Genomic DNA, 125,685 nt, shown 5'->3' on the forward strand with positions numbered 1-125,685 from the left:
ACTCTTCGCATGAGGTGGCCAAAGTACTGGAGTTTCAGCTTTAGCATCATTCCTTCCAAAGAAATCCCAGGGCTGATCTTCTTCAGAATGGACTGGTTGGATCTCCTTGCAGTTCAAGGGACTCTCAAGAGTCTTCTCCAACACCACATTCAAACGCATCAATTCTTCGGCGCTCAGCTTTCTTCACAGTCCAGCTCTCACATCCATACATGACTACTGGAAAAACCACATCCTTGACTACATGAACCTTAGTCTGCAAAGTAATATCTCTGCTTTTTAATATACTATCTAGGTTGGTCATAACTTTTCTTCCAAGGAGTAAGCGTCTTTTAATTTCATGGCTGCAGTCACCATCTGCAGAGATTTTGGAGCCCCCCAAAATAAAGTCTGACACTCTTTCCACTGTTTCCCCATCTATTTCCCATGGAGTGATGGGACCGGATGCCATGATCTTCGTTTTCTGAATGTTGAGTTTTAAGCCAACTTTTTCACTCTCCTCTTTCACTTTCATCAAAAGGCTTTTTAGTTCCTCTTCACTTTCTGCCATAAGGGTGGTGTCATCTGCATACCTGAGGTTATTGATATTTCTCCCAGCAATATTGATTCCAGCTTATGTTTCTTCCAGTCCAGCTTTCTCATGATGTATTCTGCATATAAGTTAAATAAGCAGGGTGCCAATATACAGCCTTGATGTACTCCTTTTCCTATTTGGAACCAGTCTGTTGTTCCATGTCCAGTTCTAACTGTTGCTTCCTGACCTGCGTACAGATTTCTCAAGAGGCAGGTCAGGTGGTCTGGTAGTCCCATCTCTTGAAGAATCTTCCACAGTTTCTTGTGATCCACACAGTCAAAGGCTTTGGCTTAGTCAATAATGCAGAAATAGATGTTTTTCTGGAACTCTCTTGCTTTTTCCATGACCCAGCAGATATTGGCAATTTGATCTCTGGTTCCTCTGCCTTTTCTAAAACCAGCTTGAACATCTGGAAATTCACCGTTCATGTATTGCTGAAGCCTGGCTTGGAGAATTTTGAGCACTACTTTACTAGCACGTGAGATGAGTGCAATTGTGCGGTAGTTTGAGCATTCTTTGGCATTGCCTTTCTTTGGGATTGGAATGAAAACTGACCTTTTCCAGTCCTGTGGGTACTGCCAAGGTTTCCAAATTTGCTGGCATATTGAGTGCAGCACTTTCACAGCATCATCTTTCAGGATTTGAAACAGCTCAACTGGAATTCCATCACCTCCACTAGCTTTGTTCGTAGTGATGCTTTCTAAGGCCCGCTAGACTTCACATTCCAGGATGTCTGGCTCTAGATGAGTGATCACACCATCATGATTATCCGGGTCGTGAAGATCTTTTTTGTACAGTTCTTCTGTGTATTCTTGCCACCTCTTCTTATTATCTTCTGCTTCTGTTAGGTCCATACCATTTCTGTCCTTTATTGAGCCCATCTTTGCATGAAATGTTCCCTTGGCATCTCTAATTTTCTTGAAGAGATCTCTAGACTTTCCCATTCTGTTCTTTTCCTCTATTTCTTTGCATTGATTGCTGAAGAAGGCTTTCTTATCTCTTCTTGCTATTCTTTGGAACTCTGCAGTCAGATGCTTATATCTTTCCTTTTCTCCTTTGCTTTTCGCTTCTCTTCTTTTCACAGCTATTTGTAAGGCCTCCCCAAGACAGCCATTTTGCTTTTTTGCATTTCTTTTCCATGGGGATGGTCTTGATCCCTGTCTCCTGTACAGTGTCACAAACCTCATTCCATAGTTCATCAGGCAGTCTATCTATCAGATCTAGGCCCTTAAATCTATTTCTCACTTCCACTGTATAATCATAAGGGATTTGATTTAGGTCATACCTGAATGGTCTAGTGGTTTTCCCTACTTTCTTTAATTTAAGTCTGAATTTGGTAATAAGGAGTTCATGATCTGAGCCACAGTCAGCTCCTGGTCTTGTTTTTGTTGACTGTATAGAGCTTCTCCATCTTTGGCTGCAAAGAATATAATCAATCTGATTTCGGTGTTGACCATCTGGTGATGTCCATGTGGAGAGTCTTCTCTTGTGTTGTTGGAAGAGGGTGTTTGCTATGACCAGTGCATTTTCTTGGCAAAACTCTATTAGTCCTTGCCCTGCTTCATTCTGCATTCCAAGGCCAAATTTGCCTGTTACTCCAGGTGTTTCTTAACTTCCTACTTTTGCATTCCAGTCCCCTATAATGAAAAGGACATCTTTTGGGGGTGTTAGTTCTAAAATATCTTGTAGATCTTCATAGAACCATTCAATTTCAGCTTCTTCAGCATTACTGGTTGGGGCATAGACTTGGATTACCGTGACATTGAATGGTTTGCCTTGGAAACGAACAGAGATCATACTGTCGTTTTTGAGATTGCATCCAAGTACTGCATTTCAGACTTTTTTGTTGACCATGATGGCTACTTCATTTCTTCTGAGGGATTTCTGCCTGCAGTAGTAGATATAATGGTCATCTGAGTTAAATTCACCCATTCCAGTCCATTTTAGTTCGCTGGTTCCTAGAATGTCAACGTTCACTCTTTCATCTCTTGTTTGACCACTTCCAATTTGCCTTGATTCATGGACCTGACATTCCAGGTTCCTATGCAATATTGCTCTTTACAGCATTGGACCTTGCTTCTATCACCAGTCACATCCACAGCTGGGTATTGTTTTTGCTTTGGCTCCATCCCCTCATTCTTTCTGGAGTTATTTCTCCACTGATCTCCAGTAGCATATTGGGCACCTACTGACCTGGGGAGTTCCTCTTTCAGTATCCTATCATTTTGCCTTTTCATACTTTCCATGGGGTTCTCAAGGCACTGAGGGCCAATTGTATAATAGGTGCACTTTATAAGTGTCAGGAACTCTACCTTGGCAGGGGGGCAATATCAAGGTGGAGGTTGGAGTGAAATCACATGAAGAAGAGACTGTGGTGCTAAAGTTATTTTCAGATCACAATGGGAATTTGCAATAGACTTTCTTACTCACTTTCTCTAAGCAGAAGCTTGTACAAGGACTTTACATGCTGCTTAAAGATCTACCCTTTTGATTTGAAGAACTGAGGACACAAACTTGTTGATAGTTTCTCCCACTGACATTCAATTCAGTTCAGTCAGTCAGTCGTGTCCAACTGTTTGCGACCCCATGAACTGCAGCACACCATGCCTCCCTGTCCATCACCAACTCCCGGAGTTTACCCAAACTCATGTCCATCGAGTTGGTGATGCCATCTAACCATCTTATCCTCTGTCATCCCCTTCTCCTCCTGCCTTCAATCTTTCCCAACATCAGGGTCTTTTCAAATGAGTCAGCTCTCCTCATCAGGTGGCCAAAATATTGGAGTTTTAGATTCAATATCACTCCTTCCAATGAATACATGGAGCTGATCTCCTTTAGGAGGGACTGGTCCAAGGGACTCTCAAGAGTCTTCTCCAACACCACAATTCAAAAGCATCAATTCTTATGCACTCAGCCTTCTTTATAGTCCAACTCTAACATCCATACATGACTACTGGAAAAACCATAGCCTTGACTAGATGGACCTTTGTTGACAAAGTAATGTCTTTGCTTTTTAATATGCTGTCTAGTTTGGTCATAACTTTCCTTCCAAAGAGTAAGCGTCTTTTAATTTCATGGCTGCAATCACCATCTGCAGTGATTTCGGAGCCCAAAAAATAAAGTCTGACACTGTTTTCACTGTTTCTCCATCTATTTGCCATGAAGTGATGGGACCAGATGCCATGATCTTCGTTTTCTGAATGTTGAGCTTTAAGCCAATTTTCATTCCCTTGTTTCACTTTCATCAAGAGGCTCTTGAGTTCTTCTTCACTTTCTGCCATAGGGGTGGTGTCATCTGCATATCTGAGGTTATTGATATTTCTCCCAGCAATCTTGATTCCAGCTTGTGCTTCTTCCAGCCCAGCATTTCTCATGATGTACTCTGCATATAAGTTAAATAAGCAGGGTGACAATATACAGCCTTGATGTACTCCTTTTCCTATTTGGAACCAGTCTGTTGTTCCATGTCCAGTTCTAACTGTTGCTTCCTGACCTGCAAACAGGTTTCTCAAGAGGCAGGTCAGGTGGTCTGGTATTCCCATCTCTTTCAGAATTTTTCCAGTTTATTGTGATCCACACAGTCAAAGGCTTTGGCATGGTCAATAAAGCAGAGTTCCAGTTTTTCTGGAATTCTCTTGCTTTTTCTATGATCCAGTGAATGTTGGCAATTTGATCTCTGGTTCCTCTGCCTTTTTTTTTTTAAATTAGAGGTGATTATTAAATATACTCATAGGGCAAAGATCAGGTGAAGAGAGCACAGCAGATGTGTGAACAAAGTTTTGGGCTGAAAATTATCTAGAAGAGTGAACAGAGCTAATTAAAAAGGAAATCTAAACCTGTGGGGAATGGGGAAGTCAATGAGAAGCTAGGTGAGACACTGAACAGAATCCTGGGAACCTCAGGAAATGATGCCATATGCCATGGAAGGCAGTAGTACCAGCTACAACTAAGTGGATATTGCCCAAATCTGTAGATGAAACAGTTGGACACAGTGTATACTCCCCATTCTGAGCAGAGAGAGGACCACTCCTTATCCAACTCAGCAGGAGACTAGGAGTTGACTTAATGTAAATGAAAGTCGCTCAGTTGTGTCTGACTCTTTGTGAACCCATGGACTATGCAGTCCATGGAATTCTCTAGGTCAGAATATTGGAGTGGGTAGCCTTTCCCTTCTCCAGGGGATCTTCCCAACCCAGGGATCAAACCCAGGTCTCCTGCATTGTAGGCGTACTCTTTACCATCTGAGCCACAAGGGAAGCCCAAGAATACTGGAGTGGGTAGCCTATCCCTTCTCCAGGGGATCTTCCTGACCCGGGAATCGAACTGGGGTCTCCTGCATTTCAGGTGGGTTCTTTACCAACTGAGTTATGAGGGAAGCCCTGACTTTATGTAAGAGTTGAATCAAAACAATTCCAGATAGAAGAGTTAAAACAAAGAGGCATTGTGGAGGTTGGGGGAAGAGATGCAGTCAGTATTGTAATAAAAAGGGATTAGGTAAAAATTTACAGTCCTTTGCATTGCTGGGCTCTAAGACTACCAGCAGCTAAGGCTACATCTTTGACCCATCTTCCTCCCACCACAAGGATGGATAATTTTTTTGCACAAAATCTTAGAGAAACAGAGGAGCCTCAAACTAAAGAGCCCATAAATTAACATATCTCACCCTCCCATGCAGCACTTCCAACAGCTTTCTAGAGCCTTATATTTACAAATGGACAGAAGACATTTGAGAAAAGCCTCCAATGTGAGAGGCAGAACCTGAACAGACAGAAACAAAACTCAAGAAATAATGCAAGAAGAAAACAAACAGAACAATGAAAAAATTATAATTAAGAGGCAGCTCACATGGATGGGAATATGAAGCCAAGGAATAGGATAAGTTTTACCTCCTCATTTCACCATAAGAACCTAAATTTTTTCTCTTAGTAGAAGACTGCCATCCTACAAGCTCAGAGAGATAGGCCAAGTAACAAATGGAGGTCACAAAAGTAAATTCCAAGTTTCTTCATGTCTTTGCATGCCCATCTCCACTGCCATATTCCAAGTCAGCATCATCTCTCACCTGGACCATGACAGTAGCCCCCCAAAACCCAAAGTTCTCCCTGCTTCAGACTCATCTCTGTCAAACAACTCTACATAGAATACTGATATGATCTTTAAAAAACAATGACTCTAACCCTTTCAGGCCCCCAATTAAACACTCTCAAGGGCTTCCTATTGAACCAGATATACAAGTCCAATCCCCTTGCACTGGTCAACAAGGTCTTGCATCTGGTCTGTCTGCTTCTTCAGTTTCATCTCCTCCCACTCCGCTTGCCTTCTACCCATTCTTTCTCCTTTCCCACTTGCCAGTCACGCCTAGTTCTTTCTGTTCTTGGAACACAAGTTTCTTCTCACATACATTTGTTCTGCCTAGAAGTTCCTGTATATATCTACTTGCATTGTTTAATTGTTTATTGTCTGTCTCTTTCCCATATAATAGACACTCTATGAGATCAAGTGCCACAATTATCTTGTTTACCACTCATATCAACATCTGGAAGAGCCCCTTACATGTAGGGTGTGCCCAGTAAATATTTATTGAATAAGTAAAATTGTAGTTTAAAAGTCTCCAAGTTTCTCAGACTTGTCGACACAGTGGGGGAAGAAGGTGGGACAAATTGTGAGTGTAGCACTGACATATGTACACTACCATGTGCAAAATATAGCTAGTGGGAAGCAGCCATATAGCACAGGGAATTCAGCTCAGTACTCTGTGATGACCTAGATGGGTGGGATGGGGTGGAAGGGAGGCTCAAGAGGGAGGGAATATATGCTTAATTATAGCTGATTTCCTGGTGGCTCAGATGGTAAAAAATCTGCCTGCAATGCAGGAGACTTGGGTTCAATCCCTGGTCTGGGAGCGAACAGCCACCCACTCCAGTACCCTGGCCTGGAGAATTCCATGGACTGTATAGCCCGTGGGATCCACAAAGAGTCATACACGACTGAGTGACTCACTTTCTGGGAAGATCTTTCATGCCACAGAGCAACTAAGCCCGAGTGAACTGTGCTGTAGTGCTTGGGAGCCAAAACTGCTACGGCCACAAGCTGCAGCTGTTGAAGCCCAGTGCCCTAGAGCTCATGCTCCACAACAGGAGAGGCCACCACAGTGAGAAGCATGCGCCCCACAACTAGGGAGTAGCCCTTGCTCACTGAGAGTAGAGACAAGCCTGCACAGCAATGGAGATCCAGTATAAGCAAAGATAAATAAAGATTTTAAAAACCTCCCTAGATAGTGGGTATAGAAGTATAGAAGAACATACCTCACAGGATAATAAAGGCCATATATGACAAGCCCACAGCTATTGATAACATTCTCAACAATGCAAATTAAAACCACATTGAGGTATCATCTCACATCTGTCAGAATGGCTAGCATCCAAAAGAACACAAATGAGAAATGAGAAAAGAGAACTCTCATACACCATTGGTGGGAATGTAAACTGGTGCACCTACTGTGGAAAACAGTATGAAGTTTTATAACAACACTAAACATAAAACTACCATGCTAGTCAGTTCAGTCATGTCTGACTGTTTGCGACCCTATGGACAGTAGCCTGCCAGGCTCCTCTGTCCATGGTATTCTCCAGGCTAGAATACTGGAGTGGGTTACTGTGCCCTCCTCCAGATCTTCCAGCCCAGGGATCAAACTGACATCTCCTGTGCCTCCTGCATTGTAGGTAGATTCTTTACCGTTGAGCAACCGGGGAAGCCCCAAACTACCATATGACCCAGTTATTCTGCTCCTGGATATATATCTACCAGAAACAAAAGTACTAATTTGAAACAATAAATGTGCCCCATGTTCATAGCAGCATTATTTATAGTTGCCGAGATATGGAAAGAAACTAAGTGTCCATCAACAGATGAATAGATAAAGAAAATGTGGGTATGCTGTTTCAAAGGTAGAGGCGAAATGGTCTAAGATGAAAACATACTGAACCATTAATTCCATCCAGAGATAAAAACTATATTGATTTTAGGGTCAACATTTCCCTTGACCCAAATGTATTTCTTCATAGAACATTCTGTAGTGATGAATGCTCACTGATGGAACTTAGGGGAATAAAGGATGTCTCCTTTTCTGGTAGGTGAAGGTGAGGACATCAAACTGTTCTTAAGCACACACAGCACCCAGCCCATAGTCAGTGTTCAATAAATATTTATTCAGTGAGCTAATTATTTCTGAGAATACTGAAATGACATCCAGGCCCAGGCTGTGAACTCTTAACACTGCCAGTTATAGCGCTTCAGTGTGGAAAGACACCAGCACTAAATGCAGTTCTACAAATGACTGAACTGTTCACAAGGTACTTATTCTTAATGAGATGTCCAAAATGTACAGTTGACTCTTATCCACATTTATCTAATTATTCATTTCTTCCAAACAAGTTGTATTACATAGTAGGATAAGAGAAAGAAATACTGTCAGGCCATCTACAAAATCCTGTTCTTTAAATGAATATTGAAATAGTTCTAGTCTTACTAACAAATCAAGACCCTTTCCAAAAATTGTATATATAGGGTTTGGGAAGCATAACTCCATCTGGAAGTAATTAACCACGTAAAGAGAACATACTTGGCTTGTCATTTCTGGTTAAGGATGAGGTGTCTCAGTCTCCTGGTTATGGGTATTTTTCCCTCTTAGAGAACAGTTAATGTATAAAACAGCATACTTTTCTACTCTATCAATCATTCAGCCAATCTTTATACCTAAGAAATATTTGGGGGGATTTACATCCTCTAAATATTCTAAAGAATATTTTAAATGTTTTAATTTCATTTCAGTTATCATTTTATAAGTTACAATCCCTCCAAAGTTACAAATTAAAATTGACTACATAACATTTTGATATAAACCAAGTTCTTTTGCCTGAGCATTTTTCTTTTGTCACTTAAATAACCATGAGTACATCCTTTACCTCATGAAAGAGTAAATAAATTTTCCCACAGATTGGCTAAATTGAGTTCTGAACCAAGTTGAGTGGCTGGTATCCTTGAAGCTGATTAGTAAAACAAAGTATTCAGCTTAACAGAGGAGTTGATTTAAACCAATAAAGAGCAGGAAACTCGGAGCTGAAGGTGAACCCAGCTCCTGACATGGCCCATTGTTTCCTGGCACTCATCACATTAAGTGACCTCGTATCTCATCTGGACTAAATACCAAAGCTGAATGCATCTATTTAAGGCAGATGTAGCCTCATCCTCGAATTTCCAGATCTAAATCACTGTTGTCCTTTCTCATTTATTTTCTAAATTGGCAGCTTTTATAAGAGTTACTGAAGAAAAACAGGTTTCATATGGAGGAGGCAGCTGGGAGACTAGTATATCTTCCTCAATTGTGTAGAAGAGAATCTTTTAAGTTTAAATTTAGCAAACATAAACCCTGAATATTAACGATGTCCTGTGAAAGAGACTAAATTTACAAATAAAGCCTAAGTGGATGGGAGGAAGCCAAGCTCACAGATCTTCAAGCTACAGTTACTCAGTTATAGCATCAAAACACTACGCGAAAGTGTTTTAAGTCAGACAATTTTAGAACTTACCTATATAGATGAACTATTATATCTATTCCTAATTTTGACACTGACTCTAATACTTAACTTCCATCAAACTCCCCCACCATTTTCAAAACCTTCCGATTGCAGACCAAATTCCATACTCAGACACAGAACTAAACCATGATTAAAAAAAAAAAAAAAACCCAAACAAACAATAAAGCAAAACAAATTCCCATGTTTAAGGAAATAAATGCCAGTTTAGGGCGATTGGGGAGCTATAAGGGATCCTTAAAGTGGATAGATCTCATGTGATCCATTTGAAAATAGCCATACTTAAGGGAGATTTTTTTTCTTTCCTCTAAGTTACTTTACTGTAACAGGATATAGTACATTTTCTTGTTTTTTAGTAGCTAAGTTGTGTCCAACTCTTTTGCAACCCCGTGGATTGTAGCCCACCAAACCTGTCCAGGGGATTTCCCAGGCAAGAATACTGGAGTGGGTTGCCATTTCCATCTCCAGGGGATCTTCCCTATTCAGGGATTAAACCTGGGTCTGCTTCATTGGCAGGTGTGTTCTTTACGGCTGAGCCACCAGGGAAGCCCCATAGTATATATAGGAAACAAAATGTGTTAATTGCCTGTTCATAATATCAGTAAGGCTTCTGGTCAACAGTTTGTTAGTAGTTAAATTTTGTGGGGAATCATAAGTTACATGTGAATTTTTTATTTTTTTGGCCTCACCGTATGTGAGATCTTCAGTTCCCTGATCAAGGATGAACCTGCAGTGGAAGTCTTAACCGCTAGATCCCCAGGGAAGTCCCTGCATTTGGATTTTTGACTATGCAAAGGGTCAGCCCCTCAAACCCTTGTGTTGTTTAAGGGTAAACTATATTTTGTTAAATAATCTTAAAGATGTTATGATTTTCAGGTTTGCAAGACCAAGTTTTCAATTTCTGAAAGAATTGAGCTGCTGCCTAAATGATATCAAAGGGCCAATCTGCCCATCAAACTATGTTTAATTTGCTTCTTTATACAGAAAGAAAATTTCCAACTAAAATTGAAATACAATGATTTCTATGTTCTAGAACTTCAGGGTTCAGTGCATTATGCCTTCAAAAAGTCTGCACAAAAAGTTGAATACAAAAGCATTCAACAGGGGACCTCTTTTGGAGCACATAATTCAACTCCAAATCATTCCGCCTTAGGGGCAAAAAGCTTCCACTATTACTCTTGTCAACCCTGGAATATCAATCCCCAGCTTCCACTGCACACTGTGTGTGCTCAGGCAATTCTCCTGCCTCTCTTTAGCATATTAAGGGAGATTTAATAAGCTGAGCTGTACCCTATCACCATCACTTGTGGCCTGACCATTCCGAATATTTTTTAATCCTAAGAATAACAGAATAACAAAACACCATTTCTCTCAGACTTGCAGCCTCATTTACCCAAGAATAATGACTCCAAGTTATACAACAAGATGGCAAAGTTATTGGAAACTGGGTCACCTGAAACTTTTGTTTTCAGTCCCATTTTTCAGAAAAAAAAAAAAAAAAGGGTTTTGGAGGGAAAAAAATCATGAGGCAATAAGAGCATTTATGACAGTGTGTGTGGGTTTATAAAGTGTATGCAAGATAATACCAGGAAACAACTCAAAAATAAATCATTCCCAATAGCATAAAAAATACTTAGAAATAAATTTAACAATATAAAGTTCAAAATGTATTTGAAAACTACAAAACATTTTTTAAAATTTATTTTAATTGGAGACCAATTACTTTACAATATTGTAGTGGTTTAAGTGAAAGTTGCTCAACTTTCACGTGTCCAACTCTTTGTGACCCCATGGAAAACACAGTCCATGAGATTCTCCAGGCCAGCATACTGGAGTGGGTAGCCTTTCCCTTCTCCAGGGGATCTTCCCAACCCTGGGATCAAACCCAGGTCTCCTGCATTGCAGGCAGATTCTTTACCAGCTGAAGATCTAAATAAATGGATCCACCACACCCATGGATTGGAAGTCTTGATGTTGTTAAGATGGCAATACACCCCAAACTAATCTACAGATTCAACACAATCTCTATCAAAATCCCAGCTGACTTTCTTAGATACTAGGCACCAAGCAAAGATCATTTACTTGCATCTTGGAGGTACTTTTGATTTGTAGATGAGGGTTTTATAAACTCTGAAACGGAAATCACTGCTCAGCCCTGAACTCCCCATCTCCAGGTCTCCCTCAAGGTAGATTTACTGAAAACCCACATAAAAGCCCTCATATCCAAACAAGGCCTGCTCTGTAATATAACCTAGTGACTGTCAGCTTAGTTTAGTGCTAACAGTGCTAAATTCACCTGGAAAAAACCTGCAGGGGTGGAGTGATGGGAGCTGAGGGAAAGCAGCAAAACCAAACTAAGAAAAAAAAACAAACACTTCTTGACCACCTACCAAAGGTTCAGAGTTTTAAATATACAAAGGATAAAATAGGTTTTAAAAAATCTTAAACTCTGCAATTTCTTGGGAAAATTTGCAAGGCTGTTTCCTTTAAATAAAGCCATCTAAGGTGCAGAGTTAGTACCAATCACTAACACAACAGAAATGGGTTATAGTGTATGTTGTTTAGTTGCTAAGTCGTGCCTGACTCTTTTGTGACCCCATGGACTATATAGCCTGCCAGGTTTCTTGGTGCGTGGGGTTTGCCAGGCGAGAACACTAGATGGGTTGCCATCTCCTTCTCCAGTGGTTGAACCTACATCTACTGCATTGGCAGGCAGATTCTTTACCACTGAGCCACCAGGGAAGCCCAATATATTGTATACTCTCTAGTCTAATTTAGATAGAGAGTTAGTCTCTCTAACTCTGAAAAAGGGATAGTAAATTGAGTAAAGACTAGCTTTTAGATACACTTCCTCTCCCTCTCAAATAACCATTTAAAAGCAAATCTTTAATTAAAACCACACACAGAAAATTTATGCCACTCACAGGAATTTATTCCTCCATTAAATAAGACTATAGCACTCTGAATTGTCTAGAACTGCAATTCCACCCAAGATTTATGCTAATTAAGTTTTTAAATTTTCTTACATCAAAAAGAAGACTCCTACAAAAAGGAAAAAAGAATCACTTGGGAAAAAATTCAAAGTTCTCCAAAGGAAATACATTTCATTTAAACATTTGGCCATGAGGAAGGCAGTTGTTATCCCTTACATTGATAGATGCCACAGAATATGCTAATCTATACAGGCTCCTCCTTACACAACACACACTGTCGTACAGTCAGAGTTGACACATGAAACTTCCTCCCAAAGGAAGGGGAGCGGCATTTACACTGGCCAGGACACTCATGGTTTTACTTGACAGGAGTCTGTTAACGACAGGTACACTTAGTGGCTATCATATCTTCATATTCTTTATAAGCGATTGAGCCATCAGGCTCGATGGCCAAGACACTCAAAGGGCTATACTTGGCAGGTACACAGGATGGTCTCGGCACTGAGGAGTCAAGTTTCTCATGGATGATGTTCTGCACCATGGTGTGAATCGGAGAGCCATACCGATGTCCGACCGCCCTGGGACAGTCCCCTTTACAGTATCGAGGGTTGTATTTGTGTGGGGCCACAATCCAGTTGTCCCACTTCAGCTGACTAAAGCTAAGTCTAAAGTCATGGAGCTCACATTCATTCTGGGGAAAAAGAAACTGTTTGAAGTATTCACTCAGATTGACTGAAGCTGGAACCAGAGGCTTCTTCAATTCAGAGCTGACACTCTCCTGGTCTCTGCGGTGACGGGGCGATCTTACACCCTCAGCGGCTTCTTCTCCCACGGGGTAGGCAGATAGCCCTCTCCTCTGGTCAGGACCCTGTGAAGGCTTCCTTTTAGGGTGGAGGGAATGCCACCTGTGAAAAGCCTGAGCACTTGTGTCGTTCAGATACAAAAGCAGTGAGGGCGCTACGAGAAGAGTCATGTTAAACAGGCTGTCCCGTGCTGAAGGATGCTGCAGCTGGTCTTTCGCACATGTAAAATTTACAGACATGTGAATATTCCTCCTGTGGGAGGCCACCAGAGGCTCAAGAGGAGCCGTCACATCAATCTCCATCCATTTGTATTTCTTTCTAAATTCAAACTGTGAGTTATAGGTAAATGAGTATGGAGCTCTAGGGAGAGTCTTGCTAGAAAACTCTGGCTCTTTTATCACCAGGTTGCATATACATCTAACAGGAAAGGGAAAAGAAATGGAGTTGTTGAAAGTATATAGCAAGACTGACTTGAATAAATGTTCCACAACAGTAACACGATCCAGGTTAAACAGCAGATCCACTGATGGAAGCGTTCCTGAGAAGAAAAACAATCCAACAGTAATGCCATATGTAACAGAAGTCAAATCAAGGAATCAGTACCTCAGAATGTGCTTCTGTCCCTTTTCTCCCCACTTTCTCAAGCCTTAAACGTCAGGGTGGGATAGGGGTTATAAAGAAAAAGCAAGTTATCTGTACCATATCTAAGTCCCAGCACTTACTGCTGGATCACCAGAAATTCAGAACAGCTTTGGTGGGGAATTAAAAGAGGGAATCATTATATTTTGAAGTTTTAGAATCTTATTAAGTTGCTGCAAACAAAGAGAAAGCTAAAAAGGAAAGCAGTATTTTTCTCTTGGAAAGTCTTTAAGAGGAAAACTATCAAAAGACACTTGCCAGGCTTGTTAAGAAAACATTCTAAGTTCTTACCGGCAGAATCAATAAAGAAAAAGTACTTCTCTAAGTTAATTTGGAACACTTGAGACTGACAACAAATGGAAGCTCTAAACCCACTGTAACAAAACAGGACGTCAAGGAAGGAGAAAGGGTTTAAGATAGCCACAAATGACCTGCTGGGTTAGAAGGGTTTTCTGTAAGTCATGAGCTAATGAATATAATTTGTTTTTCTTTTTTAAATAGCACTGCTCCCATCTCTCTCACACACACAAGATTGTTGATTAACACATTGCCCTTGTAGGGTGATCTACTGTTCCACATAAGGACTTCAGTTTTCCTCTCACACAAAGCAACAAACGTGGGGAAAACATCCTGTTTACTAAAGCACACCAACAGCTGAAAGAGGTACTGTAGGTTCACGTCCAGGCCAACATTGGTAGACTAGAAAGAATATGCAACGAAGTCAAAATACCTTTTTTTACAGTCTTGATTTTGTGACCCTGGACAAGATGCTAACCTCCAGCAGCACTCTTCCCAGGTTTTAGGGCCATTAAATCTCTTCTAGCAAGAGATTTAGCCTACATCAACCCATGAGGGCATTAGGAATAAACAGTAAGATCAAGTACCAGGTTTGTTTGGATATTGAGTACCATGCAAAGTAAAATGCAAGTCAAGGAGCAGGGCCAACTCCTTTATGTAACTGAAATGCAAAAAGGTCTTTCTTCTTCCCTCCGCCCATTAACCAATCTGCTCCTACACACCTGCCGCCAGGTCCCCAGGAGCCTGCTTGTGCTGAGCACAGGGGGTGAAGAGCCGAATAGTGTTGTAGAGGTGGCGTCTGTTGGATTTAGGGGTCCCCTCCTTGGTAGCGTATGCCTTATAGAGCCTCTTCATGTAGCGCAAAGCTCTGTCATCTGGCTGCAGCCTGGGGGGTTCCCCGTGCCCATCATACAGAACCTTTAAGAGAGGGGAAAGGAGACCAGGTCTGTGTCTCCCACCTAAATGGTTCAGCAAGGACCAAGTCTCAGCCTCAGATTCCAACGCAGTCCTAGCTACAATCTGAGCTTCTCCCCTAGAAGGCAGAGAATCAAGGCTAATAGGAAAACAGAGCCAGGCAAAGCAGCAAAACCAAAGGAAGAATTCGTTGGGAAGCGCCATGGCTTGGAAGCATTAGCAAGGAACACATTTCCCCATACCAGTCTTCTTCCTAAAAACCAGGAAGAGCCTCGGTTGGTCTCTTAAATAGACTTTAGGTGTGTGGGTGGGCTAGGTTCACTTCTGTAATCAGACCTTAAGGATGCTTAGCTGTGGATAATTTTTATCAGCTGACAACACCCTATTCATTCAGTTTGTCCTAATTAGACTCAGATTTACTTGGCCATATAGTTTTCCTTTTCCTTTCCCCTGGCATTTATTTAAAATCTCTTAACTTAATGGACTAGCTATGTAGCTGAAAGGCTACAAGGAGTGATCTTTAAAAAAAAAGCGGCCGATTTCTTGAGAGAGATTAGGATTTTTAATATGTTCCCTAGATGCTTGCTGAAACTTCGAAGGCATGGGGAAAAGCTAATTATTCATGATGATACCCAGATCTGTTTGTATGCAACTTATGGTATTGGGTTTACTCTTCTCCCTGGATCTGTACCACCTCTCCCACTTCCAGGTGCTTAGAATATTTATTTACTGCATGTTGATTTGGAGGGTGAGAGAAATTCACAACTGAAATTGAGATTCCAGAGAGCAGAGAACTGCTATTTTGCCTAGTTCTCACAGCCTTTTAAGGATATGTACTTGGAATACTGCAATATGCTTTAAAAAGGAGGACATCACATTTAATCTTGACTCACTTTAAAGTATAATATCTTGGTGCCTTTATTTGGGTCTGCTCATTCATCTATGCATACTTTAATTGAAAGGTTTAAAGACGTTTTCAGGTGCTAGAAAATAAATGAAAGGTTTGCTTTTTATTAATCACTCAAATGGTGGGAGAATTTGCTAGGTATTTTTGTTCTTACCTGTATAAGTATTTATGTTCTTGCCTCTGAGCTAAGATCAGGTTAAAGATTATGTTTCAGATAAATGAGACATGGGTACACTAAGAAGAGCTGAATATACTCACCGTGTAAGGTACAGAACCAGTCTGTGCAGTACCCAGGCTGATAAAACCGAGGTATACTGGTAAATTTTAAGTTCATTGTCTGCCAAACCTCCCTGGCTCGGATCTGCCAAGGAGGGTTATAAAACACACCCAAACTGCTGAATGAGAACTTAGTCCTAGATTACACATGGCCAGCAATTCCATGAAAAAAACATTTACAGACACGTTGCATCAAGTGGAAAAGTCAGTCAGCTGTACAGGACAGCAGTATCCTTAAGTAGAAAGCACTTTCCGAAAATGGAATCGCCTCACACGCGACGTTCCTGCCTTCCTCCTGGGCAGTGAACAGTGGGCAACATGACATTCGGCCCCAGGCAGAACTCTGTGAGGGAGAAGCCGGCTGCGACGGAGGTTGCCTCTTCCCTCCTACAATCACTAACAGCTGCTCATCACTTGCTGTACTATTACCTAAGGACTCTTGTGGCTCAATGGAAACATTTTTATTATCTCTTGGGAAAGTCTACACCCTGCCAGTGGATTCTAATCCGGTGGCTGACAAGAGAAGTCTCAGATCCGTGTCCCTGATTCGGGTCTTGCGGTCGCTGAGGGCCTGACCATAGCCGATTCCGGTTCCAGCTTACTGGACATGACAGTACAAAACCTCGCGTTGACTGCCAGGCGGCGGCCTCAAAGACGCTTTCCACCACGCCAGGACACCCGACCCTAGGGCAGCTCTGGAGGTTGACAGGCCCCTCACTCTTCTACTCTTAGTCCGTCCGATTTCAGCCGCTTCCTGAGGCTCCGAGGAAAGCCGGGAACCGAGGAGAAGACTGAGGGGATCCGGTTGGGGGCGCCCTGGGACCCCAGAGCCCGCCCAGAGGCGCTTGGCCCCACCCCAGAGCAGGCACCGCCCACTTCACGTCACGCGGCGGGGGCACGTCTCTTCGGCCCTGGGGGCTATGGCGCCGTCACCTGGAGACAGTAGGGAACTAGTTCTCCCGGAAGTGACCTCACCGCCTCCTGGCGCGGCGTCCGATCCTACCGGAAGTGGCGGACGGAAACCGGAGGGTCCCGTGGTGTAGTGGGCGAGGTGACCTCGGTGTGTGAGTGGGGCCGCATCGCGCTGTCTCGGGGACTCCTGGCGGGTGGGGTTGCGTTCTGGGTTGGGAGGATGAGGAGCGCCGCGGAAGGACTCGGGTTGGCGGCGGCAAGTCCCGGGCTTGAGCCCAACGCTTGTCCTCCTTCCGTCTTGCAGAGGCCGCCGCGACCATGGGCCGCCAATTTGGGCATCTGACACGGGTGCGGCATGTGATCACCTACAGCTTGTCGCCCTTCGAGCAGCGCGCCTTTCCGCACTACTTCAGCAAGGGCATCCCCAATATGCTGCGCCGAACTCGGGCGTGCATCCTTCGCGTCGCGCCGCGTGAGTGCCCTGGCCGCGCGGAGGGGCTAGACTCCCATCCACAGAGGGTGTTGAGGGTCCCCTCAGTGAGCACTCTGCATATAAACAGGCTTTCTCTTTCAGTAGTCCTGAATGCCGTTGAACTGATCATGTCCTCCCCATCTTACAGATAAGGGAGTTGGGTCACAGAGAAATGATTGGCTCAAGGTCACTTGTGTGATTCCAGTGTCTCCCTCTGAGGTCACCTTTACCCACTTCTTTTCTAGCAGTGAGCTGTTTTGTGTTAAAGGTGCAGCAGATAGTGATGATAGTTGAACATTTTGACTTTGCTAAAACCCACAGAAGTGTACATTTCAAAATGGTTGAACGGTGAAGTTTATGCTATGTGAATTTGACATCAGTTTTTAAAGCATTTTAAAATGTGCAACAGGGGAGCGATAGGGAAGATTTGGTCACTGTTCACAGTTTTCCTGGATAAACCCCTTTTACACAGCTGAAAAATGAGTTTGTAGCGTAAGCTTTTTGATCATCTGGTTTAAGAGTGATTTCTGAACTAGAGACAGGAAAGCAGAATATAAGGTGAATCAGAAAAGAGGACTGGGATCCATGTGTCTTGTATGTGCTCACTGCTTCCTCTCATTTATTTTTATAGCATTCGTAGTGTTTTATCTTGTCTACACATGGGGAACGCAGGAGTTTGAGAAATCGAAGAGGAAGAATCCAGCTGCCTATGAAAATGACAAATAAGCAACTCATCTGGATAATGGTTCCTTGTCTCTGAAAGACCCTTCTCTGGGAGAGGAGAGTATATTGTAGTGTCTTGAAGACACAATAAACTTATTATTATGGGCTTCACTGTTGTGATTTTGTGTGTTGTGTAAGCAGAGTCCTTGGATGTGATTGCCAGTTTTCAAGTGCATAAACTCCTTTCCCCCAGCATGATTCCTGAACCATTTTGGCTAGTCTGAGTTTGGGAAGGAGTGTTGCTCACCCCTTGTTCTGTAATCTACAAGACTGTAGCTGCATCAACTGTAGGGAATGTTAGCTCCCTGCCCACTGCTTCCATATTGACAATAAAATCTAGTAATTACTATGTGTCAGGTATTAACCCTTTACACAAATAATGTCTTTTAACCCTCACAACTACCTTTGGTGTTTTTTCCTTCACAAGTACCTTGCCCCAAATTGTACAACTAGTGAATGATACAATCTGGCACTGAGGTTTCTGTTCTTAAAGCTATGCTGGTCTACATGACAGCTATCAAAGGAAGAGGTGAGGTGACTCCTTTGCCTCTAGAACTGAGGTCAGCAAACTGGCTATGTTTACCAGGTTGCTAAAAGTACTTTTTAGCCATGTATGACCCATAAAACCTAAAATATTTACTCTCTGACTCTATGGAAAATGTTCACCCCTGTCTTAGAGCCTTTGAATTATCTTTCTAGTGGAAAAATTACCCTTTTCCCTTCAGGAGATGGTGGGGGTAGGTGTTGGCAGTTTATGCTTCTGGTTCCCTACTCCATTTCTAGAAACTTCCTCTTTGCTAAGGAGCTGTCCTGCTGGTCCAGAGCAGCAGTTCCACAGAGTAAGTCAACTTCTGGCTCAGGCTGTCTTTCCTTCTTACTCTATAATTACTGCCTTTCATGAACCAAAACTACCTCAAAAATCTGTAAGGTATCAGGAGATTGCATTGATTGTGAGCCAGGATAAGGAGGTACAGCTGAGACTAATAGGCCTTGCGTCCCTAATGTGTGGTAAAGGCAAGAAACCCTCATTCTTGAGCTATGAACTGCTTACCCATAAAATAGGTATATTAAGACAAAGCCACAGGGCTGAGGTAACTGAAATGTAAGAGTCTGGTAAGGTAGTGCAGGCCTAACAGAACTGTGGTGTGATGAAAACTAGCCTCACCAAACTGTAATTTTCCTGTTTGGCTTGTCCAAGTTTATTCCCAGGGCTCGCTGCCTGATATGCAACATATTTGGGTCATAGTCTCCTTTGAGAATCTGATGAAAGCTGTGAACTTAAGGTGTAAGTGTACCCATTCTTAATCTTGCATAGTCTGAACAGGTTCATGGGCCAGGGGAGGATCAATTACTTCCTTGACAGGCCATTGATCTGTTTCTTTTTTCCCTCCAATTTTAGCCCCAAGCTTCCTAGGTGGCATGGCCATCCTTGTCCCATGTTTGCTTCATTTTAGACTTTTATTCCTGGTTCTTTGAGTGCTTTGGAGATTCCAGCCCCAAATCAAACTTAACCCTTCCTTAGTCTAGACCAGGTACTGAGCCTTTGGTCTGAAATCTTTTATCCCAGTAGTGCTCTACTGAGAAGACTGTCCTAGAAGCCTTTCCATGCACTAAGCTTCTACTTCCAGATAAAATTGTTAAGCACTGCTTTAAGCCTGTCCCTCACTAAAGGACTTCCCTCTCTGTGTTTGGTGACTCAGAGCTGTGTAGTAGGGTCCTGGAGGGTGGGGGTGGTGATGGTGGTGAGGGGTGTGGAATATCAATTACAGCTCAGTACACCTGTACATGACTGGGATCTGGGATCATTTTATGGACTATTCTATCTGTAGAAATTCGTAAAGAAACTGAAAATCGGTGGTCTCTTAAGAGGGACCGGTGTTGTGGGCCTCTATCCCTATAGAGGATCCACTTGGAACCTCCAGCCCAGGTGTGGCTGCTTCACCTGCTGCTGGGGCACAATCACTTTTTCATTTAGCCCTCCTTTTCCCCAGCAATGCTCCTGCTCCCACAAAGGCATTTATCTCTCTCTGGTCTGCATAATGCTGTGAAGGGGACACTTCCATCAGCCAACACATTGCCAGAGATGCAGGCCCAGAAGTCAATGCCAGTTCTAGCCAGCAATTGAGCAAATACACTCTATTTGTTGAAGTTTTACCCGGAAAAGTTTTTCCATTTCAGTCTTTTATTTTTCATTAGGCATGTCCTACTCAGGGACATGAAAAAAGTTTCCAATTACTGCCAAGCCCTTCATGATCTTCCCTCCACCTGGAACATGTTTCAAACAGCTGTTCATGTAGCTACCTCCTCGGTCTCCCATTTCATCCTAGGCACTTAACTTCAGAAACAGAAAATCCCTTGGAGTTGTATTCAGAGTTACCAAGCTGTAAGCTATCAACCGTGCTTGTCTCACTTTCTTGTAAATTAATCATTTGAAACCCCACATGTCAGTGCCTGGGAGGCCTCACAGAGGTGCTCCCATCCATCTCATTGACATGAGACTAAAGCTCAGAGGGGCAGGGCTGGCCTCTGGTCAGCTAACCTATGTAGGTCCCTGGCTTCTGCTTTCCAGCCAAGCATTTCTTCTTCTTATGGCTGCTTAGACCTTTCTGCTGGAGAAAGGAACATGTACTTTTATGTTGATTCATTCAGCAAAATACTTGATTGTACAGAGCCCCTGCACTTTTAAATATTTTTTCATTTCAGGAATAGGCCTTCACAGCTACTCAAAGCGTTGTGGGATGGATATGCCTACATCTGGACAATTCTGTCACTTCAGCTGAATGCTGTCTGGTTGCCACTTTGCTTTTAAAAGCTTGATTTTAAATAAAACAACTACCGAGTTAGTGTAGACACATAGTGTAGTTAGTGTAGAAATACTCTCCTTCACAGTGATTCCTCCATGGGCAGTAACTAATGGATCTTTTCTTTTGGGAGGAGGGATGGCATACAAGATGGAGGCTTGGGCCACAAAGGTTTCTGCAGTGTTGTCACACCCATGACGAATAGCCAGTCCTTTATTCCCCCTACAAAGAGGGGCCCCAAAGCCCCAGGCCTTTCCCTTGCCTATGGTATTGGCTTTGTAAGTTAACGCAACAGGCTACTTTGATTTTGCCTGAAGTACAGGATGGCAGAAATGGAGGACTGGGAGAAAGCGTCCATCTTGGGAATAAGCCCTTTCCACATCCCACTTGGCACATCACTGTAGGCTTATTAAGGGGAGGTTGGCCCTCAGCCCACAGACCCAACTGGCTCTAGGCTATCACGTTGTTCAGGTTTTTGCTTACTTCATCAGATTTCTGTTCTTACCCAATGTTCACTAGGTCACCTCACAGCCTCTTCTCCATCCCACAGAACTTCCTAGTTAAGCTCCTACTTGAGGTCATTCTGTGTTGAAGCTCAGGAGTAAAGGGAAGGAACAGCTAATTAGCCTCAAACTTGCAGGGTTGGTTAGGTGAGTTTGGCATAGGTCTGCTTCTCCATGTTCCTTAAGTGCAAGCAATGGCGTCTATCTCCAGGCCTGGCCTGGTCCTGAAAGGACTGGGAACAGGCAGATGGATGATTTGTGGTCCTACCCTACCCAACCCCATCCCTGAGGTCTACCATATGCCCCTTTACTTCCTTGGCAAGAGGACTGGTGACTGTCCTGTAGTACCTTCAGCTGTGCCGCATCTCCACCACTTTTTCTTGGGGAACAGGCAGGCTCTCACCTGCCATATCCAACCTGTGAAGATGAGAAGGGCTTAGGGAAGAGGTATCAGCCAAATGTTCAGGGAGACACAAGGCAGAAAATAAAAATCTTGTTGCCTTTCTTGGCTTTTTCTTCCAGATCAAAGGAAGATCTGAAGTCCTGTATATTTCCTTCTTCACAGAATTCAAATTTACACCTTTCTCTACAAACTTATTAAAATATCTGTCATTTAATGAGTAACCATAATCACTCATGGTTTAGGGACTTGCAGTGGTTCCTACTTACGGTGACAGATGTTTTGGGCTTTGGAGAATTCTCAGCCCTATGCCTGCTTCCCTGAAGTTGATGGATATGCTCTGTAAAAGGCTCAGTCATGTACTGGCAGGAAAGCTAGTAATTCAAGGTTTGCAATATCTGTCACTACTGTCAAGCTTTCACAGATTAGGAGGCCCTGCTATTTCCTCAAATTTTAAAGAAGGAAACAAAGTCAACCAATACTTATTTGCCCATGATTGAAACATGTCAGTCCTGATTGCCCTTCCCCTGGGAGACAGCAGGTAGGTCGGACTTTGCATTTTCTGCTGCTGGGTTTCCATTTTCTAGGCAAATGATGTGGAACAAATAATTAGGGTGACAGTCAATCTATACAAACAAGGATCTGGGGCACTGTAGGCAAGTCTGGCTGAAGCATCCTCCCACATACTTCTTTCCACAGAAGGGAGATAAGGGCCATATCCAATTGCCTGTAACAAAAGAGATCAGTGCTTCTTTCCTAAATAAGCTGAAAGGACTCAACACTGTTTCTAAAGACCTCATTAGGATAATTCTATTTTGATTAGAGATTTCACCGAGCTATTATGGAATGCAAATGTGGCTAGGTGCCTGGTCTCCCTCAATGGCTTCACGTGGCTTTTCAAAGGGGAGGAGGTAGTGCTGACTTTTGGTAAAATGGTTGAAAAAGTCCGAGCCAGCAACACAACCAAAGTCCAGATGAGGGATCAGTAAATACGTGCCTGAGAGGCAGGCCTTGAACACATTCCTCTCTGGTAGACATTAACTTATTAAACTGACCTTGACTGCAAATATAAACTTTGCCCCCATCTTACCTGGCAACCAAAAAAGAGGTGGGTCTGTCTATAAAAAGAAGTGGGTACTGTGCCCGGCCCTTCAGGGTCCTGGATCTTATCAAGATGTGGCACCTCAAACTCTTTGCAGTACTCATGATCTGCCTGTTGCTGTTAGCCCAGGTAAGGACAGGATATGTATGTGGGTGTGTGGGGATGGTAGCGGTGGACATGGAACTATAGGCAGAACTTGAGAGCCAGACTCAGTCCTGAGGAATGGACCCCTCTGCTCTGAGTCTAATGCATCTGGGGTTGGTGATCATTATTCTAAGATAAATAGTAACGTTTCAACTCTTCTACACCTGAGATGGCTGTCTTCGCCCTGCAGGTAGATGGCTCTCCAGTACCAGAACTGAGTTCAGCAAAGAGAAGGCCAAGGAGAATGACCCCATTTTGGAGAGCGGTCTCCCTCAGGCCCATTGGAGCCTCCTGTCGGGATGATTCTGAATGTATCACAAGGCTATGCAGGTACTCCACAAACCTGCGAGCAGGGCTGGCTGGACCCAAGAGGCCTGGGAAGCTGGGCAGTGGAGAGATCAGTACATACAGACCTAATAATGAAACTGGGGTGGAGGACTGCCTGGGCTAACGATAGGGGCTTCATGGAGGACAGTCCCTCAAGAGTTAAGAGCCAAGAACAGCTCCAAACAGGTACCCTGATAGAGTGATACCTTTCCTTTCTTTGCTCTACCCTGAGACTGGATGTCAAGTACAGGAAGGAAATGCAGCAGAGGTGGCTCTGGGCACTGCTAGACCTTTGTCTTAAAAATCACCTTTCTTTTCCCTTAGAAAAAGACGCTGCTCCCTAAGTGTGGCCCAGGAATGATGTACACACCAGGGGAAAAAGAGGACAGCACTTACCTACAACAATGCTCCATTCTATGGAATATTGATTAACTGCATTTGGCTGGAGACACTTAAGTAAAGCAATCTTGTTTTTAAATGTTTGAAGACAGATATATGCTTTAAATTGGTCTCCGTTTCTTCTTAGAATGTTGATATGTAGATAAGCATAACTAAACTTGTTAACTTAAAGAGTTTATTTTTCTATGGATACTATTAAATGTCTCAAACTGAAATTTTGGCAGCTTGGAATTCACACTTTTGAGAGGAAGGATTCATTTTGTATACTACAGAAAACCCAGCATTGCCTAATGATAATGTGTTAACTTCTTAATCTGGAAACTGCAGTGAGAGTTAACATTTCTTCAGGTAATAAAAACACAATGGCAGGTTAAAGGCAAAAGTTTAGTAATAGCTAGTGATTAACCTCAGCAAGTTCATAAACTATGGCCCTGGATCTTAACCCTTCATTGCATGTAAAGAACATATCAGTGAGGTGCAGACAGCCAATATTGGTTTATCTATGAACAGAGAGAACCAGAAGAAAAACGTAGTTAAATGAAACAAAGCCCAAGCCACCAAGAGTAACAAAAAGGATGTGTATGAGATTTCTGTTGGAGCAGGGAGAATTATGATCTATGCAGAGGGACCCATGGCCAGCCAGTTCAGAATTTTTTTTTTTTTGCTGTCCTGTGAATTTATTGTGGTCTGTTTTTACATCATTGTGTGTGTTAGCTGCTTAGTTGTGTCTGGCTCTTTGTGACCCCATGGACTGTAGCCCACTAGGCTCCTTTGTCCATGCGATTCTCCAGGGAAGAGTATTGGAGTGGTTGCCATTTCCTTCTCCACAGAATTTCTGTAATCAGAAATTAAGACCTGGACTGGTGGGACCAGACTTTAAAGGAAGAGTAGCACTGGACCCTAATACACAAAACAGAAAGTACACAAAAAGGGCAAAGTAAGAGTTGAAAAAGTATAGAGAGCACAGTGTTTATCAACTTTAATACAGAAAATCTATTTGATATTTATTAAACTTAGTTTCTCCAGCTATGGTTTGGCATTATACAAAGCATCTTAATGACACAGTAGAGTTAAAAAGATCTTTACAAATTGAAATGTGATACCCTTGTCTCCAAATATTTTAATTGCCATAAATTTGTTTAAAAATACACATTAAACGCATGTTTGACACTCTAAACTTTCTATAATCTCAATACCACAAAATACATATAATATACTATACAGATGTGGAAAAATCTAGTTAGTATATAATACTTTGCTCACCATTAACAGCTTTATTACGTGAAATGCACATACTGACTTAGGAATCCTAGCTTTTGAGCCCCAAAGTACCTCTGAAATTTTAATGTATTGCAACAAATAAAAATCACAGTATATAATTCAAATTTTGGTTGAAAATGTCAGATGCCTAAATATTTTGGATAAAATAAATGTAAAACAAAGATTTGGATCATGTATAAAACAAAGGCATCCTATCAGACACTAACAGTACCTTTCTGCAGAATCAACAAGGCTTTTAATTTATCAGTGGCATTACCTCCCCTCCAAAACCCTCCCCAAAGGTCAAACCATTATTCACCAAATAATTTTAATTAAAAAAAAAAAAAGGATTTTCAATAAATATATAAGTATTTATGTCCTCCATATACAAAATTTCTTAAAACCATTCAAAATGGAGGCTGGACAGAAATTTTCATAACTGTGCTTACCAACCCCACATCTGGTCCTCAAAGGTGACGCCTTTTCAGGCACTGCCACCTCGGCCAGCTCTGTTGGTGAGCCCTGCCCATTCCCACCCCACCTCGACCCCAGTACTGTTGAATGCTCATGTCAATGATCTGCCAGGTGTGTGCATGAAGTTGTAAAATGGGGACACTTGAACAGCAACAACAAACTCAACAGTATGGATAATTATGGCATTGATCTGAAAGGCAGCATTTCCAAATAGACATTTTCCAGAGAGGAACATAGCAGGTAGAAAATTCCAGTGGTAAAAAGCTGAAAAGAAACCCCATGTGGGAGCAGTAAAAGGTCATAACAGAGTATTACTAGAATTTCTTGGTGAGAGCTTTTCCCCCATGCTCTAAATTAAGAGCACCTTTTGGCTGTTTCTTTTTAAGAATGGGAATTTATGCTTAGCTGAGGAACGGTGGGCAAGGAGAGGTCAAAGCTGACATTCCCCAAAGTCAACTTCATTATATGACGATTACTGGGGTTGCTATTTTCCATTGCTTAAAGACTGGTTTAGACTTAACTCTAACGCCTTATTCTGTGACCAAATGCCATCAAAAAGAAAAAAAGAAGATATTCTTTCCATTCGTTTTTCGGGAGACTGTAAGTTCTTTTTAATCAACCATATGGTTTGAGTGAACAGAATCTGCATTTGCTTTACCAACTATTAATAACTTACTTCCTATCACTTGTCAGCTTGGTTATAGGGTCTAGGGGTCTAAAATGAATTTATCTATTAGTGAATATGTGAAAGAATATTGCTCACAAACATGAACAATTTGGCCTCTTGTCACTATATATTCTAAGTCATTCAATACTTATCTCTTCTATTTATATTACTGAATAGCAACCTTAGATGTACAATGTTATTATTGGAAAAAATTCTGCCTCTCCAACACATAGATACATGAAACTGAAATGAAATCTGTGTTTCACATAATTAGGGAATATGAGTTATAGGAATCTAGATGGATTTGAAATGTTTTGCTTTGCAATTTACTTAGGATTAAAAAACAATCTTCACAATCTGCCTAAAACATTCTTCCCAGTAGATGTTCCTGGGATCCAGAGGCAAACTTCTATAATTCAAAATACATAATGAGGCCCTTTTGTTCAATTAGCAACTGGAAAATTAAAATCCTTCCCACCCTGTATGAGCCCTATAATACTACAGAAGGGCTCAAATATATTTTAAAAGTTAATTTACTACAAATCATAGTAATTAAGCTTTAACAATCTAAAAGGAATACACATTGCACCCTTGAACATTAATATTCAAGGTGTCAACAAGAAAGTGTCTTAGATCAATAAATAATGTGGAAATAGTTGCACTAAGCTAAAATACTAAACACACACATTTCTGACAAACTAATTTCATGTTTTCATACATACATACATATATATAAAGTGTGTATGTGTATATAATTTTAAAATCCAAAGTTGCATACCCTCACACTTAGAAGAGTGCACAGCGTACCTCTCCTTTACACAACTAGGCATCACTGACTGGAGCAACTACAGACTGTTCTGAAACTCCACAGAGTGCTGCTGGCCTCCAGAGCCAGAACGTTCATTTACAACAGGTGTGTTTTGCAGGCTCTTGCTTCACAACACAAGCTTATTCAATAAGGTAATTTCTCAAAGTCATTGTCATTAAATACAAAAATGATGCTGTCGGATCTAGCTGATTAGACCTTTCTTTAATGAAAAGAAACAAACAACGATTAAAAAACAACAAACAACAGCAAACCTAATAAAGCCACAAGTGTGTCGTTCAAAGTGCAACCCGAACACCTGTGCATCCATCAGTGAAAGAGCCCCCCAGAGCACAGGCATGTGCGGGCACATGCACACATTACTCTAGACAGCTTTTACATTGGAGAATTAAACTAGTGATGGTCCACCTTCTCTACTCTGCAGAAACTACAACTGTGAATTTATCTGAAGTATTCATTGCTTATAAAATCAGTTAACTACTTGCCCAGAAAAAGGTGGCACTGAGGCAAGAAATGGGCTAAATGCTCCCCAGTCAGGCTGGGCCTAGGCTGGACTGTGGCAACTTGAATCACCTGGAGGGGAGTGTTCCCCACAGCCCAGCCTAGGCTGGGAAGTATTATACCATGTGACAACTTCCTCCACTGTAATCTGTTTGCTGGTTGCCAGTGGTATGGCTGCTGCCTCTTGGCATACAAGTGTGGTCTTAAGAGCAGTCAACAGAACAATTTTTAAAATAGTTGCTATTTTTATAATTAACTATGTTAAATACAAGTCTTAGGCTAAGTAAGTTTTAGCTACTTGTCAGAATCAGTTGTAAGTATTTAGAGAACACTGAAGACACCTATTGAGGAAGGAGGAATGGTCGCCTGTAAAGGAGTCCAAAGTACATGCTGGAACAGATGCAGACAGACAGAACTTCTGAGGAGATGGACACAGAGGAGAAGGAGTGGTGTTTCCACAGACTTTTACACTGAAAATTCAATTGTTTAGAAAAGGAGTTTGATCCATCGCCCATTACCACCTAGGGGGAAAACCCTCCACAATTAAAAGCTTGAAAAACTAATTTCCCAAGAATTAACAGTTTTAGAGACAGAATATTCTAGCACAGCACCATAAAACATGCAGGAAATTCTGCTTTAACAAATTATCAATGTGACCTGGGAAATAAATATTCCTGCTATCTTTCAGGACTCACAAGAGACTAGAACACACTGGAACTCAGAAGTGCCCCACTGGCTGCTGTTGCTGAAAGTCTAAAAGCTTTAAGGATACTTTTTCCATTTCCAAGATATCACAGAAAATTAAGGAATCAGAGTCAGAGAAATTAGAGAAGAACAGGACAAACATTTGCTTTGATTAACTGTGGCAAATTTCTTACTGAATAACCACCATGGATCATGGACAAGCTGTCTTCTTAAGGAAAACTGTTCCTAAAACACACTAAGATAAAATTAGCAAGATATCAGAGGCAATTTTCTCCAAGGGAAAATTGTTAAATTTGACATAAATTGAGGATCTGAATCTTCAGTGATATGCAAAAAAAACAACGAGGTACAAAACCATTAAGAAGCTCAAGATGAGGCCACAGGACAAGAAAAGTTAACTAGCTTTATAAGTGTAGATTCAGACACAGAGGGGCTACTACACCACTGGGCTTAAGAGATTTTCTATCCTTTCTTTCTCATTTCAGACCTTAGCAATCATCTATAAATAACAGGGCAATCCTTTTTTCTGATTGAATGGATTCATTTTTGGAATTGAGAGGACAAACTATTTTTTGAAGCAGCATTACCCAATAGGTTAGACTAAGTCATGTACCAAAGCATTAGCTTTTCTGAAAGAATTAATCTTCATGTGACCCTAAAGGACAACTGAAAAGGAAAGAGAATTTAACATTATTACTATAGAAGACCAACCATACGGGTGATCTGCTCCTAGTGTAAAACTTCATCTGTAAACAATCCACAGAATCTTCATTTAAAGGTAAGATTTAAGGCACACCAGACATGATAGGGGCACTAAAACAAAAGACAAGAAGGTATATTTCTCACCTTTAACTCCTATCTGCACCTTATAAGGGAAAGGTACTTTGATATACAACTCTTAACAGAGCTGGCTTATTAAGCTCTACTCCTGCTCCCCTCCCCTTCCCAAGAGAGCTCACATTGAACCAAGATAGGTACTTTTCTAGCGCGAATTTTCTGATCCCATCAGAAACACATATCATTGATGAAGGCTTTCAAAATACAAAGGTAGTAAACATAAGATAGGTTTAAAAGGTGAAATTCATCATCTCTATATCAGGCATTAGAACCCTAAGTTGTATAGCAAAAAGCACACACACCAAAGCTCCAGGCCATTTTACATCAGTCACTGCATGCTCCTACCCGAGCATCACAATCTAGTGTGGAAAAAAAATTTTTAATTAAAATTCTGAAGAGAGATTTTACACTACAAACATCATCAACGAAAGAGATATAGGCGGCAGCCCTCAGGAGTTGGATCATCCTTTGTTCAACAGTAACTTATTCTGTTTCAGTTAAGTGTCAAATTATTAGTAGTAACAACAACAACCAAACATATGGTTTAATAAAATCCGTAAGGTTCAAGATTGTCCTTTTATGAAACCCTTCACATGATATGCTTCTCCTAGAAAGTTTGCCTGCCCTCTTTTGTAATGCATTAAATGCAAGTTACAGTCACCTTGTGATTGCTATAGTGTTATTAACACATGTTCACAGTTCTTGAAATAATGCATACCAAATCAGAAACATTTCACTTTACATTCACATAGACTGCCATCTTCTCATATTTAAGTGATTTTCCATGTGTAGAAGAATATCCTTAATATCGTACTAAGTATAAATTCTGCAATAATAAAATTGTACTTAAGATCTGAAGTAATATCAGGTAGTAGGTGTAGAAAGAACATGTCCATATTCTACATAAACCAACTCTTACTCTTAGAAGAGCTACCACAAAAAGACATTACTTTTAGGTAACAAAGCTCCCAAAGTATATAAATAAAGTCTACATTAAATGTACATAAAATATTCAACAGAGTAAATTTATAGGCAGAAATAACTAAGTTTTAAACTACCCCCAATCTGGGAACTTAAAAAAATTAATAAATAGAATTGCAACAAATTAGTAATGAACTGCAACTGAAATTTCAATCTTATTATAGATCATTGAAACCAACTATCAACATGCTGCAGATTTAAAAGCATTTAAATAATTTTTCATATTGGGAATATTAAAGGGTCAAATGACATGACTTTGGGTTATTAAAAAAAAAATTGCAGGAACCAGGGAAGAGAAAACCATTCCTCATTCTTAGTGTCAACTAGGTGGTGTGTTATGGCAGTTTTCCTTTGTGACATGACACAGTGTTGTGGAGAAAATCAGAGGCAACGAGATTGTGTTCAGTTCAGGATATCAACTTGGCATCTTGGCGAAGCCAGTGCAGTCCCTGCCGGGTGTAACGAACTAGGTCTGTCATGATGCTTGCATTAAAGATGAGAGGGCCCATTACTTTATCCAGTTCAGCAAAGAATTCTAGAAAACCAAAAACACTCATTAAATGATGCACACTCTTTTCAATCAGTGCTTTAAAGTTTTTAGTCTAGACTGTAAAAAACTATTCATATAAAGTAAAAAACATTTCCTCCTACACTAAAATGATTAACTGTTCATGCTTTAGAACAAATCATCCCATAGTCAATCAAGTTATATCTTTTCCCTAAGTCACAAAACATTTTAAAAAGACTAAATGGTCAGGAATTAAGAGTTACACATATAAACAAAATGTCACCGATGGAAATTGCTACTACAAAGCAAACATGATTAAAATGTAGACCTAATTATACAAGGTATTCACACTATACTATTACTCAAAACATTCTCTGTGAACAATTTTTGTATAAGAAGCAAGTGGTATGAAAAAGCAAGATGTTGTTATCTACAAGTTTCCCCCATAAGAGCCCCTGTGAAGTTAGATACTTACAATAGCCTGTGTCCAATCTTTCTGATGTAATCATGTCATACAACTTTAATGAACTGAATCTCATGTTTTAAACAGTAGTTTAAAAATGTAAGAGATAGAAATGACATGATTCTTTCTATGTGAACAAAATCAGACTGATGTATATGTAAGGCAGGGGGTAGAGAGGAGGAAAGAATGACAGTATCCTAACCTTTGATTCCAACACCATTCTGGGAGAAAACAGAGGGATGTAGGACTCAGTGAGGACAGTTTTTATATGCACAATGATAATAAAGACCTTAGTATACTATATATAAGAAGTAATCAAACAGTTGAGGAGAAAAGGATTTCCTTTATAGAACTCCAGCTAATAAACTGGTGATGAATTTTCTATTTCCTAACGGAATAACACATGTAGGTGATAATCATCAATGGATACTAAAAGCCTAAGTTAAGTAGTTTAACATTTTAAAGTTTACATCAAACTGAATCAGGCAAACACCAGCTGAATGGTCAAATACTGCTAAGACTAAAAAAGGAATAACCATTATATAACTCATAGTATGATTTAATAGGAAATATAGAGTTCAGTTCAGTTCAGTTCAGTCGCTCAGTCGTGTCCGACTCTTTGTGACCCCATGAATTGAAACATGCCAGGCCTTCCTGTCCATCACCAACTCCCAGAGTTCACCCAAACTCATGTCCATTGAGTCGGTGATGCCATCCAGCCATCTCATCCTCGGTCGTCCCCTTCTCCTCTTGCCCCCAATCCCTCCCAGCATCAGAGTCTTTTCCAATGAGTCAAGTCTTTGCATGTGGTGGCCAAAGTATTGGAGTTTCAGCCTCAGCATCAGTCCTTCCAAAGAACACCCAGGACTGATCTCCTTTAGGATGGACTGGTTGGATCTCCTTGCAGCCCAAGGGACTCTCAAGAGTCTTCTCCAACACCACAGTTCAAAAGCATCAATTCTTTGGCGCTCAGCTTTCTTCACAGTCCAACTCTCATATCCATACATGACCACAGGAAAAACCATAGCCTTGACTAGACGGACCTTTGTTGGCAAAGTAATGTCTCTGCTTTTCAATATGCTATCTAGGTTGGTCATAATTTTCCTTCCAAGGAGTAAACGTCTTTTAATTTCATGGCTGCAATCACCATCCGCAGTGATTTTGGAGCCCAAAATATAAAGTCTGACACTGTTTCCACTGTTTATCCAGCTATTTTCCATGTAGTGATGGGACCAGATGCCATGATCTTCGTTTTCTGAATGTTGAGCTTTAAGCCAACTTTTTCACTCTCCTCTTTCACTTTCATCAAGAGGCTTTTTAGTTCCTCTTCACTTTCTGCCATAAGAGTGGTGTCATCTGCATATCTGAGGTTATTGATATTTCTCCTGGCAATGTTGATTCCAGCTTGTGCTTCTTCCAGCCCAGCGTTTCTCATGATGTACTCTGCATAGAAGTTAAATAAGCAGGGTGACAATATACCGCCTTGATTTACTCCTTTTCCTATTTGGAACCAGTCTGTTGTTCCATGTCCAGTTCTAACTGTTGCTTCCCGACCTGCGTACAGATTTCTCAAGAGGCAGGTCAGGTGGTCTGGTATTCCCATCTCTTGAAGAATTTTGCACAGTTTCTTGTGATCCACACAGTCAAAGGCTTTGGCATAGTCAATAAAGCAGAAATAGATGTTTTTCTGGAACTCTCTTGCTTTTTTGATGATCCAGCGGATATTGGCAATTTGATCTCTGGTTCCTCCGCCTTTTATAAAACCAGCTTGAACATCTGGGAGTTCACAGTTCACGTATTGCTGAAGCCTGGCTTGGAGAACTTTGAGCACTACTTTACTAGCGTGTGAGATGAGTGCAATTGTGCAGTAGTTTGAGCATTCTTTGGCATTGCCTTTCTTTGGGCTTGGAATGAAAACTGACCTTTTCCAGTCCTGTGGGTACTGCCAAGGTTTCCAAATTTGCTGGCATATTGAGTGCAGCACTTTCACAGCATCATCTTTCAGGATTTGAAATAGCTCAACTGGAATTCCATCACCTCCACTAGCTTTGTTCGTAGTGATGCTTTCTAAGGCCCACTTGACTTCACATTCCAGGATGTCTGGCTCTAGGTGAGTAATCATAGCATTGTGATTATCTGGGTTGTGAAGATCTTTTTTGTATAGTTCTTCTGTGTATTCTTGCCACCTCTTCTTATTATCTTCTGCTTCTGTTAGGTCCATTCCATTACTGTCCTTTATCGAGCCCATCTTTGCATGAAATGTTCCCTTGGTATCTCTAATTTTCTTGAAGAGATCTCTAGTCTTTCCCATTCTGTTGTTTTCCTCTATTTCTTTGCATTGATCACTGAGGAAGGCTTTCTTATCTCTCCTTGCTTTTCTTTGGAACTCTGCATTCAGATGCTTATATCTTTCCTTTTCTCCTTTGCTTTTCGCTTCTCTTCTTTTCACAGCTATTTGTAAGGCTTCCCCAGAGAGCCATTTTGCTTTTTTGCATTTCTTTTCCATGGGGATGGTCTTGATCCCTGTCTCCTGTACAAAGTCACGAACCACTGTCCATAGTTCATCAGGCACTCTATCAATCAGATCTAGTCCTTTAAATCTATTTCTCACTTCCACTGTATAATCATAAGGAATTTGATTTAGGTCATAGCTGAATGGTCTAGTCGTTTTTCCTACTTTCTTCAATTCCACCTATGAAAAGTTCTTACCTAAAATAATGAACTTGACTCTAATCAAGTCTCAAGATATTAACTATCAGTATGAATGAGGGGGACAAAAGAGCAAGCTAAACAATACCATGAGGAAGTAATCAGCAAAATCCAGAATCTGATGCATTCTATGGTACAGTTTCTCCTTGATATCAATGGCATGCCCCTCCCCGCCAAAGAAACAGAAGAACGGAAGATACTTAAAAAATTGATCAATGAATGTTTGGATCCTGTTTGAAACAAACCCAACTGTTTAAAGAAAAAAGGCATACTTCAAACAATAGGAAATCTAAGGGGAGATTATGTCTTAGAAGACATAAAGGAGTTAGCTTTAAAATATACCAGGGTAAAGAAAAACATGATGGGGGGTGATGAGGAGGGATGGTGGGGGGAAAAGAAAACAAGATTAGCAAAATGTTATATTGCTGAAAATGAAGTTGAGTAAAAGGTACATGGGATCATTATACCATTCTCTTCCTTATTTAGTCAGTGTTTGAAAATTAGCATAAAATATGTAGGTAGACAGGCAGGCAAGTAATCATGTAAACAATAGTGGGGGGAAGGAAGAAGGAAAGGGAGGGAGGAATGGAGAGATGAAAGGAAAAATGATGCTAGAAAACTGGCATCAGGGAGAAGAATGTAATGTAGGGATAACTTAAGAATTTCATCTTGTAACCTTTCCTGAGTTGTAGTGACAATATTTAAAAGTTTAGAAACAAATCAGGTTTTTAGAAACACAAACTTCCTCCCACCATTACCCCTCTTTAGGGATCAGAATTTTTCATTTTCATCTGATGCTATAAGCATTATATTTAAATATACTCTGTGACAAAAGTATACTTGCTTGATTGGCTACTTAAAGTTTTCTACAAAGGAGCTGCCTGAATAGATGCTACATACACATATTTGCTAAAAAACATCTACTGAAGTGTTTATTCTGTACTTTTTCAAAGATCTTTAATACTTCCTAATTCTTAGTGTTCTTAGTTTGGGAGATAACAAGGTGCAATGATCTAATATTAAAGAATGCTAGACAGAAGGCTATTCATTTTATGGTCTCTTTTATCACGTAAGTTTCTTCCAATATATCTTCAAAAATCCAGTATGAACATGTTTTCTTATATATTAAATACTTCATATGTATAAGATGTCTGGATATACTCCTTTGCCCATAGCCAAATTTACCTTAACTGTCCCAGGACAGATTATACATTTTATTACTTTTATAGTATAAGCTGCAATTAAATGTGGCTGAACAAAGGCATATTTGTCTTAGACCAAAACTATTTTTTGTTTAGTTTGTGTCACCACTATAGTGCAAGGTATTTTTTTGACAAAACTCAGTACATTTACATGATTGATAAGCAATGGAGATCAGCAAACTGACTGTCATTAACTCTAGACTAGATAATAAACTAAATGTACAAGAGACACTTAATTTAACTATTCCATAAAATCTCTTTTTAACAATTCCATCCTTCAGAGTCTCTCCAGAGACCTCCTTACCTTTTTGTTCTTTGGAAAGCTGTTCAGCTTGGTCCCAAATTTCAGTGGCATAGAGGAAGTTGGATGTAACCTGAACATAGCTGGCTGCCATGTGGTGGATCCTCTGTGGAATGGTCACTGAAGAACCACTTGCTGAAGCACTACTGGCTCCAGAAGAATAATTTCCTGAATTGCCTGGTGACAGCTTTGGAGAAACAGGGGAAGGCATCCCAACAGCTTTGCTACACACAGAGAAACAGGAAGTTTATTCATATAGAAAATGATGAATGTGAGGAAATTAATGTATGACTGGTTCTTCCTACATGAAGGCTTTTAAAATTTGAAGGTTGTTTTAAACTAAAAGGGAACTGTACTTCCAAAGAAGTATAGGTTCTTTTAAATAAATACTTAGCTCACTAAAGTGTTTATTGTGAGTTATTATTTTATCAAGACTCTTTGGTTTAACCAATGGCAACAGTACAAAAGATGGGAAAGAAGTGAGGAAGTCATATACTTTGGTAAGAGCTGTTCCAAGACTTAGAAGCTAGATCATCTTACTCTCAGCTCAACACACTTTCCACCTATCTGGGGGATATAATTAGGTACTTCCCAATTGTTTTATAGAAAGCTGAATGAATTAACAATTTGAGATTTCATGGTAGTTTTTATCCTTTCTGTGGATGAGTGGGATGGAGGTTATGTGGGAATGGAGGAGAAACCATAATCATGCCACTGTTATTAAATTTTGGCAGTGTCCAGACATGAACAAAGATAAGTGCAAGATGATAAAACTCCAACTAGCCACAGAAATCAAGCTGAGAAAGGTTGAGGAGTTGTAAAAAAAAAAAACAACTCAGACTTCTACAGGTGAAATGTTCCTTCTCTAATCTTTCTAAGAGCATGTTTAAGATATTTTCAACTTAAAAACAAATGATAATGGTAAAGAATCCACCTGTAATGTGGGAGACCTGGGTTCGATTCATGGGTTGGGAAGATCCCCTGGAGAAGGGAATGGCGACCCACTTCAGTATTCTGGCCTGGAGAATTCTATGGACAGAGGAGCCTGGCAAGCTATATATAGTCCATGGGGTCACAAAGAATTGGACATGACTGAGCAACTTTCACTTTCACAAAAAATACCTTTTTTGGAAAGTGGCGAAACCCATTCCACTTTCACATAAAAATAAACTTGTCACATAAAATTTTACAGAATAAAATTTACCTACCTTCCCAAGCCTGGTGATGGTGCTTGAGAGTTATTGTAAGAATTCTGTGGAGAAAAGAAAATGTACTTAATAATTAAAAAAAAAAAAAAAAAAGTAACTTATGAAGTACTCTTTATTTAAGTATAATAAATATATTCAAAAGCATTGGGCCAGTACTGATCTTAAGAAACCAAAATGTGTGTGTGTGTGTGTGTGTGTGTGTGTGTGTGTGTGTGTGTGTATGTGCAACAGAAGGAAGTTATTTAGATAATAGCTGGGGTGTTCTGGAAGACTGAAAAGGGAGAGACAAAGAATGAGTAACATTCAGATGGATAAAGAAGAGGGGAGAAGGCGTAGAGCAAGGCAAGTCATCCTGTGTACAAAGGCTGCAGACAAGAGAGTGTATATGAGCCAAACAATTTACCTGGAGTAAACTTCAGAAAAGAAAGAGGGAGAGTGGGAGAGAGATTGATCTTGAAGGCCTTGTAGGTCAGAGTAAGAATCTTTCACTTGACCCTACAGGCAATGCTAAGCTATTAAAGCATTCCAAGTCATTATCAGGGCTGAATTTTAGGAAGACTTATGTAGGGCTATCATGAAAAAACATTAGGTTTTGTGATAAAAATAGATTATATACATTGAAAGATTACTAAGGGCTACTGTATATGGCTACATAGTTTCCACAATCAGATATGTGTGCATTTTAAACCTCAAACTATTTGAAAGTTCCCAAACAGTAGTACTTCCTCTACTTTGACAGGAAAAACATGAGGGCACTTCTGAGGCAGCAATAGGAGACTTTACAAATTTTGTCTCCTGGGAAACAGATACTCTTACTGTGTACTTACCTTCAGATGCTCTGTCAGCGTCTTTGAATACTTCAGAGCAGTTTCCTTCTTCAGTTTGAAGAGCCTCAGGTACAGCAAAGACTGGCATCGTAGGCTAGCCAATGGAAAAGGACAGCTTATTTACCAGGACAACAGACTCTGGCCACACCGCATAGACAAGCTTCACATTGCGCCAGAGTACACAAGTGATTCATGTGAGCAGACCATGGCATAAGGTCAATGACACTAACTCTTAGGCAAAACCAAAAGGTGTGATCTTATTACGGTACACAACCTAGGGAGGGAAAGGAAGAGGAAGAGACCTAGGACTAGCCTTCTATTTGTTGACATTCAAAAATCAAAACCTCACCCCCAGGACACCAATGTGTCATTTATAACATAGGGACTAAAAATCACTGCAGGGGAATTTCCTGGCAGTCCAGTGATTAGGATTCAGTGCTTTATCTTTCTCTGTTGTGGTCCAGGTTTAATCCCTGGTCAGGAAACTAAGATCCTATATAAGCCATATGGCACAGCCACCTCTTCCCTCAACAACCACCCCCCCCAAAAAACTTCAGAGCATAATCTCTACATTAAACTAAAAATAATTTAAAACAACCAAACTAGGAACTCAACTGTAATATTACAACTCTGAAGTAACATGTGTAAAACTTACAAAGGCCCTGCATGGCCATCACTGCCTACCTCTCCAGTCACTTTCACTTACTTCTCCTGGGTCTTTTAGTTTCCTGACACAAGGTTTCCAGTTTCTTTTCACTATCCAGCCCTTGTAAATGTTTCCTCTACCTAAGGACTAAGTATCCCTACAGTTTACCTTTACAGTTATATAAACTTTTCCTTCAAAGTACTGAATTCATGTACTTGTGTGGTTATTTGATTAATTTCTGTCTCTTCACACTATACCCTGGACTCCATGACAAATAGGACTGTGCCAGTTTTTTTCTACAGCTGCTCTCCCACTTGTTAAACCCAGTACCTGGTAAAGTAAATAACCATGATTGATAAACTCTCTCTCTGGGGATAAGCAAACAAGTCATTTCTTTATTCTGAGCAAGCTAGATGTTTGCTACCTGAGGTAAGGAATGCGGGCGCGCAAAGTCGCTTCAGTTGTGTCTAACTCTTTGCAACTCTATAGACTATAGCCCGTGAGATTCTTCTGTTCATGAGATTCTCCAGGCAAAAATATTGGAATGGGTTGCCATGCCCTCCTTTAGAGGATCTTCCCAACCTGGGGACTGAACCCTATCTCCTGCAACTCCTGCATTGCAGGTAGATTCTCTACTGCTGAGCTGCCAGGGAAGCCCCAAAGGTAGAGGTATATGTATATGTAAATGGAGGGAGAGGATATCAAAAGAAGAGCCTGGATTTTTTATAGTGTCCATCTTTACTGAAATACACAATAGAAGCCTCAGAGTTAAAAAAAAAAAGTAAACTATAGTCAAATCCAAAAAAAAAAAGCCTAAAAAAGTGATCACTTAATAGAAAGTTCTAATATCAGTCTCACTCTACCAAGGCTTTTATTTTGTTAAGAGGGCAACGGAGGAGAGGCTCACAACAACTAAAAATTTTCAGTAGGAATTCTGTTGTTTTCTTCTTGACCCATCAAGAATAGATTTATGACTGGGTTATGGAAGGCCAATTCAAGGATAACTTTCAGAAGAACACAGACAGCACAGTTCCTTACAAAACTGCTTTGTCGTCTAGCAGAGGCTAACATGCAACACTTACCAAAGCACTGTAAGTCTTTTATCTGCAGCTGTAGCATCTGGTGCCAAGTAATTCTTTAGCTTCATAGTGTATCTGTGAGATAAGAGAAGAAACAAAGGACACAAAATATAATACTTCATCTGTTTTATGACCTCCTCAGTCCTCTAAACATTAAAATCAAACTTAAAGACAAAAATACCCACTAAAGTGTCTACTTCTCCTTATCCAAGGACAATAAAGGATTAAGGATCCTCTTTGGCTATTATTTTATAAATTAGTCCTTTCCAAGAAAGAACAGAGAAATATTATTGCCAACAATGCAGAAAGTTTCCCCACTTACTTGATGAGCTCCACCGTTTCTGAATACATAAGGAATGGGGATTTGGATTCCTGAGCATTTTTCTCTAATGCATTCCCACATTCAATGAAAGATACCACAGCATCAAGATAGTATACAGCTTTCTCAAACCTATCAGACTGAAGAAAGGAGAATAAAGGTAAATGAGAGCCACACTGATGTGCTATGAGAACAAATGAAGATTTAAGTTAATTTGATTAAATATATAAATATTTACATACCAATGCATCTGCATTGTGCTTTAGCTTTTTTGCTTCTTGTAAATAATGGTCTGCTGAATAATTTCTGCAATGTAAATTTTTTATTTTAAGTAAAATGGGAAATATTTTCCTAAGATAATATTAGTTTTATAGCCCTCAGTTTTCATGTCCTCAAGTAAAGACAAATTACTAAACATTTGATTAGTTTTTCCCTGACAAATGTTTATATTAGGTTAAGAGCAAAAATCATTTGAAAGATTGAGAGTAAACAGAATGTAGGTAGGAAAAATACTTTATCAAAATGGAGGGGAAAAAACCCTATGTTACTTATCTGAGACATGAGACAGTCTTTATTTTAAACCTACACTGTTTTACTTAAGAAAGCCTTTAAACAGTAAAGTCAGCAAAGGTGGACTATTGGAAGGTACATTATTCACATTCTCCATGAGAATCATGAAGGTAAATTAAGTTAAAAGGAGCAATGCTTGGACTTGAAGGTGCCTTTAAAATTAAAAATCTGAATATTCTGTCACAATATCACAGTACAACAATATCACAATACAACCAATTCTTCTGGTCACTGACAGACATTAAAATGAGTTTCTTATATGCTGACTGGAATGATTTCTTAAATGCATAAAAAATCTTATTTATCTTACCTGTCATCAAAGGCAAGCTTTGTTCTCCGAGGCTTAGAAGCATCAGGAGTTGGTGTAGATGGAGGACAGTTAGAAGAACTATTTGGAGCCTTTTCCTGACCAGAAAAATAAAAACAAAAACTACATTGAATATTATGAAATTAAAATTAAACTCAAAGTATTTTTTAGTTCGTGGTTAAAAAGCAAACAAAATTCCATTGTCTGTGGCAGTTAACTCCCTTGTTATAAAAATTTAAAATTTCATAATGTAAATGTCCTTTTTATGGAATGAGCCCACTTTAAATAACCAAGAATATTATTTATAATATTCAGTTGAGTCACTCAGTCATGTCCGACTCTTTGTGACCCCATGAACCACAGCACGCCAGGCCTCCCTGTCCATCACCAACTCCCAGAGTCTACCCAAACCCACGTCCATTGAGTTGGTGATGCCATCCAACCATCTCATCCTCTATTGTCCCTTTATCCTCCTGCCCTCAATCTTTCCCAGCATCAGTGTCTTTTCCAATGAGTCAGCTCTCTGCATCAGGTGGCCGAAGTATTGGAGTTTCAGCTTCAACATCAGTCCTTCCAATGAACACCCAGGAACAATCCATCTCCTTTAGGATGGACTGGCTGGATCTCCTTGCAGTCCAAGGGACTCTCAAGAACCTTCTATTAGGGGTCTACTATGTGGGAGGCAATGACACTGGCACTTGTAAAAACTTAAGGAATACACAAATCTAATATCAATACAGTAACATTACTTCAGACAAAATTTACTGGTAATAACTGGTCAATGAAAACAATTACAATATCTAACATTTACTATGTACTTACTATTTACTAGGCACTAAGTTAACCAAGTACTTAGTATAACCATTAATCCTTTAACAACCCTATGAAATATGTACTGCTATTAGGATAGATAAAAAGTAGTCTCAAGGAAGCTGAGCAACTTGCCCAAGTCCAAACAGCTTTTAAATAGTATTCCTGGAATTTGGGTTTTAAGTTCAGATCTATCAGATTTCAAAAGCCTAGACACTTTCTTAAATTTTATGCTGCCTCCTATCAACATGTCTATTCTGTCTCCTATCAACAGAGACCTTTAACGCAAGGGCTATGACCCTGTCCTCCCAACAGCTTCCCCTCCGGTCCTATCTTCAATAAATTGAATACACATTTTTTCCCATTAAAAAGCCATAAATAAGTAGAATTTATCCTATGAATTAATAAATGTCTCAACATTAGAAAGCCCAGTAATGTATATATTTTTTATTACTTCTGTTTAAAAGAAACCATGTAACAATTATTTTTTTCTTTTCTTGTAAAAAAGTCCTTTCAAGTTCCACCTACTACAGCTTTCTTCAAGAATGAAAATAAAAGCCCTGAGATTTGAAAAAATACTAAACTCTTTATGGTAAAATCTGCACACTTACCAAATGGCTTCCTGAATACTATTGCAATCTTGGACAGCTTTCCCCCTGTGTTTTATAAACAGATCTATTAAGGTTGGCACAAAAGTAATTGTGGTTCCAACCATGAATTTTAAATCATCACAACTAGGCTCAAACATATCTTTATTAATCAAAATAGGAACCATTACGGTCAACATGTTCTTGCCAATGAGGAATAAGTTTGTCTATTCCTGTAGTGAAAAAATCCATGCTTTGGGATTCCATGAACTCTTGGAAAGCATTTTCTGCATCCTACTGGCTGTGGAAGCATTTCCCCTGCAAAAAGCTGTTGAAATGCTTGAAGAAGTGGTAGTCGGTTGGTGAGAGGTAAGGTGAATATGGCAGATGGGGCAACACTTCATAGCCCAATTTGTTCAACTTTTGAAGCGTTGGTTGTTCAACGTGCTGTTGGGCACTGTCATGGAGAATTGGGCCCTTTCTGTTAACCAATGCTAGCTGCAGGCATTGCAGTTTTTGGTGCATCTCATCAATTTGCTGAGCATACTTCTCAGATGTTAATAGTGCTGCCGGGATTTAGGAAGCTATAGTGGATCAGACTGGCAGCAGACCACTAAACAATGACCATGACTTTTTTTGGGTGCAACTTTGGCTTTGAGAAGTGCTTTGGAGCTTATTGGTCCAATCACTGCTGCTTCTGGTTGTTGGATAAAATCCACTTTTCACTGCGTCTGATTGAGAAATGGTTCATTGTTGTTGCACAGAAAAAGAGATGACACTTAAAAACGATGATTTTTTTTTGATTTTCAGTCAGCTCAAGCTTTTTCTCCTCCATAATTTGCTTCAAATGCCAAATGACTGTGGAATGGTTGACGCTGAGTTCTTCAGCAATCTTTTGTGTTGTTGTAAGAGGATCAGCTTCAATGATGGCTCTCAGTCTGTCGTTGTCAACTTCGATAGCTGGCCACTCGCTCATCTTCAAGGTTCTCATCTCCTTCATAAAACTTTTTGACCCACCATTGCACTGTACGTTCATTAGCAGTTTCAGGGTCAAATGCATTGCTGATGTTGCAAGTTGTCTCTGCTGCTTTACCACCCATTTTGAACTCAAATAAGAAAATCACTCGAATTTGATTTTTGTCTAACATCATTTCCATAGCATAAAATAAGTTTAAAATGAATAGTAAGTAATAAAAGTCACCAGCAAAAATCATAAAGTAAGAAGTGTGCATTAAAATAATGTACAACATAATCATATTTATTTACGAATGTATTCCAATATCAAGTGGCAAATTTCAACAATGTAAAAACCTCAATTACGTATGTACCAACTTAAATATAAGTGCCTATGTTTAAATTTATTGAAGGAAAAATGAAGTTTCTGAAAATAAAGAAAAATTACTACGTGTGGTAAGAAATACTATCTATACTTACTGTGGTTGAGTAAATTTTTGCATTATATATATATAGGAAATCATTCTGTTGTATACCTGAAACTAATACAATGTTATATATCAACTTTATCTCAATTAATTAAAAAACTGGTAGAAAAGGACTAACAAAATATCAGTCAGCATACAGAAGGTGTGAAAATATCATTAATCTAACTGAATTATACAGGTCGCTGTCTCTAATTCATGTGGAAGACACAGTCTTTTCATTACAAAAATCTACCATATACTATGCTGTTTTACAAAGCAACTCAACAAATTTCAAAAGATTACTGCACGCGGATCACTTTCTAGCCCCTTCTACAAGGTAGAAGTACTAATCAAAAGACAACCAGAAAATCTCTGTATGTTTGGAAATTGAGTAACACACTTAAGTAACTCTTGGATCAAAGATGGAATCACACAAGAAATTAAAAAACATTTTGAACTGAGTTATAAAAATAGTATATACCAAGTCTTGAAGATGCAGCTAAAGCAGTAATTAGAGGAAAATATATAGTCTAACTGCTTATGTTTGAATATTAGAGAAAAAGAGCTTACAATTAATTTTGAAAAACAAGCTTAGTATCCATCTTTAAAAGTTAATAAACAGAAGAGCAAAACAAAAAGACATAAGGAAATTATAAAGAGTATAAGTTAATGATATAGCAAATAAAAACAAACTACAGTGAATAAAGACAAAGAAAGGCTGTTTTTTTGAAAAAGACAAGTAAAAGTGATAAGCTTCTGATGAAACTGATGAAAGAAGAGAAAGACGGTACAGAAAACTAAAATTAAAAATAAAAGACAATATAAGAAGCAATATTAAAGATATTAAAAATAAAAGACTATACTGAACAAAATTTATGCCAACATATTTCAAAAATTTGGTATCAGCAAATATCTAGAGAAACAGAAAATAAAAATTATATGTAATTTTGGTTTTTCATATTATCTAATTTTATCCAGTAAGTTAAACACTGGATAAAGTGCAAACAAGTGAGACACAAATCCCTGCTTTCAAGAAGCTGACAAGAGAAGAGACATAGACATTGAATTTTACCTATGAGATAACAGAAACCAAATGAGCAGAAGAACTCACTTAATGAGTACATTTTAAAATGAAAGAAAGAAAGAGAGAGAAGAGATTTAAAAGAAGAAGCATACAGGTCTCAAATCCTACAGTTCAAGGATGGGAAATAGAGAAAGAGCCAGCCAGCAGGTAAACAGAGAACTAGGTCAGTGAAGGAGGCCCACAGAACAGGTTCCTCAAGGACACTATCTAAACTGCTATGGAAGCGGTCCAGCTGGAGAAAAAGCCTTCGGTATATCTCAATTTGAGACGTTGTTCACAATTTAAATTACCTCAAAATTTAAAAGATTTAATCACCACATTTAATAAGCACAACTAACTGCCTTTGTCAATTTTTTCAACTGTTAAACAGTTGCTTATTTTAAGTCACAAATAATAATGCAGTAAATTATATACTTTAAAAATCTAGGTATTTTCTTAACTTTTTCAGGGAGTTTGCTCCTGATCAGATCACCTTAGAAAGCAATGAAAAACCTGATAAACAAATTCAGTATTAGAGCCTAAGTACAACCTTGAAAAAGCTTCTCTGATCTAGTTATGCACCCACAAACATTAAGAATATTCCCCTACCTGATGATCATGCTCCAGGGCTAATTCCAGTGCTAGCTCAGCTAAAGAATATTTTTCTTCTTCATGAAGCCAAATGGTTGCTTTAGCACTTTATGTAGTATAACTAGCTTGTAAAATCTAACTCTAAATGATCCAAAGACAATTTAAAACCATAGATAAGAACGCAATCAGAACAACTGGAGTTATTTATAAATTTGATCATAATCAACTGTTCTTCCATAACCAACTTTTCCAATTATGGAAAACCAACTTTTCCAACTTCTGCCTTAACCAATAATATGCGTGTGTCCAGATGACTTCATTCCTTTCATGGTCTCAGATCACAGCACAAGTTTATTATCAGACTACGACATTTTGAGAGTAAAAATGAACAGATCTGTAAGATTAGTAAGATGTTTAAAAAATTTTCAAAGCATAGTTACCTTGGAGAACTCACATGGGAAGGAGAGTTTTTTCAAAAGGCTCAGGTCTCTCAGTGCCTTACCTTGACCTCCTTAGAGATACTGGAAGTCTTCCCTTCAGTCCTCTTCTGCTTTGATGCGGAGGAACTGTTTTTGCTGCTGCCACTATTTTCCTTGTTGCTGTTATTACTTGACTTTAAAGAAGAAGACTGACTAATAGTCCTCTTCCGAGAGCCATGCTCTGTTTTTGGATCTTTTGAAGGAACAGGCCCAGCAGGAGAAGGCAATAAATCTTTTTCTTTAGCAGTACTCTGTTTAGATGACCTGCCAAACCAAACAAATGCCCTCATTTCTCTACACAGTCATGTAAGAGTGATGGACTTTTCCCATTTGACTTTGCCTCATTTCAAGATAATTTGTTTTTCCCTATTTGATTATTAGAACATATGATTTCTATAAAACAAAATAAAACTATAAATTTCAAGAGGGCAGATATCCTCTCCAGTGTTTCCTCCCCATTATGGTTGTATACTCAGTGCCTAAACCTTGGTCTGCCACACACAAGTATTCAATAAATAGTGATTGAATAAAAGCACAAAAAGAGGAATGGTGAATGTCTCCTGCAGCTATACATAAGCTTGCCATCCGGCCTGAAAGTGGTAAAGCTTTACTTTAATTCTTATCCTATGAATACTTCCTATTCTCCTAAAAAGAGAGATAAAGTGACTGAATCTTGCTTTTCATTCCAATTAACTAAAAGCAAAACCTCCCACTATTTGGTATATGACTGTGTACAGAAATGTATAACATATACATACTAAATGGAATATTCTAAGAGCACATTAGAAAGTACCCAGCAGCAAATAACACACATAGATTAACACACACATTAACATGTTTTGCAGACATACTCTTTGCTGCTGGATGGTTTGTGGCCTGCCATATTCTTGTCCTCTGTTTTAGGTTTCTTGCTCTCATTGGCTCGGTTATCATCTTCATTCTGGATGAAAAACAGGGAAAAAAAAAAGGCAGTTAGGTTTTGATTTTTATTCATCTAATTTCAGTTTTCAGTGCTAGTCACCCTCAAACAGTTAATCTCTGATATACTTCAGAAAGAAGATAAATGTGAAGTGAAAGAACTCATTTAAACAGTGTTAAATAAATTAGGTTTTTAAGTCTGAGAAGAAGTCTCCTATTTTAGATAAGAAAAGCTGAAATGCTGAAACAGTCTTTTAAATGGCATCTTTTCAGTCTCATGATTTGAGGAGGGGGGATGTGATAATTAAGATATAATTCACATACCATAAAATTCATCTGTGTTGTAAGATTATTTGTCAACATTTTCTTTTTAATGAATGAATATATGCTATTATATGGATATATCACATTTTATTTATCCATTCATCATTTGAATTTTTCCTACTTTTCAAGTATAGGTTTTTGTATGGACATGTTTTCACTGTTCTCAGGTATATACATAGGAATGAAATTGCTGAGTCATAAGGGAATACTGTCTATTTACTTTTTGAGGAACTGTTAAACTAGGTCCCAAAGTGGCTACATCACTTTACATTCCCATCGGCACTGTCATTCTCCACATCTTCACCAACACTTGTTACTGTCCATTTTTTTGCTTTTAGCCAAGACTAATGATTTTTGAAAAACTTTTTTGCTGAAACAAAAGCTATGGGCCTGTCTATAATTATCAAGCTACTATGCTTGGGGAATTTAAGTTTTCCTGTTGATTTAAATATCAGGGCACAAATATTGCAAACATCCTGCCATACAAAAGAATTTGTTCCCATACACAAATGATTAAAGTTGCACATGCGAGAACATGAGAAAAAGGAATCCACATCTTTCATTATCCTTGGCTGGTCTCTTTCTCAGTATTATCTGCTTTATCTTCAAGAACAAAGCAATCTCAAAAATCATCACTGGGAAATACCCTGGTGGTCCAGTGGTTAGGACTCAGCACTTTCACTGTTGGGGCCTGGAATCAATCCTTGGTGAGGGAATTAAGATCCTGCAAGTTGTATGGCATTCTAGGGGGGAAAAATAATCATCACTAAGTTTCCTGGTGATATACATTTTATAAAATCAAAATTTCATTTACAGGTATTAATATAAAAAAACTTGTGAGGAATACATGCCAATGAGATGTGGGGGAGGTAAGGAGGTATGCTTAGTCGCTCAGTCATGTCTGACTCTTGGCGACCCCATGGGACTTGTAGCCCACCAGGTTCCTCTGTCCATGGGATTCTCCAGGCAAGAATATTGGAGTGGGTTGCCATTTCCTTCTCCAACAGAGATATGGGACACTCCTTTTAGAGGAAGGGGTTTTTTTATTACAAGTTATGTATATTGTAAAATTTTAAACAAGAGTAAAATATACTCAGTATATTATATTTTAAATGTCTGAAAAAGTTTATAAAGATTTGTAATACCTTTTTAAAGATAAAAGAACCATTTTTTTAATTCCATAAGAAACATCTTATTTTTTTAAGGAGCAAAATCTATCATATACAAGCTCTTATTTCATATAATTTCTGTGAATTATATAGAATAATATAAAATCCCATAACTAAGTCCAGCAATGTGAGGCTGTGGGCTCTAGAATCCAGCAGCCCTAAAGAGTTTACCAGTTGAATAAAGCATCCCTTTACTACAATAATGGAAGCTCTTAGCTATAGTACTGAAAGTAGGAAGCTTCAGTTTTCTAGAAATTCAAATTTTAAAAAATCTTCAACTTTTGAAGATGCAAAAAAAAAAAAAGTGTTATTCTCATTTGTCCAAATACATCAGCAACAGCACACAGTACTGTGGTTCCAAGGAAAAAAGAGGGAAAACTGCAGACTCATTTCATTTTAAGAAAATGCTATATTCTTCCTGTCCTCTACATGAGATTCTCAGGGTCAGCTGGGCCTGGGATTTTGTTCTCAGTCCACCTGGTATCCTGTTCACCTGCTCATGTTTTCAATATCTTATAATCGCATTCACACATGTGTATCAAGGAAAATTACACTATTCTTCCATACAAATTAGTAAAATGTACTCTCCTCTAAAGATTTCTTACTAAAGTTGAGAGATCACACTTCTTTCCAAAAAATCTGTCTCTATATGTAAGTTTTTCAGCTCCATTATATGTCCATTATCTTCCAATCACAGATATCCATGAATTTTCATATTTCCTGGGTCTAAAAAAGCTGATCATAAAAGTATACACCAAGCTTTATCTGTAAATCCAAATTATCTTGGAATTATTTAGGGACAAGAGCTGGCTATGTGCCAGCAGATGTTTTTAATTCTGAACTTGCAGATATGGGTGTTTGAAAAAGCAGAAAAGCTGTGGTACAGCTATGTACAATGGATTGGTGAAATTCTTAAGGACATGTTAAAATTGGTGAGTGAATTTACTAGCTTGAATTTGTAATCTAAAACATGTGACTTGGTCTGGATATATGAGAGAAGAAAGTGTTATGAAGTGTGACAACCTGGAGAGTATATATCCCAACTAAAGACATTTAAAACCAAAATTTTAAAAATGTTGTAAAGGTCAGTCTGCAATCTTTGCTTTGTTCTCACCTCTACACTGGCCAGCACACACTATGAACAGATGTACTGGTTCATTTCTTATCTGATTAGAAACTATAATTCTTTACTAAAGGAGACAGGGAGAGGCACAGTGGTCCTCAAGAGACTCTTGTGTCTGTTGTCTCATCAGGACTTTAGGCTCACCTCTATTTTCCTTCATAGCTGTGAATCAACTAGCTAGTTTTTGGCTTAATGAGATTTCCACTGCATTTTAGAGGATGATGTTCACACAACAACAACAACAAGAACAACAAAAAACCCATTACAAACCTTATGTTTCCTCTTGCCTTTGTTGGAAACTTTCTCTGAGGCTTGTTTCTGAGCCTCTCTTGTGTGCTTTTCTGGCACATTTTTCTTTTCCCCCTTGGGTGGCTCTGTTTCTTTGTAAGGCTTTCCTGGTATTCTAGTCAAGAGATTCAGGTCAATCTTCACAATAAGTGGATACCTGTCATCAGGCTCACTGAGGGGTGAAAGAAGTTCCTTCTCTTCCATAGGAGAGAACATTCGTTGCCGAAAAAAGCTATCTTCTTCCTCCACTGAGGAGGGTTTAACGGGAGTCCTATTACTCTCTGGGTACTTAGGAGTTTGTGAGGAAGGAGGAAGGCTCTCGCTTTCATCCGAATCTGAGGATGAGGTATCTGTTTCTATAATTTCCCTCGATTTCTGGGAAGATTTACTTGTTGACTTGTATTTCTTTTTCTCTGCTGAAGGTCGAGGGGAAGATTTGGACTCCTTTTTTATATTGGGTTTTCTTGAGCCTTTGGTGGCTGCTTTGTGTCTGCTGGAGGGCATGCTGGTAGCCATGTCTACAGGAGTTTCACTCTCTATCTTCAGGCCTCCACGGGGCTCTTCAGCAGCTGCCTTCTCAGTCTTTTTGGGTTGTTTTTTTCCTACAGTTCTCCTCTGTGCTGTGCTGTCACTCTGGGCAGGAGACTTTTGCCTCCCACGCCCACTTTCTGATCCCTTTGGGACAGTTTTGGAGTCTCGTCCAGGAGTAGCAGAACTTGTGTCTTTAGGACCACCTGGATCCGTGTAGCTATTCCCTGTGCCCTGTTCTCGGCCTTCCTTTTTATAGCCTTGAGATGATGGGATATTACTGTCCACAGAAGAAGCTGGTGACACTTTATGTGGATTTACTTTATTCAGCCAGTTATCAAGTTGCCATTTATTTGTGGGAGGTGGTTCAGGCTGAAAAACAGAGAAAGAAGTATGCTTTTTCAGTACTGAAACTTTCTCCTTTCTTCATAATCTCAAGGAAGAGGAAAAAACACGATGCCCAACACCACAAAAGCATATGTTTTTCATAGTTCTAACTGAACCAAAGCAAAAGGCTAAAAATAATAATAGCTCTAATCACTTGAATGAGAAGATAAGCTAATTATTATATATATAGCCTTTAAATATTAAATAGCCCTTTCAGGAATCCATATAGTACATTTAATTCCAGAAAGCAAACCAATGATGTAGGAACCAACAGAGATTTTAAACCACATTTTATCAAGCTACAGTGAATTTATACTATTTAAGACTTCTTTTCACCATAACTAAATAACATGAGTCACCAGGTTGAAAGAAAAATAAAGCTCAAAGTAAATACTGGGCATCACCAGGGGCCTTCAGAGTGCCTAAAAAGAAGGGACCCTCTTGGCTCCCTCTCACCTCAGGAGATGCACTCTGGGATGGCTCATTTGCCTCACTGTCACTGGAACTACTTTCACTCTCTGAGTCAGATCCAGAGCTGCTTTCAGATCCACTGTGGCTGCTAGAATCATCCCTGGAGTTATCTGCCCCTTCACTATTATGGTGTGAAGGTTCAGAGTTACTAAAAGAAATAAAAAATATAAATGACCAAAAGATTTTTTTTTTCAGAATGACAACCCGTAAGCATTCAAAGCTGACACTCCACTTTATTTAAAATGTTTACTATTTGTTAATCTCTTCAAATTCTATGATTCTAAAACTTCATTATAAACGAAATAAATACTTCCTTAAAAAGTTTCTGAAATGCCACATTAGCCATTAGTACTCACCTTTAATAAAAGCTTTACTGGGGTACAAAATACTCTAAAATTCATTTATTTTAAATACAATTCACAATGATTTTTAGTTAATTTACAGAGTTGTAATAATAATATTTACTTTATAAGGTCAATTACTCTATCACTACACACTGTTATCAGATTGACCCTTCCACTCTAAATAAAACAAAAAATAAAAGGATGCTTACCTTCCTGGTGTACTCCTTGGCATTGTCTTATCACAATCCTAAAATTAAAACATGAGAGGAAATCTATAAATGAATAAATAGTACTTTATCTGCTTAATGTGAACAATATGTGAAATCTTAATAGGAAAACTTTCTTCTCTAATATATGCATCAATGGTCACTTAACACTTATGAAATACTGTTTTCACCGGAAGAATAATGAATTGCCAGGATAAGATTAAAAGCTGTGTTAATAATTCCTCTTATCAACAATCTCATGCTTCATGGGGATGTTCTGATATATGCTAAGTAATAAGGAAAAGACATTTAAAAAAAAAAAAAGGGGGAAAAAATGGAGGTTTAAAGACAGAGTGGAAAACTGTAAATATACCAGTGTCAGAAAAGCAGGAATGAACTTATCTTAACTACCTGGATCATAAATGTATTATTCAATTATAATTCTTATAAAATACAATAAAAACAAACACTGTATGAAACTAGTAAATCATAAGTAGACACACCTGTTCCCCATCACTGTCTTCACTGCTGCTTAGCTTTAAGTCATCTTTTAACATACTAGAAGGAAAAGACAGAAAGGATGATTATTTTGGGAATTTCATCATGGCATAGCAGAGTATTAGATATTCAACAATAATTCTAGAAATAGTCACCGTGGTAGCCAAAGATTTAATTGAAAAATAAAGAAAAGACCCAGTAAGTCTTACTATGTCTGGTTTGGTTTATATCCAGAGTAAAAATCTGAGAAAGATGACATTTAACAATTTCAATTTTGGAAGCTCTAACTTTTCCATAAGTAAAATATTCATCTTTGTTTTCTAATTAAATAAAAGTTACCTGCCACAAACTCCCATACTCACTTTTGTTATCTCTAATTGCAAATATACAAACTCATTCATTATTAAAACAAATTACCGTACTCATACCCAATAGTACACTAGAGGAATATGACTCTCAAAAAGAAGGAAGATAAAATGAAAGCATCAGCAATTCTATTTCACTATCCCCAATGTTTTATGAAGAGATATGTACACTTGGGTAGTTGTGAAAACCAGAACACACAAAGTGCTAGTTCATAAATGCCTTGCTATGAAAGATGAGTGCTCTTTGCAGATGTACAATTTTGGGCAAGAACCTTGGTTATACAAGAGAAATAACCATGTATGAATTAAAAATAACTCCAGAGTCCAAATCTTTCTTAATCAAAATTAAAATCAACTATTTAAAAAACACAAATAAATACTTTAAGTTAACAGTTCCTGGAATTAGTTTTTAAAAGTAAAATTATAGATTTAGATTTTCCTTAAGGCCACAGAATCAAAATCAAAATTAAAAACTGAGTAAGGAATCACAAAACACTCCTTGCCTTTTTATAAGAAAGGAAAAATTAACACAAACCTTAGGGAAATCTAGAAAATGTTTGATTTCTATCACCACTAGTTACATTACCTTTCTTCTCAAAATTTCCTGACAGTCTCCAATCAATGGAAAGGAAATCTTCTTTCACTCCTCCTACTACTAATACTCTCCCCTCAAAACTTAATCTGAGTTTCTAAATCTGATCCCAATTTCAGAGTTTCACATAAATGACCATCTTGATACAAAGTAACCAGACGAACTATGAAATCTGTTAGAACTATGAAATCTGTATAGAACTATGAAACCTGTTCTAAGGATGACCAAATCAGTGGGACAGATAAAAAGGTCTTCTTTTGGTCAAGGTCTCAGTACATTTCTATGACTGATTTCCTATAAAGAAATGTGCTTACTCTGAATTCTCTCAGCCCTTATGATTTAATAATGGCAGGTCAATGAACCTGTTTACACATATGAATATGTCAAGTTTTACCATACTGCTTAAGGTACTGGATGCTCTTGTTCCCTCAGAAACCAAAGTAATCTGCACATATATGGTAAGCTCCCATCGGTTTTCTGCACACGAATAAATATAATAAATAGGAATTTACATAATTTAAACTCTTTAACAGGCAGGTGAAATTTCTTGTACTCATATATTTTTATTCTCACTCAGTTCCCACTATGTTCAGCTGAAGAGGCTGAGGTTATCAGTATAGACTGTGGTTATACTGGTTATTTACTTTCTTTAGAATTTTGTTTCAATCACTGGATTAACTTGTGGTCTCAGGAATTCAATAGTAAGTTCATTCTTCAAGTTGGAATTTATTATCATCCAATATACCACTCTACCACATTTTGATACATATTTCTGGGTCTACCTATAAAATAAAAGTAGGAAAACAACACAGACAGTATGAACTATGCTGCTTTAATATTCTAAATTTTGTGGTCAAATGGAGGGTTTTACTAAGAAGAATCCTGTATTTTTTTCACGTGTTTTTTTTTGTTTGTTTGTTTAAACAAACTAGCATCACACACACTTCTGAAAGATAAGAAAAAAATGTAATCATAGAGCTGCTGCTGCTGCTGCTAAGTTGCTTCGTTGTGTCCGACTCTGTGCGACTCCATAGACGGCAGCCCACCAGGCTCCCCCATCCCTGGGATTCTCCAGGCAAGAACACTGGAGTGGGTTGCCATTTGCTTCTCCAATGCATGAAAGTGAAAAGTGAAAGTGAAGCCGCTCAGTTGTGTCCGACTCTCAGCAACCCCATGGACTGCAGCCCACCAGGCTCCTCCGTCCATGGGATTTTCCAGGCAAGAGTACTGGAGTGGGGCGCCAGTGCAGGGGTACATGAACTATGGCTCCACAAGCCAAATCTAGGCCTATTTTGTAAAGAAAGTTTTAACTGGAACATAACCACACCCATAGTCTCTGGCTGCTTTTATGATACAACAGCAAAGTTGAGTAGTTGAGACAGAAACCATCTGGACCCTAAAGTCTAATAAACTATTTCACTATCTGGTCCTTTACAAAAAAGTTTGCCTACTCGTGCCTTAAAAGATTAAACACATATTTCTAAGTGTTCTAGATATCCAGATACTACAAGTTGGATTTTGAGCGAAAAAAAAGACAAACATTAAACTTATTAAGCAATAAACTTACGATTTAGACTGGTGTGCATTTGAAGTTTTAGAAGGATTATATCTTTCTGGAGCAAAAAAGAATGCAGACATCAGCAACTATAGTATGGGTATTTATATTTTAAAATGTCTATCTATATAACCTCAAAGAAATATAAATAAAAACATAATTCTTCATCCATCAAATCAGTAACACTCTAATGTACATTGTATGAAATACTGGTGGAAACAGGCATGTCACATGTTACTAGTAGGACTGTAAATTCATACAATCTTTCTAGAGGGCAATTTGATAATATTATCTTACCAATACTATAAATGCACATACCCACTGACCTAGCAGTTAAAAGGAAATGAATTTATACTACATCTGGAGGAATACATACATACACATAAACACTCACACAGTTTATTATAGCATGGTTTGCAACAGTAAAACTGGAAACCAACGCCCATCTACAGGGGACTAGATGAATACATTAGGATAGTTTCAACAATATAACACATTCTTGTTTTTAAAAAGAATGAACTAGAGCTTTATACTGATATTTAAAAAAAAAAAGTGATAGTTTTAGTCGCTCAGTTTGTGTCGGACTCTTTGCGACCCTATGGACTGTAGCCCACCAGGCTCCCCTGTCCATAGGGATTTGCCAGGCAAGAATACTGGAGTGGGTTGTCATGCCCTCCTCCAGGGGATCTTCCCAAACCAGGGATCAAAACCCCAGGTCTCCTGCATTGCAGGCAGATTCTGTCTGAGCCACCAGGGAAGCCCATACTGATATAAAGACAGTTCTAAAATAAATTAAGTGAAAAACACAGGAAAGAAAGAGTAGGTGCAGCTTATGGTCCCATTTGCCAATAGTTAGCTATGGGCAGAGAGAATGGGGGAAGAGGAGTAGAAGTAAAGGGATACTTTTAAAAGATTTAAGAGAAAATGAATACTTTCTGGCCTACAGGTAGTTATTTACTATGTATCTATAATGCTGGGTCCTTTCTTCCTATCTGTAGTTTTAAGACAGAACAAAGAAATAGTTACATAAGATATGTTAACCTTAAAATGGACCTCTGCTTTAAGATCACTAAAGTTAACAAACTAAGGACTAAAAAAGCTCCACATTTTAATCTCTCTAAATAGCTTATTACCAGAGTAAATATACCTGAGAAGTTACTGCTCTTGGCAAAGAAACATTTGGGTTTTTTTTTTAGAGAGCTTTATGGTGAAGTCCAGACATTTGGAAGGTTCCTGACCTTACCACTATCAATTTATACAGCCATCAACCCATGGAATCACAATGAAACTCCCCAAAGCTATCTTCCCCTCAAGTTCTTCTGAGAGGCCAAGAGAGTGGAGGTAGACAGGGATTTTGTAGCACACATCAGACTTTCTTCACAGCTAAAAAGACCCAGAAAGAATAGAATGGCTCTTGGGGATATGAGGTGGCCATCAAACTGAACTCATGAGCTCTGAACTATTAGTTCAAATACTTAATAAAAATAGCTTATTTTGATACCAAGTGATTTATAATTCTTCATTTTTTAAGCTAAGATTCAGTTCAACCCATTACTAATCATCAGATCACAAATACTGGGATGAGATACACAAAAGAATTATTAAAGAATCATATGATGTGACCACGAGAAATGAATGTGCAATAAACAGCTTAATATAAAAACCAAGAGGAAAAGAAATACTCACTTTGTTCTCCAGGGCCAAAACTGGACTGCTGAGACTCCTGAGAAAAAGGGACATAAAATTATATAGTGACATTAAGAGAAAAAGTTTCATTAGAGAAAAATACTTCACATTAAGCTACTCAATTCCAACTAATTCAATGGAAGATTCTGTTGAGTTACTAAAAATGCATAAAAGACAAAAGCAAAAATGAAACAAAAAACAAACAAAAAAAAGAATGCATAAAAAAAAAAAAGAATTTAATGATCCCATCTGATCAGATTCACCAATTCAATGGTCAGTAGCAGAGCTTCCCAGAGCTTAATACAGAAAAGTACCAATCTATGTAACAGTCTTTCTTTATCATTTGTTTTTAGCAGCATCCTTGGCACTCATATCCTAATTTAATTCTTGGTCTTAAGAAAATGTTATCTTTTAAAGAATACTAATAATGATATATTAAAGTAAAAATAGTTATACAAATTATATATACTCAAAACATACCACTATTATGGACTAGTAACCCATTCACAGTTATTCCCATGTCATTTTACTCCCTTTCCCTGCTCCCAATATCTTATAATTAGCAACCTGAGGAAGAGATTTCTATACTCATTTTACATACTTCTTTGTAAGCCCTATACTAGCACTGTGTTTGGCACTCAGCAAGCATCAGTAAAAAGAAAGCCAAAATGTCCAGGAAAGAAACTTTTCAAACTCAACTTTCAAGACAAGAACAGCTATTTCACAAGTGCAAGTTGTACATTTTTCTAGGTTAAGTCTGTGGTACACATTGCAGTACACTAAGATCACACAAACTTCCCTATTCTCTTCAAAAGCTTATTTAAAAGTATAATCTTCTAAAAATGACAGAATTATCTGTGAAAGAGAAATCCAAACAGTATCAAAGCTAAAATATAGTTTTGCTGTTTAAAAATACTTTAAACCTACATCAACTGTCAACTCATTTTCAACAAGGGTATGAAGACCATCCAACACAGAAAGAATACTCTTCAACAAAAGATGCCAGGACAAGTGAACAGTCATATAGAATGAAGTCGGATCCTTACCACAGACAACTTGGAATAGATCAAAGATCTAAATCTAAGAGATAAAACTACAAACTCTTAGAAGAAAATGCAGTGCCAAATCTTAATAACCTTGGATTTGGCAAAGAATTCTTATATATGACACCAAAAGCACATGGCATGAAAGAAATAGATAAATTGGATTTCATAAAAATTAAGAACTTTTGTGCTTCAAAGGATACTATCAAGAAAGCGAAAAGACAACATACAAATTGGGGAGAAAATATTTGCAAATCATATATCTGATAAGAGACTGGTATCTACAATATATAAAAAGCTGTTATAACTCAATGCAGAAAGTCAAGTAATCCAGTGAAAAAACTGGGTAAAGGATCTGACTATACATTTTCCCAAGAAATGTGGCCAGAAAGCATATGAAAAGATGTTTGACTTCATTTGTCATTGGGAGGAAATGCAAATCAAATTGACAATGAGATATCATTTCACACCCACTAAGATGACTAGAATAAAAAAGATAGATAACTGCAGTGTTGATAAGAATGTGGAGAAACTGAAAACCTAATGGGAAATACTAAATGGTACCTCTAGCTATTCTGGAAAGCATTCTGGCAGTTCCTCAGATAATTAAACATATGAGTTACAACATGGTCCAGCAGTTCTGCCCCAGGTATAACCGAGAGAAATGAAAACATGTCCACACAAAAAACTGTGCCAAAAGTTTACAGAAGTATTAGTCATAGTAGCCAAAAGCCCAAAACAACCCAAATTTCCATCAGCTGTTGCTGTGTTAGACACTCAGTCACATCTGACTCTTTGTGACTCTATGGACTGCAGCCCACCAGGCTCCTCTGTCCCTGGGATTCTCCAGGCAAGAATACTGGAATGGGTTGCCATTTCCTTCTCCAGGGGATCTTCCTGCCCCAGGGATCAAACCTGCACCTCTTGCATCTCCTGCATCACTAGGGAAGCCTTCCATCAGGTGATGAATGTATAAACAAAATGATATATTTCTAAACAATGGATTATTATTTGACCATAAAAAAGAATGAAGGAACTGATACATGCTACAACATGGAAGAATCTTGAACATTATGCGAAGAGAAAGAATCCAGTTGCAAGAGATATACAAAATATGATATGATTTCATTTACATGAAACATCCAGAAAGGGGAAATCAATAGAGAGGACATATTGGTTGGGTAGGACTGGGAGGGGAACAGAGGGAAAAAGGTTGACAGCTAAATGGTAGGGAGCTTCCTTTTGAGGTGATAAAAATATTCTAAACATTAAAAAAAGAAATTCTTTTCGGCCATGCCATGTGGTTTGTGGGATCTTAGTTCCTGGACCTGGGATTGAATTCAGGCCCTTGTCAGTGAAAATGCAGAGTCCTAAGCATTGGATCACCACAGATTTCCCAAAATGTTTAAAAATTCACTGCTATACTGGCTGTACATATCTATAAATATGCTCAAAACCATTTAACTGTATACTCTGAATGGGTGATTTGTATGATATGTGAATTCTATCTCAACAAAGCTATTTTAAAAAAGTCTTTAAATACATCAGTGACCAAGAGGTCATTCCTGTGAATCTTACTAAAAATGAAAAGAAGGATTTCCCTGGTGGTCCAGTGGCTAGGACTTTGTGCTCCCAATATAGGGGGTCTGGGTTCAATCCCTGGTCAGGGAACTAGATCCTGCATGTCCCAACTATGACCTAGCGCAGACAAACAAACATTTATTTTTTTACATGAAAAGACTTCTCTACCCAGCCTTGAATGACTAATTGTCTTATACTTATTTACCTGGTAAATGGTCTAACAGTCTAATAACCTAAGCTTTTAAGTAGTCTCTTGATTCCTTTTTCTCACCTCTGACAATAGTCAGCTAGTGACCAAAAGCAACTGGAGGGACATCCCTGGTGATTCAGTGGTTAAGACTCCATGTTTCCAATGCAGGGGACATGAGTTTGATCCCTGTTTGGGGAATTAAGATCCTATGTGCCACACAGGTGGCCTAAAAAAAAACAAAGCCTATAAAATAAATAAGCAAATATGACTGGATTCTGTCTAGACCATCTACTTATATGCAACCCCTTCTCCTCTCCATCTGTACTGGAAAGATGTAGGTTCTCACCTTTCTTCATTTACAATGGTCATCTAACAGATCTTCCTGGCTCTAGTATTTCTTTCACTCAACTACAGCCTCTAGTTGACCTTTCTAAAGTCCAAGTCTTAGTATATATCATTAATACTCCCTCATTTTTCACAGAGCATATAATGGCTCTTCATTTTTCCTACTAAAGCTGAAACCCAAACTCCTTGATACACATTCACTCACATATCTAAGTACTGGAAAAACACAATAAGCAAAAACTGACATGGCCTTTGTCTTTATGGAACTTAATATCAATGAGTATTTTTGCAACTACTCATGCAAATCAAGATAAAATAGCAACTGTGTTAAGTACAACAAAGGGTAAATGCTTGCACGGTATTATAAAATAATATAAAAATAACAATTATATTATTATTATGTGTGTGTGCATACACGTGTACATGAGAAACAAACATACAGATACACATACACACACACACCTCTGACCAGAAAAATGGGCAAAGGCTTCCCTGAGTAGGTACTGCTCAGGATGAAACTTGAAGGATATGTAGGAAGTAGACTGGGAAAGGATGAGAAATGTAAGTGTTCAGGGTAGACAGAAAAGCATGTGTAAAGGCAAGAAATAGGAGCATAGCTAGTATAAAGAACTTCTAGGCAGCCCACGAGAGGAAAAGGTATAGAAGGAAGAGGGTTAAGAAATTAAACTCAGGACCAAAGAGGCTAAATCACATAGCTGATTTTTATAGACCATATTAAAGATTTGTGTGTGTGTGTGTGCGCAGTTTACTACGCTGAAGAATTATACAAGTACCTCTGCATACTGTGATGATTACCTTGGCTATTAAGTAGAAAACATCTTTGAGAAATCTAGAATGGAAGTAAAGACATTTCTGTCAGGAGATAACTGCAGTGGTACAAATAGGAGATGACTACAGCTTAAAGATACTGGTCTCCAAGCTCTTTTGATCATGTACTCCCTACCACTAAGACATTTTTACATTTGTATCTCCCAAATATGTGTGTGCTCAGTTGCGCCTGACTTTTGTGACCCCATGAACTGTAGCCCATCAAGCTTCTCTGTCCATGGAATTTTCTAGGCAAGAATATTGAAATGGGTTGCCATTTGCATTATTATTTAACTAGTATATATTATGTAAGACCAAAATATTAAAAATTTAAAGGGCTCAGATAAAATAATATTCTAGAGTAATTTAAAAATTGTATTTATCAATGGCAACAATGCTTTCCTTACATACACACAAAAATACAGTCTGACACTAAAACTGGTTTGATAATTGTTCCACTGGGTATCACAAAGACACAGCTAGACAAATGGAAGAGATGCTGTACTGACTACACCATGATACCAAAGTTTCAATCTTGCAGATTAATATGCAAAAGTTTCTGTTGAAATTTAGCTAATAGATTTCCAATGGTCACTGACACAAAACAATTTCTCAAGAAAATAAAAGGTTATGGTTTAGTATTTTTAGGAAATGGGTTCAAAACTCACTCAAGTTAGAAAATTCTGTTTCCAAGTCTTTAAAGCTTGCACATATGACAATCATCACAGTTTTTAACAACAATAAAAATACAGGATTTCCTTGGTGGTTCAGTGGTTAAGAATCCACCTGCCAATGCAGGTGGGCCAGGTTTGATCCTTCGTCCAGGAAGATTCCACATGCAACTTAAGCCCATGTACCCTAGAGTCTGTGCTCCACAAAAAGAGAAGCCACAGCAATACAATGAGAAATCCACGCACCACAATAGAGAAAGTCTGTGTGCAGCAACAAAGATCCAGAGCAGCCATAAATAAATAACAATGGAAACACATAGTGATGACATTATTTTTAAAACACTGCCTTCCTAACTTGAGGCAGTTACTTTTTCATTCACTGTTAGGACATCACTTTTATTCTAAGAAGAGGGTTTAATTTATTATTATCATTTTAAATATGCTATGAAAAGATCTAATCTATTTGGGACTTACATGTGAAAGAGGGAGGGGAAAGGGAAAAAGGAAGGATGGAGGGAAGGAGAAGAGGGAGGGAGGGACAGAAAGGAAGGGAAAGTGAAGTCATTCAGTCATGTCAGACTCTTTGCAACCCCATGGACTGTAGCCCACCAGACTCCTCCATCCACAGAATTTTCCAGGCAAGAGTACTGGAGTGGGTTGCCATTTCCTTTTCCAGGGGATCTTCCCAACCCAGGGACTGAACCCAGGTCTCCCGCATTGCAGGCAGATGCGTTACCATCTGAACCACCAGGGATGTATCTAATTCACTTTTAAGTACACTAACTCTTATTGTCATTAAACAAATAATCAGTGAACTTCTGGGTTAATATAAAAAGTATTTGGGAGTGCCACACCAGTTTTCCATGAAGGAAGGGGGAGGAGAAATTAAATATACTTTAGGACTTAACTTTTCTGTTATATCTTTCTTTGAGTGGTACACACACAAAAATAGCTTTTCAAGTATTTTATAACTGAAGTAACCTGGTAGCTCAGATGGTAAAGAATCTGCCTGCAATGCAGAAGACCCAGGTTTGATCCCTGGGTCGGGAAGATTCCCTGGAGGAGGAAATGGCAACCCACTCCAGTATTCTCGCCTGGAGAATTCCATGGACAGAGGAACCTGCGGGCTACAATCCATGCGGTCTCAAAGAGTCGGACACAACTAAAGGACTAACACACACACACCTAACTGAAAAGAGAAGCAAACAATCTCTTAAAATTGATACTAGTACTAGAAGCACCTACACTTTCATTCATCTATATAGACCTAACTTGTACACTGCATGGTTTATTTTAATACTTGTTTTTTAAATCTTTAGTTTTGCTTTCTATTTCAATAGTGTTTCCTGACAAAGGAATGCATTTTAGTCTGTGCTCTCTTTGTACTGGATTTCAGTCATTTTCTTTGCAATAAAAAGACCAAGTTTTTAAACAAAGGGAGAACACTGGGAGAAACAACAAAAGAGGTTTTTAATAAAATTTTATTAGACTTGATTTATGTTAAAGGTTTTATTGCTGCTGCTGCTGCTGCTACTAAGTCCCTTCAGTCGTGTCCGACTCTGTGCGACCCCATAGACAGCAGCCCACCAGGCTTCCCTGTCCCTGGGATTCTCCAGGCAAGAACACTGGAGTGGGTTGCCATTTCCTTCTCCAATGCATGAAAGTGAAAAGTGAAAGTGAAGTCGCTCAGTCGTGTCCGACTCTTCGCGACCCCATGGACTGCAGCCTACCAGGCCCCTCCGTCCATGGGATTTCCCAGGCAAGAGTACTGGAGTGGACTGCCATTGCCTTCTCCAAAAGGTTGTACTGAATACCACATAATTCAAAATGTCACTAAGTACAAATTATGATGCTTTCATCATTTTATCAGTTACTATCTCAAGGTATATGCTATATACACTAAATGCAAGATTAATGATAAAAATGCATGTCAAATTACTGCTGATAATCTGGATTTTTTTATGCTTATGGCATCTTTGTTTCTACCATGCAGTGGCAGATAAAGAGCTCATACTTGGAGAAGGACAATCTCAACTTTGCCATTTTCTTGTTTGGTCAGAGAAGGATTTGTGTGTTATTTTCTTTTGATAGTTTCATTGCACGTATGTCTTTTAAGCCATCTGTGCATTGGTGAAGATTAGCTGAATTAAAATCAGTTAACACAACCCATAAATAATCTTAACAAAGCACACTTAAAACTGCAATAAGCCACAGCTAGGAAGAACAAATGAACAAGAATAACTATCAACTTTTCCATATTGAAAAGACCTAAATTTCTCTTTGGATACCTCACATACCAGACATAAAATGTGATCATAAAATGTGAGGGTTTGATTCCTGGTCAGGGAACTTAAGATCTAGCATGTCACATGGTGGGGCCAAAAAAACCCCAAAACCCTGTAAAAGTAACCTAGCCAAAGCAATAATCAGTAAGTAGCTAACTGAGCTGTTTCAGAAAAAAAAAAAATCTAAACACAGTTGAGTTCAGTTTGGTTGTGTCCAACTCTTTATGACCCCATGGACTGTAGCATGCCAGGTTTCCTTGTCCATCAAGTCAGTGATGCCACCCAACCATCTCATCCTCTGTCATCCCCTTCTCTCCCTGGCTTCAATCTTTCCTACATCAGGGTCTTTTCTAATCAGTCTGTTCTTCGTGTGAGGTGGCTAAAGTATTGGTGCTTCAGCATCAGTCCTTCCAATGAATATTCAAGACTGATTTCCTTTAGTATTGACTGGCTGGATATCCCTACAGTCCAAGGGACTCTCAAGAGTCTTCTCCAACACCACAGTTCAAGAGCATCAATTCTTCAGTGCTCAGCTTTCTTTAGGGTCCAACTCTTTCACCCATACACAACTACTGGAAAACCACAGCTTTGACTACCTGGACCTTTGTTGGCAAAGTAATGTCTCTGCTTTTTAATATGCTCTCAAGGCTGGTCACAGCTTTTCTTCCAAGGAGCAAGCATCTTTCAATTTCATGGCTGTAGTCACCAACTGCAGTGATTTTGGAGCCCAAGAAAATAAAGTCTCTCACCGTTCCCACTGTTTCCATTGTTTACTCAGGTAAACAGAGTTACCTGAGTATATATTAATATATCTAAATTCAGTCAACAAACATTTACCGAATAGCTATTATGTGCCAGAAACTATTCTATTGGCATCATCTAAATGGCTCAGTGGTACACCTACAGCACCAAGAACACTGCCAGGGATTGTTCAAAACATACAGTTGAATATGAGTAAAGGTAGTCAAAAGCTTTAGTTCACTTCAAACTACTACTGGAAAATCTACCAACTTATCCCTAAGCACACTCATTCACTCTGCTTTCCCTCCTGTGAAAAAGAATGACATAACTGTGCTCTGTGCATGCATGCTCAGGCACTTCAGTTGTGTCCAACTCTTTGTGACCACATGGACACTATATAGCCCACCAGGCTCCTCTGTCCATGGGACTTTCCAGGCAAGAATACTGGAGCTGGTAGCCATGCTGTCCTCCAGGGCATCGTCCTGACTTAAGGATCTCCTGAACTGCAGGTGGATTTTTTACCCACTGAGCCAGCTGGGAAGTACTAATTGTGTTTCAAGGCAAATATTCTCTACTTGGGCATAAATTTCAATTCCTCTTGTGAAGATTTCCTAAGATTACCTTCTTTCTTTCCCACTTATCGCTTGCTTTTCCTTTTTAACAAATTTACATAGATATTGATAAAATGCCCTCATCTTATAAAAAATAGTCCCCAGGCAATATCATCAGACCCTTTTTTGGCACCACCACATTTCTCTGCTCCCTTCTACAGACAGTGCCTCAAAACAAAATCTCCGTTTATATAATCACTGCCTCTAATACCTTTTTAGCCCACTGCAACCTTCTCTTGCTCTCATCTTTGCAACTAAAAATATCACCAATAAAGAATACATTGTCAAAATTTCCCTGGTGGTCCAGAGGTTCAGAATCCCCCTTGCAAAGCAGTGGACATGGGTTCAATCCCTGGTCAGGGAACTAAGATCCCTCATGCTGGATGGCAACTAAGCCAACTAAGCCCATGTGCTACAACTACTGAGCCCCCTACTCCCACCACAATTAAGAGAGTCCAAGCACTGCATGTCGAAACAAAGATCCCATGTGCCACAACTAAGACAAGATGCAGTCAAATGAATAAAAATTTAAAAAAGAATATATTGTCAAATACTATATGACATCACTTACATGTGAAACCTAAAACATGACACAAATGAACTTATCTATGAAACAGGAACCAAATCACAGACATAAAGAACAGCACTGTGATTGCCAAGGGGGAGGGGGCAGGAGAGGGATGGACTGGGAGTCTGGGATTAGCAGATACAAACTATTATAAACAGAATGGATAAACAACAAGGTCCTACTGTATAGCATAGGGAACTATATTCAATATCACATGATAAACCATATGGAAAAGAATATGAAGATGAATGTATATAAAACTGAATCACTTTGGACTGTAGCCCATCAGACTTCTCTGTCCATGAAATTTCCTAGGCAAGAATACCAGAGTGGGTTGCCATTTCCCCCCTGGAAAATCCTCAAATACTTGAAAATAAAACTACATGCTTCTAAGTAATCCATGGTTCTAAGAAGAAGTCACAGAAGAAATTAGGGAAATATTTTGCACTGCATGATAATAAAAACACAATATATCACAATCTGTGAGATATATTTTTAAAAAGGGCTTAAAGGGAAACTGATAGTCTTAAACACTTAAAACAAGAAATTTTATAATCTATGATCAAATCCATAAATCAGAAGAAAAGCAAATGAAACCCAAAATAGGCAGAAAGAAGAAAATAATCACACTAAAAGCAAAAATCAAGGAAATAGAAAACTGAAAAAGCTAAAGGATGGTTCTTGGAACTGACAATAAAACTGATAAATGACCAGCTAGACAGATCAAGGAAAACAAAAAGAGAAACTACAAATAATCAGTAGCAGAGGAAAGAGAACTGTAGATCTTACAGACATTAAAGAATAAGTATAGCTTATTAATGACACTGGGCCAATAAATCTGACTGAAAAGAAAAAAATTACCAAAACTGACATAAGAAATAGAAAATCTGAATAGCTTTATATTTAATAAAGAAATAATAAATTTAGTTTGTAATTTTAAATCTTCCAGTCGAGAATACTAGAGGTACAGATAGCTTCACTGTTGAGTTATATTAAACACACAAGGAAGAATTAATATTTCACAAACTATTTCAGAAAATAGAGATGAAGGGAACATTTTCTTGCTCCTTTTAAGAAGCCAGCACTATCCTGATATCAAACCAAAGACATTATTAGAAAAAAAGGAAAAAAGAAACCTATCAACTCTGGCATCACTGCCCCCCTCACACCCCTCCAGGGCAAAGGTGAAAAATCTGAACTAATATTTCAAAAAGAATGGCCAATAAGCTCATAAACAGGTTCAGTGTCATTAGACATCAGGGAAATACAAATTAAAACCAGTATGAGATACTGCTAATGCCCAGTAAAATGGCTGAAACTAAAAAGAATAACAATACCAAATGTAGGATGTAAAACAAATGAAATCAGTCCTGAATACTCATTGGAAGGACTGATGCTGAAGCTGAAACTCCAACACTTTGGCCACCTGATACAAAGAACTGACTCACTAGAAAGGACTCTGATGATAGGAAAGATTGAAGGTGAGAGGAGAACGGGATGACAGAGGATGAGATGGTTGGATGGCATCACTGACTCAATGGACATAAGTTTGAGTAAGCTCCGGGAGTTGGTGATGAACAGGGAAGCCTGGCGTGCTACAGTCCATGGGGTCGTAGAGAGTCAGACATAACTGAGCGACTGAACTGAACTGAAAATAAATGAAACCATTATACACGGCTGGGAAATGGGAGTGAATCAGGAAGGAGTGTGGTACAACCAATTTAGCACACACTTGATACATAATCCAGAAATTCTACTTTTTTACTGTATGACTCAGTATACCCGTAAGAAAAGAAAATACAAGTTCACACAAAGAACTGTTAGTCAATGTTCATAAATACTCAATTCTTAATAGGTCAAATCTAGAAACAACTCAATGTTTATCAACAGGTGAATGAATAAATAAATTTTGGTATTTTTATACAATAGAAATAAAAATGAATTATGAATATAAGGAAAAACATAACTGATACATTCAAGAACATGGAAGAATTCTAAAAGTATATACTGAGCAGAAGAATACAAATAGATATGCCAAAAATATATATACATTGTATGGATTACATTTATATGAAATTCAAGAGAAAGCAAAACTTACCTATAGTGACATAGAACAGATAGCAATTGTGTGGGGCCAGTGGTGGGGTGAGGTGGACTGGAAAGGAACTTGAGGAAACTTTGTGGGTTGAAGGAAATGTTCTAATTCTTAATTAACATGGTGCTTACAAAGGTGCATATGTCTATCAAAACTCGGGCTGTATATTATATGTGCATTTTTAATGTGTAAACATAGCTGACTTAAAAAGTAAGAGTGGTATGACACACATACATGCAGAGAGTTTTCTCTCTACCTTGTATCACTCACAAAAATAAATGGAGCTAAATATAAACAAAGGAAATAAAACTGCAATCACATTAAAAGAAAAATGAGAAGTTATGATCCTGGAGATGGAAAAACCTTCTTTAACAAGACATTAAAAAGCAAAAGCTTTGTATAAGAAAAAGATAAATTTATTCATCAAACAAAATCTTTTAGACCATAAAACTTAAATGGGCACTAAGTGGGAGAAACATTTGCAGTATGTGGAATAAATTATTAAAATCCAGAATTCAAACAAAACAACATAAAACAAAAACAGAAATTTCCCTAAAACTCATTAGGCAAAAGGTATAGCCCAAAGGGCAGAAGAAATAGGCCAATTAATCCACATAGACATTAAATGGATGACAAATCTGTAAAGATGATGAACCTCCCCGGCAATCTAGGAAATAGAATACTATTTCCTACTCAAAAGATTGGTGCTTAAAATAACAAATAGCAGTGTGCATGTAAGGAATAAAAGGAAATACAAGTGCAAGTATTGAGTAGTACAATTACCACAGAGGAAATTTGAGAGTATATAGTTAACTATTATAGTATATAGTATAGTATATACTATAGTATAGTTAATAACTATATACTCTCAATATTCAACAATTTTATTTCTTGCTTTTTACACAAAAGAAACTCATATGCACACAGGAAGGCATGAATAAAAGTTATCTACTACATTAATGTTTATAGAAATGAAAACCTGGCAACAAGATAAATATCAAAGGGAAATGGCTAAATAAATTTAAATTAAGATATAAAATGGACGCAATTAAAAGAACTGAATACCTCTATATGTAATATATTATATATAATAACATGAGAAAGTATCTAAGATTTATTGCTGACTGATTAAAAATACAGAATAAATCGATACAGAAATTAAATGAGAAAATGTTTATACGTAATGATTCCATTATATGTACATATAAATGCATTTGAAAAGACTTGTAAATGTATGCATGAAGTAGCTCTGGTAAGATGGAGGAGGCAGAATATGGAGAAAGCTATTATTAGGGGTCCTTCTTGCATTATTGGTATAAGGATAAATTAATGTTTAAAAAAACAAATCTGTTGATTTTAGATGAGCTTGGAATTATTGTCTGAAGAACCATTACCACAGGCTGTAAGTATGGTTGTTGCGTCCTCTGGAAACAACTTCCTCATTCAGTTTGGGAAACCCTTACCATTTGTGGCCAAGAATATCATAATAGTTCACAACAAGCAGTGATGACCTCTAGGTCTCTACCACAAGTCGCCTTCAAAGATTTTCCAAGTTTCTGTCAATCTAAGTCAATCTCAATTCTACAGTCTAGTTTTATTTTCTTCATAGTAATTATCACTATCTGAAGTTACCTATTCATTCACTTATTTGTTATCTATCTCCCACTAAAATGGGAATGGCAAGATAATTCTGAATTCACATGATTTTAGTCAAGCCATTTAGAGTTTTCTTACAGTATAAAGACACATTTTATTTACTTACCTTAGTTGGAAAAGGAAATTTGGAAGGTTCTGTTTTGCATGGTGTATGAATAGCCGTTAGAGGGGGAGGCCATGAATGCGTCATCTCCTGAAATGTAATTATTACAGTTTGTTTTCAAGCAGGTCAAGGATAAAAATTACACAGCTAAAAACCAGATCTGTATTATAAATGCTGGTTTTCTGACTGCTCCTCCAAAGGTGTACATATTTAATCAATATTAATTAAGCACGTGTGCAAGGCACTATGGGGTAGGTAACAGGAAGACAGTTTACACTCTGACTTCAAGGAGGTTAGAGTTAAGGTGCTAAGGCCTGTGAATAGTTATAGAAATCAGCCTGTAACCAAATACAGGGCACATAGTAAAATGCTATTAAGGAAGAGCTTGCTACGGGAGTGGGAAAGGGGGATAACAATAAGAAAAGAAGCCAGCTTTTACTGTGTACCTTTAATGGGCCAGATACTGTGCTATTTTACCTCTGTTACTCAGCTAGTAGTCATAATGACATTATGAGGTAGATACCATTATTATCCTGACTCTATGTAGGATAAAACTGAAGCACAGAGATTAAGCTATTTACTCAAGGTCATATACTTAATTAGTAAAGGACACAGAATTTGATTCTGGGTAGTTTCTCTACAGAGTCCATTCACTGATCTGAAATTTTGATCAAGTGGAGAAAAATCAGAAGAAAGGTATCAAATGCACACATTGAGGAAGACAGACAAGTAAGACTACATGTCTGATTTCATTGAATGCCTTCTGTCTAATCATATGCCAAGTATGTCCAAGTGGAAGTTTGGATACAATCACAATGTATATGTAAGAGACGCAGGAAGTAGAGAGGTATCAGACCCAGAATAAGGAAGAAGTATTTTATCTCTGACACGTAGTTCAAAGCCAGCTGTCAAGTAGATTGAGAAAATACAATGAATTAAAGGTGGTATAACCTTTAGGAATTTATCCTATAGCTATACCCACATAGTTATGTAAAGATACATGTTCAAGGGATGCACACTAAAAAAATGAAAACAACCTAAACATCAACAACATAGGATTAATTAAATTACCAGACACTCATACAATGGAACACCAAGCAAACAGAAAAATAAAAAAGTTACCTTCTGAAATGAAATGATACCCCCAGTTACTGTTAAATGCCAAATACAAATCAGTGTATGTCCTCATAAATGTTTGTTTATGGAAAAATCTCTCAGAGATAGTTAACCTTTGGCCAACAGAATGACTGAAGGAAGAAGAGAAGAGAACACTTGATATAGCTTCTACCACTTGAATCTCTTGAAAAGGTCACCTGCACTCAGCTTGCTCTTTATCCTCTTACCACGCTTTATGTCTTTAATAGTATTTCACTTTCTGAAGTAATTGTATATAGTTGATTATTTCCTACATTGTGCTCAAAAATGTCAGCTCAAAGGGTGCAACACTAACACTGTTATCACCACGATATCCCTGGTGCTTCACACACAGTAGGTCCACAGTAAGCTGTGAATTAATAAATCATTTCTTACAATAAATATATTACTTTTAGACTAAAAAAACCTTTTTATTTCCTTTAAGTTTGTGATGAGGTTCCCAGAAAAAATATGACTACAAGTATGAAGAAAACACAAAGGCAATGTGAACCTGAGCTTCCTTATACGCTGCACATAGGGAAGGGAAAAGAAACAGAAACTTATATGCCCCAGGTTTTCACTGTTGGCATTTTACACCTTAAACACCAAAATCCTCTCAATAAAAAATCTATTTAACTCCCTACTGTCAAATGACTGAGCATCTATTACACCCAAGGCCATGTGCCAAGTCATATATATACATAAAATATATAATAAATGGCTTCCCTTGTGGCTCAGCTGGTAAAGAATCTGCCTGCAGTGCGGGAGACCTGGTTTTGATCCCTGGGTTGGGAAGATCCCCTGGAGAAGGGAAAGGCTACCCACTCCAGTATTCTGGCCTGGAGAATTCTGTGGACTGAATAGTCCATGGGGTCGCAAAGAGTCAGACATGACTGAGCGACTTTCACTCAATATAATAAATGGTCAGTAACATCATAGAAATAATTAAATACAAGAAAATCTTAAGATCTCTTCCAGGTATTAACATGCCATACATTTCTGAGGATTTAAAAGTAAAGATATATGCTCCCTTAGACTTTTTACGTACATGGCAACTGAAAAATGAAAGCAATGAGTCATCATTGTGGTCTGATGACCTGATACAAGGGGGGAAAGGATTTCAGTGGGATTCTAAGAAAAAACAGAATTTGTATATAACTGAAGAGGAAGGAGAAACACATTCTATGAAAGTTTACAGAGATGAAAGAATACGAAAGGGTATGGCTTAGGGAAATCAGTTTGGGAAAAGTGGTCAATCTGTAGTGGGAGAGGCTGAAACTGGCTTGTATACAGACTAACATTTAAAATGTTAAATTTGTACACTACTCTTTTTAGGGGCCTGAAAACTTCTTAGAAAGAAATTATGAAGACAAAGGATTAAAGCAAAGACTATGACAGCAATACAGAAGACAGATGAGCAGGGAGACTCCAGACAGAAAGTCAGAGTAAGGACTGTATATTACAATTACTAAAGCTCAAAGTGGCAGAAATGGAAACAATGGAACAAACATTTTCAAGAAATTTTCAAAGTCTTGCATGTAGTTTTGTGGTTAAAAAGAACATGAGAGAAAAAAGTGAAAGATAATTGGGATTCTACAATTGGCCAGGAAGAACAGTGATACTACTAATAGAAGTTAAGTTTGATAAATATGGCTTCAGACATATCTGAAGAGGCAGGGAGAAACCCAAACAGAGACCCACCTAAGAAGCAATGAAGAGACAAAAACCAAAACCCAAAGGAGGCCAAGACAGGAGAGAAAGATTGAATAGCTGTCTAACAGCTAAAGTCCAAAGCATGGAGGAAAATTTCATCAAAGAAGAAAAGAAGAGAGAAGCACTGGCTTAAAAAATGAACTCAAATTTAAGAGATAAGAGAAGACAAGCTTTCCCAAAGGGCAACTTTGGAATGTTGAGAATCCGAGACAAGAAAAGGTGTGTAGAAAATAAAAACAATGTAACAGTCAAGGAAGGAAAAAATGGTGCTTCCAGAAGGAAAAAATAAAAATTCTTTAAAACAGCAGAAACAGTAGAGAACTCAAATGAAGCCTCTTATGGCATGGGAGGTAATGACCTTGGAGAAACAAGTTCAGGAGAATGGCGGAAGTAAAAGAGATTTTAGTAGGCTAAAGGAAGGACGGGGAAGCCTGGTGTGCTGCAGTCCATGGGGTCTCAAAGAGTTAAACACAACTTAGAGGCTGAAAAACAACAAAAGAAAAGAAGGAAAAAATAAGTGGCAGCAGCCAATGTAAGCAGTCTTTCAAAAATACACACAGTGAAGGGGACTTCCCTGGTGGTGCAGTGGATAAGAGTCTGCCTGCCAAAATGCACGGTCATAGGTTTAATTCTGATCCGAGAAGGTCCCAGATACCTCACAGCAACTAAGCCCATGTGCCACAACTACTGAGCCTGCACTCTACAAAGCTGCTACTACTGAAGCCCACGTGCCCGAGAACCTGTGCTCTGCAACAAGAGAAGCCCATGCACCAAACCAAAGAGTAGCAACCACTCGCCACAACTACAGAAAGCCGGTGCAAAGCAACAAAGAGCAAGCGCAGTCAAAAATAAATAAATAAAAATTTTTAAAAAGTACATACAGTGAAATACAAGTACAGACATAAAAATTCAGGTGTACACAAGAAGTACAATTAATATGTGACTGATGGTTTTTGTCTATTGAGCCAAAAACAGGTTCTTTTTCCAACAGACAACATTTTCTTTTCCCAACAGAAGAATGTACTCTTTAATCAAGTGTCAGTTTAAATATACTCCATTAAACACTCAAAATGTGTAGTATTCAGAGAAGACTTTTTATGTACATCTGACTAGTATATACAGATGAACTACAAAGCAAGCTATTTTCAACACAATGGTTTGATAACTACTGAGATTTTTAAGTATTTCAAATTATTAAATGATAAACATAAGAAGGTATAGTTATATTTGGCTTCTTCCTCTTTTCAAAGCAAACTGTTAAGACCAGAATTTGTTTTTACTTACAAACAAAACCCCCAGCTTTTTGAGGGCAAAGAGTACACAAACCAAGTAGTTCAGAACTTAAGTATGAATATAAACAGAAAAGAGTCAGTTATTTTTGATGGACACAATCAGGTTATCCATGTAATCAGTCTGCTGCAGCTTCAGATAGTTTATGACATATAGGGGGGAGGAGGAGAAGAGGGTAGCAGAGCATCATAATTAGAGAAACAAACTATTTAAAAAAAAAAAAAAACTTACTTTAAGAATTTCATCCACACAACTCACATCCCCAGAAGCAGATGCCTAAAAAAAGAGGAAAAGAAACACATATTAGGTCTAAAGTCATTTCTTATTAGGTTTTTATCATTTGTTGTATAGATTTAACATTATTAGTAATAAAACTAACATTAAAGATATATTTGGTATCCCACTACTCAAAGCCAGAACACTAATTAGAATCTTTGGACTGATTTCCTTAAATACATAATTTCAAGCACTAAAAAATTTTAATCACCAAACTGTACACGATTGGAAATTTAAAAAAAAGTTTTCCAAGAAATCATATCTTGCTTATACTTGGATTAGAAATAACTTTCAAAATGTAGTTTTTTCAGCTGAACAAGATGTCAAAATTTAAGTCGATTTATATATAAAATATACTATGATACTGAAATCATCATTTCACATAAACTAACGAACAGAGTAAAACCAGTATTATTGAAAGATTATCTGTCTGGAACACAATGGACATTTTATATAATATTTCTTAAATCATGAAAGTTAAGTTTATTCTGAAGCACAAACAACAATTGAGTTATGGTGAAGTCTAGCTCTAAGGATCACATAAAGAACAAATCACCACTTTACTTTTCTCTTGAGAGGAGTAATTAGATGACAAATGCCAGGAACAATGCGTTTCCCAAGGCCACAAGAAAGATTTTTAAATGTCCTCAAAACATCATTTTACCTATCCCCATCCCTTCCTCCACTGTTTCAAGCTATGAGCTGTAATTTTCAGCTACTGATATGGATTAAAATTTTTTTATTGCTAGATTAAAGGATAAAATTAAAGGATAAAATTTCAGCTATTTCACAAAGAATGCTCACTATTCTGAATAGAATGTTTTGGTACATAGTTCTAAATACCTTAAATTTCAACCCACCGCTATCCCTAGAGCAGTTGCCGCAAACCTTTAAGTATACCCAGAGAAAAGGATCATGGCATCCAAATCATAAAACATTACCATCTCCATGCAACCAAAAAAGTTTCAACATTTACCACAATGAACCATGCCCACATCTTATTGATGAGTATTGCAATGAGAAGTAATTATTTTAAAACAAAAGAAACAAAATGTATTATCCCATAAAATTAAAATGAGGAAACCTAAGGTATTGAGAGATCATGTTTTAGTTCTATAACTGACTTGCCATTTTAATATTTGAAAACAACGAATGACCTTTTTTCTACTGCTCAAGAAAAGTGTCTAAGAGCTCTATGGATTCACTTGGGAGTCAATCACAAGTTTTTCCTTAAACTTTTACATTCCTTACTGTTAAGACAAAGAGTTCAAGTTCAATCATAATTTCAGGGTGAATTGCTTCATATAGTTACAATGTTAAAAAGCTCTAAATGTGTGACTTACATCCAATGGTTGGGAAGGTATTTTCAGCTTGGTGAGATGTGCTTTACTGTTGGGCTTCAGTTCAGTCATGCTGTTGCCATGAGACTGGCTGCTGTAGTGTTCAGAGGACAGCTTTGGTTCCATGGACTCCTGTCCATCCATGGGCCGCACATAGGCAGTGGGTTTCTGTAGCATTGAGCTGGACTTTGACATCAATGAAGGTGGGAAAGATTGATTTGAGTGCTGCCCACTTGAAAAAGGTACACGGGAAGGAGAATCCCAGTTTGCATCAGGGTCTCGAGGTGATTTGGAACGCTGATGTTCTTTGCTATGGTGATCATTCCCATGAGACCTGGAATGACTGGAGCTTAATGAAGAAACAGCCTGGGGTTTTCCAGGGCTGGAAGAGCGTGATTTGGAGTGTTCTGATCCATGCTGGCCTTTTTTGCGGCCACTGCTCCCACCACTGCTGTATGAGTCACGGTCATGTCTCTGGCCACTGCTATTAGTGCCACCACTGGCACCTGCACTGGCCCGCTGGCTACTGTGTCCACTCTGTAAGCCCGAGGACCGTTTCTGAGACTGAGAAGTGCTGGGTGCAGGTCCTACTGGAGTCCATTTGCTACTCTGATGAGAGCTCCCATGTCTCTGTTCAAAGAAATTTGGGTTAGATTTTTCATCTGCTGTCGGCGGTACCGTAGGCTTGGGAATTGCAACAAGCTTTGGTATAGATCGGTCTCCTATGAAATCCTTCATTTCATCGTAGTTTCCAAGCATACTCTGAATACGACTTGACAGCTTATCTTCTTTGCTAGTCTACAAAAAAAAGTAAAATAAAACTATAAAATTAGCATAACTAGAAAGAAAAGATGCTTCCAAACTAACTTCACAAACTTTAAATGGAAAGGGACTTTTCCAAAAGGAGGTCTCATCTCATATGTTAAGGTTAAGATCTCAAAGCAAACTCCAAATACATATTTTTTTATGGTGAAAAAGAAAATGCAGTGTAAGTGAAAAACCTTCAAAACACTAATATTCTAGAGGACAGTGAGAAATATATATACAATAGACTATAGGAGATCTTTTAAAACTCCAAATTTCACTAATAAATATACTAGAACAGTAGTAAAAATATTTTGAAGAGCAGAAAAGTAATTATGCCTTTACGTAATTAAGTTCCAAATCAGCAGATTAGCCAATACTCATACTTTTGGCAGTCAAGGAAAACAACATATTCCTTACAATCCAATGTTACAATTAGAAGCAGAAGTAAAAAGGAGAATGAAACAAGCTATATATATTTAATTATCTTTTTTAAATTAATAATTCCTTCTGTTACTGGAACACATCAAGTTAATAAAAGTCAACAACAAATTAAGCATGGAAAATCCAGTGATAAATTTTTAAATTTTGGCTATTAATTGTGACCATCAAGTCCTCCAACTTTTGAAGTCAAAAGTGTATACTCTGAGTTTCAAAAATTATTTTGTAATAATAAGATCCAAGATGTCTACAAGCTTTAGGATTCTTTCATATTAATATATGTGAAAGAAAAAAGTTGACTGATTATATAAAAAGGAAATCAAGACTGAAAAACAAACAGAAGACCCTGAACCACCAGTATTTATTCTGAGGTTGGTATGAATCAGTAAGGACTTTAGATTATACGAAAATCAGTCTGAGAGGTAAATGTACAGCAATTTATTGATAATATCAAGGTCAGAAATCAAATCCTATTCATTGGATATTTACATACTACACACCATACTACAGAATAAAAAGGTAGTATGAGTCAAAGATTCTGGACCAAACTCCTGTTCTTTTCAAAATGTCTTTAATTCCAAAGTATTGTGTTATAAATGATGTCAGTCTAATTGCCCTTCATTGGACAAATCTTAAAAGCTCTGAATAAATGGCTACTTATAGATCTCACAAATGGTTTCTACAAACACCAAGTGTTGTAAGAGTAAACCCAGGATATGTCATTAATTTGTATTTCATGAGAAGAAAATCTAACATACTTTCAACATCATACTGTGAAGCCAACAATGATCACTGGTGCTGTAATATATATTATTATAGCTATTCTACACAATATAAGCCTTTAAATTATAGTAATACTTCCAATGAAAGTGTTAGAAAGTGTGAATGTGTTAGTCGCTCAATTGTGTCCAACTTTTTGTAACTCCATGGACCGTAGCCCAGCAAACTCCTCTGTCCATGCAATATTCCTGGAGTGGGTACTGGAGTGGGTAGCCATTTCTTTCTCCGGGGGATCTTCCTGACCCAGGGATCAAACCTGCATCTGCTGCACCACAGGCAGACTCTTTACCACTAAGCCATCAGGAAAGCTTACTTCCAATGAAATCCAAAGCCAAATCAAATATGAGAGAAACATTTGTGGCCAATACAGTTACATTAAAATCATCAGGTTCAGTTTGGGTTGGATCCCTGGGTCTGGAAGATCCCCTGGAGGAAGGCATGGCAACCCACTCCAGTATTCTTGCCAGGAAAATTCTATGGACAGAGGAGCCTAGAGGGCTACAGTCCATAGGGTCACAAAGAATTGGACATTACTGAAGCAACTGAGCATGCACACAAGCAAATCAAGTATAATGATAGTTTTTTTAAAAAGGCAATTAGTTCAACTCATTGAATACATCTAACATTATGCTTTAATCTAAATTTGACATTGTTAATTAAGCATTAAACATATAAAAAGAAAATCAGAGAATCTAGTATATGGTAACAAAAAAAGAACCAGACTGATAATGAAAACACTTTTATTCAAATATACTGAAATTTGATAAACTAGTAAGCAAATGGCAAGAAACAGGGAAAAAAAAGAATTTATGAAACACTTTTCTTTGACTCATGTTATACCCAAACATCCAAGGAAACAGCAGATGATATGCTTTGATAAAGAAACTTTTAATTTACTTCAAGGCTCAGAAAGGTAAAATGCCTGCCAAGGGCTAGTGGTAGAGCTAGGAATAAAGATAGGAATGTTTGAGCTAATCCACACTTACGGAGTTACAGGACAGAGATGGGACAGTGGTGGGGTGAGGGCTTGTAAGGTGACTTTAGGGCACTAGTGATGTTATATTTCTTGATGTGGGTATTAATTATGTGAGGTTGCTCATATGGTGAATGAAAATTCTTTCACCTGTAATACTTACTTTGTGTACTTTTCTGTACATATGTTATATAGCAATGAAAAATTTATACCAAAGTATATTCTATTATGAGGAAAGGAAAAAATGTTAAAGGGCATAACACTGTAACTCTTTCTAATATAAAAACTCAAGTTTAAAAATTTTAAAAGCAAGATATGTTACATTATAGGGGAAAAAACATTCAAAGGACAACTTACAACTTTGTATGGCTCAGCAAAGAGAGGAGAGCTAGGTGGGAAGGCGTCGTCGCCCTGCTGAATTTCCTGATTCCGCCTTTCCCGTTCTTTCATACGCAGCACATTCCGGTCTTCACGGTTCATGTTGCTATGAAGAGAAACACAACCTTTACATCACACAAAAAAGGAAAAATTAAATGTTCTGTACTCATTTTGTCAGTTTAACACTTCAATCGGATAGTCCCTTTTAACTTTCAAGTGATAACAGGCATTAGTACTGAAGTTGGGTTTTGGCAATGGTTATTATCTACTGAATAAAAGAGGACTTCCCTGGTGGCTCAGACGGTAAAGCGTCTGCCTACAATGCAGGAGACCAGGGTTCAATCCCTGGGTCGGGAAGATCTCCTGGAGAAGGAAATAGCAACCCACTCCAGTATTCTTGCCTGGAAAATCCCATGGGCGGAGGAGCCTGGTAGGCTACAGTCCATGGGGTCACAAAGAGTCGGGCACGACTGAGCAACTTCACGTTCACATTCATGATATCTACTAAAAACCGATAGTGTCTTCCCACAACTATCCAGATAGGAAACACTGGCCCAGGATATTAGGATCCACCCCATTTAAACACTTAGCCTTATCAATTTTTTAAGTTTTCTCCTAGCTAAAAGTCAGCTAAAACTTACGTATTCAGAGGGAAAGTAGTACTTAAACCCATAATTCTTAGCATTTCCTATAAGCCTTCTGTGGCTTCTTCAGAAATCTAACTATTCTTTGTCATTAGAAGCATACAACCCACTCCTACCTACCACCCCCTCCCCCCAGGGTCCAGTGCTTTTCTCTACTTTCCATCTACCTTATCTTGATTTCTTTTTGTCCCAAACACAGCTTCCTTGGTGTCCATCCTTATGGCAGTTTGATCTCAGCTTTGCTGTTGCTCTAGATTCCCTAAAAAACGACATTTCTGCTCTAAATACATTAATATTTCAATTAACACCTCAATAAATGCCAAAACTGAGGCTTTCAGCAGCAGAATCTAAAATTAACTTGGGTTAGTAACAGTAGTTGAAATTTTACAGAGGAAAAAAAAAGTGTTTTGGGAGAAGGGGTAAATGAGGGTGTCATTTCTATAATCATGACAGTATATTCTGTTTTCACTAAGAAGAAACCAAGGAAAATAGTTTATATCAGTAGGATTTTTGGTTAATAGATAACAATGAAAACTGTTGTCTAATCCTGGGACAAGGGATTATCAGGGACTCTGCAACACACTCTTCCCTGGAGATAGATTTAATCATCTGTCCTAGTTATGCTTTGTTTTGCTTGGAAAGTTCTGTTGGAGGCCAAACAGAAAGACCAGATTATACAGTGGAGTATTTCCAGCCTTATGATAAGATTCAGAAATTAAATTAAATCAGAAAATTAAAGTCAATCAAGACTGGTAGAAACTATAATTGTAAAATGAGCATGGACAGCAAAACCAATATATTCTTGAGGACTTTTATAAGCACAAATAAACATTTAAATATAAAACTTCCTGATTTGCAATTTACTATCATTCAAATAGAGCAACTTTTTAGTGTTTAAAAATGTGTTCCAGGTATCCAAATGTATATTCAAGTTCCTTCTTTTATGTACAAGTTTCTAATAAACTTAGAAAAGAATACAAACTATTTTGAGGTTATGGGAATAGTGTGTGCTTTCTTTGGTCTCCCATCAGAACCACAAAAAGTATTTGATTCTTTAATAAACACCATAAAACATCTACACTTTGGTATTCAGAAATTAAAATGAAAGAACATTTATTATCCCCTAGCACACTTGTGCCAACTAATAACTGTGTATCACTAACAATCAAACTTCAAACAGACCTCTAGAGCTATGGTGCCACAACACATGAACTTGTGTCCATTTCTGCGTTAACTACCAATTTCCTCTAATTTCCTAAGTTTTGAAAGCTCAGTGACTTCTCCAGTGATCCAGTGGCTAAGACTCTAACCTTCCACTGCAAGGGGCGTGGGTTCAATCCCTGGTTGGGGAACTAAGATCCCATACAGCAGGGGAACTAAGCCCATGTGCCTCAACTAGAGAAGCTCACCCACCACAACAAGAAGCCTGTGCACAACTAGAGAAAGCCTGCTCAACACAATGGAGACCCAAGGCAGTCCCCACCCCCAAATTCTTGAACAATCAGAAAACAACAGACATGCCTTATTTAAATTATGATTTAATTTTATGTATTCAACAGCACTAACATAATCATGTAAGAAATATGTGAAAATTTACTGCAAAAATGGATGATTCCCACAATAAAACTCCTCCTATAATTAATAAAAACTTTGTTTTCTTAAAAAATAAAAGTCATCACACTGAATATTTCCTCTTTTAACAAAACTGCCAAGAAGCTCCTGATGAAATTAAATGATTGCTAATAAGAACTAATATCCCAGTTTCAGTTTTTATTCACTAGGTTTTTTCTGATTTGACTTATTTTCACATCTAATACACTGGTTCTATTTTTTCCTTCTGTGTCTTTCAATATGAGTATCTCTGCCTAAAATAAGTTTTTCCCAAAGCAGTAATTCCAATAATTCCACTTGAGCTGACCTAAAATTAATATGAAATTCAAATGACTCAATTTTAAGTATATCTCTGTTGAACAGCCAAAACTATATTCCTCCTATATTTGCAACTACTATACTGAAACAGAATTCAGTAAAAAATAACAAACTGCTATATCACAACCAATCTACTAGATAAAACAATTTCTAAAAGAAAATTAGCAAGTAGAAAGAAGGTTCTTCTAAAATTTTTAATTACTTAAGGTAAATTGTTTAAGTACCTATCCAGTACTTAAAGTTGATATACTAACTAGAAATTTTTTCTTCTAGTTAATTTATTGAGATATAATACACAGCACTTGAAAAGTTAACAGCATAATGGTTTGATATGTATCATAAAGTCATCATCACAGTAAGTTTAGTGAACATTCATCATCTTATACAGATGCAAAATTAAAGAAATAGAAAAACATCATTTTTGATGAGAACTCCATGACGGACTCTCAACTTTTAAGTAAAACATACAGCACTGTTAATTTTATTAAATTGTATTGTCCAGCACCTCCCTAGCACTTATCCTTATAACTGGAGGTTTGTACCTTTTGACTGCCTTCATCCAATTCCCCTGACCCTGATCCCCCATCTCTGGTAACCACAAATCCTAACTCTGCCTTTTCTGAGTTTGTTTCTGAAGTATAATTGATCTGCAACACTATGTTAGTTCCTGTCATACAACCTGATTTACCTCTATACATTTGAAACTGATCACCACAATGAATCTAGTAAGATACCTCACCATACAAAGATAATATATAGTTACTGACCATATTCCTCATACTGTACATTTCAAACCTTTGATTCATTTACTTCCTAACTGGAGTTTGTACCTCTTCATCATCCTCACCTGTTTCTTTCCTTCAACCTCAACCCCTCCCCCTCTGGCAACCATATGTTTGTTCTCTGTATGAAAACTCTGTTTCTGTTTTATTGTGCTTGCTCTTTTTTTTTTTTTTAAAGATTTCACATATAAGTGAAATCATGTAGTATTTGTCCTTCTCTGTCAGACTTATTTAACTTCTTAGGATAATACCTTCTAGGTCCATCCATACTGATGCAAATGGAAAGATTTCATTCTTTGTGATGGCTGAGTAATTTTCCATTATACATATTTACACATCACATCTTTATCCATTCATCTATCAATGGAACTCCAGCTGCTTCCATATCCTGGCTATTACAAATAATGCCACAACTAACATAAGGGTGCATATATCTCAAGTGTTTTTGTTTTCTTTTGTTTGTTGGATCATATGGTAGTTCTGTTTTTATGGATTGTATTTCAGATAACATAGCAATGTTAAGTCCCTCAACTGTGATAACTCTATTTCATTATGTAGGAGAAAATCCTTGATTCTTACTTAGGACATATACAACATACAGGCGAAATGTTATGTTTGCCAACTCTCAAATGGTTCAATACCCATTGGAATCTATACCTAGTATGTATAGATAGTATGTCTATAGATAAAGTATCGTACGTGGGGTTGGAGGGAGAGACAAGAGAGAGAGGAATGGACAAAGGAAGGAGGGAAAGACAGAGGTAAAGGAAAGAGTCAGGAAGAGGAGAAGGAAGAGTAGCAGCAGCAGCAACTAAATGTTAACAGTAAAAATGTTAATCTAGGTGAAGGGTATAGAGATCTGTATTATACTTTTCTTAGGTTTGAGATTTCAAAAATAAAATATGAAAGGTTAAGAATGATTAAAATATTAGAGCATGATGGGTGCTTTCCAACATTTTTCAGCCTTGGGACTACCATCAAACTATTTCTCCTCTAGGGCTTACAGTATTTCTCTCATGACTAAGGTGCACCTCCAAATCCACTCTGATATCCAGTTATCCTCAACTCCTCTGTGTCATGATTTATCACATTTCAGAAAAAAATTACACTTATTACTTGCAAGAAGGGGACAACATCCAAAGGCCAAGCTTCGGTTCAATAAAAGTAAATGAACATCCAAAAATTATCTAAAGCAAAATTTAGTATTTATTATTAAGTGTACTATTAACTTAATATGCAACAAGTGTCTATTATATACTTAGCATCAGGGAGAAGAAGAGTAACCTGCCATACTAGATTAAAACCTATTATAATCCATTACTATTATCAAAATAGCAAGGTAAAGAGAGAACAAATTGATCAGTAAAACAGAGGCAAGAAATAAATCCCCAAACATGTGGGATTTTAATAGTTAAAAAAGCCCAATTCAATAATAAAATGTTTTATTTAATAACAATTAAGAGCCATGTACTTTTCTAAAATGACAGTTATTAAAATGGTGAAGACATTTCAAACTCAGCCAGAATAAAGACAAACCTTTCAGCCCAGTAGCCTCACTTGTGGGACTGTATTCCACAGAATTAAAAGCACACCCATAGGCTACAAAGATGTTCACTGCAGCACTGTTTTTAGTGGTAAAACAATTTAAAATAATCGAATGTCCGAGAACAAAGAGATGGTTAAATAAACCATGATTTATTAAAGCAAATGAATTAGCTAATTTCCAGCTAACCTGGGGAATTTCCATAAATGCTGTTATGTAAGGAAAAGTAGGGGCAACACAATGTATGCCATATGATTGACAGCCTCATTATTTCTTTAGCTTAAACGTGGAAGTAGAATTGTTAGGTGCTGAGTATATAGAAATACAACTAACTCAACTAATAGGAAAACATGCCCATGACCATTCTCATAAGCTAAACACAAGAAAACTGAAAATCTGAATATCCAGTTTTCATGCATAATAGGAAACATCTCCGTATTTAGTTAAATCATCTCTCTTATTGCTCAGTAAATATTTTGGCCATTCCTGCGAATGTTAATAGGGAATAGTCTTCCACCTATGTATTTTCCAAAAAAGACAAACCTTAAAAAAATTTTTTTTTAGTAAAATATAGTTGTTTACAACATTGTTTTAGTTGCAGGTTTACAGCAAAGTGATTTAGTTATAGACATATATATATTTGGATTCCTTTCTACTCTAGGTCATTACAAGATACTGACTACAGTTCCCTGTGCTATACAGTAGGTCCTTGTTGGTTATCTATTTTATATACAGTAGTTCATATATTTTTAACCCAAACTCCTAATTTATCCTTCCCCTTTTTCCCCTCTGGTAACTGTTTTCTATGTCTTTAAATCTATTTCTGTTTTGTAAATAAGTTCTTTGTATATTTTTCTTTTAGATTCCACATATAAGCACTATCATATGACATCTGTCTTTCTCTGATTTACTTTAGTTAGTATGATAATCTCTAGGTCCATCCATGTGGCTGCAAATGGCATTATTTCATTATTTTCCATGGCTAAGTAATATACTATTGTGTATCTATATCACACCACCTTTATCCGTTCATTTGTTGATGGACACAGGTTGCTTCCATGTCTCGGCGACTGTAAATAGTGTTGCTATGAACAACGGGGTGCATGTATCTCTTGGAATCAGTTTTCTCCAGATATACGCTCAGGAGTGGGACTGCTGCATTATACAGTGACTCTTATTTTAGGTTTTAAGGAACCTCCATACTGTTCTCCATAGTGGCTACACCAATTTACATTCCCACAAACAGGGTAAAAAGGTTCCTTTTTCCAAAAAGATGAACCTTGATGGGTCTGTTTTTCCAATTACACAAGTAATACTCATTCTTGGCCCCCAAACTCTAATATGATCACTATAAAGTAGAAAGTAAAGTCACCAATAGTTTCACTTCCCTGAAATAAATCACATTCCAAGGAGTCAGAGAGTAAAGGTGAAAATTATTACACATACAATTCTTACTTCATTTAAGAAGTAATGAACATAGTTCCATAACAATATATATGAATTTTCATTCTTTTATTGCCTGCATAGTATTCATTTAACCAGAAAGCCCCTGAAGAGGTTGTATCTGGAATTCTGTATGACAAACATTATAATGATTGTACATGTGTGTGCACACTTTTTTCATTTCAGATAAATTTCTCCATGTGAAATTGCTGAGTCAAGGGATATATGCTATACCACTTTAATGTATACCACTAAACTGCTTTTCAAAAACATTGTTTTAGTTGACAGCCTACTAATAAGAGTGTGGTGAAGGTGAAGGTGAAGTCACTCAAATGTATCCAACTCTTTGCGACCACATGGACTGTAACCTACTAGGCTTCTCCGTCCATAGGATTCTCCAGGCAAGAATACTGGAGTGGATTGCCATTTCCTTCTCCAGGGGATCTTCCCGACCCAGGGATTGAACCCGGGTCTCCTGCATTGGAGGCAGATGCTTTAACCTCTGAGCCAGACACTGCCCTTTAACCATGCTGTTTTCAATCCAGGGATTATGAGTCTTTTTTAATCGAATCACCTAAGAAATTAAAAAAAAATATTCCAACGTTACTTGTTTTATTTACTCAACAAATACAGGAACCTGTCTGCTACTTCTAGGCACTGTTCTAGAAGCCAGGGAAAAAATAAAGAATGACTCCTAGATGGTCCTTGATCTTGAAAGCTCATAGCTGCATTCTACTCAATTTCTCTTATAGTTAAGACTGCACATCTTTTTCATGAGCTGCTTAGCCATTCATATTTCATACTTCTTCTGTGAACTGCCTATTTACATCTTTGTCCATTTTCCTATTAAAGTGACAGTCTTTTGATTACATAATAACCATGCTTTTCCAATCTGTACTACATCTTAGCTGAGAAATAAGAGGTTAGAATTATATCTTATGCTAAACTGCATCCTACTCTACTGACCACCTCTTCAAGTCTTCTGGCTCCTCCTTCAGGACTACTTCCAAACTCTGCAGGCAGGCCTACACTCTCCTCAATCTAAAATGCAAACCTCACACACAGTTTTTGAAATTTGTCAATACTCTCTCCAAGTCTCTTGATTTCTTTCTGTCTTTTTGACTTTCACCTTGATCCGCATTTGTTCAGCCTCTCTGGAGTTTTCCATTCTTTACGTCAATGGAGTAACTATAATCAATCTAAATAAATAATTTTAAATATTTTTACTACAGACTATGTGCTATCTGTATCTTTACTTTTCAGTTACCTGTAACAAGAAACTAAAAGTGAACTATACTATGGACTACATGGGACTGGGGTACTCAACAAAGGAAAGGGCTGGCTTTAATAGCCCTTTAATAGAGTTGCTACTCATTGCAGTTATTGTAAGTCTTATCCATCCACTACTAGCAGCTATGTCCAGGTGAAACTGCCTTTATAGTGGAACTGGGTACTTGATATTTAGCTGTGACTATATAACACACTAGACATAGGATTTAGGTAAGTAATCTACATAAATCTTATTTCTGTCCTTTAAAAAACGTCCATACTAATTGGATGGTAAGGATTAGATGAGAGAACTATTTGAGTGTATTTGAATATTTAACACTATACAAGTATTTAACACAGTCCAGTGGTATTTAACATGGTCCAGAGTATTTAACTGGAGAAGGCGATGGCACCCAACTCCAGTACCCTTGCCTGGAAAATCCCATGGATGGAGGAGCCCGGTAGGCTGCAGTCCATGGGGTTGCGAAGAGTTGGACACGACTGAGCGACTTCACTTTCACTTTTCACTTTCATGCATTGGAGAAGGAAATGGCAACCCACTCCAGTGTTCTTGCCTGGAGAATCCCAGGGACGGGGGAGCCTGGTGGGCTGTTGTCTATGGGGTCACACAGAGTCGGACATGACTGAAGTGACGCAGCAGCAGCAGCAGCAGAGTATTTAACACAGTCCAGGTTAGGACTTGGCACTCTCACTGCCAAGGCCCCAGGTTTGATCCCTGGTCAGGGAACTACGATCCCACAAGCCACTTGGTATGCTGCCCCCCTCCCCCTCCCTCTAAAAAACAGAGTATAAGGGTAAAACAAAGAATAAAGAGTGACTGTAAACAGACACAACATCTCTTTTTAGTGTGATAGAAATGTTCAGCAATTAAATTGTGGTGATAGCTGCATACTCATAAACAATTGAACACTTAAAAACAAGTGAATTTATGGAATGAAAATTATTCCTCAATAAAGCTGTTTTTGAAAAGAGAATGAAGAAATCTTTGTCAACTCTTCCTGTCTCTTTATGGCATTATTAACAAGTTTCAGACCAGTGTGTTTCTTTAAAGAATTGAGGATCCCAACTTTCTGCTGCAACTGCTCGTTTCCCTATCAGAAACAATTGAGGTCTCACAACATTAAAATAATCTGGTGTTATTCAAGCGATAAAAGATATGAATAGAACAAATATTAACAGTCTCTCAGGTTTTGATACACTGACTTGAACAACACTGTAATAATTCAACTAGGTCTAACAGGTATAGAACACTCAACGAAAGCAGAATACACATTCTCCTCCAGCGCACACAGAACATTCTCCGACAGACTGTACATTAGGCCATAAAATAAATCTAAATAAATCTGAAAGGACTGAAATCATACAAAGTATGTTATTGGATCACGATGGGATGAAATCAGAAATCAAGAGCAGAAGGAAAACTGAGAAATTCACAAATGTATGGAAATTATAAACAATATAATCCTAAATAACCAGTTGGTCAAAGAAGGAAGAAGTCCTAAGAAGGAAACTCTGAGATTTTAATAATAAAACCACAACTCCAAACCAAAACTTATGAGATGCAGCTAAAGCTGTGCTGAAGGAAAATGTGTAATTATAAACACTGATATTAAGCAAAGAGAAAGGTTTTAAATGAATCTTAAAAAACTAAAACAATAAATAAATACAAAACTAAAAAAATTTAAAAGTAAACCAAATGAAAGCAGGAGGGAGGAAATGAATGAAAATTAGCGTGGAAATAAAATACATAATAGAAAAATAATAGAGAAAATTAGCAAAACCAAAAACTAGTTCTTTAAAAAGACCAAGAATGTTGAAAAACATTTAGTAAACAATGACCAAGAAAAAAAGAAAGAGAATTAAAATTATTAAAAGCAAAAGTGAAGAGGGGACAATATTACCAACCTTACAGAAATAAAAGATTACAAAGGAATACTATAAAAAACTGTATGCAAACAAAGTAGGTAATCTAAATGGAATGGACAAAATTCCTGAAAAAGACACCAGATCACGTAAGTCAAGAAATAACAGGAAGCCAGAATAGACCCAACAAGAGGCTGAATTAGCAGTCAAAACAACTCTTATAAATAAAAGCTCAAAACTGAATGACTTCATTGGTAAATTCTAACAAATGTTTAAAAAATTAACACTAATCCTTCACAAACTCTTCCCAAACAAAGGAAGGAGGAAACTACTTCTAATTCATTTTGTAAAGGTAATATTACCCTGATATGAAAACTAGACGAAGACACTGCAAGAAAAAAAATCTACAGATCAGGTTGCTGTACTCGCCCTCTGAGATGGCTCACACTCTGTGGAGTGTGCTTCTCTCTGAACCTAAGTAAATCCATTTCTTACCTAAAAAAAAAAAAAAATTCTACAGATCAATACAAACCTTATATTTACACAAAAATTCCCCCCCCCAAAATATTAACAAACCAAATCCAGCAATATTAAAAGGATTATATACCATGACCAAGTGAGGAATGCACTGGCTTAACATCCAAAAATCAGTTAAAGTAACACACCTTAACAATAGAATACAGGATAAAAACCAGATGCCCATCTCAACGGATGTAGAAAATGCATCTGACAAGTTGTAACATCTCTTCTTGACAAAACCACTCAACAAACTAGGAATAGAAGGAAATTTCCTAAAGCTAACAAGGTATATCTACAAGGAAAATGGAGCTATCATATTTAATAGTGAGAGAGTGAATGCTTTCCCCTTAAGATCAAGAAAAGAACAAGACAAGGATGTCCTTTCACCACTTCTAATCCATACTGTATAGAGGTTCTAGTCAAGTCAATCAGGCAAGAAACAGAAATAAAAGGCTCTGAACTGGAAAGGAAAAGTAGAATAATGATGTTATATGTAGAAAACCATAAAGAATCCACTAAAAATCTGTGACAGCTAATAAATGAGCTCAACAAAGTTGGATGACATAAGATCAATATACAGAAAAGGGACTTCCCTAGTGGTCCAGTGGCTAAGACTCTGAGCTCCCAGTGCAGGGGGCCCAGGTTTGATCCCTGGTCAGGGAGCTAGATCCCACATGCTACAACTAAGACCCATATCAAGCTACCAGCCATATTTTTCACAGAACTAGAACAAATAATTTCAAGATTTGTATGGAAATACCAAAAACCTCGAATAGCCAAAGCAATCTTGAGAAAGAAGAATGGAACTGGAGGAATCAACTTGCCTGACTTCAGGCTCTACTACAAAGCCACAGTCATCAAAACAGTATGGTACTGGCACAAAGACAGAAATATAGATCAATGGAACAAAATAGAAAGCCCAGAGATAAATCCACACACATATGGACACCTTATCTTTGACAAAGGAGGCAAGAATATACAATGCAGTAAAGACAATCTCTTTAACAAGTGGTGCTGGGAAAACTGGTCAACCACTTGTAAAAGAATGAAACTAGATCACTTTCTAACACCGCACACAAAAATAAACTCAAAATGGATTAAAGATCTAAATGTTAGACCAGAAACTATAAAACTCCTAGAGGAGAATATAGGCAAAACACTCTCCGACATAAATCACAGCAGGATCCTCTATGATCCACCTCCCAGAATACTGGAAATAAAAGCAAAAATAAACAAATGGGATCTAATTAAAATTAAAAGCTTCTGCACAACAAAGGAAACTATAAGCAAGGTGAAAAGACAGCCTTCTGAATGGGAGAAAACAATAGCAAATGAAGCAACTGACAAACAACTAATCTCAAAAATATACAAGCAACTTATGCAGCTCAATTCCAGAAAAATAAATGACCCAATCAAAAAATGGGCCAAAGAACTAAATAGACATTTCTCCAAAGAAGACATATGGATGGCTAACAAACCCATGAAAAGATGCTCAACATCACTCATTATTAGAGAAATGCAAATCAAAACCACAATGAGGTACCACTTCACACCAGTCAGAATGGCTGCGATCCAAAAGTCTACAAGCAATAAATGCTGGAGAGGGTGTGGAGAAAAGGGAACCCTCTTACACTGTTGGTGGGAATGCAAACTAGTACAGCCACTATGGAGAACAGTGTGGAGGTTCCTTAAAAAATTGCAAATAGAACTACCTTATGACCCAGCAAACCCACTGCTAGGCATACACACCGAGGAAACCAGAATTGAAAGAGACACATGTACCCAAATGTTCATCGCAGCACTGTTTATAACAGCCAGGACATGGAAACAACCTAGATGTCCATCAGCAGATGAATGGATAAGAAAGCTGTGGTACATATACACAATGGACTATTACTCAGCCGTTAAAAAGAATACATATGAATCAGTTCTGATGAGATGGATGAAACTGGAGCCGATTATACAGAGTGAAGTAAGCCAGAAAGAAAAACACCAATACAGTATACTAACACATATATATGGAATTTAGAAAGATGGCAATGACGACCTTGTATGCAAGACAGCAAAAAAGACACAGATGTGTATAACGGACTTTTGGACTCTGAGGGAGAGGGAGAGGGTGGGATGATTTGGGAGAATGGCATTGTAACATGTGTATTATCATGTAAGAATTGAATCACCAGTCTATGTCCGACGCAGGATACAGTATGCTTGGGGCTGGTACATGGTGATGACCCAGAGAGATGTTATGGAGAGGGAGATGGGAGGGGGGTTCATGTTTGGGAACGCATATACACCCGTGCTGGATTCATGTCAATGTATGGCAAAACCTATACAGTATTGTAAAGTAAAATAAAGTAAAAATAAAAATAAAAAAAAAGATCAATATACAGAAAAAAATGAATTCAACTTCTATAAATTACAATAAACAAACCAAAAATGAAATTAAGAAAACAATTCCATTTACAATATCACACACATACACACAAATACTCAGAAAAAAATTAACAAAAGAACAGCAAAATTCAAACTCTGAAAACTACAAAACATTATTGAAAGAAATTAAAGATCTAAAAAAAAATGGGAACAATCTTATTCATGGATTTGAGGATTTATTAAGATGAAGATACTCCTTTAATTGATCCACAGATTCTACAGAGTCCCTATTACTATCCCAGCTCACTTCTTTACAGAAATTGATGAGATGATACTAAAATTCACATGGAAATTCAGGAGTTCCAGAATAGTCAAAGCAATCTTGCAAAAGAAGAAAGCTGGAAGACACACACTTCTCAATTTCAAAATTTACTAGAAACCTCAAAAGAGAACCAGGAGTCTGGAAATATATCAATACTTCACATTTGTAACAAATTTTCCACAAAAATGCCAAGACGACTCAATCAAAAAATGGAGAAAGGACTTGAACAAGCTTTTCTCCAAAGAAAATATACAAATGGCCAATAAACACATGAAGTGATCCTTAACATCATCAGTCTTTAGAGAAATGGAAATCCAAACTAAAAGATACAACATCACACCCATTAGGATGGCTACTATCAACATTTTTAAATCTTGTTAAAAAAATGTTGGCAAGAATATGAAGAAGTTAGAACCCTGAGCAGTGCCGGTGAAAATGTAAAATGGTGCAGCTGCTGTGGAAAAGTTTGTTGCTCACTCAAAGAGTATAACATAGAATTACCATATGATCCAGCAATCATACACTTACGTATATAGCCAAAAGGACTGAAAGCAGGAACTCAAAATAGGTATTTGTACACCCCATGTTCACAGCAGCATTATCCACAGAAGTCAAGAGGTGGAAGCAACCCAAGTGCTCACCAACAGATGAATGGACAAACAAAATGTGGTATACACATACAAAGAAATATAATTTAGCCTTAAAAAGGAAAGAAATTCTGACACATGCTACAACATGAATGAAGCTTGAGGATATCAAGGCTAAGTGAAATAAGCCAGTCACTTACATGAGGTATGTAAAAAAGGCAAATTGACAGAAAGCAGAATGGTGGTTGCAAGATACTAGGCATAACGGAATAGGGAATTATCATTCAACGTGTATGGAGCTTCTGTTCAAGATGATGAAAATGTCCTGAAAATGGACAGCGGTGATAGCTGCACTACACTGTAAATGTACATAATGCCACTGAGCTGTCCATTTAAAAGTACTACAATAAATTTCACTATATATATATATATATATAACCACAATAAGAAAATATAGTACTCATAGTTTAAAAAAGGGTGCATTCCCAGTGAACCAGAAATTCATCACCTATAATTTTTTAAATAAAAACATGTAGTTTTATAAACTTTTAAAATTCAAAACCTCAAAAATGGTTGAAAGAGTAAAATGTGACCTTTAAGTTGCCTTTTTCAAATGTTCAGAACTAGTGTCTGCAATGTTACAAGGTTTTTTTTTTTAACTAGTGTCGATTATTAAACGATTTACACTTCAAAAGTCAAAATGAGAATTGAGCTAAGATTTCAATTATTTCAGAATCCAGTTTATTACAACTGCTATTAAACTGTAACTTTATGTTAAAGCAAAAAGCCTCACTGGTATAGAAATTCCTCTTGCCTCATTTGACAGCATTTCTTCACCCAAAGAGAGTCTGAAGAGGTAATTTCCTACAAGCAAGGGAAACAGGTTGTACACCTGTGGAGATCAAAGCCAACAATAACAAAACATCAGGTACCTCGGATGGGGAGGGAGATGGAAGGGAGGTTCAAGAGGGAGGGGAAATATGTATACCTATGGCTGATTCATGTTGATAGTTGACAGAAAACAAAATTCTCTAAAGTAATTATCCTTCAATTTAAAAATTAAAACTAAGCTGGGCTTATCTTCCAAGCACACATTAAAAAAAAAAATCAGGTACCAAAATAGAATTTTGCATGAAAGGACCTTCACCTGACGAGACTTCTAGAGCCTTCAGGGTTAAACTAACTAGTAAAGGGACTTCTCTGGTGTTCCAGTGGTTAGGGCTCTGCGCATCCAATGTGGGTAAGGGTAAGAGGGGTAGATCCCTGGCTGGGGAACTAAGATCCCACATGCCATGCCACAAGGCCAAAAAATAAAAATAACATAGTAAAAAAAAAATGGAAGCAAAGACAATTCCATACCATTTTTGCTTGCTTTATTATATCTTTACATATCATCTAACTTCTCATAATAACGTTTCATAAATCATTTTCAACTAGGCCCTCAAAGCTTCCCAGAAATTTTACTATTTTTCTCTGACAAATGCTCTTTCCTATTCCTCACAAGAATTTTCATGGGGCTCTATGACTCTTCCTCCTAACTTCCATTCCACAAATGACCTTGTCTTACTGAACAAAGATTAAAAAGATTAAAGATCAGAGAGAAATCTTCTCATCAATCAACCATCAACTTTCAAACTATCAGCACTGCATCCATTTTCTTCTTTCCTCTGGCTAAAAAAGAAAAAGCATCTATCAAAGAACAATTATGCCCATTTTGCTATCTTCTTCTAGACTTTTATCAGTAACTGACCTTTCTACAGCAACTTCAACTTTTCTCTCTTTAATTAATCCTTTCTATCATCATTCAAACATAGTTTTCTTTAAAAAAAGAAAGTCTTTCCTGATCCCATAGATCTCTCAAGCGACCGTTCTACCTCTCCTCTATTCTCTATGGGAAGGACTCTTGGTTATTCTCCATTTTCTCTGCAACCATTTGTTTCATTTACAAGTTACCCAAAAGGTGTTCGGAGCAATATAGTGAATACCTGGGTTACCAAGCTGCCTGGGAAACACAGCATTGCCAATGAAGGCTACTGTGTACCCCTCCTGGATCACATCTCCTGTGCTCCCTTCCTGACAGCCACTATTCTGATTTTGGTGTTAATCATTTTCTCATAAATTTCTTTATATTTTTACTATACATGTATGAATCCCTAAATAAGACATTGAATTGTTATGCATATTTTTCAACCTTTAAAAATGGTATACTCTATAAAGACTCGGAGCCTTTAAAATTTTCAACATTATGTTGAAGTTAATCCATCCTGACTCATGTGGCTGTAGTTAATTTATTTCCACTGCTGTATTATACACCCTCCAGATTTGTTTCCTCTTTTTCTGCCATTACAAACAATGCTGTAATGATAATTTTTATATACTTTTCTTTGTATCAATGACTGAGTGAGTTTTTCTGGAACAGATACCTACAAGTGGAATTGCTAGGTTTCAGGCAATGAGCATCTATTTTAACTGATACACACAAGCTGCTTTCTAAAATGTATCCAATCACTATGCAACATTCTGTTTCCAACCTTGAAACATTCTGTTTCCAGCTTCCCACATTCCACTCCTTTGCCAAGATCACACTCATTTGCAAGTTGCTAAATTCAACAGACACTCTATCATTTTAGTTGACCTACCATTCCACATATTCAGCCACTAATGGCTCCTTAACATACTTTTGGCCTCTATAACCTCCCAGTTTTCCTAGCATCAGGTTCTTCCGTTCTATCTACCAGACCTCTTAAAAATTGGTGCTCCTCTGCACTCAGTCATGAGTCTTATTCAGTCTCTGATTAACTTTACATTCTTTCCCTACATTCTCATGGCTTAAAATACCAACTATATGCCTACACTACAAATACCAAGATATGCTCCACATCACACCTTTCTCTTCTGAGATAGAGAACCACAAATTCAGGGATCTGTTTGATCATGTTCTTTGTCTGAGGAATATCAATCTCAGTACATCCAAAATTGATTTCTTGATCTCTTTTCCCTTCACTTCAACAACTCCTGCTCCAGTGATCCTCATTCTACCAACAAACTGCTCTTGCTGAATCCTCCCTTCAACCTCTCTCCACATCCAATCCATAATCATAGCCTCCAAAATATATCTTGTATTTATCAGTTCACTTTCTCCTCTACTGCCACTGTTCAAACAAGCCATCATTTTATCTCTGACTTGGACAAATGCTAGAGCCTTCTGATTGGGACTCCTAGTTTTCCTCTTCTCTCTCTAATCCATATTTTATACAGCAGTCAAAGTGATCTTTTTAAAACACAAATCAGATTATGTCACTTAAACCCTGATTAAAAACTTTTAGTAAGCTTTCCACCTGTAGGATAAACTTTAAGGTACTTAACATTGGCCTGCAAAGCCAGGACTTGACTTTCTCCTGATGTGACTCCTGCCTATGTATCTCATCAGATTCATTTTATATCCTGACACCCTCCCCTCCTAGCTCCCACTAAGGGCTGTTTTCGGGTTTCTTGAACTTGTGGTACTCCTTCCAGCTTGAGGAAATTCATGCAGATAATTCTTCAGAGTACCTGATCACAATTAAGTATAAACTTGTTTTGATGTTCATTAGTATTTCCTCTTCCACTAGACAATAATCCGTGAATGTGTTTTCCAGCATCGCATACCTGAATATAACCTAGCAGACAACCAAATAAGTAAGCTAATGAACTTCACAACCTGATAAAAAAGGAGTGATTATCTATTTATTAGGAGATAATATCTTGAGATCATGATATCCTTTACCTAATACCACAAAACACTATTATTTGGGGACTTCCCTGGTGGTCCAATGGTTAAGAATCCACCATGCTGTGTAGTGGATGCAAGTTCAATCCCTGGTCAGGTAACTAAGACCCCACATGCCTTGGCACAACTAGGACAGAGCACCGCAACTACTGAGTCCACACACCACAATGAGAGTTTGTGCACCGTTAACAAAAGATCCTACATGATGCAAAGAAGACCCTGGATGCCGCAACTAAGACATGACTGAAGCAGCCAAAAAAATAATTTTTTAAAATACTAATACTTCAAAATTGAAACAATTAGCATTTTATACCACACTAAAGTCAGACACTATTCTGCAACACATTTTAACTTAGTAGATTCTTAACATTTGCATTTAATGATTTGAGATTGACAAGAACTGAAATGTATTTCTTTACTAATTTGTTAAGCTATATATACAACTCTGATACTTTAATGATACTTCCTCACCTTAGAAATCAAACAGTATCACATTCAAGGTTTATTATGTTATTAAGCAGTATCCAATCTGAAACACTATTTGTCAAATTCATTACTAACAAACTGAGTTGCTCTTTTTAAAATATTAGACAATTTAAAACCTTAATTGAAGAGCAGAAATGCTTATTACATACACAAGTATGCTCACACTTAAGTGTAAGCATTAGAATATGAGTATTCATATTACTTGTAGCCAGCTGCCTCTCTTTAGATAATGTTTCTCTCAGTACTAAAACTAAACGCTCCTGCTTCCCTTAGTAAGTAATCCTGCATAGTGACATGCCCTGAAGCTGTTTTAGAAACATAACGAAATAAAACTATACTTTGGGCATTTACTAATACTTGAGAAATGTTTAAACCAAACTTAATTCGTTTAAATTTATCTCAAAAAACTGTGCTACCACTCTAAAAACATATAAACAAATCAAACTGAGAAGTCCACCTTTATCTTTGAAGATAAATAAATGGGTGGAAAGAATAGTTAAAAGTCAAATTTTAGAAATCTCTCTATAAAGAAGAAAATCTTTTGACTCAGTTTCTTACTTTGAAAGCACACAAATATCTAAAACCTGCAAAGGTATCTTATTGGAAACTTATGTACGAACCAATAATTATCTTTACAACTTTATAAAACAGATCTAATTAAGACATTTTCTACTTAAAAGTCATTAATAACTCTCCTCTCTATGGAAATCTAACAATTTTATCTCAGGTTGCAAAGCTGTCCAAAGTCCAATTTCTATCTACTTTTATAAAGACTTCAGTACTTATCTGAGCCCAAAAATAACCTACACATATTCAGATCCAGGTCTTTGCTCAAACTAGTCCCTCTACATATAACGTCCTTCCTTCTCTCCATTTCCATATACATCCATTTGAAAGTTTATCACATAGCACCCCTCCTTCAAGAAGGTCTCTAAGAATCCTCTGGGACCTAAACTCATTTACTTTCTGAAACATTTCTTCGTATTTCATTTGGCACTAACATTTGCCTCACATTATTGTTATTCTTCTACCTGCTTTCTCTACTCATCTCCATATTATAAGCCTCTAGAGAGAAAGAACTAAAGATATCATTTAACTTCCCCTCTCTCCTCTCTAGCACTTAACATAATGGCTGGCATACAACAGATATATACTCAAAACACTTGATGAATTTTATAAAGATAACACTAAAGTCTTAAAGCCTCAAGAGCCAAAGAGGCAGTGAGAGTACTTACTAAAAGTTGTGTTTCAGATATGTTGCCCATCTTTTTTTACCCACACAGTCTCCCGTTTCTTAAGACCTGCTTACATTTCACAACAATAAGACAGTAGGTTTTCTTTTTCCCGCATTCAATACATTATAAACCCAATAAATCATTACTATTGATACTTCACAAATTCTGTTGTTTTTAAAGCAATTTCTCTAAAAGAAAAACAAAACAAACAAAAAAAAGAAACACAAGTATAGAAATGATTAATTTCTATTTTTACTTAAACCCTGTACTCTCAAATGTTCACCAAATATAAGTGCTAGACTGTAAAATCTCAGCATCATACTTGGCAAACTGAGATGGTATGAAAACTGAGTGTTTCAGTAACAACACTCAGAAAGAAACGATCGGCTCAAAAAGTACTGCAAGACTGCTTTCATTTATAGGACCTGAGGAAGCCAAGAGAAAATAACACAGGTCCAAAAGGCTAAATAAAAGTTTTATTACTCAAAAATGCATCTAGCAAATTCAGCAAAAGTTAAAAAGCATTACATAGCAAAGGTTCTTTAGAATTAACACTAAAAAGGAATTCTTTCTAATCAATTTCATCTTCACCTGCTTATTTCCAAGACAAGTGGTAAAAAAGTATCTGAATTTCCTGAAATATATTTTAGTGCTTTGCCTGCGTGCTGTCGCGTCATATTCATGTCCAACTCTTTGCGACCTTATGAACTGTAACCCACCACACTCTTCCATCTGTGGGGATTCTCCAGGCAAGAATACTGAAGTGGGCTGCCATGCCCTCCTCCAGGGGATCTTCTGGACCCAGGGATCGAACCTGTGTCTCTTACATCTCCTGCATTGGCAGGCGGGTTCTATACTACTATCGGCACTGGGAAGCCCATTTAGTGCCTTAGAATACTTTAAAAAAAAAAAAAAAGGTGAGAGAAAAAATGCTAACATATTGACTGAAAGTATACTCAAGGCTTGTAAACTTACATCAGCCCCTACCCTAATTACCCTAAATTCTTGTTAATAAGGTTCTGCTGCTGCTGCTGCTGCTAAGTCGCTTCAGTCATGTCCGACTCTTCACGACCCCATGGACTGCAGCCTACCAGGCTCCTCCGTCCATGGGATTTTCCAGGCAAGAGTACTGGAGTGGGGTGCCCATTGCCTTCTGCACCATACCAGCTAGTAGTCCTTAAATGTCAATTTTAAGGAGGCTTTACTTGCTAACTCTGGCAATCTTTCTTGTTCACTTGTGGTTTCGTACCTTCATGGCAATCCACTCTAACATTCTTGAAGGGATAATCCCACGTACAGAAGAGCCTGGTGGGCTATAGTCCATGGGGTTGCAAAGAATCAGACACGACTGAGCATGCATGTAACTTAATGAAAACTATGTTAAATGTATATATAGAATAATGACTGCTGAAGTTTGAATAAAACACTCACACTGCAAACAAATTGTTTCATATTGATTAATTACAAGATGGGATCTACCAGATACACCTCACAGTGAAAATATAATACTACTAGCCCAGGTTTATATTAACATATACATGATCCAATTTAACTCACCGTCTTGCCCTGCCTGAGCATCATTAGTATAATGATGCTTTAAAGCATTAGTTATAATGCTTTATAACTTGGCACAAACATGTTAATAAACAAAATCTAATAAACAAACAAAATCTAAACTCCCAAATGATTACTTGGCTATAAATCAGTCCTTTAGAAGTTAACATAAAATTCACTAATGTACAAGAATCCCCAGTTGGAATACTACAGAAAATGCCACACTACTAAGGAGTTCAAGGAGAAGTGAATTTGCAATTTGAGGGGAAAAAAAAAAAATCACTCTGGTAAAGGATGAAGTAGATTACAAGGTAACAAATGAGAAGACTATTGCAATAACCCAGGTAAGAAATGAAAGCATGGATTAAGACAGTAATGGTAGGAGTGTTGATAATGTAGATAAAGGGCTTGGATTCAAAGATTTTATGGAGGTAGAATCTTAGGGATAGACAGATGTGAGAAGTAAAACAGGAATCAAGGACAACCTGCAGGTTTCTAGGAAAAATGATAGTGGTATAATCTCTGAGGAAGGAAAACAGAATTTAGGAGTGAGGGGATTGAGAAGTAGTAGAATAGTTAAATTCAACATAATTAAAACTTATGGGGACTATCTGATCAGCTTCTAGTCCTAGAAGCTCACTCACGCCCAGTTCTCCAAATTCTCTCACCCATTCACACAGATGTACTAAGAGCAACTACGTTACAACAGAAGCTAGAGTGTGATCTTACCTACAGGGTACAGTTGACAGGTAAAGTTTGAATTTTTAACTAAAGCTAGGCCAATGTGCAGACCCCACCTGTTTTATTTAAATATCTATCTATATATGCAAGTATGTGTGTATAAACAGACCTATACGCACATATACATATATCTACACATATACATACATACAAATAGACACATATACATACAATCAAACAAAAAATACCCTAACAGTCATCACAGTAAACAGGACCTTGTAACTAACTCCTCAACCCTAAGGCAATCCTCAGACTAAAATATCCACTAAGGGCCATTTGATCTGCTAAGACAGAAGTTGACAAACTTTTTAAAAGTAAATATTTTTGACTTTATAGGCATAAAGTTAGGACTACTCAACTCTGCCACTGTAGTAGCAAAAGCACTTACATATAATAAGTGAACAAATGGGTGTGCTATCTGTGCTCCGGTAAAACTTTTATTCAGGGACACTGAATTTTGAGCTTCCTATAATTCTCATATACCACAAAATATTCTTCTTTTGATTTTTTTCTCACCATTTTAAAAATGTTAAAACCACTCTCAGCTCTCAGGCCATACAAAAGCAGGCAGCACTGGACCTACCAACCATAACGTGTCAATCATTGTGTGAAGGCAACAGAACTGCCCTCTTCTAAAATTCTTTCAAATGCCTTCTAAGTGTAAGCCTCAACCTAAAACAACAGAAAAGGAAAATCTTTCTAGTGGACAGAACTGAAAATCTTCATCTTCATTTGGCTCATCAAAAAACTCACTCCATTTGCAAGGAAATAAGTCAGCAAATGAAGGCCCATGTAATTTGCCAGTTCTATCATTCACCTTATACTGTACCTGTCCAGCAAGACATGGTGTAAGTTTTGGAACAATGATACCTTCCTTTCCCTTCCCCTCCTAAGAGTTTCAGGGTTTTTTTTTCCCCTATCACCGTGTATCAGTTATGTTAGGAATGCTTAAATTTAGTATTTACTCCACAATTTTCAGACCTGTGACAAAGCATATCTAGGCCTGATTAACAAGGAGTATCACCTTTAGAATCTGGACTCAGAGAACAATGACCTCTGGATGCAGTAAGTAGATATGATTTGGGTTATTTCCGTAGCAGAGATGAGTGTTTGCTGGTATAGATAGTGATATTATATTAAACAAAATATTAAATATATATAAGAAAAGTAGGACTCTGTGTGTACTAAATAGCCATGGAATGAACGAACTGGACAACTGTTTTAGCGTGTCCTTTATTCCTCTTCTCTGCAGGATGCAACCCTGTAGCCAAAGCTGTGGTCCAGAGGTGGACATATAACCTAATGAGTCCCTTTATTGAGATCTGAGATTAAGAATCAGGTCAGCCTCTCTGATGGCAGAAGATACAAGATTTAAAACTCAAGACACTAGTAAGTATTAAAGTTGATCGGCAGCAGAAGAGAACTAACTCAACACACAAATAGCATCTTGTAGAAAAAAAAAAAAAGTATCTTGTGAGATACAGAGGATACTCTTGACCTCACATGGAGCCTCTGGATCTAGTTCTTCCTGACTTCTAGCTGTCCTCCTATGGCTTGATTGACTTCCTGAGAATTCATGGGAATTCCAATAAATTCTTTTTGCTTAAGTTAGGAATGTGTCATTTTCCTGACTAAAACAAGTTACCTATTGGGCAACCTCAAGAGGGATAGTCAGTTGGATCAAAGAGTTCTAGTGAGTTTAAAACACTTAAAGATGGTAGTTACAGCAATAAAAATGGATGAAATCACCCAGAAGAGTGAAAACAGGTCAAGGTGAAAATTCATAACTGTCAATATGATTAGCAGAGAATTAAGCATCTGCAAAGAGGCAGCTAGTACTAAAAAAGGCAGGAAAGGGACAGAGTCATAAAAGTCAAGTAAATAAACAGTTATCAAGGAGACAATGGGTAACAATATCAAGTATAGAAAGACGTAAACGACTAAGCAATGACTATACAATTTGACCATGCAGAAGTTAAGGTGGCCTTGGTAAGAGCAATTTTACTGGCATGCTAGGATGAGAAGCCAGGCTGAGAGTTCAAGAATACATGGGAAGTACAGGACTCTACCTATGAAGTATTCTTCCCATTAAAAAGAAAATTCACGTCTGAACTGGATCAAGCTTCTAGATGTAACTACCAATTTACAGGAAAAACAGTGGACAGAGGAACATATTACATGAAACCACAGGGATGTAATCAGCAAAATCCAGACTATGTGAAATCTCATGGGCAAAGGCTTGGTTTCTTTAACAAACCAACTGCATAGGAATAAAAACAAAAAGACAGTGAGGAACCCATAGAGGAAAAAAGAAAAGAGAGTTGAGACACACATCAATCCAATATGATGTATGAATCTTCTTTGGATCCTAATTCAGACAGACTGTTTAAAACAAAAACTCAAGTAAGGGAAATTTGAACAATGACTACAATATGTGATGATATTAAGGAATCACTATTAATTTTTTAAGTAAAATCTTAAATTGGATTATTGCTTTAATTCTTAGAACCACCCAATAATACAGTATAACAGTCTTTATTCTACTAGTGAGTCTTCCCTGACTGTGCCTGAAGTCATCCAACGTGCTACAGTTCCATAGTTAATGCATAACACATAATTATTAAGAGAGATACAGTGATACAAGGACTCAAAGGAGATAGGGCACAATTAGAGTAGGGTGGAGTCAAGTAAAACTTAAGGTAATGGTATTTGCATTGTGCCTTAAAAGATGGTGAAATGTAAAGAGGTAGGACTAAAAGAGGAAAAGTGATATTTCAGATAGAAGGAATGATAGCAACTGGAAAGAGGTGGGAAGACCTATCTATGAAGAGCACTGACTGTACTCACCTTTCCATAAAATTGTCCCCATCCTAATGATGACAAAAAGAAAAAGTCAAAGAAGCTGAGGAAGCCCAGTTCCAGGACAGATCACGACAGTATCTGGGTAGCCAAACCATACTGGCTTTATCCAGAACAGTCTATTTATAGAGTCAATTTCTGGGCGTGAGGAGTTAACTACAAGTGTAGGGGTGCTTTTCTTAAACCAAAGAGAAAGGTAGCAAGATAACAAGTCAAGTTAGCTTTAAGTGGTTTTTAGCCACTGACTATACCTTATTCCATAATAACTGAGACTGGCACACACCATCCCAGAGATCAAATATAATTGTTCCAACTTAGAGGAAATAAAAAAGGAAGTAGGAAAAGCATAATGAAGACTGGGGGGTTAAAAAGTTAAAAAAACTATATATATTATACAGAAAAGATTTTATAGTAAGAATAAGAATAGCTCTAAGAATCTGTAGAATAAAGCTTAACTAAAAAATAAAATCTACCATATGATCCAACAACCACACTCTTGGCCAAAAACTATAATTCAAAATGATACATGCATCTTATGTTCACTGCAACACTATTCACAATAGCCAAGACATGGAAACAACCTAAATGTTCATTGACAGATGAATGGATAAAGAAGATGTGGTGCATATATACACAATGGAATATTACTCGGTCATAAAAAAGAACAAAATAATGCCATTTGCAGCAACATGGAAACAACTAGAGATTATCATTCTAGGTGAAGTCAGAAAGAGAAAGGCAAATAACATAAGATACCACTTATGTGGAACCTAAACTATGGCACAAATGAACCTATCTACAAAACAGAAACAGACTCAAAAGACATAGAGAACAGACTTGTGCCTGGGGAGGGGACACCTAGGGTGAGGGATGGACTGGGAGTTTAGGGTTAGTAGATGCAAACTATTACATACAGAATGGATCAACATTCTGTATGTTTATCCTACTGTACAGCACAAAGGTCCTACTGTACAGCACAAAGAACTATATTCAATATCCTGGAGTAAACCATAATGGAAAAGAATATAAAAAGATAATGTATATATGTATGTAACTGAGGCACTGCTATACAGTGGAAATTAACACAACATACTTCGATAAAAAATAAATTAAAAAACTAATAAAATCAAATAAAATCTAAGTCATCTATTTTTATAATACACACTTCACTTCTGGGTCACTGTCCAGGTGTACCTTCATTTGATACTTAGGAATACCTCTTTGATTTTTATGAAAAAAAAAAAATTGAAGAGAAGGCCTCATACATTTTGGACTCCATTCTAAACCAGTAGATGGTCACAAAAGAAACACCTGTTTTCTTTGTTCCTCTCAGGTACAAATAAAACTATGACATTTACCTTAACCCTTAAAAACAAAAGATACATAATTTTAGACGTCTTCACCTTCTGTCATCTTCTGTAGCTGATAGTTACTTTTTCCCCTTCAGATACTGGTCACTTGCTCATATGATTTTTTTAGGGGTACCCTTTTGTGAAATCTTGGGTTGGATATCCCATTCAAATTCAACCTAATAACTGTATAAAATATTGGGGAGGACACAAAGATATACAGTCCTTGCTCTAAAGACACAACAGACCTATTAAAAAATCACAATAAAAAGCAGAATGCATCAGCTCTCACAAAGAGGTACAACATCTTAAGGGCCCAGAGAAGGGAATGTACATCATCTGACAAGCAGAAACTGAATCTAAATGAAAAGATGCTATCTTTAAGAATACTTAATTACACAGCTTCAGAGCACTGTAGAATCACCTTTACACCTCAAAATGGTAGACTATTTTCCAATGAATACAGCTAAGCTCTTTTTTTAATCAAACCATAAAGGTTTGGTCATTCACAAACATCCTGTCTTGTCCCCACCTGACAGAGAATTTTATTTAAAGCAAAATCTGGCTACTGTTCCTGTAGAGCTAACAAAAACCAAAGTCGTGAGCCTGCAAGCCACCATAAACTGAATGAAACTGCTGGTGTTAAACACACACACACACAATTTTTTAATTGCTTCAGGTAAGTTAAGGCTAAAAGAGAATTTAAAATAACTTTTTTTGTGTGTTTGGAGACTGAAAGAGGCAGTGATGAAAAAGTAAAATAAACCTGAGCAATTTAAAGAAGCCAGCTTTGTTAAAAACCAGATGGCCACTTGCCAACACTTCTTCAGGAACATAAGACCAAAGATGATTCTAGGCAAGATTCACTGGCCACAGAGGCTCTTTATTAAACACAAAATCAAGAAAGTTCTCATAAATATTTCAATTTTAGTAAGTTAAAGGACTGTTAAATAAAAGGAGCACTTTACAAAGCTTTGCAGAATCAATATGGAAACAAAGCTCTGTGCTTTTAACATTTGAGCCCTCAAACACAAGACACATTTTAAACGTCACATTTACAAACATCCTATTCACAAACAACTGTAGCCTAAATTCCGTCAGGAAAAGTAATGGTAACTGGAAAAGGGACTGGCCTTAGTTTAAAATCTCCAACAGGTCAGCAGAAAAGAAATCGCACGATTCTGAATTGCAACTGTCTGAGAACCCTAAATAGAACTCTTCGTCTTAGGCTGAACTCTATACGCAAGCATTTCACATCTGTACCTTCAACTTCCTATAAATGATATCGTTTGTGAAAGAAAAAACAATAAGGATGCTCCTCAAACTCCTATATCCCATGATCCATCCTCAAAGAGTGGAAGGAACAGCAAAGTGGAAGGAACAAAGCACTGACGTCAATTACGAGATTAACCCCGGGCACAGGCAGCTGGAGGGAAGGCCTACACATCAATACCCAAATACAAGCTATCGGGGTAACTAGATAGCAGGGCGATTCAGAAGTTATGGGGGCTATTCAAGTATTACACCCCCATATTCCCATTTTTAGTCAATCCCCTTCGCCAGTCGAAGGCGGAAATTTTTTTTCCTTTTTTTTTCTTTTTTGCGGGGGGGGGGGAGGAGGAGGAGGAGGAGGAGGAGGAGGAGGAGGAGGAGGAGGAGGACGTGCGCAGGATCGCGAGAAGGAAAGCGAGAACTAGTTGGGTAATGATAGCCAGAACCCAGGCCTATTCTCTCTTTTAACTAGAAATAACTTGAAATTGAGGAGGGTATTAAAAAGTAACAGATCAGTCGATGATGAATTTCTGAGGGAAGGAACGGATTAGGGACGAAAGGAGAAACGGTGAAGATGGCTTTCTGGGAATTTTTGTTAGGATTGGGTTAGCCTTTAAATTTTTCTTTTCTTTCTTCTTTTTTTTTTTTTTTTGAGGGTCGGGAGTGGAAGGCGAAGACGAGGGAAGAAGCCGGATCGAGCAGCCCTAACCTGGAAGGTCTCTCAGAGCCCCCAGGCGAACCCTGTTTTCCCCTCCCCCCACCCCTCCCCGCGGCCGGCCCGGCCCTCAGTCAGTCCGTCTGCTGTTCTCACCTCCAGTCCCGGCTCCGCTAGGCCCGAACCATTTCCCTGTTGCGGCAGAGGCGGCGCCGAGCCTGCACCTTCACGGGACGCGCATTCGAGCCCGCCGGGGGGGCGGCGACAGGCTGCCAAGGGCGAGGAGCTCCGGGCGGCGGCGGCGGCGGCGGCGGCTCGAGAGGTCTCAAACAGCGCAGGCGGCGGCGACGTACCTCACACACCACAGGCGGAGGTCCCGCCCCGCTCCATGACTGTCGGGCCTAGCCCCCGACGGCCGGCTGAGGCGACAGGGGCGGGCTGACGAGGACCTGGCACTGGGCTCCCCCGCCCCGTCCGCTGGCGACGGCGGCTCGACTACCGCAGCCAGGACTGTGACTGACGCGGCGGCCGCGCCACCCATGTGACCAGGGCCGGGCGGGGACGAGAGCGTCACGTGGCGACGCCGCGCCCCTCCCTGCCACAAAAACGGAGGGCTACGGGGCCTGCTGCGTTGGGGGGTGACGCTGACGGTGGTGACGTGCGCTGCCGCCGGATCCGAAGACCCGGGGCAAGCCGGGTACTAGCTCAGGTGGCCTAGGCCAGAGTCCCGGCGGCAGCGTCTCACAGGGCCGGCTGGGCAGGGCCGGGCCGGCTGGGCAGGGCCCGGCCTGCACACCCCGGCGCGCGGCCGCTAGTGAGGTTCGGGAGGGCGGGGCCGGGCTCAGCCGGATCTACCGGTTCTGGGGCTCAGGAGAGCAGTCTGTCAGCCCCTGCTAAGGGTGTGGCTGAAGCCCCCAGACCCTCTGTCAGGTGCTGACCTCGAAGCCCGGGGTCAGTTACGAGACCCTCCTCAGCTCCGGCCGAAAAGGGAAGTTTGCCGGGAGTTTCTGTGCAGGAGGCCGCCTAAAACCTCGCATGAACTTCCACGAGCCAAGCCAGCCCTTTTTTCTTCCTCATCTCAACAGCTTCTACCATTAGTACTTTCTTCAGGACAGTCCAAACACTTTCCTTCAGTTCTTAACATCCGTGCCAGTCAGAGCAAGCTATAATTTTATGGAGACTAAATCATAGTTACAGACTCAGTTCAGTTCAGTCGCTCAGTCGTGTCCAACTCCTTGCAACCCCACGGACTGCAGCACGCCAGTCTTCCCTGTCTGTCACCAACACCCGGAGAGTACTCAAACTCCTGTTCATCGAGTCGCTGATGCCATCCAACCGTCTCATCCTCTGTCCTCCCCTTCTCCTCCCGCCTTCAATCTTTCCCGGCATCAGGGTCTTTTCCATTGAGTCAGCTTTTCCTATCAGGTGGCCAAAGTATTGGAGTTTCAGCTTCAACATCAGTCCTTCCAATAAGTATTCAGGGCTGATTTCCTTTAGGATTGACTGCTTGGATCTCTTTGCAGTCCAAGGGACTCTCAAGAGTCTTCTCCAACACCACGGTTCAAAAGCATCAGTTCTTCAGTGCTCAGCTTTCTTTATAGTCCAACTCTCACATCCATACATGACTACTGGAAAAACCATAGCTTTGACTAGACAGACGTTTGTTGGTAAAGTAATGTCTCTGCTTTTTAATAGGCTATCTAGGTTGGTCATAGCTTGTCTTCCAAGGAGCAACTGTCTTTTAATTTCAAGGCTGCAGTCACCATCTTGCGGTGATTTTGGAGCCCCCTCCAATTTGCCATGAAGTGATGGGACCAGATGCCATGATCTTCGTTTTCTGAATGTTGAGTTTTAAGCCAACTTTTTCACTTTCCTCTGAAAGAGGAGAGGCTTTCATCAAGAGGCTCTTTAGTTCTTTGCTTTGTGCCATAAGAGTGGTGTCATCTGCATATCTGAGGTTATTGATATTTCTCCCAGCAATCTTGATGCCAGCTTGTGCTTCATCCAGCCCAGCATTTCTCATGATGTACTCTGCATATAAGTTAAATAAGCAGGGTGACAATATACAGCCTTGACAAACTCCTTTCCCGATTTGGAACCAGTCTGTTGTTCCATGTCCAGTTCTAACTGTAGCTTCTTGACCTGCATACAGATTTCTCAGAAGGCAGATCAGGTTGTCTGGTATTCCCATCTCTTTAAGAATTTTCCAGTTTGTTGTGATCCGCACAGTCAAAGGCTTTGACGTAGTCAATAAAGTAAAAGTAGATGTTTTTCTGGAACTCTCTTGCTTTTTCTATGATCCAGCGGATGTTGACAATTTGATCTCTGGTTCCTCTGCCTTTTGTAAATCCAGCTTCAGACTAGACAGGATTTTCAAAGTGTCTCATAGTTACACGAATATGGTAACTATCCAGAGAAACTACTTTGGGTTCATTATTTGGAAAACACTTTATAATTTCCTGTTTCTTATCTGTTTTCTTTCCACCTAGGGCCTTCATGGAAAGCTGGGGGTTTTTTTCCTTTCACTTTCTACTAATTTTGAAGGAAGCATTTTAAAGACTTTTTAAAATAAAATTCAAGGATTTTAGGAGCTTTTTGATAAACTATAAAGAATGTGCATATGAAAATGTTTTTATTAGTCCTAAAAGATGGTCCTAAATTTATTAGGACTAATGAATTTATTAGTTCTAAATTCATCAGAATCATTATTTTTTCTTCATATAATCTGAAGTGACAACATATTCTTTAAAGCTAAACTATATAGATTTTGTCTATGTATCTATATAAATCAGGAAATGTAGTCATGCAAAACCCAAAATGAACTATGATAAAGTAGAGTGAAAAATAATTGGCACCCGCATCTCTGACCTTCAACTACTCCAGTTCTGGAGGCAATCCCTTAACCTTCCCCAAGATGTGTCATAAATATATATTAAAATACATGTACTTTTTATGCAAAAGATAACATACTGTATATACCGTTAAGTTCATTTCCTCAGTTAAATATCCTGGATATCTTCTCAGTTCAGTTCAGTCAGTCGTGTCTGACTCTTTGCGATCCCATGAATTGCAGCACACCAGGCCTCCCTGTCCATCACCAACTCCCGGAGTTCACTCAAACTCACATCTGTCGAGTCCGTGATGCCATCTAGCCATCTCATCCTCTGTTGTCCCCTTTCCTCTGCCCCCAATCCCTCCCAGCATCAGAGTCTTTTCCAATGAGTCAACTCTTTGCATGAGGTGGCCAAAGTACTGGAGTTTCAGCTTTAGAATCATTCCTTCCAAAGAACACCCAGGACTGATCCCCTTTATGATGGACTGGTTGGATCTCCTTGCAGTCCAAGGGACTCTCAAGAGTCTTCTCCAACACCACAGTTCAAAAGCATCAATTCTTCGGCGCTCAGCTTTCTTCACAGTCCAACTCTCACATGTATACATGACTACTGGAAAAACCATAGCTTTGACTAGATGGACCTTTGTTGGCAAAGTGATGTCTCTGCTTTTGAATATGCTATCTAGGTTGGTTATAACTTTCCTTCCAAGAAGTAAGCATCTTTTAATTTCATGGCTGCAGTCACCATCTGCAGTGATTTTGGAGCCCCCAAAAATAAAGTCCGACACTGTTTCCACTGTTTCCCCATCTATTTCCCATGAAGTGATGAGACCAGATGCCATGGTCTTCGTTTTCTGAATGTTGAGCTTTAAGCCAACTTTTTCACTCTCCTCTTTCACTTTCATCAAGAGGTGTTTTAGTTCCTCTTCACTTTCTGCCATAAGGGTGGTGTCATCTGCATATCTGCTGCTGCTGCTGCTAAGTCACTTCAGTCGTGTCCAACTCTGTGCAACCCCATAGACGTCAACCCATCAGGCTCCCCTGCCCCTGGGATTCTCCAGGCAAGAACACTGGAGTGGGTTGCCATTTCCTTCTCCAATGCATGAAAGTGAAAAGTGAAAGTGAAGTTGCTCAGTCGTGTCCGACTCTTAGCGACCTCATGGACTGCAGCCTACCAGACTCCTCCATCCATGGGATTTTCCAGGCAAGAGTACTGGAATGGGGTGCCATTGCCTTCTCCGCTGCATATCTGAGGTCACTGATATTTCTCCCGGCAATCTTGATTCCAGCTTGTGCTTCTTCCAACCCAGCATTTCTCATGATGTACACTGCATAGAAGTTAAATAAGCAGGGTGACAATATACAGCTTTGACGTACTCCTTTTCCTATTTGGAACCAGTCTGTTGTTCCATGTCCAGTTCTAACTGTTGCTTCCTGACCTGCATATAGGTTTCTCAAGAGGCCTGTCAGGTGGTCTGCTATTCCCATCTCTTTCAGAATTTTCCATAGTTTATTGTGATCCACGCAGTCAATGGCTTTGGCATAGTCAATAAAGCAGAAAGAGATGTTTTTCTGTAACTCTCCTGCTTTTTCCATGATCCAGTGGATGTTGACAATTTGATCTCTGGTTCCTCTGCGTTTTCTAAAACCAGCTTGAACATCTGGAAGTTCACGGTTCACGTATTGCTGAAGCCTGGCTTGGAGAATTTTGAGCATTACTTTACTAGCGTGTGAGATGAGTGCAATTGTGCGGTAGTTTGACTGCCTCATTCTTCCTAAGGACAGTATACTATTTCATTATATGCAAATATAATAATTTAATCAACCCCTTACAGGTGAACATTTAAGTTGCTGCCAAGCCATTACTAAATTACAAACTAAGCTGCAACTAATAATCTCACAAGATTGACAACTATACCAGTAACTCATTAGACCACAATCTTCAGATGGAAAGGTATTTTCAATTTGAATGAATGCATGCATGCTCAGTCGTTCAGTTGTGTCTGACTCTTTGGGACCCCGTGGACTGTAGCCCATCAAGCTCCTCTGTCCATGGGATTCTCCAGGCAAGAATATTGGAGTGAGTTGCCATTTTCTCCTCCAGAGAATCTTCACAGTTGAGGGATGGAACCTGAGTCTCCTGAGCCCCTTGCCTTTGGTAGAAGGATTCTTTCACCACTGAGGGACCTGGGAAGTCCCTTCAATTTGAATAGAGATTGTTAAATTGCCTCCATAGATGTAGTACCAATTTCATTTTGCCTAGGAAGATTTACAGGTCCATATAGGAAAGGAGTGATGATGAAGAATGACAACAAGAAAGAATATCATTTTACACAATAATTTAAGAAGTATTAAAGCATTGATGATAAAATCTTACAAGAAAATTCCTTTATTTATTTTGGAGTAAATGTTTGGCTAAATTAAAAGATAATATGCTTTTTGTTTCATAAAGTATCATAACAGTTTTTTGATATAAATGAGACCTTACTTAAAAACTAAAAGGGGGGCTGGGGTGGAAAAAATAGGGGTGGACTTTTCTTTGGCATTTTTCTTCAAATAGGGATGTTCTTCCCTTTTAGCAGTGAGAGAAAAAATTCCTAAAATTATTTCTCAGCTCATAACATTTTAATCAGATGCATCCATTTGAACAAAATGAATTTTCTGTCTTTAATTTCATATTCTAGAGCAATGTAAGTCAACTGCACTGATTGGCATAATAGCAGAAAATACCAACCGTAAAAATCTAAGAGAAAGAAATCTCCGAGAAAAATATGACTATTTTATTAACAGACAATATTTGAACAAAGTATTCAGTATACATTGTTGCGACAGCAATTCTTAGTAGAATTCTGGGTTTTTTTAAGTCAGATTTTTATAGAGGTATAATTGACATACAGTGAAAAAACATATATATAAAACTGAATCCCTTTGCTGAACACTAGAAACCAACCCAAAGTTGAGAAAATAGGGGCTTCTCTGGTGATCTAGTGGTTAAGAATCTCCCTGCTACTGCAGGGGTCATGGGTTCGATCCCTGATGGGGAGAATCCCACATGCCACAGGGTAGCTAAGCCCCTGAGCCATAAATGCTGAGCCCTCACATGTGCCTAGATTCCGGGCTCTGCAAGGAAGAGTAGCCCCTGCTCGCTGCAACTAGAGAAATCCCACCAAAGAGTAGCCCCCACTCTCTACTATTGGAGAAAGCTGCAGTGCAGCAATGAAGATCCAGCGCAGCTACAAATGAATCAATCAAATATTTTTTAAAATAATAAAATTTATACACAGTAAAATTTATCCTTTTTCAATGTTTGATTCTGTGACTTCTAACAAATGTGTGCAGCTATGTGACCACCACCCTAATCAAGATATAGAACATTTCCTTTACCCCTAACCCTAATCATTTCCTCTTGCTCCTATATAATGAACCCCTCAGTTCAATGCCAGTTCCTGTCAACCACTGATGTACTTTCTGTCCCTATACGTGACCTTTTCCAGAATATCACATGAATGGAATCATATAGTAAGTAGCCTTCTAGATCTGGCTTCCTTCACTTAACAAGCCTTTGAGATCTATCTATTCTCTTTGCATATCTCAGTAATTTATCCCTCTTTATTGCTGAGTAGTATTCTATTACTATAACACAAGACTGTTTAGGCATTCATCAGTTGAAGAGCATTTGGGTGGTTTCTACTTTAATGATTATGAATAAAGTTTATATAAACACCCATGCACAAGATTGCATTCGGTCTTTAAACTGATTTTCTGAAAGCCACTTCTAGATATATGAATTGCTAAGTCATAAATATACCTACATAAATATTATTCTGCATTAAGAAACTCAAATAAATTATTTATTATTTATCTAATGTTTTGTTTATTAAACACCTACTTTATACCAAGTACTGTTCTAGGCAATGAATAAAACAACTGTCAAATGTTGGTATGCCCAAATTTATCACCAAAATGATGTGTTGATAAGTCAAAGCTGAGTTTATTGCTTACTAGTAAAACAGACTAGTACTTTGATGGTTTCAGTAGCATTTCCAAGGGGAATTTGGGATATTTATAAGATTTTGGGGTCTGGACTTAGGAGTTTTTTCAGTTTAGGAGGCTTGATTGGGATTCGGTAAGAATCATGATATAGTAGGTTAGGATTAGCAGACACAGCAAGGCAAAGGTTTTTAAGAGTCTTGAGTGTGTATAGTTTTTATTGCTGCTTTAACAAATTACCACAAACATTTCAAATCAACTATACCTCAGTAAAAATAAATAGGGAATTCCCTGGCAGTCCAATGGTTAGGACTCTGAGCTTCCACTTCAAGGGACCTGAGATTCAATTCCTGGTGGAGGAGCTAAGATTCCACAAGCTGAGTGGCATGGCAAATAAATAAATAAAATTAAGACACCTATTGAAAAGTTGAGTAGTTCAAAGTTCATTAAAATGGGACTTTGAGAAATTTCCATTTCTGAAATGGAAAGTTGCAATTTTTCTGTTCCTGGTTGAATGGTTCTGGAATAGTAGTAATGTTGAAGATGACAATGAAATAATAAAATTATGTCCATGTTGATAGTAATCCATGTGGATATAAATAGTTTCAATTCTGTGTCTCACTTTGGAGCCATTTCTCAGCCTGAGTTGGAGAATGTTAACATCTGGCCATGATCAATCCAAATCTTCACGGTCACTTGTGGTATCATGATTTTTGTTGTTCAGTGGCTAAGTCATGACAGACTCTTTAGAACCCCATGGACACCAGCATTCCAGGCTCCTCTGCCCTCCACTGTCTCCCAGAGTTTGCTCAAATTCATGTCCGTTGAGTCAGTGATGCTATCTAACCCTCTCATCCCCTGCCACCCTCTTCTTTTGCTTTCAGTCTTTCCCAGCATCATCATGATTAAGAATCAAATTTCGGGGGAGTGGTTGTTTCAAATTGCACAAGTACCAGGTTTTCCGATTCTTAATCCTTCTGGGGAATGCTCAGGAAAACTAGAGAACACTTATATTAGTTACTGCATTTGAGGGCCCAGAGAGCTGGAGAATTATTTATATAACTACTCTTGTTGATCACTGTTGAAGGCCTGTTGCATGTAAGCAGAGCAAACTATAGCAGCCAGAAACGTTTTCGGGGCAAATAAAATCAGGAACATCTGCATAAACTAAAGTTACACTGACATTTCTGAAATAGTGGAGGTGAGGGACATGGGTGGGCATCGACAATTGCTGCTTCAGTGATAATTATTGTACACACTATGTATCAGGCAAATACTAAACATTTTGAGATGCGTTATTTACGTTTTTTACCTTGTCTTCTCTATCTTGTGTGCTACCACCATGCTGAAACCAATCACCAAGGTAACCATCAATTCCCACACTGTCAAATCCAAAAGTTGAATCTTTGTCTTTACCTTTTTGTTTTACACAATGAACCATTTTATCTTGTTTGAGATACTTTCCTCTCTTGGTTTTTGAGATGCCACACTCTCCAAGATGTCTGAACACTTGATCTTTAGCTCTTTTCTCTCTGTTTCTTTCTGGGATTGGCAATTTTTCTGTAAAGGCCAAATAGTAAATACTTCAGGTTTTATAGGCCAAGTGGCAAAATCAAGGATTTTGTGTAGGTACAAAATAGTAGATTAAAATTTTTTCCATAAATGTTTCATGAAATTCAAAATGTAGTAATTAAGCTTTATAATTCAAGTAATTATAAAGAATTATTTGTAGTGAGAATAATAATTTTTCTTTTTGGGCAGGGGATGAGGATAACATTTCACTTACTTGGAATTCAAAGTTATTATTTCTTATCATCAAATGTGATTTCAGATTTTTTTTTTCCCCACTTTGCCAGATATTCTTCTGTTAGTGCTTATCTGTAGTAAAGTTTCATGTATTTCATTTTCAAAAACATCTTTTCACAGGTAGGTATTACCAAATACAGATAGGTAATATTACTTAAGAACATTAATTACTGAGAATTCCCTGATGGTCCAGTGTTTAGGACTCCATGCTTTCACTGCTGTAAAGTCTAGAAACTTCCATAGGTACTGCAGTTTGAGCTCAGAAAAGACATATGCTGCAAATTTGTATGGTAATAGACATTTTACTTGTATCTTTGGACAGCACAGGAAGTATATAAAGCAACTTGATATTGTTTGTGATTTAAAAAAATTATTGTTGCCGAAATGAATTGACTGTAGTAAAATTTCACATATATACAGTTTGCTTTGTAATTGAGGTTGAACTTGTTAAGAAACATGATTGAGTCTTCAGTAAAAGCTCATTTCCAAGCTGTTTAGTGTTCAACAGTGGCTGAGGGCACTTCTCATTTACAAAAATCCAACTGACAACATTATTCACAATAGCCAAAATGTGGAAGCAACCCAGATGAATGGATAAGCAAAATGTGGTATATTCGTTAACAAAATATTAATCAACCTTAAAAAAGAAAAATTTGCACATGCTACAACATGAATGAACCTTGAGGATATTATGCTAAGTGAAATAAGCCAGTCACAAAAAGACAAATGCTGTATGACTTTACTTATAAGAGGTACCCAAAGTAGTTAAATTCATAGAAACAGTACAATGTAGTTTTCAGGGGCTAGAGTGAGGGAATGGGGTATTATTGTTTAATGGGTATAGCATTTCAATTTTACAAGATGAAACAAATTTTGGAAATGGATAGTGGTAATGATTGTGCTTAATATCACTGAATGGTACACAAAAAAATTGGCCAAATATTAAATTTTATGTTATATTTATTTTACCACCATTAAAAAAAGTTTTCATCTCAGTCCAGAGCTCAAATAATCACAATAATATTTTACCATTACTAAGCCATCAAACTGCGACGTGGTATAGCAAGTGAGGATATTCAGGTATATTTCTGAAAACAAATTCCTGGAACACATGATGGTTAAATCCAGAAGAGGTAATAAAGTTCACTCTTGATGCTGTTAGTAAGATGATACATGATAAATTCAAATATTTACAAGGCTTTAAACACCTTACATTTTCCAAAGCTTTGTAAATTTGTTCAAATAAGTTTTTTCTCCTCCACACATGTTCGTTTGTTGTTGTTGTTTTTGTCATGAAGTCGTTTCTGACTCTTTTGTGCCACTGTGGATTGTAGCCTGCCAGGTTCCTCTGTCCATGGGATTTCCCAGACATGAATACTGGAATGGGTTGCCATTTCCTTTTCCAGGGTATCTTCCTGACCCAGGGATCAAACCCATGTCTCCTGCATTGGCAGATGAATTCTCTACCACTGAGCCACCAGTACCACCATCAATTTAACATACCTTATTCAACACAACTGCAGGTTGTACAGAATTAGGGTTTTCACAACTTCTTTGAAAACATTCTCTTTGGTAGTTGTTTCACACAGACTACTCTTAGTGGTAATTCTTTAGTCACTTCAAACTCTATATTGATTCTTCAAATAAGCAACTGACTGATATCAGCGACAACTGTGTACTCATCAAGATTCAAGTACCTATATCTAAATGGAATAGCATTGAAAGTCAAAAAATAAATCCTCATATTTATGGTTGAAAAATTCAACAAGGTTCTAAGACAATTTTCAAAGGGCAAACAACCTAGTCTTTTCAACAAATTGTGCTGGGACAACTGGATATCCATATGTAAAAGAATTCTATTGGATTCCTACCTCACAGCACATACAAAAATCAACTCACAATAATCCAAGCCCTAATTGTGAGAGCTAAACCTATAAAACTCTTAAAAGAGAACAAAGGCATAAAGCTTCAAGATCTGGAATAGCCACGGCTCATTAGATATGATACCAAAAGTACAAGCAACAAAAGAAAAACATGAACTGGACTTAATCAAAATTAAGATTTTTTTGTGCTTCAAAATGACAGCATCAAGAAAGTGAATAGACAGGACTTTCCTGGTGACTCAGTGGTAAAGAATCTGCCTGCCAATGCAGGAGCTGCAGGAGACACAGATTCGATCCCCTGGATCAGGAAGATCCCACATGGCAAGGAACAACTAAGTCCATGCACCTCAGCTAGTGAGCCACTGCTCTGGAGTCCATGCTCCACCACTACTGAGGCCATAGGCAGCAACCACTGAAGCCCACGTGTCTAGAGTCTGTGCTTTTCAATAAGAGAGATCATTGCCACGAGAAGCCAGTACCCAGCTAGAGAAAGACCTCTTGCTGCAACAAAGACCCAGCCAGCCAATAAATAAAGAAGTAAACAGATATTAAAAAAAATAAAAAGAAAGTGAAAAGACAAAGACAAATACCCAATTTTTAAAATAGGCACAGAGGTTCTTTTTTTTCTCTTGCCTTCCTCAAAATTTTAAACATAATGCTATCATATAACCCAGAGTCCTAGGTATGCACCCAAGAAAATTACAAAAAAAAAAGGTCCTCACAAAACCTTGCACATGAATGTCCACAGTAGCATTATTCATAATAGCCAAAAGATGGAAAACAAATGAAACACTATAAATGAACCTTGAAAACCTTATGCTAACTGAAAGAAGTCAGTCACAAAGGACAATACACAGTATGATTCCATTTATATGAAATGTTCATAATATGGAAATCTATAGAGATAGAACTCAGTGATTACTTATGGCTGGGTGCTTGTTGGGGAATGGGTAATGACTGCTAATGGGTACAAGATTTCTTTGGGGGGTAATAAGAATTGACTCTGGTGGGGGTTGTATAACTCTGAATTGTACACTTTCGATGGGTGAATTATATGGTATGTTCATTAAAACTCAAGAAGCTATTAATATTACAAAAAATAAGTCAAGGGAAACCAATTGATACCCCTTTGTTTTTTAATTGACTATTGCGCTCAATGTCTTTAACTCTGAGCAACTGTTCTCACAGAAAGGTTAATACTCTTAAGCAAGTTTATTTGCTCTGGATATATTTATTTGGCTGCTACTATCAAACATGATTTAATGAACTTGTCATCATTAAATGACTTTTCTTACTTACATAATGCTGCTGCTGCTAAGTTATTTCAGTCGTATCAGACTCTTAGTGACCCCATGGACTGCAGCCTACCAGGCTCCTCTGTCCACGGGATTTTCCAGGCAAGAGTACTGGACTGGGTTGCCATTGCCTTCTCCACACTTACATAATGAGTCACTCAGAAACTTTAGTTGCAGCCTCCTTTTCATGTTTAAACATTTTTGGAAGAAATTAAATTGTAATGAGGTGAAAATTGAAGTTGCTCCGTTGCGTCCAATTCTTTGTGATCCCATGGACTGTAGCCTACCATGCTCCTCTGTCCAAGGGATTTTCTAGGCAAGAGTACTGGAGTGGGTTGCCATTTCCTTCTCCAGAGAATCTTCCCAACCCAGGGATCGAATCTGGGTCTCCTGCGTTGTAGTCAGATGCTTTACCATCTGAGCTCCATTGTACATCAAATCCCAAATGTCTTTTAAACAAGTAAAATCTCCAGTGTTTTCTATGATCTAACCTCAGAAGTTGCATTCATTTCTGTAATATTCTATTGGTTGCACAAGTCAACCCTATTTAGTGTGGGAAGGGACTGAGAAGGACATGAGCACCAGGACTCAGAAGTCATTGAGAGCCATTTCAGAGGCTACCTACCACAATGCCTTGTTAAGAGAAAGGACTCAACAAGAACTGCTGCTATTAAAATGATTCTAATGCAAACATTAGGAAAAGTAGTTAGTACAAATCTACACGTGCTTCATAGTCTCCATACATACCCACATTCTCAAAATAAAATCCAAGTATACTATTGAGGCAAATGAGAATATTAATGATTTTGTTATTATTCACTCTTTCAACAGTTATTGGTAGAGTGCCACTGATATACCAGGTAGTATTCTAAACATCTAAGTTCTAGGCAAGCAAGTGCAAGTGAACACTCAGTCGTGTCCGACTCTTTGTGACCCCATGGACTGTAGCCTACCGGGCTCCTCAGTCTGTGGAATTTTCCAGGCAAGGGTACTGGAGTGGATTGCCATTTCCTTCTCCAGGTTCTAGGCAGTAGTGAACAAAATGGTCCTTATTCTCATGGGGCTTCCACTTTAGTGTAAAAGAAAGAGAAGAAAGATACACACACACACATACAACTCTAAACTACTTCCAGGTATAAACATTAAGAGGAAAAAGCAGAGCAAAGGGATAGAATCAGTTCAAGGGCTATTTCCGCTAGGTTGGCTAGGAAAAACTTCTCAAAGAAGATGAACTTTGAGAAGAAGCTTGAATGTAATCTTTTAATAAATGTATACTTTAAAACCTATGAGCATGAGGTTTTTAAAATTATTCCATAACAAATTGCTCAAAACTTAGTGGCTTAACACAACAATAACCATTTATTGTCTCTCACAATTTTTATGGGTCAGGAATTCAGGTGTGGCTTTGCTAGGCAGTTCTCGCTTGGGTCTCTTAACAGGCGGTAGTCATATGAACACTTAACTGGGAATGGAGGCTCTCCTTCCCAGGTGGCTCCCTGATGTGCCTGGCAGTTGCTGCTGACTGTTATTTGGAAGACTCAGTTCCTCTCCACAGGGGTCTCTCTACAAGGCTGCTCATACCACAGAGGCTGGGTCATCCTAAAGTGAATGTTTCAAGAGACAAGGCAGAAACTGTAATGCCTTTTATGACCTCAAATCTGAAGTCACAAACAGTTGCTTCTGTATTACTCTATAAATCACAGAAGTTAGCCCGTATGCAGTGTGGGAAGGGACTATACAAGGACATAAACAACAGGGAATAGGATCTTTAAGAATCATCTTGGAAGGGTAGTTACACCAATCCAAACCATAATTTTCCTTTATGTGGTTCAAGCAGTTTACATAGAGAAAAAAACTCCATAAATGAACAGTAAAATCTACTTTTAAAATATTGGTTCAATTTCCTTTCCAGTCCTTATTTACATGCATAACCTGTGTACATTAACACAGAACACTCCACCCAACTATAGCAGAATATACATTCTTTCCAAAGTGCACTCAGAACATTCACTAGGGTGTATTTACTAAGGTAACCCATATTCCAGATCGTAAAATAAGTCTCAATAAAGGTAGAAGGATTCAAGGCATATAAGGTTTTGAATATGGTATCTTATTCATTCATGAACACCCATATACCTGGCCTTGGGGCTCCAAGTATATCTGACCATGGTGGAGTTAAGGTAGAAATCAGTAATAGAAACATCTCTGGAAAATCCCTCAATATATAGAAACTGAATAATACACATCTATATAACCCATTGGTCAAAGAAAAATTGCAAAGGAAAAACTAGATAATATTTATCTTTTCAGTTTATAAATTTATAAAAGTATAAAATCATAGTTTTGAAAATGTGAGTTCTCTCTGTGGGAAGATTTTTAAATAAAAATTCAATTTCTTTATAAATATACAGGTATTTGGGTCATTTGTTTGTTCTTGAGTGAAACTTGTTCGTTTGGGTTCCAATGAATTTTTCTATTTTATTAAATGAGTAAAGTTGTCTTGCTATTTCCTAGTGTCTTTTTAATATATGTGGAATCTGTAGTGATAGCATCTCGCTCATTTCTGATATTGGTAATTTGTCTCTTCTCTTTTGTCCTGAGCAGTCTGGCTAGAGATTTACTGGGTTTTATTAAACTTCTCATAGAACTACTTTCCATTTATTTTATTTATTTATTAGCCACGCCATGGGGCTTATGGGTTCTTATTTCTGTGACCAGGAATTGATCCAGGCCCTTAGCAGTGAAAGCATGGAGTCCTAACCACTGGACAACCAGGAAATTCCCATAGAACTACCTTTTAGGTTTGTTGACTTTCTCTATTATTTGTTTTCTATTTCACTGATCTCTGCCCTTGTTCTTTATTATTTCCTTTCTTCCAGTTGTTTCAGGGTTTATCTGCTCTTCTTTTTCTAGTTTATTAAGGTGCAAGCTGAAGTCACTGTTTTGAGACATTTTTCTCTAATGTTTAGTGCTGTTAATTTTCCCAAAGTATGCATTCACAGCATCCCACAAATATTTTGCTTCCATCTTTAGTTTGTTAGAAATATTTTGTAATTTTCCTTTTGAGTTCATTTTTGATCTGTGAGTTATATAGAAGGGTTGTTATTCAGCTTCCATATGTTGAGGGATTTTCCAGAGACGGTTCTGATACTGATTTCTAGTTTAACTTCACTGTGGTCAGATATACCTTGTATGTACTGTAAACAAAGAACAAAAGAGCATTTTTGCTCACCAACCAATTCTACAGGGAATAACCTGCTGCAGATGCTCACCAACAGCACACTCTGCTTCACACAGAGGAAAGGATGATCTCAGGATGCTCTGTGCTTTGGACAAGCAGGCCCATTAGATGTATATCTCAGGAAGATTTTTAATGAACTCAGATTCTTGGATCTTCCCACATATAGGAAAGCACTGAAACCATTAATATCTATTCTTTGTGACTCAAGAATACCAAGGAGAGATAAAAAAGCCTTCCTCAGTAATCAGTGCTAAGAAATATAGGAAAACAATAGAATGGGAAAGACTAGAGATGTCTTCAAGAAAATTAGAGATACTAAGGGAACATTTCATGCAAAAATGGTGCACAATAAAGGACAGAAATGGTATGGACCTAACAGAAACAGAAGATATTAAGAAGAGGTGGCAAGAATATACAGAATAAAAAAAGAATACACAGAAGAACTATACAAAAAAGATCTTCATGACCTAGATAACCATGATGGTGTGATCACTCACCTAGAGCCAGACATCCTGGAATGTGAAGTCAAATGGGCCGTAGGAAGCATCACTATGAACAAGGCTAGTGGAGGTGATGGAATTCCAGTTGAGCTATTTCAAATCCTAAAAGATGATGTCGTGAAAGTGCTGCACTCAATATGCCAGCGTATTTGGAAAACTCAGCAGTGGCCACAGGACTGGAAAAGGTCAGTTTTCATTCCAATCCCAAAGAAACGCAATACCAAAGAATGTTCAAGTCAGTCAGTCAGTCAGTTCAGTCGCTCAGTTGTGTCCGACTCTTTGTGACCCCATGAATCACAGCACGCCAGGCCTCCCTGTCCATTACCAAACTACCGCACAGATGCTCACCAACAGCACACTCTGCTTCACACAGAGGAAAGGATGATCTCAGGATGCTCTGTGCTTTGGACAAGCAGGCCCCTTATATGTATATCTCAGGAAGATTTTTAATGAACTCAGATTCTTGCATCTTCCCACATATAGGAAAGCACTGAAACCATTAATATCTACACGCTAGCAAAGTAATGCTCAAAATTCTCCAAGTCAGGCTTCAACAATATGTGAACCATGAACTTCCAGATGTTCAAGCTAGATTTAGAAAAGGCAGAGGAACCAAAGATCAAATTGCCAACATCTGCAGGATCATTGAAAAAGCAAGAGTTCCAGAAAAGGATGTACTTCTGCTTTATTGACTACACCAACGTCTTTGCCTATGTGGATCACAACAAAATGTGGAAAATTCTTAGAGATGGGAATACCAGACCCCCTGACCTGCCTCCTGAGAAATCTGTATGCAGGTCAAGAAGCAACAGTTAGAACTGGACATGAAACAACAGATTGGCTCCAAATAGGAAAAGGAGTATGTCAAGCCTGTATATTGTCAGCCTACTTATTTAACTTATATGCAGAGTAGTAATACTGTTAGTTGCTCAATTGTGTCCAACTCTTTGTGACCCTATGGACTATAGCCTGCCAGTATCCTTTGTCCATGGGATTTTCCAGGCAAGAATACTGGAGTGGATTACCATTCCCTTCTCCAGAGGATCTTCCCAACCCAGGGATTGAACACAGGTCTCCTGCATTGCAGGCAAACTTTTTACCATTTGAGCTACAGGGAATACCTGATATATACGCAGAGTACATCATTTGAAATGCCGGGGTGGATGAAGCACAAGCTGGAATCAAGATTGCCAGAGGAAATATCAATAACCTCAGATATGCAGATTATACCACCCCTATGGCAGAAAGTGAAGAACTAAAGGGCCTCTTGATGAAAGCCCCTCCTCTTTTAGAGGAGAGTGAAAAATTGGCTTAAAACTCAACATTCAGAAAACTAAGATCATGGCAGCCGGTCCCATCACTTCATGGCAAATAGATGTGGAAACAATGGAAACAGTGAGAGATTTTATTTTATTGGGCTCCAAAATGACTGCAGATGCTGACTGTAGCCATGAAATTAAAAGATGCTTGCTCCTTGGAAGAAAAGCTTTGACAAACCTAGACAGCATATTAAAAAGCAGAGACGTTGCTTTGCCAACAATGGTCCATCTAGTCAAAGCTATGATTTTTACAGTAGTTATGTACGGATGAGAGATTTGGACCATAAAGAAGCCTGAGCAATGAAGGACTGATGTTTTTTTAACTGTAGTTAAAGAGTTAAAATCTGTTAAAGAGTTAAGTCTGTGAACTCTTGGGAGTCCCTTGGAGGGCAAAGAGATCCAGTCAGTCAATCCTAAAGGAAATCAGTCCTGAATATTCATTGGAAGGACTGATGCTGAAGCTGAAACTCCAATACTTTGGCCACCTGATTGGAAAAGCTGACTCAGTGGAAAAGACCCTGATGCTGGGAAACACTGAAGGCGGGAGAAGAGGACAGAGGATGAGATGGTTGGATGGCATCAGCGACTCGATGAACTGGAGTTTGAGTAAGCTCCGGAAGTTGGTGAGGGACAGGGAAACCTGGCGTGCTGCAGTCCATGGGGTTACAAAGAGTCAGACACAACTGAGCAACTGAACTGAACTGAACTGAACAGTAATCTGTTGTTGTTCTTTTGTTGCTAAGTCATGTCCAACTCTTTTGTGACTCCATGGACTGCAGCCCATCAGGCTCCACTCGCCACAGAATTTCCCAGGCAAGAATACTGGGCTGGGTTGCCATTGCCTTCTCCAGGGGATCTTCCCAATCCAAGAATCGAATCCACATCTCCTGCATTGACAGGTGGATCCTTTACCACTGAGCCACCAGCGAAGCTCTAGAAATCTTTTACCAAGATATGTACCTGATTGCCAAAACTGTCACATATAAACTGGATTTTCTCCCACCTCTTGGGAGCGGTTTACTCAGAACTACTCGAGTGACTTCCCTGGGCTTCCTGGTAAAGAATGTTGGTAAAGAATCTGCCTGCAATGTGGGAGATCTGGGTTTGATCCCTGGGTTGGGAATATCCCCTGGAGAAGGGAAAGGCTACCCACTCCAGTATTCTGGCCTGGAGAATTCCATGTACTGTATAGTCTGTAGGGTTGCAAAGAGTTGGACACGACTGAGTGGCTTTCACTTTCATTGAGTGACTATCTGCTGGGCTATAGTCCTTAGTAAGACCCTGAATAAAACTCACAGCTCTAATTCATTTTGCAGTACAGCAGAAATTAATACTACCTTGTAAATCAATAATACTCCAATAAAAATGAATTACAAAATTAAAGCTCTTATATCATGAATTTTTCTATCAGTTGACTTAAATCCTATTACCTTTATTAAGACTTCTTTACAATCTGAAATATGGGCTACTTAGGTAAATATTCTTGGTACACTTTCAAAAGAATGTGTATTCTGCTATTGTTGGATAAAGTATTGTATAAATGCTTATTTTGTCAAATTTGTTGGTTGTGTTGTTCAAGTCTTCTATACCCTTAGTTATTTTCTGTCTACTTGTTGTGCCAGTTAACAAGTATGGGTATTGGACTCTCTGACTATAATTGTGGATTTATTTCTCATTTTATTATTTCCATCAGTTTTACTTCACTTGTTTTCAAAGTCTGCTATTAAGTATAAATGTTTAGGATCATTATGTCCTCCTGATGAACTGACCACATTTCATACTCAAGATGAGTATGATAACACATTATCTTTAATAACTTTAATATCTTTAATAACTTTCTTTGATCCTCATAATATTCCCTTTTCTGAAATCTACTAGTCTGATATTAATATAGCCTCTCTAGTTTTCTTTTTATTAGTGTTAGCATACCTATGTGCCTATTTTATTTAAGGTACATTTCTGGTTGGCAGTACTTCTTACTCTTTCATCCAATTCAATAATCCTTAACTTTTAATTGGAGCTTTGATTATTTATGTACAGGGCTTCCCTGGTGGTACAGAGGATAGGTTTCCACCTGTCAATGAAGGGGAGACAGTTCAGTTCCTGGTCTGGGAGCGTTCCATGCGCTCCCAGCGCTGTGGGGCCACTGAGCTTGTGTACTACAGCCGCTGAAGCCCACACCCTGGAGCCAGCAAGTCGCAGCTATCACAGCCTGTGGTCTTAGAGCCTGTGCTCCACAACGAGAGAAGCCAATGCAATGAGAAGCCCGTGCACCAAAATCAGAGAAAGACCCAGTGCAGCCAAATATAAACAAATAAATAAAGCAGTGTGTGTATGTCAAAATATATATAGATTACATGTAATGAGATTATGTATAATGTAGAAAAAGTGATATTTTATTTTCTTGATCTCCAAAATCACTGTGGAAGATGACTGTAACCATGAAATTAAAAGATATTTGCTCCTTGGAAGAAAAGCTATGAGAAACCTAGATAGCCTATTAAAAAGCAGAAACATCACTTTGCTGACAAAGGTCTTTATAGTCAAAGCTATGGTTTTTCCAGTAATCATATATGGATGTGAGAGCTGGATAATAAAGAAGGCTGAGTGCTGAAGAATTGATGCTTTTAAACTGTGGTGTTGGAGAAGACTCTTGAGAGTCCCTTGGACTGCAAGGAGATCCAACCGGTCAATCCTAAAGGAAATCAGTCCTGAACACTCATTGGAAGGACTGATGTTGAAGCTGAAACTCCAATCCTTTGGCCACCTGATGCAAGGAAACGACTTAGAGCCTGATGCTGGGAAAGATTGAAGGCAGGAGGAGAAAAGGATGACAGAGGATGAGATGGTTGGATGGCATCACCGACTCAGTGGACATGAGTTTGAGCAAACTCAGGGAGATACTGAAGGACAGGGAAGCCTGGCAGGCTGTAGTCCATGGGGTCGAAAAGAGTTACACACGACTTAGTGACTTAACAGTGAGATTATAGACATGATTAGGTTTAAATCTGTCATGTTGATATTTATTGTCTATTTGTCCCATTTCTATTTGTTTTCTTTTTCCTCTTTTACTCTTTTTAAAATTCCATTTATTTCCTTTTTTTGGGTTATTAGATAGAGTGATTTGTTTTGTCATTTTGCTGGTTTATAGGGTTTATAGTATATTTAATTATTTCCTCTAGGACACTATATCCACACAAAGACCTATACATGAATGTTCATAGCAGCTTTATTTGTAGTAGCCAAAAACTGGAAACAGTCTAAATATCCATCAATACATGAGTGGATAAACAAATTTGGTATATCCATACAGTCGAATACTACTATCAGTAAAAAGGAATAAACTGTTGATAAACATGGCAACAAGAATGAGGGACTTCTCTGGCAGTCCAGCAGTTAAGACTTTATCTTCCCAGGCAGCGGATGCTGGTTCCATCCCTGGTCAGGGAGCTAAGATCCCACATACCTCATGGCCAAAAAACAAAAATATAAAACAGAAAGAATATTGTAATAAATTCAATAAAGACTTTAAAGTGATTCACATAAAAAAATCTTAAAGGAAGAAAAAGACAAGAATGAGTCCCAAAATAATTATGCTGAAAGAAGGCAGACCAAAAAGTACATACTATATAATTCTATTTATATACATTCAAAAAATGCAAACTATTCTATAGCTAAGTAAGCTATATTTGTAGTTTTCTGGGGACTAATGGCAGATAGTGTAAGCAAAGAAGAATGGGTGGGAAGGATTACAAAAGGGCACATGGAAGCTTTGTGGGGCAAGGTTTAATTATCTTGCTTGTGGTCATGATTTCATGTGTATATAGATGCCAAAATCCATCAAATTATATACTTTAAATACATGAAGATCATTGTAGGTCAATTGCACCTTATAAAGTTCTAAAAAGAAAATATTGGCAGGAATTTCCTGGCAGTCCAGTGGTTAGGACTCAGCACTTTCACTGCCATAGCCAGGATTTATTTTATTTATTTATTTATTTATTTTTTCATAGCCGGGATTTAATCCCTCGTCAGGAATCTGCAAGCCATGTAGCTAAAAAAAATAAAAAAGAATGAAAGAAAGCAACAAAAAAAGAAAATTGGAAAGTAAGAAAATAAAAAGTATAAATTATAATCTTGGCACCCAAATATGATAACTATTAGCAATTTGGTCACTATCATACTCTACAGACAAATTTTCAGACACCCAAGTGGTATCTCAAAATTAAAAAAAACTGTAG

At 38.1% G+C, this 125,685-nt stretch overlaps 4 protein-coding genes across 6 annotated transcripts; 2 read left to right on the forward strand and 2 right to left on the reverse strand.

The window, feature by feature from the left end:
* Window positions 1–12,135: 12,135 nt before the first annotated feature.
* Window positions 12,136–17,032, reverse strand: GDF9 (growth differentiation factor 9). 3 transcript variants are annotated; one of them, XM_068979886.1, is made up of 3 exons: window positions 15,918–17,032; window positions 14,560–14,755; window positions 12,136–13,439 (listed from the first exon to the last, which is right to left on the reverse strand). In XM_068979886.1, exons 2-3 carry the CDS (start codon window positions 14,690–14,692, stop codon window positions 12,475–12,477), a joined length of 1,098 nt encoding a protein of 365 aa, XP_068835987.1. In that variant the 5' UTR covers window positions 14,693–14,755; window positions 15,918–17,032; the 3' UTR covers window positions 12,136–12,474. The 3 variants fall into 3 exon arrangements, with proteins under 3 accessions (XP_068835987.1, XP_068835988.1, XP_068835986.1); XM_068979887.1 differs by lacking the exon at window positions 14,560–14,755; XM_068979885.1 differs by lacking the exon at window positions 15,918–17,032 and having other exon boundaries at window positions 14,560–14,956.
* Window positions 16,863–18,135, forward strand: UQCRQ (ubiquinol-cytochrome c reductase complex III subunit VII). Its single transcript, XM_068979888.1, has 3 exons — window positions 16,863–16,995; window positions 17,152–17,319; window positions 17,951–18,135. The coding sequence occupies exons 2-3, from the start codon at window positions 17,166–17,168 to the stop codon at window positions 18,043–18,045; spliced, it is 249 nt and encodes an 82-aa protein (XP_068835989.1). The 5' UTR covers window positions 16,863–16,995; window positions 17,152–17,165; the 3' UTR covers window positions 18,046–18,135.
* A 4,724-nt stretch (window positions 18,136–22,859) lies between these two features.
* Window positions 22,860–26,594, forward strand: LEAP2 (liver enriched antimicrobial peptide 2). Its single transcript, XM_068979733.1, has 3 exons — window positions 22,860–22,977; window positions 23,183–23,322; window positions 23,644–26,594. The coding sequence occupies exons 1-3, from the start codon at window positions 22,921–22,923 to the stop codon at window positions 23,678–23,680; spliced, it is 234 nt and encodes a 77-aa protein (XP_068835834.1). The 5' UTR covers window positions 22,860–22,920; the 3' UTR covers window positions 23,681–26,594.
* A 2,555-nt stretch (window positions 26,595–29,149) lies between these two features.
* On the reverse strand, window positions 29,150–104,790 carry AFF4 (ALF transcription elongation factor 4). Its single transcript, XM_068979731.1, has 21 exons — window positions 104,734–104,790; window positions 77,339–77,465; window positions 73,987–74,781; window positions 72,599–72,643; window positions 68,234–68,320; window positions 55,514–55,550; window positions 53,840–53,885; window positions 51,321–51,375; window positions 50,821–50,858; window positions 50,253–50,415; window positions 48,864–49,781; window positions 45,911–45,999; window positions 45,083–45,323; window positions 40,112–40,206; window positions 39,474–39,537; window positions 39,235–39,371; window positions 38,916–38,987; window positions 37,188–37,281; window positions 36,361–36,404; window positions 35,156–35,376; window positions 29,150–30,504 (listed from the first exon to the last, which is right to left on the reverse strand). The coding sequence occupies exons 2-21, from the start codon at window positions 77,459–77,461 to the stop codon at window positions 30,377–30,379; spliced, it is 3,492 nt and encodes a 1,163-aa protein (XP_068835832.1). The 5' UTR covers window positions 77,462–77,465; window positions 104,734–104,790; the 3' UTR covers window positions 29,150–30,376.
* Between the last annotated feature and the right edge of the window lie 20,895 nt (window positions 104,791–125,685).

The sequence above is a fragment of the Capricornis sumatraensis genome, chromosome 9 (genome assembly GCF_032405125.1).
Source record: "Capricornis sumatraensis isolate serow.1 chromosome 9, serow.2, whole genome shotgun sequence".
Lineage (NCBI taxonomy): Eukaryota > Metazoa > Chordata > Mammalia > Artiodactyla > Bovidae > Capricornis > Capricornis sumatraensis.

Excerpts from the sequence above, each read along its gene's own strand:
- GDF9 (XM_068979885.1), bottom strand. The coding sequence starts at position 14,956 with ATGGCGCTTCCCAACGAATTCTTCCTTTGGTTTTGCTGCTTTGCCTGG. Across the intron at positions 13,440-14,559 it reads TCCTGGGGACCTGGCGGCAG|GAACGCTTCCATCAGTGGAT; the intron begins GTGTGTAGGAGC and ends TTTTCTTCTCAG.
- UQCRQ (XM_068979888.1), top strand. The coding sequence starts at position 17,166 with ATGGGCCGCCAATTTGGGCATCTGACACGGGTGCGGCATGTGATCACC. Across the intron at positions 17,320-17,950 it reads CATCCTTCGCGTCGCGCCGC|CATTCGTAGTGTTTTATCTT; the intron begins GTGAGTGCCCTG and ends TTATTTTTATAG.
- LEAP2 (XM_068979733.1), top strand. The coding sequence starts at position 22,921 with ATGTGGCACCTCAAACTCTTTGCAGTACTCATGATCTGCCTGTTGCTG. Across the intron at positions 22,978-23,182 it reads GCCTGTTGCTGTTAGCCCAG|GTAGATGGCTCTCCAGTACC; the intron begins GTAAGGACAGGA and ends TTCGCCCTGCAG. Across the intron at positions 23,323-23,643 it reads TGTATCACAAGGCTATGCAG|AAAAAGACGCTGCTCCCTAA; the intron begins GTACTCCACAAA and ends CTTTTCCCTTAG.
- AFF4 (XM_068979731.1), bottom strand. The coding sequence starts at position 77,461 with ATGAACCGTGAAGACCGGAATGTGCTGCGTATGAAAGAACGGGAAAGG. Across the intron at positions 72,644-73,986 it reads TACCTTCCCAACCATTGGAT|GCATCTGCTTCTGGGGATGT; the intron begins GTAAGTCACACA and ends CTCTTTTTTTAG. Across the intron at positions 36,405-37,187 it reads CGCTGACAGAGCATCTGAAG|AATTCTTACAATAACTCTCA; the intron begins GTAAGTACACAG and ends TTTTCTCCACAG.